At 40.6% G+C, this 144,179-nt stretch overlaps 4 protein-coding genes and 3 long non-coding RNA genes across 10 annotated transcripts in view; 3 read left to right on the top strand and 4 right to left on the bottom strand.

The window, feature by feature from the left end:
* The window catches only part of USH1C (USH1 protein network component harmonin), a 126,033-nt gene extending 87,618 nt beyond the window's left edge, over positions 1 to 38,415 (top strand). The window contains exons 7-23 of one of the 2 annotated variants that reach the window (XM_079966301.1): positions 6,121 to 6,229; positions 6,319 to 6,343; positions 7,722 to 7,779; positions 8,165 to 8,268; positions 8,888 to 8,972; positions 9,505 to 9,564; positions 9,901 to 9,957; positions 11,291 to 11,433; positions 12,673 to 12,738; positions 15,619 to 15,743; positions 17,068 to 17,141; positions 30,414 to 30,455; positions 31,260 to 31,313; positions 31,663 to 31,762; positions 32,994 to 33,103; positions 34,400 to 34,455; positions 37,733 to 38,415. In XM_079966301.1, coding sequence (XP_079822427.1) covers positions 6,121 to 6,229; positions 6,319 to 6,343; positions 7,722 to 7,779; positions 8,165 to 8,268; positions 8,888 to 8,972; positions 9,505 to 9,564; positions 9,901 to 9,957; positions 11,291 to 11,433; positions 12,673 to 12,738; positions 15,619 to 15,743; positions 17,068 to 17,141; positions 30,414 to 30,455; positions 31,260 to 31,313; positions 31,663 to 31,762; positions 32,994 to 33,103; positions 34,400 to 34,455; positions 37,733 to 37,745 — 1,281 coding nt within the window. In that variant the 3' untranslated portion in view covers positions 37,746 to 38,415. Of the gene's footprint in view, positions 1 to 6,120; positions 6,230 to 6,318; positions 6,344 to 7,721; positions 7,780 to 8,164; positions 8,269 to 8,887; positions 8,973 to 9,504; positions 9,565 to 9,900; positions 9,958 to 11,290; positions 11,434 to 12,672; positions 12,739 to 15,618; positions 15,744 to 17,064; positions 17,142 to 30,413; positions 30,456 to 31,259; positions 31,314 to 31,662; positions 31,763 to 32,993; positions 33,104 to 34,399; positions 34,456 to 37,732 lie in introns of both variants that reach the window. The other variant, XM_079966302.1, reaches the window with a different exon arrangement.
* On the bottom strand, positions 23,372 to 24,620 carry LOC307211054. The gene is made up of 3 exons (XR_013836267.1): positions 24,419 to 24,620; positions 23,958 to 24,166; positions 23,372 to 23,579 (listed from the first exon to the last, which is right to left on the bottom strand). It is a non-coding gene; the product is annotated as an uncharacterized lncRNA (long non-coding RNA).
* Positions 38,416 to 45,444: 7,029 nt separating the features above from the next.
* Positions 45,445 to 102,868, top strand: ABCC8 (ATP binding cassette subfamily C member 8). 3 transcript variants are annotated; one of them, XM_079965711.1, is made up of 39 exons: positions 45,445 to 45,739; positions 47,835 to 47,976; positions 50,585 to 50,706; positions 52,544 to 52,710; positions 53,373 to 53,615; positions 54,139 to 54,330; positions 58,430 to 58,594; positions 59,208 to 59,363; positions 61,167 to 61,301; positions 61,727 to 61,889; positions 66,311 to 66,351; positions 67,631 to 67,776; positions 68,521 to 68,626; positions 69,220 to 69,330; positions 71,055 to 71,130; positions 72,100 to 72,205; positions 74,578 to 74,610; positions 75,876 to 75,911; positions 77,710 to 77,808; positions 78,980 to 79,064; positions 80,391 to 80,471; positions 80,923 to 81,060; positions 82,038 to 82,163; positions 84,103 to 84,202; positions 85,400 to 85,647; positions 87,036 to 87,202; positions 89,427 to 89,496; positions 90,924 to 91,081; positions 91,434 to 91,526; positions 93,964 to 94,066; positions 94,749 to 94,862; positions 95,499 to 95,619; positions 95,782 to 95,912; positions 97,205 to 97,283; positions 98,502 to 98,610; positions 99,600 to 99,703; positions 101,049 to 101,182; positions 101,325 to 101,387; positions 102,638 to 102,868. In XM_079965711.1, exons 1-39 carry the CDS (start codon positions 45,541 to 45,543, stop codon positions 102,773 to 102,775), a joined length of 4,800 nt encoding a protein of 1,599 aa, XP_079821837.1. In that variant the 5' UTR covers positions 45,445 to 45,540; the 3' UTR covers positions 102,776 to 102,868. The 3 variants fall into 3 exon arrangements, with proteins under 3 accessions (XP_079821837.1, XP_079821839.1, XP_079821838.1); XM_079965713.1 differs by lacking the exon at positions 69,220 to 69,330; XM_079965712.1 differs by lacking the exon at positions 74,578 to 74,610.
* A 3,963-nt stretch (positions 102,869 to 106,831) lies between these two features.
* On the top strand, positions 106,832 to 111,140 carry KCNJ11 (potassium inwardly rectifying channel subfamily J member 11). Its single transcript, XM_079966807.1, has one exon. It carries the CDS (start codon positions 106,967 to 106,969, stop codon positions 108,173 to 108,175), a length of 1,209 nt encoding a protein of 402 aa, XP_079822933.1. The 5' UTR covers positions 106,832 to 106,966; the 3' UTR covers positions 108,176 to 111,140.
* A 5,772-nt stretch (positions 111,141 to 116,912) lies between these two features.
* Positions 116,913 to 118,258, bottom strand: LOC307210942. The gene is made up of 2 exons (XR_013836231.1): positions 117,898 to 118,258; positions 116,913 to 117,815 (listed from the first exon to the last, which is right to left on the bottom strand). It is a non-coding gene; the product is annotated as an uncharacterized lncRNA (long non-coding RNA).
* A 328-nt stretch (positions 118,259 to 118,586) lies between these two features.
* Positions 118,587 to 143,156, bottom strand: NCR3LG1 (natural killer cell cytotoxicity receptor 3 ligand 1). The gene is made up of 10 exons (XM_079966046.1): positions 141,127 to 143,156; positions 134,041 to 134,391; positions 131,451 to 131,777; positions 129,967 to 130,062; positions 126,562 to 127,002; positions 125,484 to 125,798; positions 124,044 to 124,355; positions 122,908 to 123,213; positions 121,243 to 121,290; positions 118,587 to 120,005 (listed from the first exon to the last, which is right to left on the bottom strand). Exons 1-10 carry the CDS (start codon positions 141,407 to 141,409, stop codon positions 119,689 to 119,691), a joined length of 2,796 nt encoding a protein of 931 aa, XP_079822172.1. The 5' UTR covers positions 141,410 to 143,156; the 3' UTR covers positions 118,587 to 119,688.
* LOC307211048 lies at positions 138,150 to 139,142 on the bottom strand. Its single transcript, XR_013836265.1, has 2 exons — positions 138,626 to 139,142; positions 138,150 to 138,205 (listed from the first exon to the last, which is right to left on the bottom strand). It is a non-coding gene; the product is annotated as an uncharacterized lncRNA (long non-coding RNA).
* Positions 143,157 to 144,179: the final 1,023 nt, after the last annotated feature.

Genomic DNA, 144,179 nt, shown 5'->3' with positions numbered 1-144,179 from the left:
TGAGAAGGACATTCTGTCTCATATAGATAGAAAATATCTTATGTATATATTCTATTATTCAAGTTGGTAGAGTTGCTGCTGCTTCCTGAGAAGGGGAGGGGAGAGGTGGCAGCAAGACTGGTGCAGTGCAACACACTACCATGACCACTTTGGTTCTACTGGTGTGTTTGCACTGTCCCAGCCTCATTGCTGCCTCTACCTCCCAGTAAGCAGCAATGACATCAGCGCCCCACCATACTGTCCACTAGTAATAAAATGTAAGAATACTGCTTATCACTATAAGCCCTTTTTGCCAGGATGTGAGATTTGACCCCTTCAGGGTTCTTATATCCATTAACCATTACTCTAGAAGCAATGATATTGTTGCTGTATACCAGGACCAGAATGCCTGAATCACTGCTTTGCACTTCATATTCCAAACTTACTTCACATTAAGTTCTGGATTGGAGTGGTCCATTTATGACAATAAAGACTGTAGGAGGAACCTATGCTATGAGCACTAATACACTGATGAACAAGAAAACATGCACAGGACCCATTACAAACCTACACACACGATAAAAATGTGACTTTAATATACAAAGGATTAGTCCTCCTCTTGCATATATTTTAAAAGCGAAAACTCGCATTTATACACCCATGCGCCCTCTGTAACTGACATGACGCATTTTGAAACCAGTGAACTAAGTTTGTTGCTTCATAATGGATATTCACATGCATTCCAGTTTCATGAATGGTTTGAAAAAAGCTTAGATCATGAGCCAACCCATACTCAGAAATCTTCCAACAGATGAATAAGAAGGGAACCTCATGAGAGGGGAAAATGTGAATCCATTCCTAGACAAAGGGCATATATGAACAAATAAATCCCACACTTTCCTATTTTGACTTCATTAAAGTAAATCTATTTATACCAAACCAGGAATCTCATTTGCAGCAAATGTGGCTCTGCCTTCCTTGGTTTGTTGATATGTGATGTTAAGAATCAGCTTAAGGTGCCTTCATAATAGTCTGTACAAGACACTTTCTAAAACTTTCTAAGACCAAGTGAACAAGGGGAGTTGACAGGCTGCTCATTGTTCTAAATTGCTGTCTCATGATAAAGCCAAATGCTTCTGAAATTTCACCCATCTGCATTATTTCACTAAATCTCCACACATTTTCCAAACTAGAAAAAAAATGTAGTCTGGGAAAAGGCATAATGAACTTCTATCATAATATCAGTTTCTGGCTCCTTTTTCTCCTATACCATTTTGATCCATCCTCCTGACTATGAGAAAATGAGGTAGTTTTTCCACCACTTAAAGTGTGTATGTGTGTCTGTATAATCAAGATACGTAACTGAAACGTTTGTGGCATTGACCTATTTTCTTCTGATTTCTCCTTCTTCTTTTTCCTAAATGGATACAGTTTAGCCTTTTCATGCATTTCATCTGTCTATTTTGTTGCTCTCACAGATACTGTACTCATATCTTTGGGGATTATGTTAACTAAAAAGGCCTGGAGATTATTATGAATAATAGAAGTAAAGGAAACACTAAAAAAGTAAATCTGAAACCATCATAATTCTGCTCCGTATACTTTAGTAAAAAAAAAAAGGCCCCCTTTTCAGACTGTAAAAACAAAGGAATGCATGAAACAATTTTTTATTTTAGTTCCCCGCCCCCTTGTTTTCAGTCCCTTAGTCAATTCTTCTGTAATAACATACTGGTGCTTAATACACTGACAAGAGGAAACAGAAAGGTTTTTGCCAAGTCTACATTATAGAAAAGCTAGCAAACATTTATTTCATGAAGAGTGTAGCTTGCCAATAATGTCTTTAATGGCTATTATTGGAGATTACACACATTACACACACACACACACACACAGAGAGAGAGAGAGAGAGAGAGAGAGAGAGAGAGAGAGCGCGCAATTCATCCAACTTCTTTTGGTGGGGTGGAAATTTGTCCAATTTTGTCTTCCTGTAGTGTGACCAAAAGCCATTAACTCATGTATGTTTTAGACAATATAAGAAGATAGGATTTGTTCTTACACACTGACTGATATTTATACTGGTAGTTGTATAAGTGCCAAATACTGTTGGTCCACACTCACAAGGAGTCAACCGCTTACTGTGGCAGCCTAATTTATGGAACTCCTTGCAGATACAAAACCTTGGCAATACTGTCTTCGATACCTGCTAAATACTTTTTGTTTTTGTTTAGGTTTTGTTAAGTCTATATAATTTCAAAGTGTTGATTTTATCTGGATTGGGTCAATTTTAGTACTTGTTGTAAAGTTTGGTTTTACCAGTATTTTCCAATGAATATTTTATATTCTTTTCTGTAAACTGCTTCAACTATTTTCCCGATTAAACAGTAGATAAGTCTTGTTAAAGAAAGGAGTAAAAATAAATATATGTGCAGAACCAGCCCCAAAGCCCAGCCACAAGAACATCAATCTCCCGCTGCGAGTCAATAGAGGGAGCAATAGGGGCCGCAGGAGACCATGGAGACTGCTGAGGGTGGAGCAAAAGAAAGCATTCTGCATGAATACAGTTTGCATTTGGAAAAGGAAAGAAAGAAGTCTGGCTACTTGCTGGATGGCAAGAAGCAGTCTTTGGGAAAAGTGAAAACAGGAATCTCTCTGATTTACCTTTGTTACATAATGGTGTAATCAATTGTGCATTCAAATCTGATACACTACATGACATTTGTACACAGACAGTGAACAATAAGCAGGAAAGATAAGCAAGAGAAGCATTATGGACATATTTGCCTCCTGAAGCTAACCTCTTCATGCAGAAAATTTTCATTTGTTCTGGGGGTGAAAGGTCCAAAGAGAGAACACCCCCTCCTCTCTATCAATAAGGGATTTTACAGTTTAAAAAATTCCCCAGTAGGTGGAGCAAACACATCATTCCTAATATCAGTGAAGACAATTATTTTATTCCACTCTGCATGCCGTGCAAGTAGTACTTTGAATCTAAACTAAAACCTTCTCCTCCCTGTAGAATTGTTGGTTAATCTTCTAGGAAGGGCTTTTGTGCATTTAGCAAGTGCATGGTATGAATGAAATAATAAGCAACAACAAGGGGAAAGATCCGCTAAATTTGTATCAGTTATGTAGCTATTAATGGCACAGGATCCTTATCTGGAAACAAAACAAACAGACATTGATGATCAGGATCAACTATGTTGCAATGCCCCTGTGATGTTTGCTCTTTCTCACTTTTGTCTTGTTGCACCTTTGTACATATTTTATCTACATCCAGGGTAGCTACCCTGCCCCACATCGTGGGGGGGCTGATACAGGCCTCCAGTGCAAATTTTTCTAGCCTGCCCTTCCCTCAACCCCACTGATTCAGCAGTGGGGAAAAGGAAAAATTAAAGTAGACTAAGTGTTGGGATGGAACCTTGGTAGCTCCCTCTTTATGCAATGTGTTAATTGAAAGGCTTTTAAAAAAATGAATTAGTCCTTTGCAATACAGATGACATTTTAAATAGATATTCAAGCACAAAGAGGCAGACATCAAAGTTGCAAAAGCAGCTTCAGGCAAGGCAACAGGCCAAATTAGATCTCTTATGCAGTGGCAGAAGGGAACTCCATTGATGGGATCTGTATCCAACTCATGAAAATTCAACTCAGTCCTAGCAAATGTGAATACAGTAAAGGGAAAAAGCAACCGCATCTGCTTTGCTACACCATTCCAATAGATGAGCGGCACATAATTTCAAACAGAAGTTAACACTGCTGTTAATAGCAAGGTTTGAGGAAGGGCTTGTGGGCCCCAGAGCAATCCTGGGTCAGGGCTTTCATACCAGATTGTTGGGGCAAGGTGGTGGTACCTGATTAAATAAGCCGTGGCAAATGAAATTTTAAAAAGACTTATACACACCACAGATCAGGTTCTCTGTGTTTGCTGCAGTGATTAAGTGTATCAACTAACATCTGTTTAGCATGTGATTTCCTTGGCTGGAAAATATGGCCTGAAATCAGTTATTTCAGGATTGAATTAAATTAAACTTGACTCATTATGTGAGTAAAACAAGTACCATGCAATGATAACTGATAAGCAAGTGCCGTAAACCAAAGCTGAGCAGCAGCCCACTGAAAGAATGCATTGTTCTTGCAGTTCACCTTAGCGTGCCCATACTAGCTTTCCTAGCCCATCAGATGGAAGCAATATCGTTTAAACGAGCTTTTAGTAGACTACAAAGGGAATTAATTGAATTTAGGATTTGATTGAATAAAATGGCATGTAGTCAGTGGTTGGCGCTTATGCAACAAAACTAAAAACAAACCCTTTGCATAATTTAGGCAGTAGCGGACAGTGAGGCAGGGCTGCCCTACTCACCTGAGCTACTTCCGGCTGGCTTGCTACTGCATATAGGGAGGGAGAGGGGCAAGGCAGAATCAAAGGCAGCATGGTGCAAACAAGCCAGCAAGAGCACTGAATTACCTCTGCTGCAGCATTTGCTCCTTGCTGCCACCTTGCTCCTCTCCTTCCCCATCCCAATACACAGCAGAGACTCAGATTTAGGGAGGTCTGATGAGTGGCTCAGGTCCACCACGCCATCCACTGTTGGATCTAGAGGGGCTGCTGTGTGGATTTGTTACAGCAAAAACAGCATGAAGTCTTAAAGACTTACTTAATACTTTGGTCTCAATAAATCCTGGAAACAGCTAGCTCACTACAGAAAATAATTCTCTCTGTGCCTGTTTATTTATTTTGGTCTTGCTATGCCTATTCATCACCAGCAGACACTTATCAAGAGTGGATCTTGAACTCACTGGATTGGAGTCTCTGTATTCATCAGCACTGAGCACAGCATTATGGCACACTTACTTTATTGCTATTGACATTTCGGCTTCACTTTGCACCAAAATTAAAAATATTCTCTACGTACTCGGGATATATATTTACCTACTTATTTAGGTGAACACTACATACATCTAATGAACTTACATAGTTTATGTATTTGAAGGTGTCATGCAACATTGTGGTCTTCACTAGAATTTTACTATGTGATTTAGTCTTTGCATCATTTGCTATGCTCAGTCTTTAGTTGTTGCTGTTAAGAGACTGCAAAATTTTACTGCCTCCATGTGGAGACGGTCTAAAAGCACTTACTCATGTTAGTGGCTAGGTTGTTGGTATGCAATATATATCTATTGTCCTAAACATTGAATTAAATGAAGTAATGTACTCTACACTTTAGCTGGATGTCTAAAGTATGGTAAGTAACTATTAATTTAGGTCCATCACCAGGTTATTTATGGCAGAATGCAATGCAATGAAATTGCATAGATTCTGATTATACTGAACTGTTCCCTAGGGCTTAACAGCAGGAAATGCAAGTCAATGACCAAATAATATACTCCATCAAATTATACAAAGGATACAGTCCATCCCAGAATCAGCTTTGATGTATGATCCCAAAACTATACCTTCAATGGCTTGGATCCTAAGTTGCTCTTCTATTCATAGGACTTTCCCTCTTAATGAAATTCACTCTGATCCTGCTGGCAGATAGTGGAAGGGAAACTATTTTCACCAATTCCTCCTTTCCCCTGCACCCTCAGGGTCACCTCTCATGGTGCTTCAGATGGTCCTCTAACCCTGTAGAGAAGATTTTTGGAGGTCACAGGTGGAAAGGGGAATTAGTGAGCATCCTATTCCATTCACTCAGAGTTCCATTCACTCAGAGTTAGGATCTGAGCTGATACACATAAAATAGCTGAAAGAAATAAAGGATTGTGGACAAAATAATAATGTACTTCTCAGCAAGGGAGCATATATAGGCTGCTCAGATGTGATCAAGCAACTGCATAAAACTTGAAAGTTGTCATTTGCCCATTCCCAAAGATGTGTTCCATTAATTTCATATGTCTCATTTCTACACAAAAAAAGCCTTCTTTCAAATGGATTGTCAATTTGAAATTGTTTGTTCCTTCTGAAACACACAATATAAAATACTATTTTCACAGAATCTTAGAACTGTAGAGTTGAGACTGATCATAAGGGTCATCTAGTTCAACTCTCTGCAGTGCAGCAATATTTTGTCCAGCACGGGGCTTGAACCCACGACCCCAACTCAGCTTCCATCTCTCTCTCTCTTTCTTTTTTAAATTAAGGTTGGAGATGAGATTGTTCGAATAAATGGATATTCCATTTCTTCATGTACTCATGAAGAAGTGATTAATCTTATTCGCACAAAGAAAATTGTGTCTATAAAAGTGAGACGTGAGTAGAACATTGTTTTGATTTTTTGCTAAAATTCCCATACTTTTGTGCTATTGTGGCAACTGACAGTAAACTTTATTTCATTGCAGACGTTGGCATGATACCTGTGAAAAGGTAATTGTCTTTTGGCTAAATGCATATTTTACATACAATATGGAATGTATCTAATAATTTACAGTGGTACCTCGAGTTACAAACGCCTCAGGTTACAAACTCCACTAACCTGGAAGAGTTACCTCAAGATGAGAACTTTGCCCCAGGATGAGAACGGAAATCGTGTGCTGGTGGTGCAGCGGCAGCAAGAGGCCCCATTAGCGAAAGTGCGCCTCTAGTTAAGAACAGTTTCAGGTTAAGAATGGACCTCCGGAACGAATTAAGTTCATAACTAGAGGTACCACTGTACACTGCTTCTGTCAGTTTCCTCTGCTTAGTAACATCACATTTTGAAAACGGAAAACTACACAGTTTTATGTTGTTGCCTTCCATCTTTCTCGGGATACAATGTAGTACACCTCCGGTGGGGGAGTCAAACAGCTGCATTAGCAGCACTCAAATGACCTCCCTAGGGCACAAGCTTGGGCAGTGTATATGGAGGTCTTGGGCTGCCAAGGTAACAAGGCCTCTGGGCCTCAGTGATGTGGTCCAGAGGAAAGCAGAGCAATACATTTGGCACTAGCTTGGCTGCAGGAATTTTTGGAAGGAGGTGTACAAGTTGCCATCCAACCATATTGGGGACTCCACTCTGAACTTGTATAGGGCTTACTGCTTAGCCCTTTCTTCTCCCTCTACAACACATACAAAAACTATCTTCTTGACTGTTGGACCCACTATTGGTCTCATCTGCTCAATCTGCCAAAGCCTGTCTTTGCATGCAGTGGAAGTCCCTAACTCATTGAGGGTTTGAGACCCATTGGCTGCCCTTACCTGAATTAGCTGTCAGTCAAAGCTATTTCCTGGGGTGTGGCCACTGTTGCATGCTGACAGCTTCTAGGAGTCGCAGGTGAGAGCTGAGTGCAGGGTGGGGACCAAAGGTGAGCAAACTACCCCAGAAGTAGCATGCTGTGTCCTGCACAGTTTTATTTCAATGGGATTTAGCCCATACAAGTCTATGTTGAATTGGAGCCATTCACTTTACCTGAGGTTTTTCCTTTTAAAAAGACATTATGCTCCTAAAGTGCTTTTATTAAAATTATTTGTGACCAAAGTTCAACTAACACAATCTTACTTGACCTGTAAATTAACAGCTAGCATTTAACTCTGTATATTGGGGGTCATATGGCTTACAGCCAAACAAGTATTAGCTCTCCAAAGCCTTTTAAAATCACCAACAGCCAGCTGAGAGAAAACTGTTTAAACATCCCGACTGGTCCACAGCAAGGGGAATTTAGGTTGCAACCCAACATCAAGAGGTGTGGTATGAAAGCATCCACAGTACATTACTTATTTCAGCATCTTTTCTTTGTTCATATCTAACCACTTATATATTTTCTAGTTCTACTGATGAGCCTCTCAAGTGGCAGTTTGTAGACCAATTTGTATCAGATCCTGGGGTAAGCATTAAGAAAATAACATTTGCTGCAAATTTTAAAGTCTGTGCTCATAATAAAATTTTGCATTGGACCTATTTTTATAATATAGTGCTTTGGGCACTGTACAAAATTGTTTGGTTTACACTGAGCACATTTGGAATGGGATGACTGTATGAATTATATATTTCCAAAACACTGTTGGATATAGGCACATGGAGAATTGAGTTCATTGTATGATAATGCTATGTGTAGACCTATCAACAATAACTTATGTATTTTTTTCAGTATCCCCTGATGCTTTGCTAAACTTTATCTAGACTTTGATGGTGGGCAAAAAATCAGCATGCCTTTTTAGCTAGTGGACTTCAATGTCAGAAACTCTGTTGCCCTAATTTTTGCGTTTTAGGAAGGTAAAAGCAGTGTTGCAGGTCTTGCATCATCTGGAGGAAAAAACCACAAAGAAAAGAAAGTTTTCATTAGCTTGATTGGTACAAAGGGCATGGGATGCAGGTGAGCTGCCATTTATTTCTCATGACTCATTTCATCTGGAAAATATAATGGACGTGATCTAGCCAAAATTAAGAAGGGTTTAACTGTGACTGGATCTTAAGTTAAATATATTTATGCAAATGATAGTGTGTTCAGAACCAGATATAAGCTGCTGCACACATCACGTGTCCATTATTGGTCAAAGCTGCAACTCTTTTCGTCTTTGGGTAATGTGTACTGACGGTAGGCCTCTCTTTATTGAAATCCTGTGCAAAGAATTGTTCATTACCAATAATTAATGAGGTCACAAAATCAATTGATTCTATCCTCTTCTCATATGGACTAAGGCATGACTCGATTTCTTTTATACAGTACTTCTTTGGCATGCTGAAAAAAGTTGTGCCATGTCTAATTGTGCAACAGTGTTGACTGTGATAGAATATTAGTGTTAGTGGGTTGTTACAGATCCTATGGCACCAATAGAGCTTAAATGAGGTACATTTGCTGTACATCTGATCCAATGTATTCTCATCAATCTGAAAGTAACCAAGTTATTTACAGTACTTGGTTATTTGACCATGATTGTTTACTTGCATTATTCCATTGTGTAATATCATTTTGTTTTCATTGTTTATTCCAGCATTTCCAGTGGTCCCACACAAAAACCAGGCATTTTCATAAGTAATGTTAAACCACATTCTCTGTCTGCAGAAGTAGGATTAGAGGTAAGTGTAATGATGATGAAGCCATCTGGTTCCATGATAGCCCCATGCTGTCCCCTCTGCCGACAGAAGGCATCTATTAGAGGAAAGGGGAGGGAAGAAATTTTGAGAGTTCTCTATTGTCCTCACATCTTCAATCTACTCCAGAGTGTGCTTCAGTCCTCCAGGGCAGAATTTGGGACATACAGAGGTCTGCAACAAAACGAGAACAACCAAGAATTGCCATCTTCCCTGTACTATGGATGGATGCCTCCCATCAACAGAGGGGACAGCACTGGTTATTGTCCATGACAGGTCTTATGTTGAAATGGCCATGTTAAAGGAGACAAAATCAGTGGTGTCTTCCAGACACCAATGCAAAGTGAATAAATTCAATAAGATTGAAAGGTTAAAAAATATCCCAATGTTTACCTTAATCTTCAAACTAGTTGTTCTGAAATGGTCTCACTTTTCTGAAACAACTGGTTTGAGAACTGAAGTCTGTGTGAGAACTCTGCTGAAGCTTCAAGTATTGTGTTTGTTTCCTTGCTTTCAGGTTGGTGATCAGATTGTTGAAGTAAATGGAATGGACTTTTCTAATGTGGATCACAAAGAGGTAATGAAAAAGGCCAAGTTGTCCTATTCTCATAAATTGAAAATGGACATCTTACACTAACTTTTAAATCAATCTGTTTCACAACTCTCAGATTTTTAGGATTCAGCCAACAAATATTGGAGTATAGTTTAAAATGTTTGAATCCAGACACTGCTCTCACTACAAAGTCATCTGCATTGTTTTAACTGTCCTGCTCTTAGAATGAGATTCTGTCAGCATCATTACCAGGTGGAGAGGGTGCCACTGTAGTTGTGCTGTGTACACCTTTGCAGCTGGACAAAGACATGCATGTAAATATATTATCCTTTCCTCTCCCCCACCCCACCATTTTTTCAGGCTGTGAAGGTGTTGAAAAGCAGTCAAACCCTGACTATCACGGTTGTAACTGGAGCTGTAAGTATGAATGTCATTGTAATCAGCAAAGACCCTGTGAAAATCTAGAAAGCCACTGTATTCACACTGGTTCTCAAAGTACATATGCTAGCCAGAAACTAGGGATGGGAGACATATACTCAATTTCAGTATAATATAGATTCAAATTGGTTGTAAATTACTTAAGTAGTTTAAGTAATTTATGAACATCTGAATGTCATATTTTAGAGACATCAGCAGTTCACTGATCAGTTCCTCTGAACCGGTTGTATTTTGTTGTGCATATTATTTTGTTCATTTTGTGGCATGTGAAAATATTTTAGAACCTCAAATAAGCCTTGAAGGTTCAAGGGAGAGTTAGAAATCCTTCCAGAGGGCAACATATTTACCCCATAGTTCTCATTTACTCCTGCACATGGAACCACAGGGAAAGCAGCCATGAAAAATTGTCTTCTGTAGCTGGCCAAATAAGACATTCCCTGTTTGTTACAACGATCATGTATGAATGCAGTGCATCTGCACCACAGCCCACAAGGGTACACGCTCTGCAAGTGACTTAAATCAATTTCACTAACATTAATCATGTTTCAAGGTAGTATAGATCTCCCATCAAACATGACACTGTGCTTAGACTGATTTTCAGCTACATTTTTTGACCCATACTTTCAAATGAATAAAGGAAAAAAATAAGATAGCAGTGTGACTAACCTAGTTCCTAAAATATATTTCCATTCCCCTCACAACACAGTCAGAATGCTTGTATAACCAGCTAGGCATAACACCTCTTGATGCTGTAGACACACCATTCAGTGTGAAAATATGCAGTTACAAGAAGATAGAGGTGAGGCTACCACTTCTGAAATACTGTATACACATTGAAGGTAATGGCAGTGTCAAGCACAAAGCTAAAGTGAAAAAGCATGGCATTTCATGTATCTAAAATAGACTTATAATCAGACATATATAAATCTGAGTTTCACACTAATAATCTGGATTTCATATTTCTCGTTATGAAACCCCCTCCCAAAAAAAAAAAAGAACTCAGAAAATTGAAAATTTTGCAACATTTTGTATTCATTCTACTGATGGCTAGATAGATAGATGATAGATGAGAGAGATAGATGAGAGAGAGAGATCTTATTTATAAGATTTACAAATCTAAGTCATAAAATTTATTACCAGTCAATAACTACAATAGCTCTTTTTTATACATCTGCTAGATAAAAGCAACAATTTTCATTGCCTAGGGGAAAAGGTATTGTCAATGTGTATTACATGGCAGATCTTAAAAGGGAGAATTCTATACAAATTTGCTAACAAAACTTAATTAACAGGGATTTGAAATAATATTTAGGGGAAGGAGCTGTTTATGACTGAAGAGGAGAAGCAGAGGGAAGAGACTAGCCGTGAGTTGGAGCGGCAAGAACTGATGCGCCAGAAGAGGCTTGCACTGGAGACCAATAAGATCCTGAAAGAACAGCAAGAAAAGGAGAAATTGTAAGATATTGGGGATGCATTGGGTTTGCTAAATTAACTGTGGCGTAAATGTGCTAGTGCTGAGGCTTATCATGTGTAGGAAGCTCCTTAACTAACTTTGCCTTCTTCTGGAGGCCTCGGGGCACTGCCGTGACTATCATTCTCAATTGAGATTGTTGTGGCTTCTGGGTAGTACATTAGATTTCTTGGCAGCTGGTAGATAGGAAATTTTATGTTGAACAGTGTGGTGTTAAAGGCAAAAAAAAAGCATAACATAGCCTTTGAGGGGAGGAACCCAACAACTTCAATTACCAGTATGTGTCCTGATTTACAAAGCAATACAGCCAACGCATGAGGCAAGGTGAGGCTGCCGTCTCAGGTGGCAGGATCCACAGGGACAGCAGATCCAGCTTCCAAGGAAGGCATTGCCCACTGCTGCCACCATGATGGCAACAACAGGTGCAGTGTACACCTTGGATGAAGGATCTGCCACCTCCGCAGCAGCCACTACCCCTCTTGGCAAATAGGAGGCGCTGCAGGTGTCCTCCCACCTTTGTTCCTTATTCCTCCCTCCCCACCTGGTTTCCGATGTATCTTCGACAACTTTCACATGATTTTTTCATGTGAAATTCAACATTTTGATGAATAAAACGCAGACTGCAGTCTTGGTCGGTCATACTACAGACAACCCTAACTACTTTTGCAAGACAGGGTATGAGCCTAACATTAGGGTGGCAACATTGTTGAGAGATGCGGGGGGGGTCAGGAAATCTCATAGTTCCCATGTACACATCTCATATTTGAGTACGTGCTTGGAGCTTCCCATGCTTATTAAATATTTGTAGTGGAAAGCAGTGTCAGAGGGTACCAAACAAGGCTGGTGAATTTGTGACTCATCAGACTGTACACAGTCTGCTCTATGCATGTTAGTTCCCCTGTTCTTGCAGTTTCAGGCAGGCAACCAAAGCAAGAAGCTTAGTAAAATGTTCATGGGCCACCAGTTATGTCTGATGGCTATATAGATTTAACTCAGGCATAGGCAAACTCGCCCTCCAGATGTTTTGGGACTACAACTCCCATCATCCCTAGTTAACAGGACCAGTGGTCAGGGATGATGGGAATTGTAGTCCCAAAACATCTGGAGGGCCGAGTTTGCCTGTGCCTGGTTTAGCTGGTCAAAAGCATTTTCTTCATCAAAGTTATTTTTCCATATAATGTAGTTCAGTTAAAAATTCCAAATTGTTCCCCCTTTTTTTGTAGGCGAAAAATGGAGATTGCACAAAAAGCTGCAGAGGAGGAGGAAAGATACCGTAAAGAAATCGAACAGTTAAGTTATCTCTCTGCATTTGGTTATTTTCCCTCTATGATTCCTTTTTCTAAAGGATTTTATGGTTTGGGGAAAGGGTGAAGCAGGATAGATGCATTGTCATTCCACCCTCCCTGTCAAAGTCCCCTACCCTGCACCACTTCAAATTGCAGAAGGATAAATCATGTGTCCTCCCCTGTATAAAAGCTCCCTGCACACAGAAAACCAGTATGTGAAGGAGAAGTCTTCCCAAGAATGCTTCCCCTTGACACTGGCAAGGGCTGTATTGCCATGCACTCCTTCTGCCTGTAATCCAAAGTGGTACAGCACAAGAAAGCCAGTACCAGGTGCTATTTCTGAATTTGTGGCTTGACTCTCAGTTTTAAATTTATTGCAGTCTCAAATTATTGAGGCATCCAGATGTCCATAACTGTTTGTTTGTTTGTTTGTTTGTTTGTTTGTTTGAATGCCTAGCCTTCCCATACCTAAAGCTCAAAGTAATTAGCAATGGCATTAGGAAAGAAATATGAAACTCCAATAAAGTAGCCTAAATCCAAACGCAGGGACGCAGGTGGCGCTGTGGGTTAAAGCCTCAGCGCCTAGGACTTGCCGATCGAAAGGTCGGCGGTTCGAATCCCTGCGGTGGGGTGTGCTCCCGCTGCTCGGTCCCAGCGCCTGCCAACCTAGCAGTTCGAAAGCACCTCCGGGTGCAAGTAGATAAATAGGGACCGCTTACCAGCGGGAAGGTAAACGGCGTTTCCGTGTGCGGCTCTGGCTCTGGCTCTGGCTCTGGCCAGAGCAGCGATGTCACGCTGGCCACGTGACCCGGAAGTGTCTCCGGACAGCGCTGGCCCCTGGCCTCTTAAGTGAGATGGGCGCACAACCCCAGAGTCTGTCAAGACTGGCCCGTATGGGCAGGGGTACCTTTACCTTTACCTTTTAAATCCAAAATAAATCCCACTTGCCACTGGAACCTCAAAATCAGACTGAGGGAAACACATATACAGTGGTACCTCAGGTTACATACGCTTCAGGTTACATACACTTCAGGTTACAGACTCCACTAACCCAGAAATAGTGCTTCAGGTTAAGAACTTTGCTTCAAGATAAGAACAGAAATTGTGCTCCGGCGGCACGGCGGCAGCAGGAGGCCCCATTAGCTAAAGTGGTGCTTCAGGTTAAGAACAGTTTCAGGTTAAGTAGGGACCTCCGGAACAAATTAAGTACTTAACCTGAGGTACCACTGTTGTAGTGATAAAACGTTTTGTGCTTGCTACATGTTCACTTTACACATTGCTTTCCATGAAACATGTACAGCAGTCATGATATTCTGCCGCTTGACTAGAGATCCTTCCAACTGATCTACACTGTTGCCCTTCTGTGTGGCAAATGCCTACATCAGCTCACCCGAAAATGGGATCCTGCATGAAAACTAATCTCAGGGAGCTGTGAAGAAAACTGGCTGAATAATGGGCTCTATTAGAATGCATTTCTGTATGGTGGCATTGCAAGTTAGGGTACCATGGGAATGATCATGTCCCAAATGTTGAGGTTCAGCAGTGGGGAGGTGGAGGTGGTGGGGAGGTTGGTATAATGCAAATAGCCCAGCAGGATTGCTGGGGTCTTCCTGTTGCCTCTCTTCTCCCCCTCTCAGTATGCAACATTGACTCCCTGTTGGGAAGATAGTGTAGAGGCTTAGTACCACCTGACTAGCCAATTCCATTCAGATCACTGGATCATGGATTTAATCCATGTTTAACTTACCTGCCAGCTTTATTGTTCACTTGTTTACATATATAGAGGGCAGGGCTCCATGGTAATTAACCTGCCACATGGTGTTTACAGTCTGAAATTTAGCACAGAGGAAAACAACAGAGGAGGTGGAAGATAGTAGAGATGGGGTAAACTGGGAAGGAATATGCAGCTGTTTCAGCTGCATGTGACTTGGGTCTTACAGACTAAGTTGCAGTAGGGCATGGGAACTAGGGGTGGTGCCAAAAGATTAACTGGAAGCTTTACTGGAATCAAATGTGCTGGTGCAGTTTACTCACATTGCTCATTCTAAGCTGAGATACTTAAGTATAAGTCAGACTATTGGAAATATTTGGATCCTGTTTTAACTCCAGTTCCTAAAGTAAACAAACAAACAAACAAAAACATAGAGCATGAGGATCTATGGCTCTTTCTTGTGCATTTTACCCATAAATTATGAGCAAGTTGCGATATTAACCATCTCAAAATCATGATGAAACTCATGGTCAGGTTTGCTAAAGTTATGTAATTATTGCCTTACCTACACCATTTTGTAGTGTTAAGAGTGTATTAGTTTGCACTGTGTCATTCTCCTCCTCCTGTTGCTTTTGCATTTTAAGAGATCTGAAAAACTGTTTTTTATGTGTGCATGTAACACTTGTGCAGCAGTTGGGGCTTGGTTTTTAAGTGGTTCCAGGGCTTGGACTCATGTCACTGGAGTTGGTCCAGGAGATCCTAAAATGTACAGTAGGAATGGGGGTACCCAGAGCAAAAATCATGGTTGCTTCACTCCTCCTGTGGTCCTACTGTGCACTGCTTGTAACCAAGCCATGGTTTGGGCTACTATTGCATGGAAACCTAGGCTCATGGTTTGTCTTGCTTCAAACAAACCATGAACTGAAAGTGTTTTTTTGCTTACCACTGGAGGTTTGTTTAGAGGAGATGAAACACTAAGCTGGGTTCACACATAATGATAAATAAAACTATGGTTTCGCTTCAGGTAGTGTAGTAGGACTAAGTGAAGAAGGGAAGTGGCCATGTTTTTTGCCATGTGTGCCACACTCTTGCTTAGTCGTACATGTGAACTGGGCCAGTCAGCCTCCATTTTAAAAAAGAAATCCAACTGAATACTTTATACTCCTTTTTAGGATAAAGGCAGAAGAGGAGAAATTTAAAAAGCAATGGGAAGAAGACTGGGGTCATAAAGAGCAATCAAAGTCTCCCAAAACTGTAGTTGCAGAAGTACATAGGCCTCCTCAACATAAACATCGAAGTAAGTAAAAAAGTATTCATCCAAGACAGTGTTAGAACATCATTAACTACAACTTACAACTCTGTATTTCTCACAAAACATCTGCTTGGTGAAAAGCTAATGCCTTTGGGCTGTGGAAATGAGTGCCTGGTGTAGTCATTGATTCTTTTCCTTTTTCTATTAACTTGATTAAGTGTTACAGATTCAGGGGAGCTTTTAATAAGAAGGAAGATAAAAATGAACTGAGGAAGAAAAAGTAGAACTTAGTTCAACACAACACAACACATCAAAACAAGGATTAGTTCCAAGAGATCAGTACAGTTGTACCTTGGTTTTCGAACAGCTTAGTTCTCGAACGTTTTGGCTCCCGAATGCCGCAAACCCAGAAGTGACTGTTCAAGTTTGCGAACTATTTTTGGAAGCCGAACGTCTAACAGGGCTTCCGCAGCTTCCAATTGGCTGCAGGAAGCTCCTGCAACCAATCAGAAGCCACGCTTTGGTTTCTGAAAGTTTTGGAAGTCGAACGGACTTCTGGAACGGATTCTGCTCAACTTCCAAGGTATGACTGTACTCGTTGCCTGACTGTTGGACAGTCAGAATCATTATAGAATCATTTTCACTGCTGTGTTGTGACTTCTGGCTGTAATGGATGGATGGATGGATGGCATTTCGATTCATTCTAGAATAGCATTGCAGAATCCTTTTTGCCCAATCCTTCAGAGTCCAGAAGTAGAGGGTTCATTTGCAGAATAGCACTATAATGCCCAGTCCCTTTTGAATAGTATATGTGTTTAAAAATAAGTGTTCTTGCTTGAACCATAGAGTTCATCTGATTGTCAAATAGATAGCCGGTGAATCAATCAGCTTGCTCCATTATACGAATTCCCCCACAGCTCTCCTTCCATATTACACCAGTGTAGCTGTCTCTATTCAGCTCTATTTAGGTATATGTGTTCCAAAATAGCACTTGTAAAGAGACCACTCTTCTCTCACAATTTCATTATACTGATTACAGTTTCCAATACTAGCGTAGTATCTCTAAGGCTAGGGATGGAGAGAACAAGGAAGTGAATTGCACTGAATTTAATCCTCCGCTGCCTTGATGAATTAAAACATGAAATGGCATGATACAGAGATGTCAGTTGTCAGTAAGTCCCTTCTCTTCTTTAGCTACTGAAAGCTTCTTCAGCTTCCTCAAAAATTAAATCAGAAGAAAACATGCTTAACTTCTTCAGGGACTCTCCCTTTGTGTCAATTCTTTCCAATCCATTGGCGGTGTGGAACACCCAAAGTATTATCATTTCTTTTCCCCCTCTGTTTCTTTCTTCCTCTGTTTCTCTAGTAGATATAGATGAAACTGCACTTGACCATTCTGCAGCAGGTGATATGGCTGGAATGAAGTCGAAAGAGAGTCAACAGGTTTGCTGTAACACCTTGGCTTCCTATCTTGACTTTGATGCTTCCTGCACTCCTCTTCCTCCTGACAGTCAGTCTTAATGATGGACTGGCCTACACTTGTCTTCCTTATCCCACAGTTATCTTCTTAGGGACACTACTTATATTAACTTGCTATGCTAGATATGTATATATAAATATGGAGCAAGTAAGGAATGTTGTGCATGATCTTTGAGCAAGACAGGAAATAATACTGGATTCACCCAGCAAGGGATTTTTATGGGTCCTGTTTTCTAACACTGGAAACTAGAACAGTGTTCTGGGGGTGGCTCAACTCATGCTCTGAGAAACCAGGAGTAAGCTAAGAAACTAGCCTGTTACATTTTTGCTAAATGTTCATTGACCACAGTACATCAGGATGTAAAGCCCATAGAATCAGCAAAACAGAATTCATAAAAATGAAATAGTTTGTTAAATTAATTCTGATTCAGTAAATTTGTCTAATAGCTTTTGAATGTTATAAGCTTTTCTGGGCAAAGAAGAAAAATAAAAGGGAAATTGCATTCTTAACTAACATCCTTGGCTGTTGGTTATCTGGATGTCTAAAGGAAAGGGGAACAGATGCCACTGTGATCGTGTGTGTGCGTACAATATTTAAACACAACAAAAATTAGTGTAGCTGGTGTTGAGCTGATCTAGAACCAGTGAAAGTAAAACTGGCTAGCTGCTAAAATTCATTACATAAATTGCAGTTAATTGCTAGAGAAATCTGCAATATATATAGTGACTATATGAACAGAATTGTGTTGTTTCAGTAGGCATATAACTATTTCAATTTGCACACTTTGCGTTAAATAAAGTAATTTGATTATTGCACACTATTTTTATTGAAAAAATGTAGCTTAATTATTCCTATTTACAGAAAGTTGCATGTCGTGAAACAACCATCAAATCATTGTGGGCTTTTATTTATACTTGGGTTCAGAGCTTTGGTTTATATTGAACTAAATTCTACTCAGAGTACAGCAATTGAAATTAATGGGCCCAAATTAGCTATAGCCATTAATTTTAATGTGTCTCCTCTGAGTGTGAATAATGTTTAATAGAACATTATTCTGAATGGGCACAAAGCTCCTGTGTGTTTGTGTTTCCTTGTTCACACAGCTCTAAACAACTGTGTTCTCTATTGATATGAGCAGTGAAATTTTGAAAGTGGAGTAGCATCATGTGCACTTCTGAACCCTTGCATTGTGTTCACTAGATTGAGGCACTTGAGCCAAAATGATTGTATAAATAAGTAGAACGGTGGAAAATAATGGAGCACTATTATTTGTTATCAATAGCTAGTTCAAAGTTAAAATAAAAGTGTGGCTAAGATACTGCATTCTCTACAATGTGTGATCCCATTGGAGTGCCTCTCCCCCCCCCTTTTAAACAGCTGCCTACTTCTACCTTTTCGTACTGTATATCTGTAATATATTGCTCTCTGTTATATATTTCTCCTTTACCTATTTATAGCTTTTGGGTGGTTTTATCGGTACGAAGGAAAATTTCCCACAATTCGCAAGGTACAAAGAATGTTGAGTGTGAATGTTGAGAAGGTTTGCTGTGGAAAGTGCATTCTAATCCATTCTGTATTTTCCCCAATAAATTGTACACTCATGTAAATTTATTGATGAGCATGAAATTAAGGGAAAGTTTGCTTACGTCACAGTGACTTAGATGCAAAGAAAGATGCCTTGCATGAGTTCAGGATTTGTGCCACTCCCAATACCTGCTATTTAAACATGGAGTATGCTGGAGTAATAGCTTTAAGAACACATGGTAAAAGATGTAATCTCACCCTACCCTATATTACGAGTCTGTAAGTTTTATTTTCTCCCATGGGACATGCATCAGTAACTATGCACAGAATTGCAATCTATATGCATATGCTTGGAAAGCTCAGCAGCATATTCCAGAATTGGACTGATGTATGTTGGACTCTGGAGGAAGTGATTTAAAGCCTTGATGGAGCAGTCATCAAGACAGTTGTGGATATATGGATGTTTTTAACTTAAGCAACTCCACTTTGCAAAATACGTTTCTGACAGCTGGTAAATTCTTTGTCAGCCCATTTCTAAATCACAAATTGTGTTTATCTTAAGAACATCATCCTTAACTATAAATGATCAATGTTAGTCAGTTAGTGCAGTCAGGTACTACCTACCTACCACTGTTGAAAAGGGATGAGGTTGACGGGTACCTCATGCCCCTACTCATGGGCATTGCAGCTGATGAAGGAAACTGGGTGACTGAGTTAGCCTTGTGCTGACTGCCCAGTAGTGCCCTCTGCCGGCCCTACTGATGCCATTGGTCCATGTCTGTTGCTGTCATAGCTTCTCCTTCTCTCTGCTGCCATCTGCCACTGCCCCGCCAACATGGGTATGGGCTTCATTTCCCCTTGGTTGCTACTCAGCAGTAGCAGCCAAACACAGTCCCATTCCAGTGTGATCTGCAATGTTTGTTTCAAAAGCCTGCTTGAATGAACTGGCTAGATTTGACAGTTTTACTTTAAGTTCATATCAGAAATAAAATTCATATTTAAAATAACCAGAGCACCAGTGCAAATTATTTTTAGATGTCTGTGTTGTTAGTACTGCAGTCCTATGCATGCCTACTCAGAAGTTAAGTCCTATTGAGTTCAATAGACCTGACTTCCAGATAAGTGTGTGACCTGCCTTGCACCTCCTAAACTAGCAGGCTGCCCTCAGCTACAGCAGAGACACTATCCCAATGTTGAAGTAAGATTCAGATCCACTGTCAACCAGCTTCAGGTGACTGAAGCTGAATCATTTGTTTACAATTGCTAAAGATACAATACCTGATTTTTGTGGCTTTTCTTTAGGAAACACAAAGCCCTGGATTATTAACATTAACCCAATAGCTGAAAGGCAGTTTTTGCTTGTACAATTCCAAAGAAACAGTTTGGTTCTCCACAGTTTTCTGCATTTCCCCCCTTTGCAGTTGTTTGCTGTGTTGTTTTGGCAATATGTTGTACAATGTTTTGAGTGTGAAGTACTGAAATATTTTCTTGCACAGTAGAATAATTACTGCTATTATGTAAAAGCCATAATCTAAGCATGTACTTGCTTCATTTGTTGAAAGACCACAGTTTATGTAATATTTTAAAAATATTTAATCTTCAGTTAATCTGTATCAAAGGCATCTGCACACATTGTGAAAGCGTTGACATTTTGCCTCCAGCTTTTCAATATCTCGCCCTTCCAACAAGGTTTAGTTAAAATTAAATTCATCATGTGGCTGCTGTTTCTTCATGCCCAGTCTCAGCAATCACTGTGAATAGTTGCATGTCTATATTCACAGAGCCTCTTTTTCTAGGACATCTGCTTTTGTATATATAATCTCAGATCATTGAAGTAGTACATTTTCAGCCCCTGCAATATATATATTTTCTAAATGTATGTAAATATAATGAAAACTACCTAGAAAGGCAAAGAAAGAAAGAAATCCAAAAACGATAGTCTCAGTGAGCAGAAAAAGAGCAAAATGCAACTGGAGTTTGAGCTAAAGCTTCTCAAGGAAAAGGAAGAGAAGCTAGAAAGAGAAAAGCAGCTGAAAATCAACCGGCTTGTACAAGAGGTATGTTCTTTTAACATGTTCTGATGCCTTTAGTTTTACCATTTATTCCTGGGGGGAAGAAATATGGGTGGTATTTGAGTATTTACATATGCAAATAACTTCAGATATATGAAAACTTTAAAAATCACATTAACAGTGTAGTTCAAGAACTCAAGCTAGACAGCAAAAAGTGGTTATCACAATTTAAAAGCTTAGCTTTGGTCCTCTTTGATTGGCTAATGGCTCTATGCCAGGCATATGCAAACTCTACCCTCCAGATGTAGTGAACAGGCACAATTGATCATGTGCTTATGCTTTCTAGGACTGCATGCCTGTAACTTTTAATACATGATGCCTTTTGCACAGAGACTATAGAGATTGGAAAAGGAGATGAATTACAATAATGTTTTTATCTGTGCACAACATTTTTAACAGTGAAATTCACTTTGTGCAATTGAATATGAATTCTATATCTGTAACAATAGCTTTACACTTTCTTCTGCAACTGTGATATGACTCAGGTATCTGAGACTGAACGAGAAGATTTAACGGAATCAGAAAAAACTCAGCACTGGGTGGAAAGGCTTTGTCAAACACGTTTAGAACAAATCTCCTCTGTGGAGAATGATTCTCCTGAGGTAAAATTATGCTCTGATCCCCACCAATTGAGATATCTAAAATGCCTGTCTTTGTTTTCTTTTTTTGATCCACAAACTATTTTACAGATGCAGTTAGCAGTATTGTCTCTAGTAGTCTCACTCGTTCAGTTTACATGGTGGGGAGAGTTTCAAATTCATTCAGAGAAATATTTTTTTTTAATGATATTTATTGTAGTTTCAAATAATACACAAAAACCAAAAACAACTTTCCAAAAAAGATAAAAAGGAAAAAAGAAAAGAGAAAAAGAGAAAAAACAAAATTAAAAAACATTCAACCTTTAAAATCCTAATTTTCAATAACTTTTTTCTGCGACTTCCCCTCGCCTCCCCTTCCTGTATTCCATGTCCAAATATTTATTCAACAAGTTCTTATCCCTAATTTTTAACCCTAATTTGTTATTATACTTAATTCAATTTATATATCAAACTTTAACTTATATACATTAATCATTATGATTAAAGAGTTTTTCTAAGATCGACCCAATCTCCCTTACAAGAATTCCCCACTTTTGTATTAATAACAAAGCAAAAAAAGAAACAATAGAAAGAATCAGAATATATTTGTACGCCCTTCAGATTCCCAAACCCCACCCTCCCTTTCCCGGTTTCAATCCCTAAACCATTGTCCATTAGTCCATCTGCTATCAGCCTGGGTTCCTCACGTCAGAGGCTCTTAATTCTCTCTCAGTTCCTGTCTGCCGGTTTTTTTGATAGTCCTTTGTATTAACCGCCAAATCTCGGAAGGGCTCTGTCCCGAAAATGTCCATGTTCCTTCCAGCCGGGCCTCCATATTTAAAGGTGAAGCTCAGAAATTGTTTCTTAATCCTTTTTGGTCCAAATGTCCCAAAATCTTCAGATCTCCACAAAGGAAGATCTTTCCATTCCTCCTTCAATTCAAACCAAATTTTCATCATCCAGTCCTTTTTTTCTTTTATATCCATCTTGACAGGCCTCCGGCTCTCCTTTGCCTTCTGCAGCATTTCAGCCCCTCCTTCCTGCTGCTCCTGTTCAACAAATATCTCTTTCTCCACTTCCTCCAATTTCTCAAGTTTCATTTCTTGTTCAGCTGCCTGGACTGTAGACAAAACATGACTTTGCTCTACCAATTTTCTCACGAGAAAAGCAACCTCGTCCAGGTCAGCTAGTATTTTCCGACCTATTTCCATTCTTGTAGTGTCCCTGAACCCCCTCTAGAGGGATTCTGGTTATTAAGTATTCCTTACACTTCCAGCCCAAAAGTCAAGTTAACTTGTTTCAATTCTTCTTTATTTTCAACAATTTATCACTATATTGTAGCTAATGTAACCAGCAAAAACATCAGAAACAAAGTTCTCTATTTTTCCCACTTTGACAGCCAATTTGACAGCTGTCAAAATCTTCTATGTCTCCTCAGCAGGCTCCTCTCGCGGATCGCTCCCGGGTCTCGGGGGGGGCACTTTAGCTCTCAAAGTTAGCTCTTATCCTCCAGCACAATTACTTATACTGTCAATCCGTGTAGTTAATAGTTTAATCCAATAAAAAGGAGATATTCTCTCGACCTTAATTATTTAGTACTTGCTTCAGGTTGTTTACAAGGCAGGGGAGACGGACTTCCTCTTTGCGTCTTCCCCGGTCGTACCAAATTCAGAAAAATTCTTTCTTTTATAAGTCCAATTTCCGTATTACTCACGGGTTGTTGCTTTTAATCCGAATGTTCACAGGAAAAAGTCAGCACTCTCCGTCCATGGCATGTGGCTTCACTCAGCAGGGGAAGCAGAGGACTCTCAGCACCACGCCTCTCCCCGTCCCCCGTTCCGAAGCCTTTAAAAAGGCTCCCTCTCGGGTCAGGGGGGCGCAAATGATGCCCGCCGAGTCACCAGGTCCACAGGCTTCCGCGCCTGTGGTTTTTTAGGGTCCCCGCGTTGCCGATTCCCTCCGGAGCGCGGAGGGAATCCGCCATTCGGCGATGGCGCTAACCCGGAAGTCCCCCAAATTCATTCAGAGAAATAGATGCCCTTTCTCTAAGGAAAGACATTTTAAGAAGGTAAATGCACTCAAGAGAAGCAGAATTAGAACAAAAGCCTAGCTTCCCAGCAGTAACTTCTACTGATACTTAGTCCTTTAAAACAGGGATAGGCAAACTCGGCCCTCCAGACGTTTTGGGACTACAATTCCCATCATCTCTGACCACTGGTCCTGTTAGCTAGGGATCATGGGAGTTGTAGGCCAAAAAAAATCTGGAGGGCTGAGTTTGCCTATACCTGCTTTAAAATCTAATACTTGCTATATGACACCTTATTTCATACACTAAAAAAACCCCCACTCAAAAACCTTAGTTTTGACTGCAAACCAATCCTATACACCTACTAACCAATAACTTGTGTCAAATGTCATAATAGAGAACCTAGAGACCAGTGCTTTTTTCTGGGGGGACGCAGGGGTACACATACCCCTAAACATTTTGTGAATCTAAGTTTGGCCTCATTGAGGGGCAGTATTTCAATATGAGTAGGAAAATGAGAGTACAGTACCCCTAAACATGTTTTTTTTAAAAAGAAAAAAAAAGCACTGCTGGAGATACTTTCCCACAATTTTATCACAAATAAATGAACAGTATAAATTTCTGCAATGTCTCCTATCCCTTCTAATTTATAAACATGTATGCAATCGTGTGAGTATGGAGTCTTAAATTATACCGCTTGCAATAGAAATATCTGTTGGGAAGCTAGGTTTTTTCTTTTAATTTTGCTTCCACGGATTGCTCTTACCTTCTTGAAATGTCTCTTTCAGCTGTAGGATTTTGTTAAGTTGTGGGTGAACATATCAGACGACACAGCGATTCTTCAAACAGCTCTTGTTTATTCACAGGCCAGGACAGAACTGAACTGAAGGGTTCAGTCAGCCTGCTTATATAGAGCTCCAGTACAATGTAACTGTAACAATTTTCTAAAACTATCCAATCACTGAACGTCACTTTCGATCCCTTATTTGCATAACTATCTACAGTATCCCCCTGCTGGCCCAGGGTGAGAACTTCAGTACATAACAGATTTGTTGTCGCAAATACTGGTTTCCTTTGACCTGAATTGCGACATATTGGTATGTGGGCCAATCGGACAATTGGCATTGCGTGGAAATGAAATGTTATTATAGCAGCAGGCGGCCTTGTGCTCTGTCGCTTGCTTTTAGTGAGGATGTATTCAGGTAGTTTTAAGCAAGTGCTATGTTAAAACAGATTTATTTGTTATTATATTAGACAACAGGTGTACGTCCCGCTGTTTCTCCTTCTGCTACATCTGTGCGGAGGTTTGCTGGTGGTTTGCAGCTCCACACCACTGACCTTGACGATATCAGCTTAGATGATGTTGGCAAGCCTCCAAAACGCCCAGCACCTCCACCTCCATTGCCCCATGCAATTCCTGTATTCCCAGGGACTTACCCGCCTCCTCCACCAAGTATCCCAGCTCCTAGGGGACCGCCTCCAATGCCCTCTACTGCAGCATCATGGATTACATCGCCTTCTCCTTCCTGGGTGCATGCTGCCCCTCCTCCCCTGTCATCCCCATCTTCTCCCCCATCCCCTCCTGCTCCGACTCTCCATCCTGTGCCCACTCACTTGGAAGAAAGGATGGGCAGCCACAGCTATCAGCCTAATGGGCCAGCAGACTCAGTGAATGACTGGGAAATGAAAAGCTACAAGGGAAGGAGCTTTAGTCCAATTAGTTCTCAGACCAGTGAGCAGACCTATTTATCCAATCCAAAGGTATGACATAGTATGGAATATGTTTTGCATCTGTGGCAAACCCAACCACCTCCTGCTTCTGTTTGAGTTTGTCAACAGAAAATATACATATTCCACTGTGAGTTTTGCTCTGCATGATATTGTACTGTAGCATCCCCACTCCCCCACAAAAGAAAAGATAAGCCCATTTTAGAACATGGTCTTATCATGCTTGTCCTCTCCCACCCCCGCCCCCCACCCCAGTGTGGTCTTTTGCACATTTATGGAAATCCTATTGTGCTTCATGGAGACATTTGTACAGCTTATATTAGTCACCTGAGTGTGTGTTTTTCTGCTACATATTTGTGTAAGAAAAAGGGGGGCTGCTTGAGCAAATGTGCATAACAGCTGAGAATCAAACATGAATGTGCTTCTGAGTAGCACATTAATGATCAAGTACTAAATTTGCTAGGTTGGCAGGAGCTGGGACCAAGCAACGGGAGCTCCCCCCCCCCCCCGTCGTGGAGATTCAAACCACCAACCTTCTGATTGGCAAGCCCTAGGCTCAGTGGTTTAGACCACAGTGCCACCCGTCAAAGTACCAGTAGATAAATAGGTACCGCTCCAGCAAGAAGGTCAACGGTGTTTCCGTGTGCTGCTAAGCCAGAAGTAGCTTAGTCATGCTGGCCACATGACCCGGAAGCTGTACGTCGGCTCCCTCAGCCAATAAAGCAAGATGAGTGCCGCAACCCCAGAGTCGTCCACGACTGGACTTAACAGTCAGGGGTCCCTTTACCTTTACATTTTTACTAAATTTGCTGTTGAGCTACTGATAGCTCACTATGCACTCCACTATCTGTTAACCACAATGGAGATCTCTAATGGTGCACCTTCTTTGCAGATTTCTACTAAAGACCATCCTTGGTCCTCCCAAATTGCATGTTCTTTCTGTCTGCTTGTGATGCTTTGTTGTTTCAAAAGGCTTTCTCTGGTTTCTGGTTTTCGTACATGAAGATTTTAATACCAGTTCTCCATCCAGGTGGAAATGCTAGTGTTCATGTTTTTAATAGTTTAGCTTGTTTCTCTTTCATAAGTTGATTTCAGTGTTTATAAATAAGATAAGAGTGCTTTAAATCATATTGTAGGGATTAGTCTGTGTTCACAAATATTTGCATGCTTGTTTCAATGAAGGAAGGAATGTATTAGTCATTGACCACTTTAATATATGGCACAATCCTATACACATATATGTAGTTGAACCACATTGAGTTCAGCAGGGTTTAATCTCAGGTAACTGTACAGTATTGCTGTTTTAATTAATACAAATGGGTTGAGGAAACCCATAAAGGGCCAAGAATATTTAAAATGAAAGTTATCTAACAATTCTCATTATAATTTTTTTATCCTGTTTTAAAGTAAGACAGCTCTTTGAAGGGTCAAACTATCTGAAGGTTGTCACGCTTGCTTCAAAAGAAGTACATATTTTGTCACCTGCATGTTGTTATTCTTTCTGTCATAAACCAGTTTGTTTTTCAAATGATTATTGGTTGTGTGGTATGTCAAAACCATAAGTCATCATACCCCATATGAAACCTGTTGTCATTTAGGTTGCACGAAATACAAGTCACCTCAGCAAAATGTCGTCTGCATCAGGCAGCCCATTGGTATGTCATATATATATATTTAGTAAATAAAGAAAATGTGATAGCCTTCCAACATAATACCATAAGACTTTCAGATCTCAGAAGAAACGAATTGTTTTATTTATGAAATGCCTAGTTTTATGGTCCTAGCTATCAGTGGAAAAGCAAGCATTCTAAATGAAATATCCAAATGGCCCTGAGTCTAGTATTGCTTGGTGCTTAAATTGTTGTTCAAACTATAAAGTTCCCCACCCACGCCCATCACCACCCCACCCCTATAGTGCATTGGTTGGTATTGTGGGTGGTGTGGGTTACCTTCGTATGAGTTTCATGGGACTTGATAGAAGTTGATGAAGTGTCTGAATTACATTTAGAATGCGTGAATCACACAGGTGTTTTCTGTAATATTCTTAAATTGCACCTCCATAGCAATTTTCTCCAAGCCCTCCTGCCCTGCGTCGCCCAGCTGTACCTATAGTCTCCAAACCTGTCATGCTGCATCCTGACCACAATATCATGGTCAGACCAGCAATCAAATCAGAAGCCCTGGTAAGATTAATCCTATATAATTTGCATGCTGCAAGTGTGTTGGGTATTGCATGTCAAGTGATCTGCTCACGACTGGTGTCCACCTTTCATTCTGAGTTCTAACTCAGAATGCAAACTGAACATGTCAGATATATTGTGACGTGTGACAGATCTTAAGCTCTTAACATGGATGGCATTCCTGGGGTTTCCTACAAGACCCTGGCTCCTGGAGGTCAAATAGATCAGCCACTCAGCTACTGCCCTGAATCTAGCCTTCCATCAATAGTCTTCACAATACCTACCTGCTGTCAGTCCCTAGTGAGTTAAGAGACCGTAGGACTCTTCTCCTGTACACTTAACTGAGTATATCCACACAGGATATGTGGGATGAGAGATACTGATCTTTATAATCCAGCCAGGACAGAACACAGTTAAAACAGTGAACATATTTATCTATAAAAAGCAATACCCAGAAGTAGTTGTATTTTTTTACATGATACTAAAATAAGTTCTAGTATTTTAACCTAACACAGCTGAGTCGTCTCCTTAAGTTATCCTAACTATTTAACTATCCCTTCATTGCCTCTCATTTCCTCATCTTATTCCCTCTCCTTCTGTGAGAGGGAGTCCAGATAGTCCAGCTAGGCAGTGTCTATTTGAAGTGCAACTGATCCATGATGCAACATATAGTTCAACTGTGCCTTCAATGCAGAAGAAGTTTGTACGTGTACAAAAGTAACCTTGCTCTTGCTGATGTATTTGTAGGATAACTAATTGCACACTTGGCAATTTGTTTCTATCTTTTTTTCAGCCTCAAGAGATGTTTAAAAGGATGGTGGTTTACAATTCATCGTTTAAAAATAACAAAAAACAAGTAAAATAACATTTTCTTTGTTTGTGTGGCATTTTGGTGTTTCAGTTGTGCTTTGATACTAGCATTCTCCCTCTCTTTATTCCCCCCTCCCTGTTGTCATTTGGAATAAGGACACAGTATAGCTTTCTAAAATAATAATGGATTAAGATTATTATCTTAGTCAAGCTTTATACTCTCTTGATGAATGCATGCAACTCCTGCTAGCATATTGAGAAACTAGGGGTCTTACATAATGTTTATCATGTAGTTTGTTCCCAAGTGAAAGCTGCTTCTATCACAAATCACCACTCTGGGGAGGACTATGCGTTAAGACCATGATGTGGCATCCAACCCTTTGTCCCCTTCTGTAGTTCTAATCAGAGCCCCTGCACCTGCAATTTGCGTTGGGAGAAAAAGCTCCAATTTAAACAAATGGGAGCTCCGTGCCCTGATGCAGATTGCGGGTGAAGAGAGGCCCAGTCCAGGTTGGGATTAGAGCTGCAGGATAAAGCTTAATGGCCCCCAAACCCCACACCAAAGTACCAGTCCGGACTGGGGATCCCTACAGTGGTAATTAGTGAAAGAAAAAAGTTTGCACTAAAGGCCAAAGTACATGAAAAACACCTTGTGTAGTTTGGTTCTAATTACAAGCACTAAAAATCCTGATATTTTAAGACATCAATGGGAGCTTTATTTGCCCTGATTAAAGCACCTCTTCCCCCACTCCACAGTCCTGACCTTGCTTTTCCCCACCCCACCCATGCTGATTATTTGTTTTGGTTTATTAAAACAAACAAACTCACAGGGCCAAATGATGTGGTTTTAAAATATGAGAATAAAGTTGTTGCCTTCCTACTTGGAACCAGTCTGCTAATATTCTCTCCTTTCACCATGAAGCAGAAGTACAGTACTAGATCTGCAATTTAAATTTTAATGTAGCAATGCCCAGTGGTTGTGCACCTGTTAGTAGTACACAGTGAAAACAGTTTGGTGACACTTTTCCCAGAAACACTAAATGCATTTCACAGTGTTTATTCTGGAGTGGCAATGATTTGTTTATTGGATCCAGCCTGTGTTTGTTTAAAGGTATTGTATTTACTCTTTCTTAAAACATATTTTCCCAGGAAAGTATTCTTCAGGGACAACATCTGTTTGTTATGAAACTGACATTGAGGTTAAGAAAGATGAAGTGATTTGCTTTAAATCACACCATGAATCAGTGGTTCCACTCAAATTACAACTCCCAGTTCTAAGACATTTGTTCAGAATATTTCTTTCTAATATATAAAGACTGCCCAGATCACTTTCATTTTTATCTTCTTTACAGAATTCATTATTATAAACCATATTATGTCAGAGTTGTACTATTTGCAAGTAAAGTGCTTTGTGAACACAGCTATTCCCCAAACAACAAATCTAGAATCTGTGAAACCTGAAACCAGAAATCTAAAAACTGGCCCAAATGAGTTAATAAAGGGAGCAGGGTCAACAATGAGAAAGTTCGATATGCCTAAAACTACACTGAAATTAATAAAACAGGACTATCCCAATGTGTTTACCATCCTATTTCTCATGCTTATCATTCCACTAGGATAAGTTAATCACTGGTATATGTGCTTGATTTTAATACATGTAAGCATGTCCATTGTGGATCAGTGTTAGATATGTGTGAAACGGGCACATGGATTCTAGTCAGGGTTAGACCAGAAGACAACCAAAGCCATACAGTCTCACCACCACCCCTGTTGTTTAAGAGGAGCAGTCTTGATGTGCAGTAAAATGAGCTGGATTTGCTTTAGACAGGCAGTTAAAAAGTTATGCATGCACTGAAGAGATGAATGTGAATGCATGTTCAATTAAATAAAAACTTTTAAGAAATGTTTTCTTCTTTATTTTGTTTTTCTGCTTTGTAGTAGCCAACTTGCCAGTTCCATCTCAGCTTTACTCCTTCCTTATATTGCTGAACCTCTACCGAGAGCCTGCAACTCTCCCTTAATTATGCTAGTGGAGTTCAGCAAAATACATCATCTGCATGTAGCCTTCACTATCCATAGACAAAAGTAACTTGTCAATAGCTAAGTCTAAGGAAACTTCTCTAGAACAATTTTATTTGACTATTACATCCTAAACAGTTGGAATCTCTCTGTATGTCTTCTGACTGTCAGGAGGAATGTGAACAAACTGTCTAATATGTCATCATCTCATTTCTTTTCTGGCTTTGCTCATCTAGGAGCACCCCCTCCCCATTTACTGTTTGCTATGCATGTATTTGATTACCAGTTTTATTTGCAGGGCTTCCAGAAGTACGTGGAAAACTTTGATCCCTACACAATGGTAAGAAGACATTTAAAAGTATAGGCCATTTGTTATCTCTTATGCTTTGCGCTGCCTTTTGACACAGGTGGCATTTTTAGCTTTCTGAACTAAGGCAGAAACTAATTCAGAGACCTGCAACGGGCATGTTCTGCATAGATTATATCTAGAAGTGCCTACATTCTGTTTTAAGATGCATGCTTCGCATTATGTAATATGTCTTTCGCATTTGAAAAAGTTGTTGTTGTTGTTTAGTCATTTAGTCGTGTCCAACTCTTCGTGACCCCATGGACCAGAGAACGCCAGGCACTCCTGTATTCCACTGCCTCCCGCAGTTTGGTCAAACCCATGCTGGTAGCTTCGAGAACACTGTCCAACCATCTCGTCCTCTGTCGTCCCCTTCTCCTTGTGCCCTCCATCTTTCCCAACATCAGGGTCTTTTCCAGGGAGTCTTCTCTTCTCACAAGGTGGCCAAAGTATTGGAGCCTCAGCTTCAGGATCTGTCCTTCCAGGGAGCACTCAGGGCTGATTTCCTTAAGAATGGATAGGTTTGATCTTCTTGCAGTCCATGGGACTCTAAAGAGTCTCCTCCAGCACCATAATTCAAAAGCATCAATTCTTCAGCGATCAGCCTTCTTTATGGTCCAGCTCTCACTTCCATACATCACTACTGGGAAAACCATAGCTTTAACTATACAGACCTTTGTCAGCAAGGTGATGTCTCTGCTTTTAAAGATGCTGTCTAGGTTTGTCATTGCTTTTCTCTCAAGAAGCAGGCGTCTTTTAATTTTGATGACTAACTCATGTTTATTGATTTTCTGCTAGTTTTCACCTGATCAGATTATGGGAAAAGATGTGCGACTTCTGCGCATAAAAAAGGTAATGTTTGTGATGGAAGAATTATAACTGGTTAAGCTTTAGGAGGCAGTTTCTTTGTTGGAATATGCAATGTGGCACCAGTGCTCATTTTAAAATGAAACTTGCTGGTGACGAAGTTCAACAGTCACTCTCTCACACTGAATGACCCAAAATCTCTTCTCCCAACACCAGATGTTATTGAAGGATTTGGCCCATGCCCAAAAACCACTTCCATCAGTGTTATTGATTTGTTTATTTATTTTAGTAGATACTGGCTTTACTTCTGAAAACTCTTAAAGGCTGAACAATATGTTCCTTTTCACAAAGGTGCTTTTCTTTCATCTTTTCTGAATTACGTTTTTCTTAACAGGAAGGATCATTAGACCTTGCAGTAGAAGGGGGCATCAATTCACCAATTGGAAAAATAGTGGTTTCTGCTATTTATGAAGGTGGTGCTGCAGACAAGCATGGTGGGTAGCTTTGATCGAGAACAATAGAAAAGATGAAATCATGTCACTCATTTGATAAAACAGTTACGTTGACGACATTTTTTTGCAATCTTTCAAACCTTACAAAGCTCATTTTTAAGCAATGGAATTCTTGAGGCAGATATCTCTTATTTACTTGTTGGAAATGTATAAATACTTTGTTAGTAATTGTGGTTTGTATTCAGTAGCATTCCTCTGCTGAAGGAACTGAGGCTTTCTCTTTTTACAGTGGGGAGGGAAGCTATTTTTACAAATTTCCCTCTCCTTCTGCAACCTTCTCCCCATGTTGTTCCAGAGGGTGTGCCAACTCTCTGAAGATGATTCGTAGGGCTTTAACAGGGAGGGGGGAATTGGCAAAAATTATATCCCTTCTCATCAGTGTAGCGTGGGGGCTGAGACCGGGGCGATTGCCCTGGGTGCATTTTGGGTGGGGGGCACACTGCTCTCGCCACCTTCCCCAAGTCAGCCCTGTGCGGATTTGGCCAAAGGAGCTTTGGTGGTCTCTGCCGGGAACGTGCAGGGCGAAGCATCTTTGCCCCGGATATCCCTTACACAAGGTAAGACAGCTGGCAGTGGGTAGGTGGAGAATGGTGGGCTGTGTTGGACTGAGTGGATGGGGGGGGGGCATTGTTCATGTGACATCATGCACACGCAACGCTCACACATACCCCCCCCCCAATGTTGGGCGCAACTTGGCACCACTGCTTTGGATTCAGCACACAGAACAAATCAAGCCTCTGTGGCTCTTTTAAAGTTTTCAGCTTAAAAGCTCCCTAGCCTATTGTTCACCTACTGCCAAGATGACTTGGCATCCAGCCAGGTAATGGGAGGGGATCCTTACTACTCCTGGAAGGGTATCACCAGCTATTTGCTTACATGGCAACATGGCCAACTCTTTAGCCATGCAGATAGAATGCTTACAGGCCAAGCTAGGGCCATTAACTTAGCAAACTGGTTTAAACAGTTTAGCAGTTCCTTCTAGTGTACACTAGAATCTTATAGATACTTAATCACAGACTTGGTTGGGATCCACAGGCATCAGCCCCCCAATCCTGTAACATTATTTTGGTATGGTGTGGCATAGTTTCCCCTACCCAGAATTGCTGCCTTTATTAAATATTCTAGTTTGATCTTCCACATTGCTGAGTAGTAAATGCTTCTGTAATTAAGCCAGAAATGTTCTTGTTCCTTTGCTTTGTATTTTCTTTTTCAGGAGGCATTGTGAAAGGGGATGAAATCATGGCTGTGAATGGCAAGATATTGTTGGATGTTAAACTGGATGAAGCTCAGGCGACTCTTGCAAAAGCCTGGAACATGGGTGGGGTAAGTTAGTCTGCATTTCCTAATCTACATTTTACATATCAGATATTCATGTTTCCTGCTCTCCTTATGAAAAGCAGTAGATAATTTTCAAAAGTATTGGTAAACATAAAGTTAAAAACAACATATGTGCCTTATCATGAAATAGAAGTAAAGAAGGTCTAGGAATCCCACACTAGAAAATGTATTATAAACTTAAACAATTGTGTTATACAATACATAGAAATACACAACTTCATTACTAAACATGGATTCTATTAGCACATTGAGAGTTAGGGAAGGAGCTGTGTCTTGTGGGTCTTCAACCATCCTGACACACACACCCCAAATGCCCAATTTCCACACATGCATGTTGCCAGCAGAATACCACCAATGGGTGGCTGTTGGGTACTTAGGAATACTTAGTGTGTTTTAATTTGTTGGAAGGCACCCAGAGTGGCTGGGGCAACCTAGTCACATGGAAGGCATATAAATAATAAACTAGCAGCGGCAGTAGTAGTAGTAGTAGGAGTATTGGTTATCTTTGGCCATGGAGCTTTCCACAGATGTACAGGGGGCCCTGGTGGCATAAGTGCTGCCCACCTCTCTGTTGGCATAGCAGCACTTATTCTGCATTCAGTGGTCTTTTGACCAGCTGTCTCTACACCATCCAGTGTGCAAAAACAAGCAGTAAGAAAATACTGGACAAAGAGTAATATCATTTCATTTCATTTTAAAATGTCTGAAGAGTTGCATGCCAAGTATTCAGATTCTTACATAATATACATAGACCAGATAGACATTGGTTAAAGTACACGTTGATCATGATGTGTATATATCATATACATATGCATATATAATATACCATATATGTGTGTGAATATATATATATATATATATATATATATATATATATGAGCAAAAATCTTCCTAATATGTTCTTAGAAGAAAATCCTACTGTTGGACCTGCATAAACATTTGGTACAGACCTAATACAATAAACACAGAATAATAACTACACACAAATACTGACATTAGGTCAATACTTGGATTAGATAGGTTTCTGAGAGCAATAAAAAAAATAGGCACATAAAGTTTATGTTCATCTGGCAAGATTTTCCATTGATATTGGGTGGGTTAGAGATCTGGCTTTTGGCTCAACTTTACTTGCATCCTTTATTTTAACAGGCATGAAGCTTAGGTGCGTTGCCTGCCATATCGAAAAATGCACATAATGAAAGAGTATTAACTGCATTTGACTTTACCCTGATTAGCTACTGGTGATTTAGATTTAATATTTATGAAACTTTTCTTTTGCAGGATTGGATTGATTTGGTCATTGCTGTGTCTCCTCCCAAGGAATATGATGATGAAATGTAAGGTTTCACTTCTATAGTCATATATTAGTTCACAGAAATAAACTAGGCGTCTCTCTTATTTGACTTCAGCTAGAGTCCTTAGATGTAGGCTCAAACGTTAGTGACCACATGAGAGCCAGTGTGGTGTAGTGGTTAAGAGCAGTGGACTCGTAATCTGGGGAACTGGGTTTGTGTCTCCGCTCCTCCACCTGCAGCTGCTGGGTGACCTTGGGCCAGTCACAATTCTTTGAAGTCTCTCAGCCCCACTCACCTCACAGAGTGTTTGTTGTGGGGGAGGAGGGGAAAGGAGAATGTTAGCTGCTTTGAGACTCCTTCGGGTAGTGATAAAGTGGGATATCAAATCCAAACTCTTCTCTTCTTCTTCACATTTTAAGAAGAATGTTAACAAAATGAAGGGATGTCAACAAAAACAGATTCCCCTAGAACCTAGGGAAATGTTTTTAAAATAGGCCTAGGGTGAAGAATTGTCAGGAGGATGTGGAAGCTGTTGCTGCCTTCATTGCTGCTTACCTTCTCTTTCGTGGCCTGACCAGATGAAGGAACAATTATGCTGGAAGTGATGCAACAGGACAGCAGCAACACTGAAAGACACACCTCCCGCTCCCAGCATCTGCATAAAAGACAGGATGCAGCAGCAGTGGGGAAAGTGGGAGGGGAGGGGGAGAGGAAAGGAAAATTGGGCTGGATTCTAGACACATCAAGAAGTGTTTCAGTTAAATGCGTTGCAAACTTTATATGAGAAATTGGGTTAGCAAAAATGAGAAATTGGGTTAGCAAAAATGGAGCTCCACAGCGCCATCTGGTGTCACAGTGTTAGAATGCATAAACAACACATATAAAGCATATTTTCTTTGCCAATGTAACCGAGTCCTGGGTTGATTGATTTTCACCAGGGGTGGCAGAAGAGATGTGCAAGGGTTGGGGATGGGGGTCATTATTACACCAAGTATCTTAGGTAGCAAGTGCTTCACTTCAGAAAATAAGCTATTTTATAGGTCGAGTAATGAGAAGGAGACCTAAGCCTAAGTGGTGAAGATCCCATTAGGCAGTTTCTGATAGGAAAACACAAGCTGGGGCTCTGAGGATCCTTGGGACCTTATAGAACACAATTGTGACCAAATATTTAGCAGGACCTAGCAGTGAGTTGCTGTATGCAGAGAGCTTGATTGCTTATCAGGGCTACTAAGGGAATGGCAAGAAGTTAAGGCTTTAAGTGGCCTAAAACCCATGAAATCATCCTAATTTTTTCGTCATTCAACAAATCATCTACCATGTATTATTAAACATTCTTAATGAAACCTGGATATTTTATATACTTAACTGCTCTGATGGCAGCCTGAAATTATCAGCCTAATTCCAATGCATATGGAAATTTGTTTCTGCCTCCAATGCATATCTCTAGCTTAATGAGAAACCATCTGCACAAATGGGGGAATCAATAAAACAGCAGAAGTAGAAGAATAACAGCAGCAGCAAAGACTATTCAAACAGCCAGAAGTTAAGCAATAAAAAGTCTTTCTAAATAATAAAAAAGTGTTAACCACCTGCCCAAACTTAGAAGGAAATGATTTGTTGGATTTCAGTAGAAAAGGCATTCCACAACTGTGGTACCACCACTGACCAAGCCCTGTCCATAGTATTCACAAACCAAAAAATACAGCCTACAAAGCTTGGGTAGTTTCAAAATATCTGATGTTAGTAGTTATTAATAGAGACATAGAGGAGTGCAAGCAAGCAGAGGAGTAACTTCCATACTTATTGTGTGTTTTCATATCCTATATATTTAGCCCTATTCCTTCGTCATCTGTCATCCCCAACATAAACAGAAAGGTTTTTGAAGGCAGTGCTGCAGTGTACAGACAAGGGTTTCTTCTGCAGCTGTAACCACTGCAGTGTTCCCTCATGGTGAATAGCAAAGCTGGGTGCACATATTATGTTTTTGTGCAAATGTGTACATTGCACTGCATGCGCCTGCCTATACTTTGCATGCCGCTTAAAAGCTTTGCAGAATGTTCTTTGGAATTGGTATTTCTCATTTTCTTCAATTAGTGCTAAAACTGTGGACCCTGTAGCAAGAATATTCATGTATCATGTAGTATTATTTTGTATTATATAATGCCCTTTTCTCTAACTGCTTCCAATGTGATGTGTTTGAGTAAAAATTGGTAGAGACTAAAAAAAAAATCATTTTTCTTCAGTTCTTTTTCACTCTGTATTAGCTAAGTAACTAATAGCTCCCTCAAAAAAAGGCAGTCATAACTTTACAAGACTGGATCCAACCAACTCTGTCAGACAAAAACATCAACTTGCTTGTACAATTAGCAAAATCTTAATAACACTTCTGTTTTCAGAATTTACAGGGATGTGTGCACTACACAGCTGCTTGTTCTTTAAATCCTATTAACATCAAATTGAATATTTAAACTTATAATCAGGCTTGCCAAAGGAACACATGTTTTTGTTCATTCTTGGTGTTGACTTTTTGGTTTTTTTTATTACAGAGTGACTTAAAATATTCTGATGTCATTAAAATCCAATGGAGCTTGTATCCGTGTGAATGTGCACATAGGCTTGCACTCATGGTTTCTAAAAAGGCATATAGGAAAGCTGTGGCTCTCCAGATATTGTTGAACTACAACTCCCATAATCTCCCACTATTGGCCATGGTGTTTGGGGCTGATGAGAGTCCAGCAATATCTGGAGGACCCAGTTTCCCCATACCTGGTCTAGGTAAAGTTTCTCAATTCCAATCCTAAAGTTGCTTATAAATGAAGGAGATTTTTACCCTTTACAAGTCATGGAGAGAAATTGCAAGTGAGTCATGCTTCCTCTTTTTGAGCTCCTGGGGCAATGTTCTGTGGGGACCTCACACTACAACACTCCACTAACAACTCCACTACAACCTGATGTATGAACTGCAGATGCAGAAACAGTACATGCATCTCTTCACAGGGAAGCACAAAAAGAAAAAGTGTGACTCGTTCCACATTCCTGTCCACCATCACACACACACACACACACACACACACACGTTTCCTAACCTTTCCTAAGCCTCCTGGAAAAATAGAGGCTATGCTCACCATCAGTAAGTGTTTTAGGCTTCTTCATTTGTCATGTTGATGTGCATGAGTCTTTTGTGATCATGCTCTGAAGGGTTAAGCACTGTAAACGCTAATTTTATCTCATTTTATCGTATGATTCGGTTTTGCTTACTCAAGTTGTATCCCACCTTGATAGAGATGGACATTAACCATTTTTTCCTCCCCTATTACAGGACATTTTTTTAAGATGGGAGAAACAAAACATAAGCATTCTGAAGAAACCTACCAATGTATAGGTATCAAGTTACTTTTATCAAATCAGACTTCTATCAGTCAAGAAGTGTGAATAAGATGAACATGAGATTCTGCAAATCATTCACGGCCTTGTGTTTGAACTCTCAGAGCAGCATGTCATTTTATTTCCTCTCATAAGCCATGGTTTGTGGTTGCTTATAACTGCCAACAGCTGAATAATTCATTGGAGATGATAAAAAGAGCCAGGGGCCAATTCTGAAACTGTCCTAACTACACTACAGGTGAAATTGTTTAGGAGAGTTCGATCCTTTCTCAAAGGAAGAAATAGCACAATCCTACACATGAGTAATTTTCTAACATACTAATACTTAAAGCACAGAAGATAGGGGGGAATTCAGCGAGGATACTGATAATATAAATAACTCGATGCTTAATGCGTTTCTGAATTGCTATTTTGACTCTTTACAGATACAGCATTTACATTTTCTTAATTACTCTATATTCAAAAATGATTTTTGTTTTTATCTTTCACATCTGCTGTTGTTCCAGTGTGCCAAGATATCCAAATATACAGCATAATTTCTAAACTGCCTTTTAATGCAATAGTGTATTTTGAAAATAAAATGGTAATTCCCAGACACTGAGTTACTGTGTCTTTTAACAGGATTCTGGTAACTTGTGGTTGTTGGTAAATCTGCCAAATTCTTGGTTTGTTTCAAAATAATAAAAACACACTTTGAGGAGGTACTGTACAAGCATTTACTTCCACTCCAGGTGTGTTGGGAGATAGGGATCCATAACTTGGTAATGTAGCATATGCCCTGAATGTAGAAGCCCCAGCTCCAGTTCCAAGCATAGAATCCAACTCCTAGGGGCCTTGGGAGCTTCGGCCCCCACAATAAAATATTTGAGGGGGCGGGCCCCCAAAAAGTTAATGGGCATTTCCATTCAAATGGGGTGTATGCACTGCGTCATGTGATTATGTGGGGTGGGGCTTACCTGGGTCCCCACAATATTTTATTCAGGTTGATATCCCTGGTTCCAAGCATCCCTACTAGGAAGGATCTCAGATAACATTTTTTACTTACCTATCTATCTATCTATCTATCTATCTATCTATCAGGTATATGGCAAGATGGCTTCTAAGTGGTTTACAAGTATAAAATCAATACATAATTAAAATTCACAATAAGTTCTGTTGGGGCATGGCTAGGAAAGATGACTGCCAGAGCCTCTACATGTGGACAGGCCTGTGTTAGAGATGATCTAGTTTAGAAGCACCAATTGTCTGACTCACTAAAATACTTGTTGTACTTTTAACTCCTAGATTGTGGGGTCCTTTTAGCATCAAAAGCAAGTTCCCTATGACAGCAAATACAAGATGAAAGGGCTATTTTTGTCTGGAGAAAACATCTCTCCCTTACTTGCCATTTGTCCTTTGTTAAGAGTATCCAGTTTTAAGGGGAGCCGAAAGTGAAAGAGAGTGTTTCCAGATCAATCTTAGTCCCATCATTGGTAAATATTTAATGTATCAAACCATTCATGTGCTGTGAAATTCAGTTATTCCCACAGTGCAGCATTACAGTATGAGAAGTAATGGCAAGCAAGGAAGATACAGGCTGCAATGTATAAATTCTAGTGGGAAATAATATCTTATGAAAGAATTTATCTAGCCTTGGGGGGTTATGCAGCAGTCTTCCATTAGCCTGTGAGTAGAAGAGGTTTTCCAGTAGCAAAAGGGGACTTCTGGCTTCCAAGTGCTGCTTTTATCCCCAAAATACAATGAGAAGCCATAGGGCATCTTCCTAAAATGCTCACAGTCATCTTCCCCACAAAGTGTGCAAACATGTCCTGAAAAGAAAGATGTTAACATTTGCTTGGCTTCAATCTTCTTTTCCCCACTTCTACTCTTTCCTCTTTTCCTCTACTGTTTCCCATTCTGGGGATCACTGACCTCTTCATCCTCCCCTAACTTTAATAGGTTCTTGTTTACTTACGGCTTAACAGGAAATTTAAATGGGAAAGAAGAGCTTTTTCCCATGTAAACATACTGTACAATGGACAATCTGGCAATTATACTGACATGACATTTAATAAGACAAGAAGAAAACAAAAGTTTAGTTTTTTAAAAAAGACATCCTGCCACCATTTTGAAGGTCCTTTTAAAAACTTTCTATTTGATTCCCTCACTTTTTTAAAAAAGCAAAAATAGTATGTTCTACTACCACAAGTTGAAAATTTTAAGTAGAGGAACTATACAAAACAACTTGTTAAAAAAACCAAACCCATCACAATACAAAGATTTTCATATTTAAAGTAAGTAGGAGTCTTCAACTGTCAATTAGTAGAGAGACATTTCCCCAGGAATAAAGCACATGATCAACTAAGGCCAAACAGAGAATCAATTGTTTAACTGGAATGTGAGATTAGCAGACACTCATTGCTTAAGAAAACTTCATTTCGGTGCAATGACTTTTAAGATAATTATGCCACCAATTTTACACAGATCTATGTGCTGGCTAACATGACTTTTGAAAGCGCAGAAAAGGCAAAGAGGATCTCTAGGACCCATCTTTCCAAAAGGTCCAACTATTTGCTATTTTCCCTTCCCTTAGAGGGTGATAAGGGAACAAATTATACCTTTCAGATTATCCTCTGAAGACCTGCAGCAGGCAAAAGTCACTTCAGGCTAACCACCAGCTCTTCAGAGACCAAAGCAAAGAGACACCAGCTTTAAAGTCCATGTTTTTTGTTTAGGGACCAAGTGAGAGTAAAACTTCCATATTTTTATAAAGTTAGTCACTACCAATGCACAACCTTATGGAACTGGATCACAGTCAGAGCTGCATTTGAGGAAATAAGTGGTATTCTGTCGCATATTTGTTTGGATCTGAAAGCAACAGGGATTAATATTGGCAGCCATACATATTTAGGGGACTGTACAAGACTTACATGAGTTCTGTACTTCTCCCTTCCATAACCTGGCTCAGAAGCAGAGATACAAATGTTCTAAGCAACAACAAAATGCTTAGTTCTACTAAGAATGCTTCTGGCTCACATGTCAGAGAGTAATCATTCCATGTGTTGCTTTCCATCTGGACACAGTGTGATTGAGTTTGTTCACACCTCCTAATAATGACAGCGTAGATGAGAAGCAGAACAGAGACAGTATGAAAGCATAACTTGTTCAGCAATAGATATGGCCTCTTTTCATATATATGCTTCTAAACATGGTTCTGCAGTAAATTTCCACTAACCCTTGTGTCATCACATTGTTATCAGAAATCCAACTCTTTAATAAGTGCAGTGCCTTGTTAATTTTATAAAGAAAACAGCTCCGTTCTATCCTTGGAGTTAAACCCAAGCTCTGGAACTGATTAAGAACGTTACGCAGATGGGCTTTTTTGTTTCAGGCACAGCTAAACAAGCAACCTTGGATGTCACCATCTGAATCCAGATCAAGGCAATTACTCTGTCCTGATGGAAGTTAGAAAGAAGACTACTTTTGGTACAAATGGGAAGCCTCTATTAGTTATCTATAACACATTTGAAGAATATGAATAATGAACAAATGAGAAGTGTTTCATATGTGCTCCCATTTCTTATTTACACCACTTAAATGTCATTTTTAAAAAGCACTTGATGCATCTTACAATAGAATTCAGTTTCAATTACATTAAAACATAGGAAAATGCATTTACCGGTAAATAGGAGTGGACTGAGTGAGGATGAAATTTATGAACATTTTCATCAGCCACAAAAGGCACTCCTATTACAGTGATTTTTTGGGAGCTGTTGTATGAAAGGGAATAGTAAGAAGCAATACTCTGGTCTTCACTTGATACAAATGTTCAAAATGACATCAAGTGAAGACCTGTTATTTTGGATTATCATTTATTTGTCATAGGCAATAATCTTTAATCACTACTATAGTGTTTGAAAGAAATACAAAAGCTACTCCAAAATAAGTGTATACTAGGCATATTCTTGTTAAAAGTGAACAAATGGCTACTTTCTGTGGATAAATAGTCAAGTGCTATATATATTTTTACATGTGGCACGTAAAATTAGTACATTCATCCTAGTCCTAGAGGTGTGAGCTGTCAATCACATAGCTGTTCATTGAAACTGCTTGGAAAGCACCATCTTGTTTGAAAGCTGCACATATTTATTCTCTTGTTAACACATATCCAAGTTCTCTGCATCATGGACCTACTTGATACCACAGTTTTATGAAGATGTACAGTATTCTTACAGCAGTTCTGTGCTTCATTTGCTTTCTGTGGAGTTTTCCTGGAAGCCAGATCCCCCTTAAAAACGACTGTGATGTGAATTTAAAGGCTATGATATGTTATTCTATGTTTGCACAACATCAGTTAAACTGGCGATGTTATACCTGACAAGGGAGAACACAGCCACCCAATTCTGTGGCCTGAGAAGAAAAATGTACTACCACCAGCTAGAGCTTACTAAGTTCAAAAGATTGGAGCACAATTGCCCTTACTTAAGGCAAGAAAATTCTATGCATTACTTGTTCCCATTCTTTGCCAAAACGAATGTCTCTTTCTGACCTGGATCCTGGGCTATCCATCCATTTACTGAAGGGACCCTGATCCAGGAGAAGTTTCTGTTGTTGGAAAGGGAGGGGCAATTTTTGCTAATGCTGGAAGATTCTTTCAATCTTCTGGAGACATTTTCGTGTGGCGTAGGAGCCTGCAGGGGGGCAGAAAGGATTACTAGAAATCACTTCCCCCTCCCCACTAGCAAGAGTATCCTCTGAGCAAATCCTACTCATGGGAATTTAGAATAGAGACATCAGTCTTTAGCTAATCAGTGATCCCTGTTCTTCTCTAAAGAAATAATAATAATAATATTTGTACCCTGCTCATCTGATTGGGTTTCCCCAGCTACTGCTTGGCAGCAAAATTATGACTCAAGTAGGGGAGTAAGGGAGGGTAAGTCAGAGCTTGGCAGACACCAAGCTTGTGGAATATACTCTGGTTTTTACCAGAATCCTGAGACTATAATATGGAATCCGGTGCAAAAGACATTTATGTACAGTGTTGTGTTAATATGATCATTTGGTCAATACAAGAATTTATGCTTGCCAGATGGAATGACCTCCCCTCCCCCCTGTGTGCTATTATAAAGGTTCTCCCAACCCCCAGAGCTGATCTGTGGGACATGGGGCATGCAGAAGAAACAGTGGGGGCAAGAAGCCCCATCCCCCCAGCAAGATTGTTGTGCTGGTTTTCACTAGTGCAGCTCTTTAGTTGAAATTAGACCACAGAATTAAATAATTATGACTCCAGGAACCTGTTTTTACAACAACCAGAACTGAATGGAGCTCACAATCCTTCCACATTTTTTTTAAAAAAAATCTTCTCCTTGTTATCCCCTACCCCTTCAAAAACCCTTTCTTCATTTCTACACTATAATATGGGGGTAGAGAGAGTTACTTTGTTGCAACCATTGCTAAACAATTGGGAGTCAGGAATCTTTGCCAATTTGCTTCAAACCACACTCGGAGATCTATGAGTTCTTCCTGTTCTGCCTTCTATCCACAACTGAATTAGGTTACTGACTGTACTATGTATGGTATGAGTGATGTGAAGGGAATGAAATTGCTTATAAGGAGCTGACCTTTGTGCTGAATTTTTACAAGATATGCAACCAGCTGAATTTGCAGCACCCACAGCATTTGATCTGAACCCTCTAAAGTTGTTGATAGTTTTATTTGACTTTAATAGAACAGAATCAGATCCTCATATTTCATGCTCTTCGAAAGGTTCTTAAAAGTACAAAACCAATGAAGTCTGTGAAGTTTCTTATGTCTTCGTATTATTGAAAGTATAACTTATTTGGCAGTTTGCTCCTACAAACTCCAGTCTTGATAGTTGTCACAGCAGCTTGTTAACACTGTAGAAACAGAGTTGCAGAAAGAAGAGAAGACTATTCTCATAAATACTCCAGTACTATAAATAGCATGACATACTTAAGGACTGTGGTTACTTCAAGCCAAAACCTTTAAATTCTGCACCTGGGTAATAAGATTCTGCAGCAAGAAAAAGTAAATCCTGCTCAGAATTCTGTGCCAAGGCAACAGCTACTCCACTGAGCACATGCAGCGGCTTTGGCAGCAGGGCAGGGTGAAACAGGACACACTGCCCCTGGCTGGTGCAGAACAGAGTAACTAGGTGGACCCAGCTCATCCACCCCAAATTTCAGTGATGCAAGCCAGATAAGATTCTTCCAAACAATGGATTGTTGTGATCTTATTATGGCCTGATCAGGCATTTAGCAGTAACAGCAACAGAGCAGAGGGCAGGCTAGCAGAGCAAGGGACAAGGGAGCCCTGTTCGTTTCCAGGGCTGGATTGACAGGATGTAGATCTTTATTTCCCTCTTGCTCCTGATGTAGATCTTCACTCACTCCTTCCCTAGCTGGGAGGGAAAGAGCGATCTTGTGATCGGCCTCAGGTACCCAAATGTCTTGGGTCGGCCCTGTGTATGTCATAATACTCCAGCTCCAATACTCTGGGCCAGAGCTTTCCACATTTTTCATGTTGGTGACACGCTTTTTAGACATGCATCATTTTGCAACACAATCATTCAGTTTTACTAGCAAACCGGATGTTAAACTAACAGCTTTCCAGCCCCAGGAGGAGCACAGGGAGCATTCGCACGACACACCTACACACTGCAGCAGACACAATAACATGTCACAACACACAGTTTGGAAAGCTGTGCTCTGGGCCCAATTCAAAGTGCTGGCTCAGGACTTCAATACCTCAAGGACTGCCTCTTTCCTACCCTACCCTGAGATCATCTTCTGAAGCCCTTCTTTGTGGGCCTTCTCCACAAGAAGTCTGGAGCGTGGCATCGTGAGAACAGGCCTTTTCTGCAGTGGCCCCCCATCCCCCCATTTGTGGACTGCTCTCCCCAGGGGGATTTGCCTGGTGCCTTCCTTAGACACCTTTAGGCACCAGGCTAAATAGGGGGAGGGGATTGTTGGGCTGTTGTTTTTATTTTATGTATTTCGTGATTTTATACTGTGATTTTTATCCTGTGAACAGCCCTGAGACCTGCGAGTATAGGGCGGTATACAACTTTAATAAATGGTAAAAATAAATAATTCGGCTGCTAGTTTTCATTCTAGTTTTCTAGCGCAAAGGTGGCTTTTAGGCGTCCTCTGGCCAAGGGAATGATGGAAATCCTTAGACAGTGGAGAGGGGGCAGAATTTGAAATGTTTACAAACAGAAAGACGGCGGGTTTTCCGTGTTCCCGCGCACCAGATGGCCTCAGGCTTGACACCCTCTCCGAAAAGAAGCGGAGAGAGCGACTATTTTCCTCACTGACAGATGAGCGGAGGCGGCTCCTTTAAGTACCGAACTGCGGCTTCCTTTTTCTCTCAGCTGCGGTCCCTGCCGAGGAGCCAGAAGAAGCGCCTTCTCCGTCGCCGGAGCGCGCTCGGCATTTGCTTTCCCGCCGCTCCCGTCACCTCCTCCCGCCTCAGCCTTTTGTCCCAGCGGCACCATCTCTCCTCAGCCGCTCGACCTCGGCTAAACCGATAGAGGGGAATTCCCGGGCGCCTCGCTCCACCCGGCGCGCGCGCGCGCTCTCCAGAGCTGAGGGGGCGCATCTGGCCTCCTTCTCACGGCTCCTCCCGCGCGCTTTGTTGCCGCCGCGCGAGGGGGCCGGGCCGGCCGCGGCATAGCTCAGGTAGAGAGGCGGGAAAAGGATCCGGGGCCCGGCTCGCGTCTTCGCGCCTGTTCTGTTGCTGTGCATGTCCGCCTCCCCCTCGACGCTGCTCCCCTCGGACACCACCACCACCACCATGTCCTTGGCTTTCTGTGGCAGCGAGAACAACTCGGCTGCCTACCAGGTGAACCATGGGGTGCTCAACAACGGCTGCTTCGTGGACGCGCTCAACGTGGTGCCTCACGTTTTCCTCCTGTTCATCACCTTCCCCATTCTCTTCATAGGTGAGTAAGGGGCGCCTGGGGAAGCGGGGCCGCCGGGCGGACATTTCCCTCCCGCGTTCCCGGTCTGCGGCGCCCGAGCCTCTTCATTCGCAGGCATCCATCCGAGCAGACAGGCGAAGGAAGCAACGACGTGTTTGACCTGCTTTCCCCAGCAGCAGCAGGGGCAGCATCCTTCCCTAGCTCGGACGCAAAGGCTTTAGAGAGCATCTTCCTAGGAAAAGCACGGGCGGCAGCAGGAAATGCAGGTCGGGTTCCTTCTGCCTTCGCCCCGCTCACTTATTTAAGGGCAGGTGTGAAGTGCAGCCCATCTTTTTGCAGACCTAGCTCAACTGCCTGGCGTCCTGAATAAGTCAGAACATGGATCGTATGTGCCTTGAAAAAGGGCTGAATGAAGTCAAGGAAGGTTATGGAGAGGAGAGGATGCAAACATATTAGGGTTTAAGTCAAACAGAGGAAAGAAGAAAGTACTGCTGCAGTGGACCTGCTTGTGTTTTTTTAAAAAATAGGTTCCCTAGTTTAAAACTAGATGTGCACTTTTTTTACTGGTCCAGCAGTAGTTTGTAGTGGCAATGTCTAACTTTAACTGGCATGCTACCAGTCATGCTTGTGAACCATTATTTGTTTATTCATTTATGTATTTGTATTTTATTTATTTATTCAATTTCTTCCGAAGATCAATAGAACTCTAGTCTGAATCAGAGTTCTAGGTCATGAACACATAATGGCACAAATGCTGTTTTAAAAAACCAAATTAATTTTCTAGACTTCTTTTTCAAGAGGAATAATGAAAGAGCTGTGTAAGAGAAATGCACAAATTCAGCACTGTTGTTGATGTCCTTTGGCAATGTCTATTCACCTTAAAGCTAAAGGACTGGCTTGTTGATAATTTCCAGCGTTTCCTTATAATCAGTCTTTTACTTCAAGAAGTATATTGTCTGATCATGCAAAGCACTTCAGACAATATGAATTTTTTTCCATTCAGTGATGGTGTGAGGACTCTGATTCTGCAAGTATCACATCCACCTGCTAGAAAGAGTGCTATAGCTCTTTCCTCTCACCACTGTTTTCTAAACCTTTGTTTTTAAAAGAAGTTTTAATATGCATAGATAGATTACTCATTTTGAGCATATGCACTTATTTGATGTATAACCCCAGGCTACCTCCCACTTTTTGTTGTGGGTGTTATATTTGTGAGTAGTGTACCAGTGAGGTTCCCCCACACTTCCTTCCCATTCTGACAATACCCTTCCTGCCTAGACAGAAGCACAAATTGATAACCTAGGCAGGTGAAACTAAGATCCTAGGCAGTATGACTGGCTTTCTATGTAAAAATACACAATGCACTCTATAAAATATTGAACACAAGATAGTCATTTATACTGCACAAATGCTGTAATCCCAAACCCACTGACTAGAAAGTAAGTCTCATTGAAGTTAATGAGACATTTTTGATGGGGGGGGGGAGAGAGGGATATTTAGTTATATCTCACCATTCTTCTTAGGAGTTTAAGGGGACATACATATTCCTCACACAATTTTATCATCACACCCCGCATGTGAGGTGGGTTAGGCTGAGAGATAGTAACTGCCTGAGGGTTAGGCAGTGAATTTCATAATATAATGGTTATTTGAACATGGGTCTCCCAGGTCCTAATCCACTGCATTAAACACCAACATGCAAATCATTGCTAAAATGAATCTGGGGTATGTTTACACTACTAGTGTGGAAAGCCCCTTCTTATTCACTTAAGTGGAACTAGCACCTAGTGTGCAGTTTCTCAATCATATATACATTGATGTTCCAACTATAGAGCAAATTCAGAGTTCTTGCTTTGATTTAGTTTTTAACTAGATTACAAGAATCTAAATATAAAGGATATTTGATCCCATTTGTATCTTATTTTAGACCCTTAATGCAATTATGATGTTTTAAACAAATGTTTTGTTTCTAACTTTGTTTCCATTTCATGTTTAAAAGCAAAAGATCTATACTTCTATTTCCAGTTCAGAATGGCCAGGGGCATGCATTTTTTAATTCACTTTTTCTGCACAAAACTCTCAGGATAATTGTGATTATTTGCTTTCTTACATTTAGGATGGGGAAGTCAAAGCTCCAAAGTTCATATCCACCACAGTACTTGGCTTCATTTTCCTGGTCACAATTTACGCTGGATTTTGACGTTCATTCTTTTGTTTGTGCTGGTATGTGAAATAGCTGAGGGTATAGTGTCTGATGGGTAAGTACATAATTGGATTTTTTTCCATTTTCACAATATTTTCCCATTTTTAACGCACTTGTACACAACTTGCTATACACAAGTTTGTTTACTGCCAACTCTGCTTGTTAGAAATGTAATCTGTGTTCGAGGTGATTAACCTACTGACTTGTGTCAGATATTCCAAAGACCTCGCCAAGAATGTGTGTGTACAAATACACATACACTCTAAATTATCTTTAGCTAGCCAGTTCATTCTGTCTGTTTGCCAATTCTCTTGTGAAAATTTGCTGCATCCTCTATAGATGAAAAAGGTCATAGGAATCCAGAGTCAGAGACAAGATGAGACCCTTCATTGCACTATTCTGTCAAGCAGAGCAGCTGAAAGGGAGCCCTAAACTTATAAAAATTACATCAAATCCCCTTAAAAAACAAAAACTCAACATGATACATTGTGCATTGGGAGATTCAGATAATTTTAGCCAATAGCACTATCATGACATACTTTAAATTATGTAAAATGTTGCTAAAATTACTAGAAATGTCAGTTGATTTTGTTTTGCTGCTTAAACAAACCTGGAGTAGCAGCTATTTCAAACATTTATTTGGATCCTAAGTTGCTCCTCCATTCACATTTGTGGGAATGCCATTTCGAAGGGTCTCCCTGGAGCAAGAGGCTGCAGACTGCTGTAGAAGTCTGCAAGGGGAAGGGGGAGAAGCTCCATTAGAGGACTGTTAAATTGGACCCATTCACAGAAAGAAAGTTCATATCAGAGCCAATGTCTGTTGTTATCCGATGTTCTTGTCCTGTACTTAAGAAATGCTAGCACATACTGAAGAGCATCTGAAGAGCAATCAGCAGTACAGAAAGTAACTCAGTGAATTTAAAAGGGGATTACAACAGCTTCTTGAAGCCCAAACAGTTTATCTTTTTAACAGTCTGCTTGGCAGCAGAAGGTTATGTTAGGCTTTGGCACCCAGCCAGTCCTTGAGATAACATCACATAATAAAAAATTCTGTTGCTCATATCTTCCTGACGAATTTCTGCATAGTATGCTCACAGCTTTAGCAGTCAAACTGTTAAATTTTCAATATTCCTCTGGGCTCTTTTGGGCCTCTGGTAGTGTTTACAATCAATATAAGGGAGTTTAAATGGTGGCAGGTTTAGAACAGAGGTTGAATAAATCCATGCAAATCCTTGGGGAAACCTTTCTCATCTACATTTATCTGCTTAAATGAAAGATAGTGTTTCTGCCTTTAAAACTTGTCTATTCTTTTATGCACTATGAACACACTGCATAGAATTTTATAGCCTTTCTATTCAATTCTAGTGAAAAGCTGGCTTCCTCACTGTACCTGGACTCATACCTTTGTCAGACACCCCCCCCCCTTCACTTTAAGAATACATTGTGCCAAGCCGACACTGCTGTGGGGAGTACTGTCATCAGAAAAGCTCGTGGTATTTCTGAGAATCCCCAAATGCATTTGGTCCACCATTTTAAAATTTTATTAATTAATACTGGACAACACAGACCCTTGATCTGATCTAGCAAGGCAGTTGCTACATAATCAAAGGTCTACACAATCTGATTTATGACAATTGTATCTTGCTTAATACAACTTTCTGCCCAGCTGGGTAATCAAACTGAAAATGGAGCTTTCTGCACAGAGTGCTTATGACACATTTGAATTATTTTATGATTGTGTTTGTTTATGTTTCCTTATGTGTGTCAAGGGGAGGGAGAGAAAGAGGTGGGAAGCCCCTTAAACCAGTGTTGTTGTATAACATATTTCATATAAAGCTATAAAACTATTTCTGTTCTAAGTGCAATCATATTCTCATTTAAACAAATTTACTATGAACGGGAATAAAATCTTCATGTGCACTGATTTACTTTTTGGTCAGTAATTAGTTCATTAAGACTGCAATGATATACCCATTCCCTCAGTGGGACTTACTTCTGAGGAGACATGCATAGGATTATGCTGCCATTCAGTTTGGGGCTCATCCAGCATGGGTCCAAGTGTTTTTTTGCTATCCCGTGCTTTCTAGACACATGTCTGAGGGGTTTTGCCCTTCCCGCTAATGTTTTCCGCAAAAGAACCCACTCTTTAGCAAAAAAAGAAAAAGGAGCGAACATCAATCCAGAGAAAACCGGATTGATGTTTGCTCTGATGAAGCAGTAAAGATCAGGTTTCCCAGGGGAAAGTGGCAGGACAAGGGCAAGTGTGGCTGAACCCTAACTGAAAATTAAAGTGATGCGTGGAAATTTTCCTTTCTTCTCTGTCCTCATATGAATCATGAACATAATAAATTCCATGTTGATTGAAAAAGAAAGATGGGAAAGCTAACATTGTTGCATCTATTTTTTTTTGGGGGGGGACCACTCACTGGGCTTCAGCCTTGTATCTTAGGAGTGGGAACTCTTTATGTGTGTATTTGCACATGTACACACACACACACACACACACACACACACACCACCTGGAGTGACTGAACCGTACATGCATTCCTTTGTGTGTTATCATAATCTCTGTTCAAATAACTTTGGGTCTTTATGTAGGCTTCAGAGCAAACATGGTACTCTCCATCAGGGTACTTCTGATTAATGTGTTTTGTTATACTTAGGGATTCAGAATCTCGTCATTTGCACCTGTACATGCCACCTGGAATGGCGTTCTTAGCAGCCATCACATCAATTGTTTACTATCACAACATTGAAACATCAAATTTTCCAAAGTTATTAATAGGTATGTACCCACAATACAGAAAAATATGAAATTGTGAATATGTTATGAGGAAAAGGTCTGTTAGGTCTTGCTGGAGGTTCACTTCAGTGCCCCCCCAACTGAAATTTTATTGTCTAACTAAAGCTTACTAGTACTGTTCTTCTCTGTTTCCCACTAACAAAGCTGATTTCAAGTATTAATATTTTTGATGAAATGAACTCCCCCCCCCCATTTATTATTTAATAAGAACATGGACATAGGCAGGATTTATGTTAGGGGGGCAGAACCTCAGTTAGTATTTTCATTGATTTACTTGATTTGGGAGGGGGCAACTGTCCCTCCCTGCCCCCTCCCCTTTGGCTGTGCCCATGATTAAGAATTATGTCCCACCTCATATTCCAGAATATCTATTTGTTGTAAACACCAATGCTTTAAGGCCACATGGCTGTTATTCACCATACACATACTGCTTTGATATTTTTCTTGACAATCATAAATTTAATTTTTAAAAAATAGCTCCACAGAATTGATGTTCCTGGAATTGTTGGCAAATAGTGTCTTTGTACTGTTGATGCAAGTAGCTTCCTTGGGAATAGTTATGGGAGTCATCTCATCCCTTGACAGGAAATTTGTGTCATATGTGAATAGTTCCACAGTTGTTTGGCCCATATGTTTCTCTGAGAAAATGGAAAATGACCATTTTTTCCTGTCTAATCTCATGAGACTGAATGTCAGAAAACCAGCACTTCCTATGTGTATTTATTTAACTATTTGAACAACTCAATGCTTAGTCTTATCTGCTGAACAAGAAGCTGTGCTTTGTTTGGAAAGTTGAAGTTAAAATACCTAAATAAAAGATGGATCACTTTGTTCTTCTATAGCATTGATATCTAAGAATATGGTGAAGAACTTCAGCTCTGCAGCAGAATAAAGCCCTCCGGGTCTTTCTCTCTGGCTCCTATAACTCTCCCCAGATCACAATTTCTCTCCACAGTCCACTGTTCCCCACTAGCACTGCTTCATGTAGGGTTTTTTGCCTGGCTGTGTCCTGGCCCACACTCAAATGAAGAACCTGAACTCACAATTCTAATTCTGCCAAAGCCTTGGGTTTTTATATCTGACTGGCACATACATCAAGCTACTAGCTGCCTGTAGTTCCTGTGAACAGCACAACAGCCTGTGCTTGGGCGTGTGTAGCAGTCACAAGGATGTTAAATAAGACTGCTGATTAATTATTTTACAATCAATATACTGAAGACTGATACATCAAACTCACTTGTCATTCCTCCCCAAGGTGATTGCCTCCATGTGGCAAGCCTTTCAATACACCCACTAAACCTTTTCTTTTCAGGTTCTGGTGCCATTGCAAAAATTCCCTGCTCTACAGGGCAAATTACAGTACAGCACATGAAGGCTTGGCTGTGTGAGGCAGAAGTCACCGGGAGCTATTTAAAAACATGTTCTTGTTAATGGGGCTTGGAAAGAGAATGAGAATATTTACAAGGGAATATTTACAGGGAAGCTTGTGTAGGAGTTAGTCAGAATTTCTTTCTCTCAAACACACACACACACACACACACACACACATATTTGAAAGTTTCACCAAGTACATTCGGCACACTCAACTGAAACTGTATAAAGCAGGTACAAATCAATGCCAGAGACAGTTACTGCCTGAGAATGCTTATATTGATTACTTATCTTTGTGGTTGTAAGCTTAGTCAAAACTTCAGAATTTCCAACATTATAGAAATCTAATTTGCTAAACACTTACATTTGCTAAACATCTTGTAATTTTATTTGCCTTCTTTAACTTTGAAGTGCTGTTCTGATCAGTGCTTTATTCTTCTTTCAACAGCCTTGCTAGTCTATTGGACTTTAGCTTTTATAACCAAAACCATCAAATTTGTAAAGTTTTGTGATAATAATATTGGACCTCGCCAGCTTCGATTCTGCCTCACAGGATTCTTAGTAGTTCTTTATGGAATGTTGCTTCTTGTAGAATTTAATGTCATCAGGGTAAGGGTAAGTTGCATTTCCTGATAATTTAGATGGTTAAAAGCAAAGTTGTTAATGTTGTCCATTAGTAACTGCATCTTGAACGTACTAGTATTTCTGAAGTCCCATGAATATAGGTTTCCATATACATTTTCTTAGGAGGAGGTGGAATATTAGAATGACATCCAGTCAGTTCCAATTCAGTCATGTTCTTTTCCATGCCTCCTGGTGAAAATAAATTTGGCCATATACAGCTTTGTAAGCCAACATGCTAGTTATAATTAAGCTCAAGTAATTTGACATTGTTCCTTTCCCCTTCCTCTGCCATCTCCTTGAGCATCAGGAGCACCAAGTTATAGTATGCAGCACTACTAAGATGTAATTGCAATTTGAATGTGTTTAATGTTGCTGGATCCTGTCCATGATGGCCTTTAATTCTGACTCCCTGGATAAAATATTGCTTAAGAAATATGTTCTCTCCAGAAACACAGCAGTGCCCTGCCAAATCTATACTGTACTGTTTGTCAAGCATTGAGATACTGGAAGGTGAGGAATCAATTGAAAATACATGCCTTAAAATCCATGGCAGCCTGGTCTTCCTGGACAGAGGACAATACATATTACAGTATCCTATTATTCCTGCCCCCCTCTCCATTGACTTGCCTAAGATTCTTTTTGCCTTTGTTTAGAGATACGTTTTTTTCAAAACGCCCAAGGAAGTTAAGCCTCCTGAGGACCTTCAGGATCTTGGAGTCAGATTCTTGCAACCTTTTGTGAATTTGTTGTCCAAAGGAACTTACTGGTGGATGAATGCATTCATTAAAACAGCTCACAAGAAACCAATAGACTTGAAAGCCATAGGAAAGCTGCCTATTGCCATGAGAGCTTTGACAAATTACATGCGTCTGAATGAGGCCTTTGAATCTCCAAAGGTATGAGTAGAAAAGGATTACCCACAACTGTGTTTCTGGCTTTAAACATGATGAATGCAGGCAGAAGAGCTCTATGCATGCCATGGAATGCTCATGCCTACAATCTGGTAGAAAACTGTCTCACTTCTCTTCAGCACCTATCAAAATGAATAAGGATTGGAAATTTGGCCCACGATGTTCTCAAACTGTTTGGTGTCTAAAATCCTTTTATGTAAGAAATTTTTTACTAGTATTTGTTTCTTTGGCTCAGCTTTAAATGCACTGTTTGTAACAGCACAATTATTCCATCGGTGCATATTTGCTTGTGTTTTTTATTCCCCCCACTTTTCCTTTTGTGCTATGTCTTTTAGATGGTAGAGCTGTGTGAGGTGCTAAGTAAATTTTAGGTACTTTAAAAATTAACGATAAATTGGTAAGTCAAGTGAGAGGCTTATGAAAATGATTTGTGAATGTCATTTATCACTTTGGAATATTACATTCTTCCCATTCAAAGCAATTTTTCTTTAAATTATATATATTGCAGAATAAAAACACTCCAAATCCACAAGGATCCAAGTCTATCTGGCGTGCCCTTTGTAATGCCTTCGGAAGACCACTGGTCCTAAGCAGCACTTTCCGTATTCTGGCAGATCTGCTTGGATTTGCTGGCCCACTGTGTATCTCTGGAATTGTTCACCATGTTGGAGAATGCAGCAACAACACCTTCCGCCCCAAGGTACTATTTTTGTATTGTTATTATTTAACTTCTATATTAGCCTTCTCTTAACATAGTATTGTCAAGCTCACTTTCTTACACAGTTGGCCAAAGGTGAATGTGGCACTTAAGCCAATAAAAGGGTAGCCATAAACAAAATAGTACCGTGTTAATCCCGTGCTTTTGTGGGCCCAAGTGTTAAAGTTAAACACATGACTAACTTGAGCAGGGATGTATTTAAGCAAGAAAGGTTTCTATAGATTAGCACCTCAAATTCTATACTGAAGAAGCTGAAGAGTGGAAAGGAAGATGCTCTAAACAGTATCTTTTTAAGTAGAAGTAACAAAAAAGCAGATTTCACTGTGACAAAGAATTTCCATCAGAATCTTTAGAAAGATAAAATACAAGCACACATGGGGATGCTATTATCTCAGGACATTATATTCAATAAAAAAATGAAGACTGATTTTCTGGGTTACTCTGCAGGGATTGGAGGAGGAAGCAGTTCTTCTGCAGAATACAGAGCCAAAGCAAGCATGTGGTTATGAATTAGTACTAACAACATGGTGTGATTTTATTGCTAGTTAATGCATCACAGTCTCTTTTAAAAGACTCATAAACAAGCCAGTTTGATTGAAAGACTTCTACTGTTGTTAATGGGTTTGCATCTGCTGCAATAATGGAATGGAAATGGATATCCTATGCTGAGGATGAAGAACTAATTTTATGTTTCTAAATCAATCAATATGCTGCTGTTTTCATCCTTCCTTCAGTATGTTAGTGTACTTACTGGAGACATTTCAAGGGGTTACCTTTTCTATGCTGTAGCTGGGAAGCATCAAGAACTGAAGTTCAGCATATTGACCCAGAAATTATTCATTGCTGAATAATGAAAAATAAACATATTACCTGAAGGATTGTGTGTTTCAGCAAAAACAACAGTGAGCCTTGTGGCACCTTAAAGACTAAGTTCTATCTGTTGCCACAAAAGCTTTCATCTCCATCAGATGCATGAAGTACTTTCCTAAGTTGCCGATATATACGGTATGCACATACAGTGGTACCTTGGGCTACATATGCTTCAGGTTACATACGCTTCAGGTTACAGACTCCACTAACTCAGAAATAGTACCTCGGGTTAAGAACTTTGCTTCAGGATGAGAACAGAAATTGTGCTCCGGTGGCGCGGCGGCAGCGGGAGGCCCCATTAGCTTAAGTGTTGCTTCAGGTTAAGAACAGTTTCAGGTTAAGTACGGACCTCCGGAACGAATTAAGTACTTAACCTGAGGTACCACTGTAGTTGCAGAGGCTGGGATTCTAAACACTGAGGTCAGAGGAAAATAAAATGAAAAAGGTGCAGACAATGAAAATTACATTATTAACAAAAGTTATTCACAAAGCTATTGTAGAGATAACACAAATATTATGGGATTGATAAGTTAGTTAATGCTTACAGTGTGTGTGGGACTAAAACCCTTGATCTCAATATCCAGCCACAGGTGATAGAACTGTCCCTTCTTCCATGCAATTGATCAGAAGATACAGTTGGGTAACCTACCTGGGAAGAGTTCTTTTTGGTGCATGTAAATACCATTGCAGGTGGAACTTGCACTCTACTTGCTTCAGGTTACAGACTCTGCTAACCCAGAAATAGTACCTCGGGTTAAGAACTTTGCTTCAGGATGAGAACAGAAATCGTGCAGTGGTGGCGCGACAGCAGCAGCAGGAGGCCCCATTACCTAAAGTGGTACCTCAGGTTAAGAACAGTTTAAGGTTAAGAATGGACCTCCAGAACAAATTAAGTTCTTAACCTGAGATACCACTGTATTAGAAAGAACTCCATGCTAGTATGTGCAGTTCAACAACAAAACAGGCTACTTTAGAAGGTGGCAGACTCATTAGAAGTTTTCAAGCAAAGTCTTGGATGACTTCCTGTCAGGAGTGTTCATAGGGAATTGGACTGAATGAAATTTTATTATAGCTGCTATGTTATGCACTTTTCATATTAATATAAATGTCCACCTAGAAAAATATTCTCTGATATCAGAATTCAGTGTAATTTGTCTAACCTTCTGCATATTGATGGTATGTCACATTCCTCTCATATGCCTTTTAAACACATCATTTGTGGTGGATCTTACCTCTCCCCTGGCGTAGGTAAATATTTAAGCAAAATACATTCTAAAATAAAAGCATATACCATTCATATATCTATAGATTACTTTTAATTTGTCAGTAGTTCAGGAATAGATTTTGAGACACAAAGAAGCTGATTGCTAGCCAAATCAAAACAACATATATTTGAAAGGATACAAACTTTCAAACTTTTACCTTAGGGAGGAAAAGTGATATAGTAAATAACATTACCATTTAAACCAGGGTTAACAGCTTCTCAGACGGTTAATCAAATTCTAACAGAATTGTCTATTTCACCATCTTGAATAATTTCCCACAAATCATAAAGGATTATGTTTCCTTTATTCCCCAACATGAAACACCTTGGTTTTGAACATATCTTTCCCCAATTTGATGACATTATGTGCAATTTGGATCATCAGTTTATCTGATCAGATTCTATAAGCAAGGTGCAGCCCCCTATGGGCACAAGAATTACACATTACAAGATTTCCATGGGGCTCAATAGAGCTGTGTACCCCTTTGTTCTCTTGGTGCAAGTACACGGCTTCATGAAGGATGTTGGGTCATTGTGGGGATTTTTGGTTCCCTTATTACTATCTAGCTCTTGCTTTCTTCCTCTCTGGAGTAAGATATTGAAGGTTCCCAAGATGGATGCTGAGGGAGGAGGAAGGGAAACAGAGCACTGCTGAGCACTGTGGAAACCTCTTTCTAATGCAGGCACAGGACTGAGTATATACATTCCAAAAAAAAATTCTCTCATTTTCCAATAGCCAGTGAAACAAAGTCATCTTGGAGAACTTGGTCTTCTTGAATATCTACTTCTCAAGGTTATTCTTGATAAGAGTACTGTAACAAAAACTAATACCACATCACATGCAGTCTCCTTAGCATCTCTCAAGGGCAGCTACTTAAGTCTTGACAAGTAAACCTCAAATGCTAAGCTTCTGTCACTGCCGTTCTCTCATTGTGTTTAACATTGCTTTTCTACTGCTGAGGAACCAGCAAGTGATCATGTTATATATAATCATCTATGAAGATCAAATGTTCAAAAGAGCTGCTACATTTTTAACTGCCATGACAGGCTTAATTTTGAGAATATCTAAATTTCTTGCCTCCAGATTTAAAGCTTATGTTTTATGCTTCTGAAAGATACCATGTATCTTGTTAAGAAAAGCAAGTAGATACATATCTTTGATAGGTTGTCTGGCTAAGTCTGTGTTCAGGTTGCAAAGTTGCATAGTTCTGGATAGGCCAAGGGAGATTTCAGAGCTCCTCTGAGTATTTACAGTACTGTGTTCTATAATGACTATTTATCACATGATGTCTTGCTGGATACATGTAGGGAGGGAGATATAATTTATTCTCTGTACTGCCCTGGAGACAGATGGTTCAAGGACTAGGAATGCCAAGATCTCATTGCTATGATCAGATAGTCACCTTCTCAACACTCACATTTGGACTTTATTGAGGTGGCAACCCAGTATGGACAGTCCTTGGCTGGGGACTCATGTCAGGAGCTTCCAGAGGTTCTGATCTGGTGTGGGTCCCATATATGGTGAGCTACCAGACTGGAGGTTGCAACTCCTATAGCTATAGCTCCTATCCACACCAGCAAGCATGGCCAGTGGTCAAGGATGGTGGGGGTTGTAGTCCAAGAGCATCTGGAGAACCACCTAGGTCCTGGACTCCACCCACCCGGGCTGACCATTGAATCCTCCTGGACAGGAAAGGATACAAGGGCTTCTGGACATCATTATCTTTCTGATAACACTGACCTGCCATTTGGTCTTCAGTCTTGACTTTCTCTTTGGTTCTTCCTAGCATTGTCTCTCATTTCAATAAAAGGATTGTCTGAATCGCTGAAATATTTTATTCAAGTCATTGTTGCAGTTTCAAATGTTTGAGAACTCTATTTATATAAAGAATTATACAGAAGCAAAATTAATTCTGAATTGCCTTCTTCTCTCCCCCCCCCCAACAGATTGAAATACTTGGTGTTTACTTCATTTCATCCCAAGAATTCCTGGCCAATGCTTATGTATTGGCAGTCCTCCTTTTCTTTGCCCTTCTGTTGCAGAGAACTTTTCTCCAAGCATCGTACTATGTTGCCATTGAAACAGGAATTAACCTAAGAGGAGCAATACAGGTATTTCAGATAATCCAGAAACTTTTACCTAATGGGCTATACAATCACTTCTTAACTTTTTGAGTAAAGGAGCATGTTTCTAACAAACTCCACCAATCAAAAGAAAAAGAAAGAAAGAAAAGCTTAAACAAACTTGGGTCAAAAAAATAATTTTTTTTGAAAAATAATAAACCATATGGACAGTATCTGATTTGTGCATAAAATAGAATCATGCTTCAATTTAAAGTCATATAGTCTATATCCCATAAAATCACCTTATCTCCAGGTATGCCAGGATTCTCCTGACATGCCAGGATGTTATTTTGCTTTGTTCTATAGTCTCCTGGTTATGTGACAATATTTCATATCCTTGTTTTCTCCTACAGAAGCCTGCAGCTGTCTTATGGGTCCTCTGTGATTGATAGATGACATCTGACTTATTAAACATAGCTTGTGTTCCTGTACTCTAAAAATAAAACACCATTAACACCCTATATTTCAAATAAGCAATCATTCTTTATTTGTAAGCTTAAAAGCCACTTATTCTATCACATGAAACATGTGTACACCAGCTCAAAAACATTTAAGTGGGAAATGGTTTATAAATTCTTAAATAAAAAATTTCTCATTCTAGACTAAAATTTACAATAAGATTATGCGGCTGTCAACTTCCAACATGTCCATGGGAGAAATGACTTCAGGTCAGATCTGTAACCTGGTTGCTATAGATACAAACCAGCTGATGTGGTTTTTCTTCCTGTGCCCTAACCTTTGGGCTATGCCAGTGCAGGTAAGGAAATTAAAGTCCATATAACTTTAGTCCATGTAAATGGAGATAAATTTGGTGTGTGAGAGTTATTACAGGGAATCAGTATGTGGCACAACAGAGTACTTGTGTAGGATAGAGAGACTGGGATATAGAGACACATGATATTCAAAATATTGTTGCTGGGGAAATGCACGTCTATTTAAAAAAATGGTTGTTATTTAAAATAAGCTGAGGAAAGAACAAAGCTGTGGCTCCTTGTCATTAAGTTGCAAGAGTAATAATAATAGTAATAGTAACAGTAACAGTAATAAGCCCTTGTACTGAGCTGAAGCAGAATTGCCTCTGCCTGGCTAAGGTGGCCTTCCACCAAAAGGGTGGGTGAAAGTGTCGCCAGCAGGATCACCTCCAGCAGCCGCCAGCAGAAGCCACCAAATGGGGCCTTCTAAAGGAAGAATGGGGAAGGGGTTTAGCTCGACTTGGAGCCATTGGCTCCTGAGCCAGTTTGGCTGCCATCACATGAGCGCATTGGGTCCAGTCATGGCTCACGGATTGTTCTACCTCTGCTCTTCTTGCCCAACCACCATTGATGGCAGGACTGCAGATATGGCAGTGGCCACAGTGTTCTGAAAAGCATCACCACTCAGTAGTTGGGGTTTGGATTGTGCTTTTAGTCTGAAAGAGGTAAAAATATGGTGGCTGCCTTAACCCTTGGATGTCAATAAGTGGCAGCTGCCTATTTTTATTCATTGCCTCTGCTACCTCACCAACTTCTGCTACATTTCAACTGTTAATGTCGTTCCGGCTCCTAAACAATCGAAAACCTGAAGTGAGTGTTAGTTTTTGAACGTTCTTTTGGAAACTGAACGTCCAACGGGGCTTCCACAGCTTCTGATCGGCTGCAGGAGCTTTGGTTTCCGAACGTTTCAGACATTGAACGGACTTCCAGAACGGATTCCGTTCAAGTTCCGAGGTACAACTGTTCATGTATATGAACATACAATAGGACAGGTGTCAACTGGGACAGTTAAAATCTGAACTTCTTGTGGTTTTTGAGAACATGCAATCTAAAAATGCTTTTGTCTTTGTTGAATACAGTCAGGCCATTTGTCCAGCTAGCTCAGTATGGTCTACCCTGACTGGCAGATGCTCTCCAGAGTTTGAGACAGATGCTTCTCCCAGTCCCACCTGGAAATGCTGGGGACTGAATCTGAAATTTCGGCATACAAGGCAGATGCTCCACCGCTGAGCCAGACTACATGCTCTTAAGCATGCTTTCAAACAAATGTTTGCCACTTTTGTTTTGAAGGGAAGGTGGCTGTGCAGGAAGGAATAGTTTAGCTTCCCACTCACTCTTCAGAAGCAAGCTGGATCTCTCAGCCTCAGGGTTCCATTTGAATGATAGATTGTTTTTGTTACCCCTATCCTAATGGGTGGCTAAATGAATGAAATCAGGAGATGCTGCCTGCTGCTACTAGAGCAAATTTTAGATTTTAAAATCAATATCATTTGCTTCAGGGAATTTCAAACTCTTTCCCTAAACATTTCCGCAACCTATAAAATCTTGTACATTGAGTGAATCATTTTGATTTTTAACAGTAGTTCACCCCCAAAAGTGCTGTTTGTAGTAATGTCTCAATGAAGATTTGGAGTTTATGAGACTTTTGAGTCAGATTTGGGACTAATGGATTGCTAAAATTCTGTCCCTTAATACAGATTACCTAATAGCATCCAACTCCTGGTCATTCTTTACTTTGTATTGGTTGGGAAATACGGTGTCCCTTCTTCTTCTTTTCTTTTTTCTTTTTTTGTTTTTTGTTATCCCAGATTATTGTAGGAGTCATTCTACTCTACTACCTGCTTGGAATCAGTGCCCTAATTGGAGCTGCAGTGATCATAGTGCTTGCACCTGTTCAGTACTTTGTAGCCACAAAACTTTCACAAGCTCAAAGAAGCACATTGGTAAGTCTTTTCAGGCGTGTCCTTTTAGGTTATGGGTATATGTCCATGGAGATACACTACTGTAGGAACAATATGCTTTGCGTAATATCAACACAGAAAATTCTGCTTCAAGGTAAGTTCTGTCAACATTATTCCAGTCATCCTGTAAGCTTATGCTGAAAGGCAGCATAAAAATCTTTGAAATTAAATACACATAAATACTTCCATGTGCAAGGATAACCTCCCATCCAGAGATATCAAAGTGAAACTGAAGAGCAAGTAATGGGTTTTACTGGAAAGCAGAACACGCAAGTTCTATATTGTGTATAGCATGCAAGAACATCTGTGGTCAATTTGTATTAGCATAGCGTGTATCCTTAGATAACACAGTATGCTGCAGTGTTGCAATAATCCTCCTTAAATTAATGTTTGTGTCAATGGTTCAGGAATATTCCAATGAGAGGCTTAAGAAAACAAATGAAATGCTTCGAGGCATAAAACTCCTTAAGCTCTACGCCTGGGAACACATATTTCACAGCAGTGTGGAGGAAACCCGGCAAAAAGAAATGACTAGCCTCAGAGCTTTTGCTCTCTATACCTCCATATCAAGTAAGTATATTGCTTGACTTTGTCCCAGGATCAGTTTTTGTCTCAGCATAACTATGAGTGCACTTGCCATTTAAAGGTGCTGCAGGGTTTAGAGTCTATTTCCAGTTCTAATATACCAGCAGAACTGCCAGTAGCACAAATACATTTTATTGTGTTTGGGAAAGGTTTATGCAATCCATTTAAGTATAGAACCTCCTGGCAACTGAATGCAGGAACTAGAGTCTGAACTAGAGTTTGGGTTTATCTATACTTACCCTTCCTCCACTCTCTCCAGGCACAGTCCCTGAATTAAAGGTCCGTGTCCAAGCACCATATATATACCCTAGCCTCTGACTTTCCTATGCCCTTTGCAGTATAATTAATACTTCCTGAGCAGTTGAGGTCAAAGAAGGGGAAAAAATCCATGTAGCTGACTCCCATGAGAAAAGGATAGTTGGTAAAGGTTCCTGGAATGTACTGCCCTTACATGTATCTGCTTTTTGAAAAGCAATGCTTTAAAGTTTCAAGATATTGAATTAGTACAAGTGTCATAAATTTATGACACTAAATCTTGATTCAAAATACTAATGGGGTTATTATTTTATGGGATTGTTTTTAATGAAGGCAGTATAGCAATGTTTGTAAGATATAACATGGGACCATCATGAAAAATTAAAGAGTTCACATATTATATTATTTCTACCTCATTCTTTAAATGTTACAATTATGTGTCTGGACTCAGCTACATTAGTTTTTTTTAAAAAAAAGCATTTTAAATGTGTTATAACACTGTGACACCAGATGGTGCTGTAGACTTCCATCTTTCGCCAACGTGATTTCCCATTATGAGGTTTTCAACGCATTTTCCTGAAACCTTTTTTTGGATGTGTCTAGATCCAGCCTCTGTGCCTTATAACATGGGTGTATCTGAGACAGAAATGATTGCCACAAATAGTATAGAGCTGCTCACTATGGCCTTGACAATTAAAGTCCTTTTCAGTTGATCTACTCAGTGCTAGGGCTCATCCAGACTTCCTTTTCTGCTGCGTTTCTAGGCACATGCCCAGGGTTTGGTTTGGTTTTCTTGTCCTAGTCCTTTCCCCAGGAAAACCCATGTTTTAATGCTGAATCAGAGCAAAGGGCAATCCGGTTTTCTATGGATTGCCATTGGCTCCAATTCAGTGGTAAAATGCCAGTTGTCCGGGGAAACTGCCAGGACAAAACAAAAAACTGCTTGGACACAGAATTTTAAAGCTCAGACACGTGCCTAGAAAGTCTGGCACAAAAGGAGGTCTGGATGAGCCCCCAGTGAATATGTTTGGCTGTGAACAGAAGCACAGCAGTAGGCCATGCCCTTTGACATATGCATCTTCCTTTTAAGGTAGGAACAGAGGCCACCCTCATGCAAACTGTATGCGCATATGGTTCTCTCCGTGTTTGGAGCCTGATCACAGCCTTAAGTTATGAACAAAATTTATACAGTGGTACCTTGGTTTCCAAACAGCTTAGTCGTCGAACAAATTGGCTTCCGAACACTGCAAACCCAGAAGTAAATGTTCTGGTTCGCAAGCGTTTACTAGAAATTGAACATCTGATGTGGTTTCCACAGTTTCTGCTTGAGTGCAGGAAGCTCCTGCAGCCAATCAGAAGACGCATCTTGGTATTCAAATGGTTTCGGGAGTCGAACGAATTAAGTTCGAGAACCAAGGTACTGCTGTACTCATATGGCAGGTTTGAGCATGAAGTCACTGGCCTCATTATTTTTGAGCTATAAGCACATTTCCTTCAGCCTTAGTCCAGCAGCATCTCACTTAGGTGGAATCTACACACATATAAAAACCATTATGAGAGTGCTTTTTAAAAACACATTGAATTTTCCATAAGGCTCGCCATTGCCATCTAGTGTCACATTGTATGTTGCACTTAAAGCACACTTAAAATGTTTCAGTTGCAGCTTTAGTTTAGTCGGTATCTGAAGAAGTGTGCATGCACACGAAAGCTCAGACCAAGAACAAACTTAGTTGGTCTCTAAGGTGCTACTGGACAACTTTTTAATTTTTTTATATATTTTTAGTTGCAGCTGTATAGCTGAGTCACTAGTCAGTGTCACTTGCTTATTTAAATCAAGACTGTCACTGAAGAAAAAACTGGTTTTATACCAGTTCAGAATTTGATACTGTAAGGGAGACAGAAATAGTTGTTTTTCCCCCACTTAAAAAGGTATAAATAGAATGATAGACATAAATTGTGTTTCATTTACAATCCATAATTTATAGTGGTTTTGCATTTGTGTTTTGCATTTGCCAATGAAACCAGGTCTGAAAGAATCTCAAGTTCTTAAAGAAATAATGTGAAAATGAGGAGACAAACATTTAATAGTACAGTAATTGATTTGCATTTCCTGGCAAGCCTCTGAGGGCCAATTTAAATGCCTGTGGCTGGTGGCTGAAACTCTCTTCCCTGATGCAATATTTAAATGTCTGCCCACATATGCCTGTCCTGAAAAGTATGTGCATGCCAGGAAGAGCTTCCTTTGGAACCATGCTACCATGTAAATACACACACACCCAACAAGAATTTGGACCAGTTCACACGAGGGCACATAAAGTTTACTCTTACCATATAGATTGCCCCAAACCATACACAATAAATAATGTTTAAATGACAGTGCAAATTAAGCAACTATTTAGAACCCCAACCCTTACCATCCACATGGGCATGTGGTGCCAGCTTTCAATATGAGTGCTTGGCAGCTCTGAACTGATGGCAAGCTGATCTGAGAGGCTGACACCATGCTCTGATTTATGTGCAGTTAGTCCAATATGCATGTCTATTCAGATGTTCAATGGGCTTATTTCCAAGTAAGTGTGAACAGTGATGTGGAAACTCCAATTTTATGGATGGTGATCATGTAAAATAATACATAATCAAATCAAAGGACATTGAGATTCATGTTTATATTATTATTGAAGACTGAAGGATTGTATTGCTGGTGATGATCTCTCATTCTGCACAATCTGCAGCTAATTTCACTGAATTTTGAAACATTTCCTGTTTATATTTAGCTGCTGCAATAAGATTACAGAATGAACCAAGAAGTCAAACAAAACACCAGAAATTCATTCTGTTGTTGAGATACATTGAGTAATTAGACATGGTTACTGCTTGCTCAAATTAGTAAGAAGTTTGGGCAATGCTTATGAAGGAATAATTAGTCACACTACAGGAGATAATTTTTGTTAATGACAAATTTAAAAGTGAACCCAAGGCAAAAAAGCATTTGTTCCATTCCCCAGCCATCTGGGGATAATAACCTCTAAAAGCCTAGTGATTTGACTAGGCACAGTGGGAAAGCCGTTGTGTTCTGGGTACACAGAAGGTCAGGTTAATGTTTCCAGGAAATGACTACTTTTTATTTTATTGCCATTATTCATTTGTATTATTACATGCCACCCCCAATCTCTGCTGAGTGGCAGCAAAATTCCAGGAGGTACCAGGCACTCACCCTGTGTTGAGTTTCCATTGTGGAATCAAGGCACTGTGGAGCTAATATCTGGTTTAGTTTACACATATTTACAGTCACTTCAGTGCTGTTAACAGGGTGGTTTGACTTCACCCCCAGAGGTGCACTCCATTGTCTCTTGAGGCATATGGATGCCAGCAAAAACACCTGGAGCCTTCAGTGGAGCACTACATCCCAGGAGTGTCCCACATTGCTTCTCTCTTAGCTTCAGTGAGCTTGGATCCAAAGTTATGGCCCCCAGCCTCCTCCCTATTTCCTCCTTCTTGTTCCTATAACACCTTGCCAAAAAAATCCCATCTGTGTAAAGAGGGCCAGATTTGATGATTAAGTGAACATACGTGAGGGCCAACCAAAGTTGTTCAGCTTTTTTTAGTTTTTTTAGGATCGAAGTTGCCAAGCTTTTTTTAGGATTTTACCCCCGGATTAAATTGACCGGCAGACCGGATTAGGCCCCCAAAACGGACTTTGGAGATGCCTGGTGTAAAGGGACAACTTTTTCTGTGTGGCATCACACCCACATTGCCCTGGCAACCTCCCCCTTGTTTACCTGCAGGGTCTTTTGTCTTATAGATGGATTAAAGACAGGGCCATCATCTCCGTTTGTCCCTCTGTCTGACAGAAAAACAAGCTCAGCTTTTCAGCTCTGATTAAACCCCAGCATCCAAGAATCTAGGAGGGGGGAACCTGGCACCCAGGGATCTGGGGGATCCCCCACTAACTCAAAACACTATAATGACAGTTCCAGTATATCCTAACTAAAAGGGCAGCATCCAAGCAAGACAGGATGAAACCTAGGCAGATAAAAAGAAAAATAAAACCAGAAAGAACTGTTATAGATACAAAAGTGAAATGCATGTAGAGATGTATGAAGCCTAAGTATATTGAAAGAATCGGTAAAATATATTTGTTTTACTTGCAGTTTTCATGAATGCAGCAATACCTATTGCAGCTGTTCTTATAGTAAGTATTTTACTGTTAAAAATGTAGATATATTTTAACATTTAGAGAAGAGTGTAGCTACAAAACCCTCTGTTGGTTACAAATGCATTATTCCTTCTCTAGTTCATTTTAAATTACACTCTACTAATAAAATATTAACTTTATGTACTGCTATCTTGTCCTTCAACAGATGCATTTGAAAACTGAAATAGATGTGACACAAAATGATGTTCAATTATGTGTATGCAGAATTACAGAAAGCATGGAGAGTTAAATCACAATGGAGAGCAATTTGTTATTTGGGAACTGTGTGTGTGTGTACTTTATCTTATTTTACGTATGAATAGATTTTTCTTGAATGTCTGTAATATCACTTTACTGATATTTAGATCTTACTGCTGTTTAGATCTTCAGTGGCCTGTTTGGATCTTAAATATGGACTTCAATGATACATTTTGCAGCATGTATCACTGTTCTCTCAGCATTCTCCTGTGCTTGTGTATTTAAGTTCTGTCCTCTTATCACGTAAGCTGACAGAGTGATGATGGCTAAGTACACACAGACCAGTTACCACGTTATTTCAAAAGCTCTAGAACAGGTATCCCCAACCTTCGCCCTCCAGATGTTTTGGACTACAATTCCCATCATCCCTGACCACTGGTCCTGTTAGCTGGGGATCATGGGAGCTGTAGGCCAAAACATCTGGAGGGCTGCAGGTTGGGGGTGCCTGCTCTAGAAAGTAATCTCCATACAAGATGTGTTGTCTCCCCTGTAATTGATTCTATTCTACAACACACAGGCCATACAGAACCTAAGAAATGGATTCAGGCCACTCCCACTGACACTTTCCTTTAGATGGCACCATTTTGGTGCATGCAGGAGCCAATCCAGTAAGGGAATCCAATTGGAGACTTTTGTTACCATGCATAGATTGTACTAGGGCAACCACAAACATCCTTCAATATTACTCTTGCCTTAGTTCTGCTCCAAGATGCATCTTTGAGAGTAACTTTATGCTGCTCTGGACTTTCAGAGGGACATAATTCTATTTCTTCAATATGCATTCTTTTCTTCTTTATTTGCTTTTATAATGGGGAAAGCTCTTATATAATTGTTGTATTTATAGCTGATAGTTAAATGTATATTAAGTCTGCCTCACAGATTTTGCAGTGCTTAGTTGCATAATGTCTCCTCCTGATCATTAGGGGTTTTGAAGTGCAGCTAAATATTTTCACTGCATTTGTACCTTTAATATAAGAGGTGGCTGAAATAATTTATTTTGCTGTCTTTTCTTTTAAAGACATTTGTGGTCCATGCCCACCTGTTTGAAAATGCTGACTTTTCTCCTTCGGTGGCCTTTGCTTCACTCTCCCTCTTTCACATCCTTGTCACACCACTGTTCCTGCTCTCCAGTGTGGTTAGATCCACAGTCAAAGCTCTTGTAAGGTAGGGTTTCTGGAGTGTCTCTGTCTTACAAATGAAGCTTCTTACTGCAGTGTTTAAGAGCTTGTGGTATCTGTCCAATGCTTTTGCACTCTAATTAGACTCACTGATTTTCAAGGCCATCCCATAGTAAGTGTCCCCACCCCATATACAGCCACTATAGCCACTATGTTCTTGAATTACCAGCTCATGCAATAAGTTATATGGAATTATATGCTTTCAGGTGCAGGTGGGGGGGGGAATCAATGTGAGGACATCTTTGACAAAAGTAGTATCACCACAAGATAATGATGATGATGATGATGTAAAGTTTAAGGCATTAGAACTTGAGCCCACCAATTGTACTGGAGCTACTGGAGTAAAACATTACAGTTTTATTACAGCTTTGTGCACAGTTATAGGATTTCTTCTGAGAATAATATCTAAACAGTAGAACCTTGGTTCTTGAACTTAATCCATCCCAGAAGTCCGTTCGACTCCCGAAACGTTCAAAAACCAAGGTGAGGCTTCCGATTGGCGCAGGTACCCCAGAAACAATAGCCGACAGCCGCTTGAACATTTGGCTTTCGAAAAATGTTCGAAAACCGAAACACTTACTCCCGTTCGGGAGCCGATCTATTCGTCAACTAAGCCATTCGAGAACCAAGGTTCCACTGTACCATGGGAATTCTGAAATGCGCACTGTTACTGTAACTGGCACAATGTATAAGTATTCCTCAATTTACTACCTTTTCCCTCTTTTTGTAGCGTTCAAAAGTTAAGTGAATTTCTCTCAAGTGAAGAAATAGGGGAGGAACATGACAAATGTGCAGAGCCAAGATGCAAGGACAACCACAGCAAATACCAGGCAGTTGTAAGTGCTAATACTGGATTGTGTGCCAAATGTTTACCCTCCCGTTCTTTAATCCTTGTGAACCACCCCAATAACTTTGTCAGTTCGCTTGTAATTAATTAATAGCTACATTGGCAAAATCTTAAAGCTAGCCAAGGACTATACCATGACTATTTTTGTTTAAGGCCAGCAGTGGATAGAGTGGGGGGGGGCACTGACTATCATAATCAAGTGGGGAGGAGAAAGCCCATCCATACCAGAAATGGTTAAGAGGTAGCAGTAGAGGCTGAAGGCGACCCAACCAGTCCCATGCAAATGTACAATTTGTTACTGGCTTCCAGGGCCTAGTGTATGCAGTGGTTGCTGTCTGTAGGGTCGGCTAGCCAGGCAGTCACTGCACAGTTGCACAATGCTGATTGACACACAAACCTGTCTCCTCTGCTTCTTACCAACCATTTCTAGGAGGGGTTCGGTGTATCTTTTCCCCTCAGTCCCTCCCCAGTCATGATTAATGATTGCACCAGAAAACCAAGTCATTGTCCACTCTTGCTTAAGGTTCTTTCACAGTCCTGTCACCACTCACCATGTATTTCTGTCTTCCTGATCTTGCACAGCCCCTCAAAGTTGTTAACCGTAAGAGACCTGCCAGAGAGGACTGGAACAATTACAGCTCTCCTTTAAGAAGACCTGTTAGCACCACAGAAGCAGATGATTATTGTGTAAAGGTGGTAATAAGGTCACTCTTTCTAATAATGTTGTTACTAATAAGCTCAGAGTTCTAGGGCCTGGAAAACCCACATTTGCATTTAGAAAGCAAAACAAAACATGACTGCTGAGGAGTTGAAAGATTGTGGTATTTATCTGCCTCTTAAAGATAGAAATAAAAATAATTTGGTAGCATGGTTATCAGTTTGTGAAATGGATCTTTTTGAAACGTTCTAATTTAGCCCAGCTTTCAAGATGTTTTTGAGCATAATTTGTGTCAGGTCTCAAACTAGAATCTGCTTTTGATGCTAGAGCTTGACACTGGAAAATATTGTGTGAGAGTGGATAATAGTGTCTCTGAGCTAGTACGCGGTCTGCATTTCTATTGACATTGTCTTCACACATCAAAAGCTAGTGAAAGGCTTCTAGTCCAGAGGGTAGTGTTTTCAGGCAGACACTTTTTTTAGAAGCATCTCCTCCTCCAGCTGTATGATTCCTCACTTACTAACCTTCACTCCTATGTCCTATTGTGCTCCCTTAACAATGCCTTCTTTGCACTATATATGAATGACAAGGGCACAAGTGGTTTTTCTGTAGCTCAGGAATTCTTTCTCCTAGCAACTTGTGAGAGCAGTTCTCCTCAGAAAGCTTTACCCAAATTGAAACTGAGTTATTGTGTATAAGTTTATGACTATTTTAGTTGTGTGGTTTATATTTAATTAAGCTATATGTTCTGATTAAGTTGAGCATTTTTTTAAACCTGTGCATGTTTACTCAGAAGAATGGGAAATATCTTCATGTGCACATTAGAGCTTTTATCCTCAACACATTTATTAGGGAGCGAGTGCCACTGAAACTTACTGTACTTCTGAGTAAACAGGCTCTGTGACCAGCTCTGAAGGACATTATAAAACTCAAAAGGAAGAATTGTGGAGTTTTGTGTTTGCTTTGTATAAGCCACAAGAGGTAAATTAAGATTTTTCATTTTTTTTTAAAAAAAAAAAAAAGGTAAGGCAGTTTGCATTTGATGCCCAAACAATACTGTGCTGATGCAACATACAAGTATATCTATCTCCATGTAGTTGCCAGTATCTGGTTATGGTGAGACCAGAGAGACTCCTGGCTGGGAACTGTTGCAGTTACTATGCCCAACTGAAGTAATCTCAGTTTTCTGTCTCCTATGAAAGTTTGGAGTTTAATTAGGGTCTGATGAACAAGGACACCATGTTTCTCTGGCACAGGGGAAGGAGTTGTACCAGACCAGTTGGTTTGTGGTTTGCACAGTAAAGAACAAAAAGATATCATTAGCTTGGAGATGATCTGGTTGAATGTATATGGGGTGTTACCAAGTTGTAGTTTTAAGGTTTAAAATTTCCAATTATTGTTTCTTTACATCTATTTTGGATTGCAAGCCATCTTTGATGCACATTTGCCCAGAAAAGTGGTCAAAAATATATATTTTGAATATAATAAAAATACATAACTTAACAATTCTCAAACTAGCCAAACAAGAATGCCCATTTTAATATATCCCACATACCACAGAATCTCTTAAAATAATACTCAGATGAAAGCATAGAAATTCAAATTGGTCAAAAAAGGGTAAGCAAGAAATTAGATAGATCAAAGTGGGGTGGGGCTAAACTGTCTTATTGGAAAACCAGAAATAATTTTTAAAGAAAATGTCTGAGTAAGATTTTGCAACGGTATGGATTATTTATCTTTTTTGCTATTGTTGCCATAGGTCACAAATGGATTTTTCACTTGGACACCTGAAGGCTCTCCAACATTGTCCAACATTGATATTCGAATCCCTCAAGGTACCACTTATTATATTTTCCCCCCAACAATTTTTATTGGTTTTTACATATATTTTCTTTGCATAACATTATAACAACCTTTTCCCAAAAATAAAACATTTGGCTCCATGAGCCTGTGACTTCCTTCCTCCCTGATTAATGGTTTTCAAACTTAATCTCTATACATTGCATTTTCCTGTATTTCTTATTCCTGTTAAATCTTATCCTTATATATTTCCTTACTTAACTACAATAAGTAATAAATTTATCCTTACAAAGCTTCCTATAATCCTACTAGCGATGTTAATTGTTTACAGTTGTCTTTCAAATACAGTGGTACCTCGGGTTAAGTACTTAATTCATTCCGGAGGTCCGTACTTAACCTGAAACTGTTCTTAACCTGAAGCACCACTTTAGCTAATGGGGCCTCCTGCTGCTGCCGTGCCGCCGGAGCACAATTTCTGTTCTCATCCTGAAGCAAAGTTCTTAACCTGAAGCAATATTTCTGGGTTAACAGAGTCTGTAACCTGAAGCGTATGTAACCTAAAGCGTATGTAACCTGAGGTACCAATGTGTACCATAAATTTACTCCAGTCTTTCTGGAAAACCTGGTCCTGCTGGTTCCGGGTTTTTCCCGTCAGTTTCGCCAATTCTGCATAGTCCATTAATTTCATCTGCCACTCTTCTTTTTATTATACCAAACTTTTTTCTTTTTTTCAATAACTCTGATCCAGCAAGGGAGATCTGCAGGCAGAAATATGCTCATGTGCAGGAATCGCATACCAATGTGCATTCATATTTGTATCAGCACTCAACAGTGTGTGGGGGGGGGGTTATGCCTTTCCACACCCACCTCTGCAATATCACCTAGTGCACCTTGTGTGAATGTACTACTGAATGTTTACTTGTTGAGTGCAACTGTTTCTGGATCAGGGCTCACTATCTGTAGTAAATTTAAACTTCAAATAAAATTCTTTTTTGTTACTGCAGGTCAATTAACAATGATTGTGGGACAGGTGGGCTGTGGTAAGTCATCCCTCTTGCTAGGGATACTTGGGGAGATGCAGAAAGTATCTGGGAATGTAATCTGGAACAGGTAATTTTATTCATACTTTAAGTTACTGTGTAGTTTATGCAAGGGATACAGACTTAACTTCAAAGCTATGTTATTGGTGCATGTGAATTAAATCACTGTTTTGGTGTAGACCAAACTATGTTTATACTGTATATTTTATATTGTGGTTAAGAACAGGCATAGGCAAACGCAGCCCTCCGAAAGTTTTGGGACCAGAACTCCCATCATCCCTGACCATTGGTCCTGTTAGCTAGGGATGATGGGAGTTGTAGTCCCAAAACATCTGGAGGGCCAAGTTTGCCTATGCCTGGTTAAGAACATCGGTTTTCCTTACTTACCTCTTCCATGTATATGCAACTGCAAACAGCCCCTAATTCTAAACCCTACTGATTTCAGCCAAAGTACAAGAATACCGCTTTAAGTGCCTGGGGAATTGCAGTATACAGAAACTACATATAAAGAAAGCAGAACTGTTGGCTTGAAATTATATTTACTATGCTTGTGCTGGTATGTTCTATGCAGAATCAACACTATCTTAAATCAAGAAATCAGTGTGGGTCTATTAATATTCTCTTTGTCAGTACTTTTGTTAAAACATTCAGTTAATTTGAAAGAAAACACACTATGGAATCCAGCAGTTCATGTTGCAGTTTGTTTTCTCAGCTACATCTCCATTCCAGTGACCAAATCATATATCCTTATGATGTTCCTTTTGATGACAGTTTGCAATAAATATAAATTTTATTATATAGATTTTGACAGTGTCTCTAAAATCATGTATGCATGAAACATACTGCTGTTATAATTTGTTCCTATCCACTGTGTAGCTATGACTATTATTAAGTTATACAATGGTAGCATCTTTCTAATACCTGTGTATGTCCTTCCCAAATCAGCAAGCGTAATTTATATAATTTATACATCCAAATGGCATTTTGTTAGCTTTTACCCCATTTTCAGTGAAAATCAGCAGTGGGTTGGTTGTTCCACCTAGTGGTCAAAAGGCAAGCTGCAGCCTTTAGAGAGGCAGGCATCCAGTTCTGCTCCTGCCTTTGGTTGAAGTGCAGCCAGTCACCATTGCTCTCGCTAATGGAGTAAAACTAAATTATTGATCATATTTATATGCAAATGCTATTTATTAAATGCTATTAAGCAATTACTCTCTGAGGAGGAGTTACAAAATGGAAAAGCACGCTTCTCAACATTGGTTGAAATAAATTTACAAAAGAGAAGTCCTGTAACAGCGGGCATTAGGGGGGTGACTTACCAGTATGGGTTCTTTGTGGTTAGGGTCCTATTAAAAAAAAAATGGTACCTACATTATTCTTCACTATGGAACCATAATTTCAATATACAGTATGTTGCTCTAGCATATTTAAATGTAGGTACAGTTATACCTCAGGTTGAATGTGCTTCAGGAGCACGTTACTTCCAGGTTTCGCCGCTCGCACATGCGCAGATGCTCAAAAAGACGTCACATGCATGCACAGTAGCGGCAAAACACGAACCGTGCATGCGTAGAAGCGCTGTCGCGTCTTACTTTCCATTCAGGATGCGAACGGGGCTCCGGAACAGATCCCGTTCACATCCTGAGGTACCACTGTATTAGCAACCTAATTTCTCCATATGATGTCCATTGGCTGGAATCCACACTAATAACTTTTAGGCAAGTCCTACTTTCAGCATAGAATTTGCATTGTCTGTTTGCTGTATCACACTATATATCAAGCCCACCAAGAATTGGCATATCTCAGCAATGTAAACTTTTAGGATTCATGAGGGTTCCTTCATGTTCAACTTTAAGTCTTTAATGCAAGTATTATTCCACTGCAGCTCACATCAACATTTTTAAAGTACTAAATATAAGCTTCTCATAACCACCAAACATTCAAGAAAGATGGTGGCAAATCAAGCCATGTGACTGGAGTCTTGCACTGGTTGATCATATTGCTTCAGGTTGACTGCTAAAATATTGTAAAGTTCCTAAGTAAGATGCTGTTGACCTCAGTTTGAAGCAACTCTATGAAAAATGTTTTGCAGCGTACATGCAAAGTAGAATGTAGTCGTTAATCCTCCTGTGAGCAAACAGTTCATAAGTACAGTGGTACCTCGGGTTAAGAACTGAATTCGTTCTGGAGGTCCATTCTTAACCTGAAATTGCTCTTAACCTGAGGTACCACTTTAACTAATGGGGCCTCCTGCTGCTGCTGCTGCCGCGCTGCCGTGGCACAATTTCTGTTCTCATCCTGTTCTTAACCTGAGGTACTATTTCTGGGTTAGCGGAGTCTGTAACCTGAAGCATCTGTAACCTGAAGTGTCTGTAACCCGAGGTACCACTATACCTGTATGAACAATATTCTTTTTTTCTTTTTTCTTTTTTACTGATGATGCAGCATTCCTGACAGCGAGACAGGGGAAGATGTCAGGTATAGTAATACACATGATTCTTGCTCATAATGCTATCCTAAATCTATTGTGTTGCAAAGAAACAAAGTACTGTACAGTTGGACTTTACAGTATTAACTGTTTGAAATGATTCTTTATTAAACATTTCAGCTTTTACTTAATTTTTCTTTCTCTCTTGACATTTCTTTTTTTTCTTATTTACACATCCCATTTTATAGAACCAAATGGAATGAAAGAATCTGCTAGGCAGATGAACATGTGTTGGCATAGTTTTTTCTTATTTATTTATTTTAATTATAACACTCCTTAGTCTTCTAGCCTGAAAGGCAAGATACCAAAAGGTACACACTTTGCTTTGACGAAGCTTGTCTGCTTCATTCTGCTTTTCTGAAGAGTGTTCGTGTACCACCTCCTGCAGAGATGGAAATAGATAATTACTTATTTCCCAGTTCCTGGGATTTTCGTCATGTCTATTAGTTTTCTTCCCTAGCTTATCCTAGTTATGAGACACTGATGTAGATCAGATTTCCCCCCACCTATAAACTAAAATACAAAAAAGTCACATGTGAAACATGCTTAACATGGAGATTAATTTCAAAGCAGGGTGCATAACATTGAAGCTTCAGAATGTAACTTACCGGTATATATTAAAATTTATTGCGAGTTTTCAACAAAAGATACAATAAAAAAAAAAGACAGGAAGAAAGAAGAGGAGAAGAGAAAAAGAAAGAAAGAAAACCATCTATGTATATATAGTACCAAGCCCTCCATCACAATTACATCTTGATTCTACAAGTTGCATTCTGAAGAGAGGTATTAAAAGTGTGAATTACGGTAGATTCAGATCCTTCCCCCTCCCCTTATCAACCAACATAAAAGTACCTGTACAACTATTATCCAAATGATTGTTGGAAGACTGTGTTATGTTTGATACAGTAGAGTGGGGGGAGTCAAATCACAGTCATAACAGAATAGGAAATGAAAATGTATAGATATATGCATGACACGGTGTAATAAGTTGTGTGGTGTTGTTCACCTGAAGTTGTATTTACCTAAATTTAAGACCTCTAAGGAACAGATTATTGTTATTATGTCTTGATATGTAAAACTACAGAATTCAAAGAGGGTGTACTTTCTTTTTCCTATGACTGCATCTATATATAATTTGTCAATGTATATGTCAATTTATTTACTTCTCTTGATTTTAGAACTCAGGCATATCTAAAGTATTTGCAAAAATGCATTAATACTGCCATTTTACAATTTACTGTACCTTTTCCTGCAGCCCAGAAAGAGAAACAGCTGTTGACACTGAAACCAGGTACTGATTAATTATTCCTTCAGGGTCAATCCTGGGTTATGCATCACCCTATGATCCACATCCAGTTGTGGTGATCCTTCCAGGGTGCCATTTGGGGAGTTCTACAGCCTGTTAGCCACCCCCCACCCCCCGTCTGGGCATTTAGATAGAATGCTTCCTCCTGGATCCTTTTACAGGGGTATGCTTTTTCTTTGAGCTAGGAAGGGGGTAGGGCTCTATCCCACCCCCTTTATCTAGACTAACGATCCAGTCCAATGCCTTTTGCACCACCTGAGTCAGCCCCACCTTGCTTGTTCATCACCACACCTCTCACATCTGCAACCAATCACATAGGCCCCCAAAAGATGTCCAGCAGCCAACCCTCATTGCCCATCAGTGATAAGTGCATGCCATCAGGCCTGTAGAGATCCACATTACTGAACGTAATGCTAGGGGGCTGAATTACCTGGCCCCCCAGGTGAGACACTATGTGGAACATTGCCTTGTTCACTTTCTTCTGGGTATGGTAGACACCTATGAGCTCCAAGCCCACCTTGCCAGTGCGTTTTAGGATGTCCCCCATGCAGGGCCTCAAGTTCAGTGGTTGCTGTGAAAATGAGATCTATGCCCTTGCTGCTAACCAGGTCGTCCTTGTCTAGCTGAATCACCAGGGCATCTGGCAGCCCATGTAGTACACCATGTGGTATAAGCCATGAGATCAGGCTATCTAAATGTATGTCCCCCTGGGCTTATCAAGTAATATGGGCTCTGGCCTCTAGGCAAAGCTACTGGCCCCAGAAAGTTGTTGTAGCATGCGCAGGATCCCTTAAAAGTGCTGTTCAGATTTCAGCTTTTTTTCCCATGCACCAGGGGTTCAAATCCTGAATACATTATTTGGGGTGGAGCAGGAAAGCCCAACCCCTTATAATCTGTCACAAGACACAGTGTGCACACACTATTTAAATGGCAATGCCCATCAACTTTGGGGCCCCCTCAAATATTTTATTGGGGGGGAGGGATCTCAGCCCCTAGGGGTTGGCTCCTATGCCAGGCACTAGTAAGAGCCATTTTCCCACCACACTGAGGCTCCCCAGGGGGAGTAAAACCCCAACCCCTAACCCAGCTCAAAAAACATTGGCCTCTTTTCCAGGCCCAGCTGCCACCACAGGAGTCTTCTGCTGCTTTGGTCTGGCCACTTGTTAGACCTCTTCAGGAGCATCCTCACTCCCCGACATCTGTTGCCCACTGCACTGCCGAATGCATGTGCACCCGGCTTACATAGTATGGTGATGGATACAAGTTTCCTCCCTGAAAACAACTCAGAGCTCTTTCTGTAACAAAAAAATGCTGAAAAACCATGATCCAATAAGTCCTTTCAGTTGGGTCAGCCTTTCTCTGACCACTGGTCCTGCTAGTTAGGGATGATGGGAGTTGTAGTCCAACAACAGCTGGGGACTCAAGGATGAGTTAGGTAAAACCTTTTTGACTAGGGTATCCTTCATAATTATAGGGCAATGTAATATTAATCTAGAGCCACTTACAACAGCTTTTGCTACCCCCAAAAAAAGATGCCTTTTGTAATACAAAAATCAGAAATTAAAGCTATTACAGACTAATCTGACTGTAACCTTAAGCACAATAACATTTTACCAGGGACACATCTCTTGTGAAAATATACTTTTTTTTAGGATAGAGATGGAATATTAATTGATATTTAAAATAAGACATTGAAGGCTACATTAATGAATAATAATTTCCATGGCTGTTTCAGTAAAATAAAATAAAGTCCTTCTGTGGTTTTTTGTTTGTTTGTTTCCAGGAAAAGAGAATCGGTGGCATATGCTTCCCAGAAACCATGGTTGCTAAATGCTACTGTAGAAGAAAATATCACTTTTGAAAGCCCTTTTAATACACAAAGGTTAGTGTACTTAAATGCCTTGTAAATGCAAATAATAGTAAGTCTATCTTACCACCCTTATAGTGAACGTTTTTTATTGCTGTTGACAGTACTCCTCTCCTGGTTACATAGTACAAATGTGGAATTGTTATGACAGAGGTGACAGTCTTTGAACTGTAATGATTTAAAACATTCAATCATATTGAGCAGTGATCCTTCCTTAAAAGTTCAGTATTGACTGCAGGTATAACACACCTTCTTGTCTGAGCACCAATCTAAGCATTACATCATCCACAAGGAAGCAACTGAAAAACATTTCCACATGGCAGATGTGTCACAAAAGTGATTCAATATGTGAAGCTGCTTTCCAAATGGCGTGGTCCAATTGTGTGGGGAGACTTTTGGCCAGCATTATGTGAGGTGCAATCCATCTCTTGCCAGAAGTCCTTCCTCAAGAAAGCAGAGACCATTGTCCAAGAAACCAAACTTTTCCTGACTACATCACTTGTTCAGCCAGTGGTTTATTTTCAGTATTTTCCTTCTGGGCCACAGTGCTCAACAGGAGAAACACCTGTGCTCCAAGGCCCTTCAGCTTCCTACCCAAAGTCTCATAGTCCCTTGCTATATGTTGAAGGTTGTTTCTGGCAGCATGATTTGTACCCACATGAATCAGAAGGAAAGGGTTGCATTCTAGATGTATGTTAGGGTTCATCCACACTTCCAATTGCCTAGAAAGCACAAGTCCACATAGTTTTCCCCTTACCCCACTTCTTTTCCAGGAAAAGCCCACTCTTTAGCTCTTCATCAGAAGAAACAATAATCCACAGAAAACCCAATTGCCATTTGCTCCTATTGAGTGCTAAAGAGCCGTTTTCCCTGGGGAAAAGCAGTGGGACAAGAGGATGTGTGGATAAGCCCTCCATCTCCTCAGAGGATTGATCCCGGCAACAGAACCAGGGAATGCTTCATTTATTTCTAACCTTTGGACTACCTGTAGTATAGTGCATTATTAGCTAAAATGGCATTTATTTGCCTGGAACAGAGTTCCCATTAGAACAATTAGTGCTTAGCAAACATGCATTTTCCAGCGTGTGACTTCTCCAGCTGATTAATTTTGCTCTTAAAAGCAGGTAAAATGTGCTTGTGAGGCAGTCTCTAGGTGAATTGACAATTACCAGTTCTGTTTCCACAGGTACAAAGCAGTAATTGATGCTTGCTCTCTTCAGCCTGATATTGACATACTTCCTCATGGAGACCAAACACAAGTTGGAGAAAGGGTTAGTGACCATATGCAATATGTTTGTTTGTTTTTTAATTAAGCACCCAAACTTGTCATGTGTTCTTGAAATTCTAACTGTTACTTGACAAAACCAATTTGTAAAGCAAATTGATATTATTGATTTGAAAGCTTTACATGTCTGAAACAATGTTGAAGTTTCATGTAACAAAGTGGGGGGTTTTCCAATCTGCAGTCACCACTCCTGATCTCACTGAAATATTGTATTTGAGGTGTATATTTACTGAATAAAATAAGAATTTTAGTAATCTAGCATGTATTAGTGAATGATATTTTTCAACATTCCAGTTTAAGTAGGAACTAGCAAGATGTTCCTTAATATTACCGGCAATGTATAGAAATAAATGGTAGCTGCTGCTTTTATATGAGAAAGTAACAGGATTTCAGTTGGGGACAAAGTTGAATTGGGGTAAAACGTATTGGGTGTTCTGATAATCAAAGACAAAGCAGACGTTATTGGTTTGCTGGATCTCCTACATGAGATCCAGGCATCTAGTTGAAGGATAAGATAGAAGCAGTCAGTAAGGGAAGCTGACACAGAACACAAGAAAACTAAGAATAGCCAAGGTGCAACATACAACAGTTGGAAAAAAAAGTCTTAGAAACACCAAGGATAAGACAGGAAGAATATAAAGCATTGCAAATGAGCTGCACAAACAAGGTTTCATCTTGTAGCAGTGTATGTTTTAAGAGATAACATTGTCAAAATCCAATGGGATAAAGTGCTGGATTTTCACACATGAGACAGATCCATATCTCATGGGATGGGAAACCTGTGACCCTCCATCTAGCATGACCAATTGTCAGGGATAATGGGAGCTGTGCCCCTGCAATATATGGAGTGCAATAGAATTCCCACCCCTTCTACTCAAGTCTTTATATAACAGACTAGGGATGGGGCACTTGTGACCGATATGTTGTTTGACTCCAGCTCCCATCAACCCCAGCCAGCATGGTCAATGGTCAAGAATTATGGGAGTTCAGCAACATCTGGAGAGCCACAAGTTCCCTAAACTGTTGCAGACATAGTTCCTCATATTGACTTCAGGAGCCTTAGTGAAAGTCATTGATGAAACACTTGTATTTTAAAAGTGATTTGTAAATTGTTAACAATAGGGTAAGTATTTTGAAGAATGAGAATGAAGATATAGTACTGGCTGCCTTGTTTAACAGCATTTGGTATTTCTGTCTATCTTTTTTCAAAGTCACCCCCATATGAAGATTTATTAAAGCAACATTTGAACAATGATGCTTCAGAACTGATTATATAGCTTTTCAAACTGAATTGTTTTGTCTTTTATTCCAGGGCATTAATCTTTCTGGAGGTCAACGCCAGCGGATCAGTGTGGCAAGAGCTCTCTACCAACAGACGAATGTTGTATTCCTGGTAAGTTGGCCATAACTAAATCCACTCTCTAAACTGAGGCTTGCAAAATTCTGTTGTACTGCCCACATATAGGCATCCACCTGCACAATGCTAATATTATATTAATTAATATTCAAGATACAGTGATGTGACACCATGGAAATGAGATCATTATAAGTATTCCAGAATGGATGGTACAGTGATATAAGAGAGGGGATAGGTTTTAGCATCTTTTTGCTCATAAGCTATGAACAATTTTGAAAAAAAAGGAATTCATGTGAATTTATTTTACATTATTTTATTGCACATCTAGAAAGTTTTGTTTTCATTCATATAGTAGGATTCATATGGAAGGTTCCACCTTTCCTGGAAGAACATAAAAAATATGACAAAACAAAAGCTACTTCTCCTGCAAAAGTAACAGTGCACCATTACTGAGGAAATATCTGAGTATATATTTTGTCTTGATTAGGATGATCCTTTTTCTGCACTGGATATTCACTTGAGTGACCACCTCATGCAAGAAGGAATCCTGAATATGCTAAGAAATGACAAGAGGACTGTTGTTCTGGTTACCCACAAACTACAATATCTGCCCCATGCTGATTGGGTGATGACGCTTTCTTTGAATATAGAAGAAAAACATGATTTGTGAATATTCACAACCTGCTTGAATATGTTTGCATGCCTGGTTCAACAAAATATAAGCACTCTTAAACAAAACTGACTTCAATGAAATGGGTATTTAATTATCCATCTGCTTGTGTGCTGTCCTAACATCTTTACAGCCCTGGTTAAATATTTATATTTATTGACTTTGCACTGCCATAGCCATAGCCCTTGGCAACCCCAGCAAGTCCTAGAACCAATTCACACTTTACTTCAGGAGTGGGGAACCTGTGGCCCTCCAGAGGTTGCTGAATCATTCATTGAATCATTACAATCATTCCTCTCCATTAGTCATGCTTGCTGGAACTGGTGGGGAGTTGAAGTCCAATGACCATTAAATATGGGAGCAGGACTTGGGAAGGGACTTTATCTCCCTATATTGCTTGTGATTAAGACATTTCATTTACTTTCAGGGTGTTTAAGCAAGCAGCTTCTTGATAATTTTTAGGTAATATTATATATACCTTATGACAAAGATAAAATGGACCGTTGTCAGTGGCATTTAGGTTCAGTCCATAAACATGCCAAAAGATTAAGTATGTAAGTAGACCCAAAAGAAAGGAACTAAGCACAATTTGAAAGACAGCTCCTTTTAAAGCATCATGATAGACTTTCTAAAAAGAGTGGCATTGCACACTCAAAACAAGTTCACCTATTGGAATAATAAATTTTAACACATAGCTTAATTCTGCTTGTCATTCACAAGTTATGTGAAGCTTAAAACTATCTTTGGATGAGAGAGAACAAGCCCACCTTTAAGCAAGTAAAATAAATATATAATCAAAAAAGAAAGAAACTTAGCAGGAATTAAATATGAGTTAAAAACATGTATACCAATTAAAGCAGCTTTTAATGCATGGTTTTGTTTTTTTTAAAGAACAGACTTTATTGACAAGCTACATCTTAAAACTGTTTCAGATTATTGCAATGAAAGATGGTACCATTCAAAGAGAAGGCACTCTCAAAGATATTCAGAAATCAGAATCCGAGCTCTTTGAACACTGGAAAACACTCATGAATCGACAGGACCAAGATCTGGAGAAGGCCAGTTTTGTTTTTCTTTAGGTTTACATTAACTGAAGCATTTGTAGTTCAAAAATACGGAATGATAAATGAAATTCAAATGAATAGCAGGACAGTCCAGAATCCAGCAGGGAAGAACAAAGTGGGAGATCCATTACCAAACCCATCCCATTTGTGCCAACCAGGATGGCAGTTAAAGATGGAGCAGTTGTTTTGTCTTCCTTCCTGTGCCAGCTCCAGGCTGGGGGTGCAGAAGGGTCCAGATTGGAACCTTCTCCGACAAATGGACTAGCTTTGAATCAAATAGATCCATCACTAGCCTTGCCTGTTTTGAAGCCATACACCAGCTACCATCAACAGGAACACTGCCAGACAGAGGCTATGTTCACATTAGTAATTTTCTCCTGCTGCGTTTCAAGCCACAGTTGCACAGTGTTGTTCACATCAAAGAAAGGTTGGGAATGCAGTCCCCTGGTGTGTATGATCTTTTTGGTGTGTGTCCCCAGAACACTCCCCCCAAAAAACCCCTCCTATTCATTAAGCTGTCATCTGCACATAATGTGCTGACCTGCATATGTGAGATGACTTACTCTACATCTAGTTTTCTAGTCAGATTGAAGCTAGTTTGAGAAAAAACACAGGATCGATATGGATTGTGGCAGCATCATGTACACGCAACCTCAGAAACTAATAATGGTAAGACACTTGATTTCAAGTAAGCGGTAACCCGAACATACCCAGAGATAGCTTCTCGTTCACTTGTGGGTGCAACAGGGGCCTCTGCAGAGATGAAGTCCCCCTGCTCACCCGTCTGCAGCAGCAGAGGTCACCAGAATGTGGAAGAGGGGTGCCTTTCCTGTTCCTAACCCCCTCTAGTGGCACATATCAGGAGTTATTCAATGATCCTTCATCACTCAATTTGGCAAGGGGGTTGTTATTTTTCTGTATGGTCTGTACCTGAAACCATGTTTGAATCAACCTTCCCAAAGAGATGTTCTTGCATAAGAAAACTGGAATTTGATCATAGTAAATAAAAGTAAGGTCATAACATACGAAGAAGAAATTGGTTGACTTAGGATGCAATTCAAACCATGGCCTTGGACTAGAGCTTAACAGAGTGGTAGGACCTCAGCCCTGCAGCTGACACCAGGCAAGGTGGAAGGCAGCAGGAGGGAAATTGCTGCAACAACCTGGGAGTGGCACAAGAATCGAGCCCAAAATGAGCCTGATGCCATCATGTGATGCAGTGGAACCAGCTTGGGAATCAGTGGGTCCTGGGCAGCCCCCACCCCCACCCCTGCAACACCGCATTTCAAAGCATTATATGGACTGCTGGCAGGACACCACCCTTTTGAGATAACACTTTTTCAGGACACCTCTGCCCCATCCATAAAGGCACACTAGCACAAGGGGGGTTTGCTCTGCAGTGTCCCATATTATGTTTACATATTGGGAGAGATGTTTAAAATGTGAATACTGAATAGAAGCAGGACAATCAGAGGTGTGGTGCCAACAGACTTTTGTAATTGATTATTTTTTTAATTAATCAGTTGCCTGAAGTAACTATCCCTATTAGCTAGAACTCACTCTCTCTCTTACTCAGTACATTATCTCTCATTTGTGAATTATGCTCACCCTCTTGGCCATAGCTAGGTATAATCTGATTGTTGTTGAACTTAGCAGTGATGCTCCAAACCCTGGTGTTGAAACGCATATCCTGATCTCTTAATCTTAGTTAATGGCTGAGCTGCCATTATGTCTGCTTCACCCTCAAGTGATAGATGGCATTGGCTATCTTGAGAGCCTGGTGTGTATGTGTATGCCTAGGGGATTATTAATTCATGACAGTTAAATGCATTGCACTCGCTTCATTTCTAACACCAGATTGATTTGAAAATATAATTGTTTGGAAAAATGAAAAACCTGTACACTCAGTGTCACTTGTTTCTCCTGCTTTTAGGAGACCTTAATCGAACGCAAAGCTGTGTTAGACAGGACAAACCTCCAAAGGACAAAGAATTCTCGAGAAACTCTTCTCCAAGATGAAGAAGAAGATGAAGGTGAAGTTGTATTCCAAACAGGACTTTTCTGAATAATTTTTTGTCATTCTGTCCTTGACAATAGTTCACAATGCCAATACTTTAAATGATTTTTTAACTGCTTATGTACAAGTCAAAGGTATTATTTGTTTGCTAGCACAAGTTTAATAGGAGATTCTTGTTTCAGCAGAACTAATTTTAACTGCACGTTAGAGCCATAATTGAACATTCATGCACATGTCGGTATTTATTTCATTGTGAAAGACTTCAGAAGTAATACAAGGGTCACTTTTCTTGTGGACTGCTAAGATTGGATTACTCCATGCATCTATAAATCATGGGGTCCCGAGAAAATTCTGAAGATCTGTTAAATAATTTAAACACTCTTTAAATGTGAGAGTAATGTGAGAATAATGAATGGCTAGTCAACAGACCTTCTACTATTTTATTTATTTTTTTGGAGAGCTTTTATTTTCTATCATAGAATTCTTAAGCCACCACATTATGTAAAAGTGGTTTATTCTTGAAAGAAGGAGCCACTGGGATCAGTGTAGATGTGTTAAAATATCCTCTCTTTAGATTTGTATCAGTGCTTTAGTCTGTCCACATTTACATACTCCTTTGTATACATTTGAATATACGCACAAAACACCTGAAAATATCTACATAATATTTTGAGGTTTTCAGTTCATGTGTCTACTCACCCCACCTACCATGCATAGAGCAAAATGGACAAACTGGAAGAAAACTGCAATCAGTTACATACTTGCTTGCTAGTAAGTCACCCTTGAACTTGGGCCTTGTTGTGAGTAAAAATGGAAAGATTAAACTTGCTAGATCACCTCTGGAAGTAGTTAAGCCCTCTGTATGTTGTTTGACTACATTATCCTTGAGCATCAGGGCTAGGTCAGCCATTAGCCAGTACTGCTGCTCTGGCAGCAGCAGGGCAGACGATGATGGCAAGGCAGCACTTCCCATTTTGCCTCAAGCGGAGAAATGGGACATGCTGCCCCTATGGAGCATTTTGGTTGTGGCTGATGGGAAATGTTCCAGCAACTTCCTGAAGGCTGCAAGTTAGCTATTTGTGGACTATGGGCAATAAATGCTAGGCCTTTTTTTTCCAGGACTTAACGTATTATTAGCACGACATAAAGATGAGGGGGAGAAAGGTAAGATTTTCCTAGAAGGATTATTTTACAGTACAATATTCCTTTACAGATGAAATTCCAGAAAGTGATGATGACGACAATCTATCTTCTGTCCTTCACCAAAGAGCAAAGATGCCTTGGCGAGCATGTGGGAAATACCTTAGCTCAGCAGGATTCCTCCTCTTGCCTTTGCTGGTTCTTTCACAGCTCCTAAAGCATTCTGTTATGGTGTCCATTGACTTCTGGCTGGCGCAGTGGACATATGATGCTATTGCTTTCAAGGTGGGGCCCACAGAGAAGAACTGCTCTCTTTGTGAGGTATGTTGCCTTCTAAGATCCCAACACTGATCTCTTGATGCAAAGTAATATCTTTCTAGTTTTCTGCTCAGGTATATACTATACAAAAGTCATATGCTCTCTGAAGTTGTTTACATTTCAAGTGGTCCTTGAAAATAGCATGAATAGAGCGTATTACTATGTTTTGTTTTGCTTTCTGGGATGTAGCATTCTAGCTACTGCAAATGATTTAAAAAGAAGTATTTTATGCATTTGCATTACTGTTGCAATGCAGTCTTCAACCATTTTACTAGGGAGTAAATCCCATTGAACTCAATGGGATTTCCTTCTGAGTGACATTTTAGGATTGCATTATGAATCTATAAAAGCACATATTTCGTCATGTGAACAAGATAGCACAAGTATTTTGAACACGGAATGTGGATATATAGGGCTGCCACCAAACATGGTATCTCAGTGTTTGTATTCACAATTTTCTGTAAACATCTATTGAAATTCTTTCATGGCATGACCTCATGATGTGAGTTCCCCTTCTGCAACCCTACATCACTATTAATCATAATTAACTCATAAGAAGAGTTAAAAATTGAAGCAACCATTACAATTACATTTTCTAAAAATCTTTCATTTTCCTGTACAACCATTATTCTCAACTAAAGAATTATATCTTATGTAAATTGCAATGGCATGGAAACTCTGTCTGTGTTAATAAAAAAGACAGAATCGATTCAAAGAAGATCAACATAATTAAGTTACTTGTTTCAAGGAGGGATTAATTGTTCATGTGAGTCAGATGTGATGCTGGCATTATTTAATACAAAAATGAGATTGAATCATTTCTGGCAATTTGTGTTTTCTAAATAATCAATCTATTTTATTTAAACTCTTAGGGTGATAGCCAAACTCTACACAAGCAAACTTCTACTTGTGCAATTGAACCTCTTCATCCTCCTTCTCCCCACTGTGCCCCCAATCTGCTCTAAAAGATCCCCAGTGCTCCAGAGGAGACTTGGGGGGGTCATAGCAGACAGCAGTGGGGAGGAGAAGAAAAGGTTGTCTCCTTGCAGAAGCAGAAGTCCATTCCATTGATGGACTGACATAGTCTGCTCTTTTGCGCAGTAGTTGAGGATAAGTAACAACTAGATGTGCATACTAGCCCATTTCTGCTATAGTCATTGTATTTTAAATGTTTAATTTCAAGCATTGCCAAATTATATATCTGTATCTTGGCAAACCTAAAGTCTAAGTGCTGAATGCTTAATTTTCATAAATATCAAGAGAGACTGAAGTAAGTACCATAGCTATGTAAACAGGTAAATGGGAAAATACCCTACAGTTATTAATCCTGCAATTCTGGCAAGTTTTGTGTTTTTTGTTTCACCATTTTTCTTCTCTGTTCCCTCTTTTAGGAATCCAAGTTTAATCATTCTCCTTATACAAGAATATTCAGCATTCTCTGTTGCCTTGGAATTATATTATGTCTTGTAACATCAATAGCAGTAGAATGGACTGGTTTAAAAGTTGCCAAGAAACTACATTGTTTTCTGCTGAATAAAATTATTTTGGCCCCAATGAGGTATTCTACTACCATGAAATTCAAAGATAATGTTGTGATAACAGTGTTGCATGAAATTTTAAGATAGCATTTCATATGCAGTTCTACCTAAATGATTAATAATTGTTGTTTGTTTTGTTTTTTGTGCACCCAAAGGTCCCAAGGGCGAACTGCAGTAGCATAAGAGTTTCTTGTCCCAAAAGGCTTTTACTAAGCAAACAAAAACATTGATAGACCATATGAATGTCCTTCTCAGCATCCCAGAGTTCCCATCCATTATTTCCAATTTAATCCAATATACCATAATCCTATCGTAATCCATAGTTCATAACCCTAAAGATCAGCATGCCTTTGCTCATCTTCATCCAGTCCCACAACAATCACTTAGTAATAATAATAATAATATATCCCCATCTCAATCCAACTACATATTACACTGCACAAATGTATTACTGTCCTATCATAGAATCATAAAATTATGGCACTGGAAGGAAGCAAAAGGCTAACATGCAATTCATATAATTGTTAGTAGGAGAGGGCTCTAGGTGTATTATAAGAGATGTTCCTCTAACAACTATAATTTGCCATAGTTGTCTTGTCCAATCTATGTCCAGTCAGTGGTGCATGCTCTCAGGGTTGGGCTTTGACATACAAGTGCACTCAACAGAGTGAGCTCCAAAACTCAGTAGGGCTGGGCTGATGCATTTTGAAATAAATGAAGTGATAGATATTTCCACAGGGATAGCCAATGTGATGCACTCCAGATGTTGTTGGACTACTAGCCAACATGGCCAATTGTCAGGGATGTTGAGAATTGTAGTCCAGCAACAACTAGAGGCCACCACACTATCTACCCCATCTTACCATCTATTGGGGGGGCGCCATAACAACATTTGAAGTAGTACACATTAGCATCTAAAGGGGGAGTAAAATCATTAACTCTGGAATCTAAAATTAGATCCAAGGGTTAATGGTCTTACTGTCTCTTTAGATACTAATGTGTACAGTATTAGTACCTAAAGTCCCACTGAGCCCATTATTTATTCCTGCTGCAACAATCTTCCCTTGACCCTCTCAACAGTCTCCCAATGGACACTGTGGTATTCCGTTCCTTTAAATCTATTCTACTTTGAAGAGTAATCTAATGTTTTACTCTTCAGTTCAGAAAAATAGAGCTTACCATGGCTGTTTGATTACTGTGAGTTTATTTGGAATTGGTTTTAAACTCCTGAGACCTTTTATATCTCAAACAACATATTAAAAGGGATTTTTACTCAACAGATACGCAGATATACTGTTAATATCATAATATATTATTGTTTAGATAATGAGTAAATAACATTTCCTTTCTTTCCAAACCCAATAAATGTTTGGCCATCATTTATGTTATGTTAACCAGTCAATGACCAATTTCCCGTCAAATTCATATTTACCATCCTCATGGAACACGGTGCCTTTTTACAGGCCTCAAAGAGGGAATTGCATCACAGAGTTGCACAGAAATCACTAGAGGCCTGATTAGGGCTTTGATTTCTAATTGTAAGGGAACATAGCATGAATAATGAGGAAGAGGCAATTTTTTCTTTGTTTAGTATATTTAATATTGAGTTCCTGTTTACAGTATACTTAATGAAGAGATCACTGACTTGATGGGCTGTAGCATAAAATGTGGAAAGTAAATGAAATGCTCCCATTCTAGACTATTATGCCTTCTCCACAACATGCTGTATTTTTAGATGAAGGGAGAATTCAGATGTGCAATTTCCCACCTGCAATCTGAAGTCATATAATCCTTCCATGTGCTTTCCTCTGAATTTGTGGATGGAGTCTTAGAACCATCATACCTTATCATTTAATAAAACACTAATATCATGCTAAGCTTACACTTTTTCACTTTTTGTTATTCATTTGACCTCCAAATAATTTGTTCCTTGTATGCAATTCTTTGTATCTTTGAATAGAAAACACTTTCTCAGTTTAATTGTAACATTCAATTTGTGCAATGAACTGAATCTGATGAGTGATTCATACTTCTATAATATGTGTATATATTTGATAGTAGTTTAATTATCAGGAATTATATAAACTTTATTTGATAACACAAAAGTCTCTCATTCCCCAGTGTTAAACAGAGTTATGTGGAGTTTGGTATTGTTCGTAATCCAGAAATAACTGAAATAGACATTAAATCAGTTTTTAAATTTCTTTCAATGTCAAACTTGGTGGTCTCAATTGCCTATTACAGGTTTTTTGAAACAACACCCCTGGGAAGTATCTTGAACAGATTTTCAGCTGATTGTAACACTATTGACCAGGTAGGCACACTAAAAAAAATAGTCACTAAAAGTAAATTCTGATTCCTTCCAGTCACATTCAGTGCAAAATATAATCTAAATGCAAACTATATTTGTACTATAGTTGAACAATATGAATAATGTTGCTATGGAATGATATTGAAGTATTTTATACATTGTAGCAATGCTGTCAGAACATTTTATATAACTAATATAAATTTCCATGAGGCAATAAAAAAGGAGAACATCTCATTACAAGATAATGTAATTTGATACTAAAAATAAATAAAGAGCCTATCATACCTCCAGGGTCTGAAGAGATACATCAAAGTACCTTGGCTAAAACTGTGGCTGTCTTTTTTTTCTTTTTTCTTTTTTGCATCAGCCCATTTCCGTTAGCTTGACAATGACTGGCTTCAGAGGGAACACAAAACCATGGTTTGTGCTAAACTAAGAACCCACACTGTAGCATGAGCTTCCAGGTGTCCAACAGACAAGCCCTGCTTTTGTTTCCCATCTGCTCCGCTTCAAACATCACTCCTGCATTCATGGTGAAGCAGCCACAATGGCCCTAACTGTGGCCTGTCAGTTGTCTGTTATTTCAGATATAATAATATGCGAATTCCAGTTTCTTCTAATTTCAAACTGCATTTACAGACCCTGGTTTGTTCCCCCCGCAAAACAAACAAACCATGGTTATCTGGCAGGTTTGAGCTGGAGAAATCATGGTTTCACATTATTCACATTACATCTGAATCCAGGCAATATGTTGCTTACTTGCTTTATACTGAACTGTGCCTCGATCTTCTGCAGGACTTGCTTTCCCATGTGCATAACTCTATTCACCACTAAGTACCATTGCCCTCATGCAAATTTAACTCAGAAACTGCAACATGTTTATGATCATATTTCACTGTAGGAATAACTTCCCAATATTTCTCTTAAGCAGTTTATCACAAATTTAGAAGTAACAGGCTTCAGTGGCAGCCCTAACTTTGTTCAACCCAGGAATACTGAATGTAGGCACAGCAATAATTAATGGCTTATTCATATTAAAATAAGAATGACATTCAATTTTTGAATTTCCTAATGGGCTTTCAGGAGATTCCCAATTGGCAGTCCAGTGCTGTGCTATTAATTGTGCTATTAGTTGTTTAAAAATTCATGCAGACTAGTTTCTGCCTGAGCAATGAAGCTATACAAAGTCTCACCAAAATCCTACAGTCTTTTTACTGAATATTATAATTATTATAATTATTAAATATTTATTGAATTTTTAAAAACCAAATATGAAACACAAATCTAAAATTAATTATTCAGCACCATACATGGCCTTGTTTTGAAAGAGGGAAGAAAGAGCAAAAGGAACTGTTGATTTCATGGTAGCATTGATTTATTTTCATTGCATTTAATATTTATTGATTTATTCTGTGTGTTTATTTGCTTAGCACATTCCCGCCACCCTGGAGTGCTTGAGCCGTTCTACCCTGCTCTGTTTATCTGCTCTTGCTGTGATTTCGTATGTTACACCTGTGTTTCTCATAGCTCTAGTTCCTCTTGCTGTCATATGCTATTTCATCCAGAAATACTTTAGAGTAGCATCAAGGTAAGCAATTCACAAGTATGTCACAGTGTATGAAAAATGGCTTGTTTATATGTAGATATATGACTTTGTATTTATGTATATATGAGTCTATGTAGAAGTACAAATGGAAAAGATGGCACATCTAGCCCATGTCTGAATTAATGATTATCATCTTGCTTTTCCTGGTAGCTCCTGCCTTATTTTTACTCTTTAAAACAGGTACCATTTTAGGCTTAGACTGCCAGTTTGTTTCCTGGTTAGACTTCTGCATTTTAACAGTTGCATTAACAATTAAATACCCAGTAAATAAAGCTTAATTTCTTATGGGGGGGGGGGAACTGACTGCTTTTTAAAAATAAAACATTGTTTTCAGGGATCTGCAGCAATTGGATGACAGTACCCAGCTCCCATTACTTTCTCATTTTTCAGAGACTGTGGAAGGTCTAACAACTATACGAGCATTCAGGTATTTGTTTTGTTTTTAAGTTGTAAGGGTTTTCCAAAACTGCAAGGAATTTTGTAGTTATGTACTGAATAAACCGCCTCAATCTATTTATGTATGAAGAATTTGGTAACTATAGATAACCACAACAAGCCCCATAAGACTCTAAATAATAGTGTTACTATTTATATTATCATAGTGCTTAAAAGGTACATTATAGAAATGGGTAATATATTTACATGCCCGAGTGTAGTCTTCCTCTAGTACCTTTAAGGGCACCTTCAACATGGGTGGGCATATATTCATCCATCACACATCTAAACCTGAACTTCACATATGCCCATGACGTCATTCCACACTATTCCCCTGGTGCAGCGACTATGGTGCAATGGTGGAGCACCTGCTTTGTACGTAATAGGTCACAGCTGCAGCACTGGTATCAGTGCTTTGCCCTGTCGTACGTTCAGCAGTCTTGTTCCCATATTGTGGCACAAAAAGAATTGATGGAGAATATGAGCAGGGGGAGCTGTGTGCCACATGGCTCTAGTTTGGAATAAGGGTTGGGAAAGTTGTGTGTACTCTTCCCTAAGCAACTCCTGCTACCTCTGTCCTTTTCAGTGCCAAAACTAAACGGCACAAACTGTGTCAGTGAATTGCACAAACACCGTTCATCGCAGCATTTTTTTGGAAATTATAAAGTTTAGGTCTGGGGTAGAAACCCTCAGACAAGCCTCTCTGTTTAGCCCTTGGGACACTTCCCAGGCAACACTCCTCACCACCCTGCTCTATTTTTGCTTGAATGTGTCCTTGAAGTATAACAGTGCCTCTTGCATGCCTGGATAGAGACTGGAGAGAGGTTTCTGTGGGCAGGCTGAAACCACTGACTCGCATGGCTCCAATGCAGCCTACTATCCTATGGGTCACATCCAATGCTCTGCGTACAGATGGTTCCACTGTAGATTGCTCTGCCCATTGTCTGCCCATGGCTGGCATGTGACATCCATAGGTTGACCATGATAGCATGTCACCTTCAGGCTGAAAAAGGTTCCCCATCCTGACCTAGGAAAAGCAGTCCCAATTAGCACGTCAAGATCACTGGTTGTGGGATGTGTTTCCTCTTCTCCCATCTGCAAGCCTTGGTGCCCCAATGCTATAGCAACAAGTAGGCATAAAATGGGAAGCAGCCAAATTAGACATGCAGCAATACGTTTCCATTTGTTTCAATTTGCACAAGGACACCATCTTACAGTATTTGTGTTGACTTGCACCGTGCCATCAAAGCCTGCTAGCTATTTTAAGTTGTATAGAGAGGCTGGGTAGACCATAAGCAGCAAAATTAGTTCTATTTACATTTTAATTACTATGGTTATCATATATTAGTTAGGCTTCTAGAATCAGCTCCTGCTAATTGGCATTCTATACCACTGGGAAAATTAAGTCAACCATATTCCATTATGTATTTAACTCATGACTATATATATATATATATATATATATATATATATATTCCAACCTTCTCCAGTTGAGAAGATAAAAATGTCCTTGTAACCATTAGCACAGGACTCCACAGAGCTTTGCATGAACAAAAACTTCCTTTAATATTGTCTATAGAAGGCAAGCTGACACCTTGAAATTGCTGCCTGGCAGCACAAGCTCAGAATTTAGGCAGGCAAATTGAATTCAAAATAATTGATATACCTCTGACCCAGACAGAAGCGAGCATTTACCAGCTCCTGTGTTTTATTTATTGTCAAGTTATTTCATGTGCTATATTTAGGCACTTCGTTTCAGCTGCCTTACATGCAGCAGAAGTGACATTTGGATTCTAATCTCTCAGCAAAGTATTCAGATCTTGAGTTTCTAAAATTAGCTCTGAAACAGAACTAAATTAAAGAGCTAGATAGCAAATCCTTGTTCTTCTTGACCCTCATGGCAGGTATTTTCAATTTGATCAAAATAGGCAAGGGGAAAAATGATTATATAATGGCAAATAAATCTTCATAAACTATATTTTTATAATCCACTATGTCTATGTACTATTGCTGCTCAGTGCATGACCCTTCTACTTTATCTAAATTATTCACCATAAGTAAATATAGCACCTATTTGCTTATATCTGTGTAATAGTTCAGTAGCAGAGAATTAGAATTTAAATTAAAGAACTCACTGTCACAAGTGTAATTTTTTGAACTACTGACAATATTTTGAAAACTTTCAACACACAGTCTTAAAACTTTGTTGTCCTTTGAATTCCCTGTTCTAATCCTCCTAATTGCTGGCATGACTATAAATGAAAAGGCTGTTGTTACTTATATTTATTCATATAAGATCTACTATTAGTTCCACAATTCCTTTGAAAAGAATCCCTTATTTTGCATAAGCAAGCCATAAAATATACCTTGCTATTATGAATGGACATTCACACTAACATCTGGGTGTCTCTCATTTCTCTTTTATAAAGGTATGAATCCCGATTTAAACAGAAGCTTCTTGAATATACGGATTCCAACAACATCGCTTCCCTTTTCCTTACAGCTGCCAATCGTTGGCTGGAAGTTCGGATGGCAAGTACATTGTCTGTCATTAAGTTTTTATCAATGGCAGTAGATGGTTTGCTTTATTATGGGAATTGCTTAGGATTGCCAGTTTTTCTCTGGTAAAGGCTCCTGTGTCTTTAACAGTTGCATAACAACCAAATTCTCAGTTGATAAAGCTCAGTTATAAGAAGAAAAACTGACAATGCAAATTTGGCTTTAGTTAATACCATTGCAAACGGTCTCTGTAATGCAGAGCTGGGAGTCTTTTTCAACCCAATGGCCACCATCTCTCATGGGTATCTTTCCAGGTATTGCATGCCAGTAGTGGGAAGCACCAAATCCAAAAGGGGATGGGGCCACAGTCAAAAGTGGGTGGTATCAAAGTGTAAACCTCCCCACACACTCATCCGCATACCATTCACACAAATCCATCCTCACCCCATCAGTATGGACACTCCATTCATGCAAATTTATCCAATTACTCTACAGGGTCAAAGTATTATACAGTACTCACCTCAAGATTACCTTCTATAATTGCCTCAATACTTGGCCTGGTCAAAAGATCCTTTGCTGACTTCCAAATGTTAGAACCTGACCAGCCTCAGTAAATCCAAAATCCTAGTATTTGATTCTGAAGTTTCAGAAATAGTTAAAATATTGCTATCTCCTTGTGTGCTATGATGATTTCTATTACTTTTTTTTTTTTAAGGAGTATATTGGGGCATGTGTAGTGCTCATTGCAGCTGTTGCTTCAATTACGAAATCTCTCTACGATAACCTTTCTTCGGGTCTTGTAGGCTTGGGATTAACCTATGCTCTGATGGTAAGTAAGTTTAAGAGGGGAGGCTCTAGTCAGGTGTTAAAAGTTGACATTTAGTCTGCATTGGTTTCTGAAAATATGCAGCATAATATAGGCCTAAGCATTTAGGTGCCTCAAGCTTAACAAACTGGCAGCTGGTGACCAAACACTGTAACCATAAAAATTAGCTGGGGTAAATTTAAAGTGTATAATATCCCAATAGCTTTATTCCCACTAATAGTTTTCTTCATAATAACTGACAGACGTTTGAGTGGCCTAGAAGGGGGGTTTTCAAATGGTCGTCCACTAATAGCCTGTGAGCTTCATTCAGGTAGTGTGTGGCATGGCTGTAAAAATTAAATTAAAAACCATACAGAATCTTGCACAGCACATTACAATTGCTACAACAGGCAGAAAAAAATATAAAGTGGTCTGTCAAGACCTTCTGCAATTTTGAAGTGGATCGTGGAAGGGTGGAATTTGGGAACTACTGATCTAGAAAACTGGCATAGTAGTCAAATATTTAGACTTCTGGACAAATGGAAGCTGTCATTTTCTTTCATGGGAGCAGACAGTGACAACTTTGAATAATTTGAAATGTTGGTTATGAGATCCTTCCTACATTCTATTCCAGACACATATCGTAACTATTTATTCTAGGTCTCTAACTATCTAAACTGGATGGTTCGCAACCTGGCTGATATGGAACTCCAGCTTGGAGCTGTGAAAAGATTCAACGGCCTCATAAAAACTGAGGCTGAAAGTGATGAAGGGCTGTTGTGTGAGTATGGTGCTGTATAAGTTGTAGAAAGGGCTTGGTAATTGTTTAATTATTCCCACTTAAGTCTCATTAATAGCCATGAACTTTTAGAGAACTATTTTTAAAGAAGCATGAACTTTTAGCAAACCAGTTTTCCACATATTATTTTTGTTTTGATTGCAGCCCCAGCACAAATTCCTCAGAACTGGCCTGACCATGGTGAGATTCAGATACAGAATCTATGTGTACGCTATGACAGTACTCTGAAGCCTGTGCTAAAGCATGTCAGTGCCCACATCTCTCCTGGGCAAAAGGTAATACAAATGATCACTCAGAGTAATGACTTTAGCTGTCAAAAACCCATGAAAACTATATTGTTGAGAGCAGAACCATTTCTTATTTATTCCAGAATATTGTCCCTATTTTAAACAAGTTGAAACAATGTACAGTGGTACCTCGGGTTACATATGCTTCAGGTTACATATGCTTTGGGTTACAGACTCCGCTAACCCAGAAATAGTACCTCGGGTTAAGAACTTTGCTTCAGGGTGAGAACAGAAATCATGCTCCTGCAGCGTGGCGGCAGCAGGAGGCCCCATTAGCTAAAGTGGTGCTTCAGGTAAAGAACAGTTTCAGGTTAAAAATGGACCACTGAGACGAATTAAGTGCTTAACCCGAGGTACCACTGTAATCTCTTCCCTCCCCCCCCAACCCCCCCCCATTGTTTTGATGTTCATGTAAATGTTTCCTATATTTACACTTTGGCAGCTGGATCCTAAGCATGTTTACACTGAAGTAAATCTCACTAAGATCAGTAAAGCATGCTCTCAGGTAACCTTGCGTGGGATTGCAGTTGTAAAGTCATGCGTACATCTTCCAAGCCAACGGTATTATACATGGAGATCTGATACCCAACAGAAATACACACAGTTTTATAAAAAGGGTTTATAAAGTCAAATCTCTGAGTCAAATTTGTAACCTTCCCACCCCTGCACCCTGCCGTCATCGTGGGCATAAGAAATTGAAACTTTAAAAATGGGAGTTTTGAAATGATAAGAGAAATATATTCAGTATCCCTGTTTTCAAAGTTTTTAGATCTATCCTTTTTCTAAAGTCATTAAGTGGATGCATACTGCAAAGCAAGATCCCTCTCACACACAGACACACTGAATTGGATGCAAACTGGAGGTGTAGGGTGATGATTTTGGTCAATTCCTCTTGCAGACTCTACTGCTGCCTCCCACTGTTCTGGAGTCTACCCCAACAGTTTTCAGGGGGCTGCAGGGAAAAGGAAGAATCAGTGAAAATTGCTACTCTGCCCATTTATGTCAAGCATGAGCAGAATTCCACTGAACACAACTCTGGATCCAACTCAGCTTATGGAGCAATAAGCACTGCTAGTAATGTAACTGTACCCCAAGCTGGTCATAAATTATCTGTCTTCTCATAAAAACACAAAAAAAAAACCCTTCTAGTCTGCCATTCGCACGTTAGCATTACTTACTAGTGCTTGGGGCAATCACTCTGTAGCTGTGTTTCCCATTCTACTGAATTAATATTTTCTTTGCTATTCCCATTATAAAACTGGTTTATTTATGATTTGCAGATTGGCATATGTGGCCGAACAGGCAGTGGAAAATCATCCTTTTCTCTTGCCTTTTTCAGGATGGTTGACACCTTTGAAGGTAAAGCTACATTTGTACACATCAGGATGAGTTACTATTAGTTTCATTTGTATCTGTGATCCTCCTGGCTCCATTTCAAAAGAGGAGAGCACATCTCCTTTTCCAGTTCCTGCCACACCCATTTCCCAAGCTGACATAAAATACTATTTGACTTGGCTGTTTGCTATCTCCAACATAATACAGCAGAGCAAGGTGGTGATTCCCACCCCCCTTTTTTTACACAGACTTACTGGTAAAAAGTTTGCTTTCTGCATGGTAACTTACATTTTAGCATGCTTGTACTGTTAAATATAGCTGTTTTTACTGATGTCAGTGGTAAAAAAATTCAGTTTACTGCAGGTGATTGTAATATTTGAAAAGATTGCAGATTAATTATTATCTGTGTATGTAAAGATGACCTCATAGTGTGAGTTGAGCTCCATCTAGTGGTTGAAAGCAAAAGCCCTGCTCCAGCTAGAACTTTCAAAGTCTCTTTCTCCTTTAGAACTTGAGGGTTCCAAAGGAGGGAGCAATGATTTTGCCTTCAGCCACTAGGTAGAGCTCAACTCCCATACTCTGAGGTCAAATTTTTACATGTACAGAAAGCCCTTTTGCAGGTAACAAACCAAATGGCCTTATTCATGATGAGAATCCAAGGTTTTTCTGGCTAAGTGACGTACTTAAGAATATAAGAACATGAGAATAGCCTGCTGGATTAGGCCAATGGCCCATCAAGTCCAGCATTCTGTTCTCATAGTGGCCAACTGGATGACAGTGGAAAACACAATAGCACTTTCCTAGCCTGTGGTTTCCATACTGCCTCCGACCATAGAGACAGAGCACTGACATCATGACTGGTAGCCACTGGTAGACCTCTCCTCTATGTTTTTTTTGTCCATCAACTTATATGGCTTTAGAAGAGGAGTAAAGCCATCTGATTTGGTGGCCTCCCATAAGAGCAATTCCATAGGTTAACTGCAGCTTGCATCCAGATACATAACAGCCACTTATTTCATTTAGATGTAGGCATTATAACCTGGGTGCCTAAATTTCAAATCCTATATATCCATTAACCTACAGTGAAGTAAAGAGGGTTTAAGCTGCTGTACCTATAGTGGCATCCTGAGTGAGGTGAATGAGGTATATTGCTTTCTGGCTGACTGCCTGAGATACAGCTAGAAAAATAAGCCATGTGATGAAGCATATGAACACCATTCATTTTTTACAAACAACCCACAGGAAGGATCATTATAGATGGCATAGACATTGCCAAGCTTCCCTTACAAACACTGAGATCCAGGTTGTCAATCATTCTCCAAGACCCCATTTTGTTCAGCGGAACAATACGGTAAGTGTTATAATCATCATGTATGTAATTAGGCACGTTCATGATTATGGCCTGCACTATCTGTCACTGTTTGCAATTTGCATGAATTGCTGTTGCAAAATCACTGCTGGCTGCTGCTGGGACTTGCTGTTCCATCTCTCAAAAGGCAAAGCGGAATGTCTTCTATAAGAAAAGGAGCCGGAATAATAATGGTTCAATGCATTATTGTTTTGGATCCTCCCTGGGTCCAGAAATCACAATTCAATGGAAAGGAATTACAGAAAAGACAATTGCAGTATTTCTAGATGGATCCCTCCATCCCATTCTTTCAGTATGTTATGGTATACTGCTGGATTTTAACATGAAAATATGTGGCTAATTACTTGCTGTGTTTACCTGAACACAGCACAAATGATTTATAACACATGATGGTCTATTTACCCTTTCCAAATGATTTTTGTTACTTGGGTTACTGCAAGGCATGTACAGTATGTATGTTGTTGTTGTTTAGTCGTGTCCGACACTTCGTGACCCCATAGACCAGAGCACACCAGGCACTCCTGTCTACCACTGCCTCCTGCAGCTTGGTCAAACTCATGCTGGTAGCTTCAAAGACACTATCCAACCATCTCGTCCTCTGTCATCCCCTTCTCCTTGTGCCCTCAATCTTTCCCAACATCGGGGTCTTTTCCAGGGAGTTTTCTCTTCTCGTGAGGTGGCCAAAGTACTGGAGCCTCAGCTTCAGGATCTGTCCTTCCAGTGAGCATGCAGGACTGATTTCCTTAAGAATGGATAGGTTTGATTTTCTTGCAGTCCATGGGACATAATCATAGTAAAAAACAAAAGAAAAAACCCCCACCCATAGTTCTCTTGCCAGACTGGCAATATTTTGTGCCCTGTTCTTTAAAGTGCATAAGATACCAAGGCAATCATTACATGTGGCTGCTTACCTCAGGTGTCAAAAAAGCTAAATGGCTTGATGCTATTTAGTTGCTTTTCTTTTTTCACAGATTTAACCTGGATCCAGAAAAGAAATGCACAGACAGCATGCTGTGGGAAGCTTTGGAAATAGCACAACTGAAGCATGTGGTGAAAGCTTTACCTGGTGGGCTAGGTAATAACTCCTTTACCTCTGAGGAAATCCAGCATTAAAAATATTGTTCATTGAAGTTAAGCTGCATAAAGGTAAAGGTAAAGGTAAAGGGGACCCCTGACCATTAGGCCCAGTCGTGACTGACTCTGGGGTTGCGGCGCTCATCTTGCTTTATTGGCTGAGGGAGCCGGCGTACAGCTTCCGGGTCATGTGGCCAGCATGACTAAGCCGCTTCTGGCGAACCAGAGCAGCGCACAAAAATGCTATTTACCTTCCCGCCGGAGTGGTACTTATTTATCTACTTGCACTTTGACGTGCTTTCGAACTGCTAGGTTGGCAGGAGCAGGGACCGAGCAACGGGAGCTCACCCCGTCACGGGGATTCAAACCGCCAACCTTCTGATCGGCAAGTCCTAGGCTTTGTGGTTTAACCCACAGTGCCACCCGAGTCCCAGGCGTCCCAGCTGCATAGTATACCTTTCTTGGAAGTGAAATTGTAGAAAATACATTATACGTGATGCATTTATTTTTTCTGTCCTGCTTTGATCTTGGTCAAACTGGTTTTCAACATTTCTTCAGCACTTCAAAAAGATACCAGGAAAGACTTAAAATGAACTGGTTCACATGTAACATTAAATCCATGGTCTAGTGCAGGGTTGGGAACTGGAACCACCCAGTGGACCATATTGTTATCTCTCTCACTCCCCATGGGCCACATTTAGCATGTGGATGGGGCTGCCCTGACAGTCACTTGACATCACAATGATGTCAGGCGACCCTGTTTTGCATTAAACTGTGTGAACAAATGCCCAGGCCACAAAGCACTCTGCAAGACCCAAGTGCTGGCAATCAGCCGGGTGAGGGCAGGTGGGCATGGCTTGACCATAGTGGCCTCACAGACTAAATGGGGAGACCTGGTCAGAAGTAACACACAAGCCTGAATGAAGGAGGCACTCAGAGATGGCTTGTCTCTACCCACCGCCACGACAGGTAGGCTCACATGATGCGGCTGTATAGACTTAGATAGGCAGAGGAGACTCCACCCTAGTTCCTTCTCTCTCAGCATTTGGCTTATTTCCCACTCTTCACTGTTTTTGAAGCACTACTTTGTTTTTCCTCTTACCATTTCTTCCCCTCAAGTTCTTTCCTGCCATTTCCTCTGCCTGAGCATGGGGCTCATAGAGAAAGGCCATCTGTCTAAAGAGAAAACAGTACACAAAGAGAAGTCATAAGACTGGTGGGGTGCAGGTCCAAAGGTGCTGCTCCCCCACTACCTCAACAATTACTGTTGGGTCTTAAGGCATGTTGTCACTGGAACCCGTATATTTTCACAGGTTTCCTCTAAATATTAATTTTATTCCAATCAGATGCCATTGTCACAGAAGGTGGAGAAAACTTCAGCCTGGGGCAAAGGCAACTGTTCTGCTTGGCTAGGGCCTTTGTACGGAAGACAAGTATCTTCATTATGGATGAAGCCACAGCATCAATTGACATGGCAACTGTAAGTTTACAAATGACATGTCCCTGAAAAGGAAGCAAAATTGTTAATTTCTTTGTTTGCAAACTACCTAATTAAAAAAACAATGTTTCTCTTTATGCATGTGTCTAAATTAACAAAAATATTTGTTAATCTGCTTATGTAGGAAAATATTCTTCAGAAGGTTGTAATGACTGCATTTGCTGATCGAACTGTGGTGACAATTGCAGTAAGTATTGTATTTTGCTGCTGAGATGCTTTTTTTGAAAGTGTTATACAATTTTTAATACACCTGTAACATTATCATCAGCCTGGTCTGTTCGCCCTTGCTTCTAAAATGAGAAATTTCCTTTAATTTTCAATCAATTATATTATATTTCACACATCTGAATCAAGACAATTCTTCCTCCCATAACAAAATAAAATGTTGCCAATAAAATATTATTATTTTTAACATTTCATATGGCTCAGTTACAATGTGTTTATAGCCATAAGATGTTTTTGTTTTAATTCAGGGAAACTCTTTGCAACAAACCAAAATGAAAATAGTCAGCTGTGATCCTGGGGACTGCCCAGAAGAGATTCTTGCCTTGGGATTTCTACAAAGCTCTTTCCCAGCAGCAGTTCCCAGATGTCTTGCTTGTGGTTTTTCTGTTTCTCAGCTAGCATGAACTGGGAGCACCATCTGGGAAAACTGCATAGAACCCACATGTAGCCTTTTTATACTGATCATGACCTGCTATTACCTATTAACTATTTTAGCAGGTAGCATTCTGAAATTGTAGGCTTGAAGACCAGTATTTCTGTGGATAAGAGTTAAAAAAAATTTTTTTTTAACAAAATCACTTTCTGCCACGGCTCGGGGGAGGGGGGTCACCATGCCAAGGTGTTTACAGTATGCTCAACAACTTTTACCATACAGAAAGGGGACAGAGGATGTTGAGCATAAAGAGGGCTAAAAACGAAGGATTCTTTTAATTTATTCCCTCACGTTGTGACTATGAAACAGTTAAAATACAATAAAGAGCAAAATAAATAAATCAAATTAGCAAAATCAACAAGGGAGAGATGCTTTGAACCGAGTTGAGAAGTAGATTTTAAAAGAGAGAGATCAAGTCACATTTCACCTAAAGCTTAAAAGAGAGGGAGCCAACTGAATCTAGCAAGAGAGTTCCACAACAGAACTTTGTTGCTTCTAGAGTAACTATGCCTTTGTGGGTGGCAAGATTGGTTCATATGACAGGAAGCACAAATTATGCCTGAAAACAAATGAGGAGCCAGTCCAAAAAGAAGCTTTGTGGCTGCCTTGATCAATGAAGTGCTAATTACATTCCAATGAGCAAAGAAGTTTTTGGCAGAACTGAATAATTTTTTTCCTCATACTTGTATTTTCTAATAATCTAAAAGTATATCTATCACAGATGGTTACATATATAATTATAATTCTCATCCTATCTATTTCATTATTATTTTTTGTAGCACCGGGTGCACACCATTCTTAATGCAGATATGGTTATTGTAATGAAGAGAGGAGTTATTCTGGAATATGACAAACCAGAGGTTCTTCTGGAACAAGAAGACAGTGTGTTTGCTTCTTTTGTCCAAGCGGACAAGTAAATATAAATAAATTAAATATTTACAAGTGCAATTTTATTATCCATTTTATAATTCAGTAAATTACCTGTAAATAAAAAACAATTTAATAATATAGGGCTGTCTCTTAATGGGGGGGTGGGATGGGACCAAAAATGGTTTACCTCTTAAGTATGAATACATTGTCCTGCTCTATGAATTTCTTCAAGCAGTCGATTTTTAATAATTATTGCTTGTTTTTGTTTATGTAACCTGATTTATACCAAAGCTGTGTCACAGTGGATCAAACTATTACAAGAACCACTAAGGTATAAAATTAAGTTTAAACAATGAGGCTTTTAAAGAAAGGAACACACCCACCCCTTATCTGAACGTTATCATTTCAGATAATACCATATCCAACTATCATTTTCTTATCCCTAATCAGGAGCAGGTAATTCAAAAGGGAGATTTCATAACTGTATCAAGAACATGTCCTTATGTGACCCTGTCATACAGATATGCAACACAGGTTAAGTGGACAATGGAAAACAGTATAAAAATGAAAACAGCCTCACAATCATAGGAGACAACTCCTAGGAACCTTGTCTTGTACACTCGTATGATTTATGCACCTGTTTCATTGACCACATGCAGACCAGGAGTCGGGATGGCATGGGTGAGCATGTTTTCCAACTACATGTTCAATGTCACACTGAAAAGTGTTCCAATCAATCAATCAATCAATCAATCAATCAATGGGTGTAGTACTGTTCAGGGGTGGAGGGGAAGTATTAACAATTTCCCAGGTACAAAATATATTATAACCAGTGTTGGGGATCTGAACTATCTCTGTAACATAAATACAACCTTGAGGAAAATCATGTGGGACACTACACAACAAATTAGTATTTCATACACAGGCACTGAAAATCAACTGTGCAGAGAGGCTGAAAGAAGCAATAAAAGTAACATAAATGGCACCCTCTCCAAGCAAGAACCACAGGACACTGAGAAGATAGCTTCCCCTGCAGTGTGTGCCCATCTGCTCCAATATCTGAATCAACCATGCTGATCCTCCACAAAGCTAAGATTTATGCTCTTGTGCTGATCAAAGAAGAAAGAAAAAAAAAACCCTGTTTGAAACTGACACAATGAAGCATTACAAAGCAAATTCTAAGTTACCTTCATCCTAACCTCACCCTCCAATTAATTCATACTGAACAACCTATGTAATATTTTGAAAATACTGTCCCAGAAGATTATGACCACAATTAATTTCATCAAGATCTAAGCACTTATATAATCTAATACAGTATAAGTTAATGATGTGTTCATGACTGAAAAAGCAACTGAGTAGCATTCAACATTTATGGCTCAGAGTAAACCAAATGAAATTACTGGACCGGAGGAAAACTTAAATGAAGGCAAAACCCAATATGTATACCCTGCTAGATTATATATATTGCAGACTATTAATATTGTGCAAGAACCAACAAACTTCTAAAAGGCCAAACAACCTCCAATAATATAAATTCTTCTAGGAGATACAGCAATGTAAGTGTTGCTTCAGTGCTAAATCACACTTTACTATATTATAACATTTAAAAGAAATGGTATAATATACCTTTGCAATGTAAGCTGTTGAAAGTAGGTCTGATGCACTCTCAAAAATATCTATTCTATAGTAAAATAAGGCTGAGTTACTTATGTACCTGCACAGGTGGTGATGTTAATTCTAATAAATTCTAAATTACCACAGGTAACAGAGCAAATTTATAACAGAAGATTTATGCATAAAGGCAGCCCCATATGCAATTAAATACTATTTTCTATCTCCCTTTGGGGGATGCTTTTTAATGCCCTCCAAAGTACTTCAATGGATATGTCTAATGTTAACTGTTTTTACCTTACTTGGAGTATATCTGTGTGCTTGGTATATAATCTTAAAATATCCCTTCAGTGAAAGATGAAAAGAAGTGTCTGAACACTTAAACATCTCAGCAGTCCCAAGGACACTAAAAATAATCAAGTAGCCAGAGAAAGCTCTTGAACTTTACCCAGATCTTCTGTTCAGGAAAGGGTTGTGGAGAGCTTGGGCAAACCAATTACCAGTGATATTGGGAACTGTAACATTTGTTAAACAAGGAAACTAGCATTTGCACATCAAGAGACTGGTGCATCAAGGCAGGCACACACACACACACACACACACACACACACTCCTCTCATGTTCATTTTAATGAAGCTCATTCCCACTGCTTCTGAGACCAAATGGAATAAGAGAGCACCAACAAATGAGCAAATATGCCACCACCTCCCTTTCCACGTTAATCTGTGTGCATTCTTCCTCTGGGTGAAATACTAGAAAGAGGTAGGCACTCCTCCACTCTGTATAGGTCATGGGTGAGGAGCCTCCAGCCCACAGCCCAAATTTGCCCCAACACACCTGCCCCACACACCTGAAGTTATACGTGACATCAGTTGTGGGACAGATGACACAGCTGGATTTGCTACATGACTGAGTTCCCTATGAAGAACTCAGCTGCGTGGTTGATCCCTGAAGAAAGCAGGGCTGAGGTCAGCTCTGAAGTGATCAGCTGCACAGCTGAGTTGATGGCCTCACTCTTGCTGACCTTGCCTAATCCTCTTTTAAGACATCCAAGTTGGTGGCCGTCACTACACCTAGTGGAAGTGAAGCCTGTAATTTAACTATGTGCTGTGTGAAGAAAAACTTTTTATCTTGTCTCCTGGCTCTTCCAACATTCAGCTTCATTGGACTGCCCTGAGTACAGTGATACCTCAGGTTACAAACACTTCAGGTTACAGACTCCACTAACCCGAAAATAGTACCTCGGGTTGAGAACCTTGTCCCAGGATGAGAACAGCAGCAGCGTGACAGGAGGCCCCATTAGCAAAAGTGCACCTCAGGTTAAGAACAGTTTCAGGTTAAGAACAGACCTCCAGAACACATTAAGTTTGTAACCAGAGGTACCACTGTATTAGGGAACAACTCTATCCACGCCATGTCTAATCTCATATACCACTTACTCACCATTTCTCAAAATAAAAAGCCCTAAATATTGTTACATTAGAGAGAAATTGCTCCAGACTTCCTCTCTATTCTGCACTGCAGTGAGTGGCTGGTATTGATGAATAAAAGAGGCAGCTTATCTGAGCAGGTGCACTGAGCAAGAGTTCTAGGGCTCTTTGCATATCAACACTTGATCCCTCCTCCCCGTCCATCCATCATGGCAGCTAGGAGGATGGGGATGTTTCACCTGGGAAAGACAAGGTTAAGGGGAGGAAGACAGTGGTCTTCAAATATTCACTGCTTCTGCACCAAGCAAGGGCCTGGTTTAGGGAAGCTTAGGGAAGCTTTTAATGTTTAATAGATTATCGTATTTTAATATTCTGTTGGAAGCCACCCAGAGTGGCTGGAGAAACCCAGCCAGATGGGTGGGGCATAAATAACTTATTATTTTTATATTTATTTTATTTATTATTATTATTATTATTATTATGGAACATAAGAAGCTGCCTTGTACCACGTCAAAGCAACGGCCTAACTGTCTCAGTAATGTCTACACTGGTTGGCAGCAGCTCTTAAGGGTTACAGCCAGGAGACTCCCCAGCCACACCTGGAGACGCCAGGGACCGGACGTGGGACCTTTCTCTTGCAAAGCAGTTAGCTGCTGTGCCAGGGCCTTGCCCAGGTTCCGTGCAACCCCGTGATCCTATGATCCCTTTTGTGCGCCCTGCTCCTTCGGGTCTTCTTGTGACTGCGCAGCCCTCCCACCACAATGGGTCTCCCTTGCGCGACAGCGCCCCCTGGCGAGCGTTCCGGAGAGTCAGGTGCCCAAGCGCCGCCGCCAGCGGATTTGCCTCTGAACGCGCCTCCTCCGCTGCCGCCGGCTTCTCCAACGCCGGCAGCTCAAGGCAGGCAGGCGATCCCGGCTTGCGGCGGGCTGGTTGGTTGCGAGAGCGAGCGGCGGAAAGCCGCCGCATTTGCAAAAGCCGGCGAGGGCTGTGATTGGCGTGCGCAGCTGGGGGAGCGCGTCGGGCTTGCAGAGGCGGGCGGGGAAGGGGAGTCGGCCAGGGCAGGCGGAGGGGCGGCGAAGGAGGCACAGCGGCAGCAGCAGCAGCAGCAGCGATGGCTCCCTCCGACAGCGTCCCTGTCGCCGCCGCCGCCACAGCCACGGGCCGGGGGCTGTAGGAGGAGAGCGCAGGCCAGCCATGCTGTCCCGGAAGGGCATCATCCCGGAGGAGTATGTGCTGACCCGGCTGGCCGAAGATGTCCCGGATCCGTCCCGCTACCGCGCCCGGGAGAGGAGGGCCCGCTTCGTGGGCAAGAACGGCGCGTGCAATGTGGCCCACAAGAACATCCGCGAGCAGGGCCGCTTCCTGCAGGACGTCTTCACCACGCTGGTGGACCTCAAGTGGCCCCACACGCTCCTCATCTTCACCATGTCCTTCCTGTGCAGCTGGCTGCTCTTCGCCATGGTCTGGTGGCTCATCGCCTTCGCGCACGGGGACCTCGACCAGAGCACCCGCCAGCTCCACCTGCAGCCGGGCGACGCCGCCGCCGCCGGGGGGGCGGAGGACTTCGTGCCCTGCGTGACCGACATCCGCTCCTTCACGTCGGCCTTCCTCTTCTCCATCGAGGTGCAGGTGACCATCGGCTTCGGCGGGCGCATGATGACCGAGGAGTGCCCCGCCGCCATCCTCATCCTCATCGTGCAGAACATCGTGGGCCTGGTGATCAACGCCATCATGCTGGGCTGCATCTTCATGAAGACGGCCCAGGCGCACCGGCGCGCCGAGACGCTCATCTTCAGCAAGCACGCCGTGATCGCGCTCCGCCAGGGCAAGCTCTGCTTCATGCTGCGCGTGGGCGATCTGCGCAAGAGCATGATCATCAGCGCCACCATCCGCATGCAGGTGGTGCGGAAGACGGCCAGCCCCGAGGGGGAGGTGGTGCCCCTCCACCAGATCGACATCCAGATGGAGAACCCGGTAGCGGGCAACAGCATCTTCCTGGTCTCCCCGCTCATCATCTGCCACGTGATCGACAGGAACAGCCCTCTGTACGACGTGGCCCCGGACAACCTCCACCACCACGAGGACCTGGAAGTCATCGTCATCCTAGAAGGGGTGGTGGAAACCACGGGCATCACCACTCAAGCCAGGACGTCCTACTTGGCCGACGAGATCCTCTGGGGACAAAGGTTTGTGCCCATCGTGACCGAAGAGGATGGACAGTACTCGGTAGACTACTCCAAGTTTGGCAACACTGTGAAGGTGCCCACCCCAAGCTGCACTGCCAGGCAACTGGAGGAAAACCAGAGCATCCTGGACAGCATCTCCTTGTCACCTAGGGGCACTATTAGGAAAAGGTCTGTCAGGTTAAAGCCCATGTTTTGCATATCCGATGAACCTTCCTGACACATAGATTCAGCTCCTGTATCAGACACAGCAAGCAAACAGGGGACCCCAATGTGTTATTCAGATTGTGGTTCCACAAGGTAGGTAAGATATCGTTTGGTGCAAGACAAATGTGTGATTCAGGACATCTAAGGAAAACTGAGCTTGAATCATCTCCCTTTGACTTTCTTATTTATTTGCACAAACACTTGGAGAGGATAAACAATCTGAACAGAAAGTCGCCTTTTTTGAGAAATCATTTTCTATGTATTAAGTTGTATTATTTATCCATAGATTTGATATGTTTTTAATTCTTATTATATACAAGCATCTCAGTTCCAGTACAGTAGTAAGTTAAGTAGGCTTAATAATAAAGAAATAACTTATTAGTATTTATGATAAAGAGAGAGGCTGCATACACAAGGGTGCCTGTTTACACTGCAGTGCTTTATGTCTTAAATAATTATTTAATTTAATCCATAAATAATATTGCATGGTTTATTTTAATTGCACTCAACTAGGTGATGTATAATCTTCATTGGCACTCGTTAACTTTGTAATTAAATTCAACTGGAATTAAGTTAATGCCAAAAATATTAGACAATAATAAGATATAGTAGTTGCAGGTGGGGGTTGCAAACAGGAAAATGAAATGTCTTAAGTGTGTTTATTACTCTGTCACATCCAGCCTCCAAATCCTACATAACATTATAAGCTTTTTATTAGTGCTGCCTGCTACTGAAATTGTAGGCGCATTCAGTTTTGACTCAGTTTAATTTGGACTAAGGAATTAGATCCTTCATCTTAATTCAAACTCAGCACCCAATATTGATCCTTCTGACATGAATAAGTAGAATGTCATTTTAAAATAGTGGACATTTTGTACAAAAATACTTTCTAAGATGATTTCTAATGTAACAGACAAATAAATAACAATATGCAAGCAGTATATTTACGCACTCTGTACCCTTTAAATTCAAACCATATTTGTCAATAAATGGCAACAGCAAGATAAAGCCATTTGCTGGCAACACAATTTGCTTGCCTGCCTGTGATAACAAATCCAAACCTTCATGTGACAGCATCATCTATAAACTTGCAGTAATGTTCTTTGTTTTAATAGAGTTAGACAATACAAAAGACAGCCTAGTAGAGAGAGTGTCATTCTAGGGCTTTGGATACCCAGGAACAAATCTCCACTTACCCATAGGGTTCGCTGGATGACCTTGGGCCAGTCAATACTTTCAGCCTCACCTACCTCACAATGTTGCTGCAAGGAGAAAAGAAAAGAGAGAACCATTTGTACAGCGTTGAATTCATTGGAGGAGAGGCAGGATATAAAGAAAGTACATAAATTCTTATTGCCACTTATTTGGTACTGATTAATGGGGACAGCTCAGTGACTGCTAATAGAAAAAATCACACTGAACCTAATTGTGGCATTTACCATACCAAAAATGATAATGGATCTCAACTGACCATCAGAGACTAAATCAGTAAATGCACTTAGATTTTAACTAATTTAATCCAAATAGATGCAATCAAATTAAATCAAAATTCTTCAAACTGATCTTATTTAAGTTACTCAACTGAGTGACTATATTGAGTTATGGATCATATATGTATTAATCAAAAAGGGGATATTACCTTATTTTACCAAATAAAACAGTGTGGGAAAAGGAACTGTAATTCCAAATGTAAAGTCTTAAATGCATGTTACATGAGCATGTATGTACCTTTTAATACATTTGCATGCTTTTAAGATATTTGCTACACAAGCAAGTGTGGCATAGCTGTGCAGCCTCTGCACAATATCTAAACAGAAACAGTATGTGGCATGGAATCAAGCAGCAAAACAAAGTTAATGGTTTTATATTCTGGTAACAGAAAAATTAAAAGCTACACATAATTTTTTTAAAAACCAGTAGTTCTCAAATGCCTGTTATTATGATCACATTGTTTAATACAGTTGAGGATTGTTTTCATATCTCACCTTTATGGTTTGCTACATCTGTGTAATTTCTTCCAGCAATGTAAGTGCTCTTAATCTCCCATATGATCTTTACAGCCTGCCTCTACTTATCCTTGTTTAATTGTAAAAATGCCACACAGATTTTGTTGATTTCAAATGAAATAAAATTGCTATCACTCCCTAAAGTGCCCTTATTCAGCATCAAAATGATGTTTGTAAGGTATACTGAAATGTAGCTTTAACATCTAGGCTGCAATTCATTAACCCAGAACACTTGGGTTTAAATTTTATTTTAAAACTGCTGATTGGGACAAAACAGGTTGTAATCTAACTGCACCTGTTTTGCCAATTTGTGGAATTGGTTTGCATGCTGAGACACTAGGGAGGTTGCCTTTAGTGGTACTCTAAAATGTAAGAGGTTGCTGTATTGTTGCTGAGTTAAACAGTGAGATTCTAAAACAGTTGTTAAATCAAGCATGTGATATAATTCTCTCATAGGTCTGGATGAGGATGTGCATGAGCCTATTCATGCAACTTTTTGTGTCTCCACTTGCTTGAGGAAATCTATATATTCATAGATTCCCTTTGTTCTGTGTATCATTAGCTGGGGAACACGGAAGGAGAAATTTAGAATAATTGCTCTCGGGGCCCAGTGCTACTGAGGCTGTCATTGCAAGAGACCTAGCTTTGTATATTTGCAGAATGACAGATGGCCAAAGAAATGGATAGTCAAAAATATTATGACAGACAGGAATGACATTTGGGTCATTGCTGAATTTAAAATTTCCATTCTCTTCCTGTCATATTTTAAAGAAAAATGCAAAACTATAATGACAAAATATGTTAATACACATCTTGCTTCCCTTTGTTAACAAATAAGGATAACTTTAGGCTGCTATCAGATATACACTTACCTGGGAGTAAGTCCCACTGAAATCAATGGGGCCTACCTCTGAGGAGATATGTGTAGGACTGCCCTGTTAATTAAACAGCAATAAATTTATTCCTTATGAATTCTGGTTATGTGTATTCCTTGGGTTCTTTATTTGAAGTCTTAATAACAATATATTAATCCTATTCCTCCCTATGCACACTTATTCAAGGTTGTTTCCTTTTTTTCCATAATATCAGAGGTATCATTGAGGAAAGCAAGTAGATAGTCAAACCATCTCTCCCCACATGTTTCAGGTCATATGTTGTGATTTCTCAGGGGTGCCTTCTCTGCCTTGCCAACTCCCTAGTTCTGTACCAGGTGTGAGGAGCATTCGGCCTTCCAGATGTTGATGAACTACAACTCCTGCAATCCCTGCCCATTGGCCATGCTTGCTGGAGCTGATGGGAGTTGTAGTTCAGCAGTTCTGAAGGGCCCAAGGTTCCCCAGACCTGTTTTACATGTTCACAATATAGGTTGGGGCTATCATTCCTTCACCTCTACCACCTATACAAATCACTGAACAATCTTTCAGGGTTAGGAAGCAATTCCTAACTGATCTACAAGTGGATATTGCTACATGCCAAAATGTAAGCCCCACTCACTATGCCTAAGTAAGTAGCACAAGTGTATTCAATATGCAAATGCAAATTAAAGCCAAGGGAGAAGGCTGTGGTATTGGTATGCTGACTTTGGTCAGTGGAAAAGAAAACTTGGATAACAGGGTTGTTTCAGCTAGGTCATTCCATTAGGTGGATAGGATTAGTTGCCTTAGATTTGGGATGTCATAAATGGGAAGCAAACAAAGTTATTTATTACTGTTGCCTTGGATACTGTGCACCTTGATGGGAGGAGAGTGCCATTCGCTGCTCTCCTTCAGGCAGCAAAATGATTCTAGACAGACCTAGAATGAGAGCAGTTGTTTTGGCGTGCGAGATGATTGTGGACACTGAGCACCTGTGAAGGATACTTATAGAGAGAGGCATTAGTGCTGGTGAATAGATTTTGTCACACTATATAAGGACTGGTGATGAAGGATATTTTCAAAAGCTGTCCACAGGGACTTCTCCCTTCAAAACTAATGATTTTGAGAGAAGAATAAATACAGCCCATGGGTATCTTCTGGGTGAAGGGTTTGGCCTTCATAGCCATTTACACAGAAAAATATTAAAAGGAAGGAGCCAAGTTTTTTCCCATATCCCTTGTCCCAACATTTCCCAAGCCTGGCATGCAAAGCCCCTGTAGAAAGTTTGGATAAATGCAATTATAAATAGGTTTTATTGACTCAAATGCCCAAGTATCACGTCTCTGATAAATATATCCTCTAAATGTAATGGGAACATGTCAAAGAAGGAAAGAAATATCAAAAAAAAATGTGCTTTAAATAAGATTGATTTAAACATCATTTCTGTCCTAAGGACATAAATGGCATGCAATTTGAATAAGAAAAATGGTTTGGAATATACCATCTCATGCTAAAATGAGAATTGGATCACATAACTTTTCATTCATTTCAAATTAATGGTCTTTTAAATGCAAGCCACAAATATGCTTTGAGGGATGTTCAGTGATTCATATTAACCTAATCTGAAAAAGCAATACAAATGCCATTGCAAGAAAGCACTAGACAGTGGTTTTATGAAATGTGGTTCTGATGCCAAAAAAGCGCACACAAATATAAATGTAAAATTAATTTCACACAGAAATAGGGTTGCCACTTCCTTTTTTCCTGTGCGAAACGTTGCAACTGAGCATGAGACGCTAAATCTCAGGGTCATGGTTTTGAGCCCCCCATTGGGGAAAAGATTCCAGCATTGCAGGGGGTTGGACTAAATGAGTTTTGTAATCCCAACTCTACAATTCTATGCTCTTTGAAGCTTCTCTCATCACAGCATTTGCATGCCTGTTGATTTTGGATTTCTGTCCATGATGTACCTGCTAAATGCAAGACTCCTGGCAGCAGGAGGGATAGGAGCAATCCCACCAAAACCTCCCCACCCACCCAACGGGTTAGTAATTAAGGGACTAAAAAGAATTCCAATAAGGAGAGGCAAACACAATACAGGCAAAGTTATATCAGTTTTTCATCAGCTTCTCTCAGTAAAGAAAAATATGAGTTTTAAAATCCCAATATAATGAAAGAAAAACCCAAGCTTTGCTACACTATAACTCTGTATCCAGGAAGGGTGATATATCCATGGAAGGAGGCTTGTGGAAACAGATCTCATTTCTAGATTGTGTATTCGAAAGCAAAAAGTGCTATGTGAAATGTGGGGTGATCAACAATACCCACATCCAGCACCTAAGGCTGAAGACGTGGGCAGTGCCAAGGAGAAGATCAGCTATGCCAACTCTGACAGCACTAATCTATTTGGAGTGTAGGGAACTGAATCCAGGCCTATCTGTTCTCCCTGTTGACAGCAGCAACTGTCCATTTAGTTCTGCTGCTGCAAAGATCCTCATGTACATTAGATACATACTTCAAACTAGAAGTGTAACTTGCCTTGATCCGTTAGATCAAGAGTGGGGCAAAAGATGGACAGTTAAACTATGCTTGACAAAACAAGGCAGAATCTGTTGCTCTATCCTGAATACCCTATAACAACACCATGCAGAGGACCAGAGAACATCCCTCCTCTGAAAGATCTACAGTGGTACCTCGGATTACATACGCTTCAGGTTACAAACTCCGCTAACCCAGAAATAGTACCTCGGGTTAAGAACTTTGCTTCAGGATGAGAACAGAAATCGTGCTCCAGCAGCGCAGCAGCAGCGGGAAGCCCCATTAGCTAAAGTGGTACCTCAGGTTAAGAACAGTATCAGGTTAAGAACGGACCTCCAGAACGAATTAAGTACTTAACCCGAGGTACCACTGTATATGGTTGACTTTGCATAGCACAACTGTGTGAGGATAGGCAGGAGTCACCTGTGAACAATGAAGAGTTTCTCTTCCTCCAAGAAGAGGGGATAGAATGGAATCTAGGGCGCAAGAGCACAGGTACTCCCATTGCATCAGAGCTGGCAACCTTGCTATCAGTCTGTTGAGCTCCGGCCTCAACTCAGTGGCATAGAGCAATAGGTAAAGGTAAAGGGACCCCTGACCGTTAGATCCAGTCGTGACCGACTCTGGGGTTGTGGCGCTCATCTCGCTTTATTGGCTGAGGGAGCCGGTGTACAGCTTTCGGGTCATGTGGCCAGCATGACTAAGCCGCTTCTGGCGAACCAGAGCAGCACATGGAAATGCCGTTTACCTTCCTGCCGGAGCAGTACCTATTTATCTACTTGCACTTTGACGTGCTTTTGAACTGCTAGGTTGGCAGGAGCAGTGACCGAGCCCTAGGCTCTGTGGTTTAACCCACAGCACCACCCGCATCCCTTATAGAGCAATAGTTGGCATTTAATTGTTGGATCCTTAAAGCTGCAGAAGTTTGGAACCAGTGCCATAAAGGCAAATCTGGCACCTCAGGAGCCCTTGAATAAGTAGCCAAGGCAGATTAAATAATGAGAAGTCGGATTTTGTATGGCCTTCACAAGGCAGAACATTTAGGAGAAAACTGAACACATTAAAAGTCTGCGTCCTTCGCTGTGCAACTCCTTCACAGCAATATTTCAGCTCTGCTGGAACAAGCTGAAAGTCTGCCAATGGAGGATGAGCTGATTGAGGTGTCAGCACACACACACAAAATAAACAGGAGAATTTTGGCTTCACATAATTCAGCAAGACTTTAATTATTGCTTGCTTCACTAAAGACAGCACTTCTGTGAAGGGCAGGAGGGAAATTCACAACTACTTGCCTCCTCATGAGTTACCAATGCGAAGAATCCAGGTTCAGTGAAATAAGATCACGGTTGTTCAAGCCTTTGGTATGTCCTCAAGAAGATCTCCATGTCAGAGAAGTGCCTGCCTTCAGTGAGCTGTCTCTTGGTAGCCTACTGAGTAGTACTAATAATATATAATAAACACAAGGCTTGTTTATTACATAGCATCACTCAGTTTTTATAACCGTCTTTTATTGTATCTTTTATTGAACTGTTGCCTGCATAATGCTTGTTTTAGTACTGAAAATATCCCCACAAAGTTATTTGCTCATAGTAAAATCATGCATTTGGACATTTTATATAAATTTTATTCCTGGACTGGAAGGTTCCAATGCAGGTTCCTTCCACTTCCTGCATATGAAATATTTTCATAGTATTTTAGTGAAAGAAAATCATGAGGTTCAGAATAAAGGGACTCAAGAGTTTGAGACTGCTGTTTTTATCTTGATTATTTCATCATTTATAGTGCATTGGCTGCTAGTTGCAAGTCTTAAAAGCAATACAAGAAAACAAAACTATTTTCTTGATCTATATCTGCTTGAACAGATTTAATGCAACCATCAGCCTGTGGACCAGATACAGCCCTTGGGTAATAATAATAATAATAATAATAATAATAATAATAATAATAATTATTATTATTATTATTATTATTATTATTATTATTTGCCTTAGAGGCTCCACAGAAATCTTTTCAGGCTGTAAGAGATTTCCTACTAATGTTTAAAATTCTAAAAGAGAGTGCCATCTAGCGGATTTCCCCTCCATTACTAACATACTACCATAGAAGAAGTGGAATCAGTGAAAGTTCTACCTCCCTTGGAGTTCGAAATGGTGCAGAGACTATCCTAAATGGAAAACAACTACCCTGAAGCATGCCTTACTGAGGCAAGCATCATTCTGGGAGACTAAAAATTAGGCAGGGCAGACAATGGAGAGAATTTTCAAGCAATCCTTGCACTCTGAGCTATGGCAGCTTTGCTTCTGGGGAAAACTAGTTGGGAGAGCCAGTTGGCAAATTCAAAGCAGTAAACGTTTAATGGACTCCCTCTATGATTCTGTGTACTATTTTTGATTCAGTAGCAAGATGGGATACATGTTACTAAATGGCATGTCCTGTCCCAGGCTATTAAAAGACAAGAAGAGATCGAGCAGGAATTTATGGAGATTGCAAGCTTCGTGAATCTTCAGATGAGGGGAAACTGCAAACACCTCTTCAAAGAGTGAAGCATGGTCAACTTTTAAGGATGCTAAATCAGGTGTAGTGCCAGACTGAGGTATTTTAAATCAGCTACTTTCTACTTGCCTTTCAGAAAACAATGATGGGCATGTTAAGATGAGGGTATGTGTTTGGAACAGGGTTCTGACCTGATCCCTCCATGGGTGAATGGCTGCACTTTTACAGAGATGAATCATGCCATCCGCAAACCATTTAAAAGTAATAACAGAATATCCCATTCAAATATTTAAAATCAGTTGGAATTATGCTTGTTCTTAATTCTAACAGCACCAAGTCTCTTTTAAATAATGTTCCGAGCAGCCTATGCACAATAGTCTGGAAAAAACTTAACCAATTGACATGATATGGAGTTGTGCATTTACAGGTACTTACAATTTATCAAGCTACACAGACCCATTTATATGTGTAGATCAAATGCCTAACTTGCTTGAAACATCTGGAGCTAAGATAGAACATCCATTTCTACTGCAACAGTATCTTCTGATGTTATTTACTTTTACTGTAATCTGGTCCTTATTTGAAGATTAATGAAACTATTATCAGTAACCATTCTTAGCAATTCCAGAAGAACCATTGGCCTGATCCAATGGGCTCTTCTTATGTTTTTACTGTAATATCTGTCACAGCACTAATGGAAACTGCCCACAGCAGGAAAAGATGTTAGCTTTTCATCACCTTTGAAAACAAAGTATTGAAATGAATATTCTAAGAAACTGGAGAATGTTTTCAGTAGAGATTTAGATTCATTTTACCTGTTCTCACCATGAGTAACATTCAGAACTTACCAACTCCAGAATAGGTTTGCTGATAATTTTATTGATTTATAAAAACATTTGCAAACAGACATTGCATGAAAAATATAAAGGCAGTGTACAAAAATATTGCTGAGAGTTTTGGTGGGAGGGGGGTAGGCTGTATGCCCAAGTCCGTCCTACTTCCTGGATCCTGCAATGATTCAATTGTTGGAATAACCAGGCCTGGTGCCTGGCAACTTAAGTATCTGCTGCTATGGTAACAAAGGAAGTGACTCTGTGTCAGAGGCCAAATGGGTGGGGGCCCCTACCTCAATGGTCTGTTAGTTAGAAAGCTTCTCAGCAGTGCCTCTCTTTTTTTAAGGAAAAAGGGGGGCCAGTACTCACCATGAAGTTGTTACAGCATGTGCCACACTTTTAACATCTGAAGACGAAAAAGGGACTGGTACTGCATACCCTTGAGTACCCCCAGGGGGAAAAAGCACTGCTTCTCAGTCTCCTGATGTAGTAAACAACTTTTTGAGAACATCAGTCCGCCATGCTGTGAGCCTCTCCATCGTAGGCCCAGGTTGTATATATTTCTAAATAAACCATATATACTGAAGTCACTACAGTCTCTGCTGTCCCTCATTCCAAAGAAAACCTGCGCCCCAGGTAAGCACCTGGAATCTCACACTGCTAGGAGATTGGGATGGCGTGCAACAATAAGCCCTACTAAACACAATGGCACTTACTTCTGAGTAAACCTGAATAGCATGACACTGTTGTGGTCTTCAATACTTTCAGCAAATGCTCACTACCTGTCCTCAAGGAGAAAACACTCACCTTGGGAATCAAGAAGGAAGGAAGGGAATTACAGGTTCAGTCCATAGCATCTCCAGGTAGACACTAAGAAAGGGCTCTGTTTGAAACTCTACTGCCAGTCAGTATCAATAATACTAAGTGACCTGGGAAGACAGGAGTGCCTTGCGTGCTCTGGTCCATGGGGTCACGAAGAGTCGGACACGACTAAACGACTAAACAAGTGACCTGGGCCAATAGTCTGACTCAGTATAAGACAACTTCCTACAGTCCTACGGCAGGACAGCAGCTCTCCTGAACATGACACTCAAGGGTGTGATAGAAGGCACAGAGCTCAGGGCTCGAGGGAGCAGAATCGAGGGAGGAAGCTTCCAAGAGTGACTATGCTGCCTTTAAACTGCTTTTTTAATTTGAGCAGGGGGGCTCCTTGCTGCAAGTGCTCACATCCCTATTTGGCACCAGTTGTACATATCTGAAGAGACACTTCTACAAGATGCTCCCCCACCCCTTTCTGCCAGCTGTCTAACTTCTGATCAAGGCCCCTGAAGATGAGCTCATTACTTGGGCAGGTTTGTTTGGGAGTAAGCTTCTGAAACGCAAGGACGCAGGTGGCGCTGTGGGTTAAAGCCTCAGCGCCTAGGACTTGCCGATCGAAAGGTCGGCGGTTCGAATCCCTGCAGCGGGGTGCGCTCCCGCTGCTCGGTCCCAGCGCCTGCCAACCTAGCAGTTCGAAAGCACCTCCGGGTGCAAGTAGATAAATAGGGACCGCTTACCAGCGGGAAGGTAAACGGCGTTTCCGTGTGCGGCTCTGGCTCGCCAGAGCAGCGATGTCACGCTGGCCACGTGACCCGGAAGTGTCTCCGGACAGCGCTGGCCCCTGGCCTCTTAAGTGAGATGGGCGCACAACCCCAGAGTCTGTCAAGACTGGCCCGTACGGACAGGGGTACCTTTACCTTTACCTTTAAGCTTCTGAAAACTGAATTTCAAGCCATTATGCAGGGGGGGGGGACCCCCCCACGTTCTCTAAAATAATAACATTCAACTTCCACTCTAAAATTCTCCTAAATCTGTGCCATGGCCACCATCCCTTACTCCCTCTAGACACTTAACAATTAAGCAAATATACCAACATTTGTTTGTTTCATTATTATGGACAAGGTTACCTAGTTACTTCAACAAAAGGGTTGCCCCTTTTCTTTCCATCCCAGTTAAGCCTTAACCAATGAGGTCACTGCTAGAAGCCTTTTCTATCAGACATAGAAACACAAAAGCTGCCTTACGCTGAGATAGACAACTGGTCTATCCAGCTCAATATTGTCTACACTGACAGGCAGCAGCTCTTCAGGGTTTCAGGCAGGAGTGCCTCCCAACCCTACTTGAGAGATGCTGGGAACTGAATCTGGGGCCTTCTGAGCTATGGCCCTTCTTTTACCATTGAGCTAGGTCCTTTACTGATTTATTTAAGTGCAACTGTATTTTTACTCCTTCCTGTCCTGCTCAACGACAACTCCTGAACTTGCTTTGCTGGCCAGTGCTCAGCTAGATATATCCACCAATTAAAATATCCTTACTCTCAGTCCCTCTTTTGTGTACTGAAAATTCTACCACTGTCCTGTTACAGCTTATCACTGAACCAGAGTGGAGACTTTAAACATCATCATCACCCCCCATACATTATATTATGCTATACAGTATTTCATTATATTATTTCATTACATACATTACAACCTCATTGATATAATCAGGTTTTCTTCACATAGGGCTTCAAAGCAGGGGTGCCAACTTGAATAAAATCTGGTGAGAGCCCAGGTAAGCCCCGCCCTACATAATCAATCACATGACGCAGTGCACATACACCATTTGAATGGGAATGCCCATCAATTTTGTGGGGGCCCACAAAACAGGATCGACAGGACCCACACACCTCATGGAAGCAAGCAGGGGATGTATGAAAGCAGCCTTCAGTAGATTTTTCCTGTGGTTCTTTTTGTATATTCACTGTCTTTATACAATGATTTCTCAAAGTTCTAAATCAAAGGTTTCATCCAAGACTTCATCATTTGCATCTACATAAACTGTACATTTGATTTCATATTTTTTCTTATCTTTTTCGGTTGTAATGATCACATACGAAATAAAACCAGATCCATCGCCACAGTTTTCATTCTGTATTTTATCATCAACTGGATATACTCCGTTAAACCAGGAAACAATGGCATCCTCTGCTCTTATTCCAGGTACAAAACAGCGAAGAGTCACCTCGCCTGCTTTTGGGTTGCTGGTGACACATTCTATCTTCATAGGCTGAGCTGGTTCTTCAATGGGGGGCTTAGGATCTAGAGAGAGGGAATAGGAAATTGAATAGGAAACTGCTCTTGAAGTACATACCTGGAAGAGGCATATCGCTAACATTAAGCATCCCTGATTGTGATGTTCAGTTTCCAATCCTTTGCATATTTTCCTCAAGTCAGATAATTTGAACTTTCTGTTCACATTGCATTATGTCTGTTCCCTACCCAGCCGCTGCTTAGTGCTGTGAATGGAAGCTACAGTCAAGACATTGGCAATTAAGGATTAAAAAGGAATAGCAAGGCACTGGGGAACTAGAGTGGTTGTAAGAATGACTGACAGCAGTGGAGTGTAATGGATTGCTGGCTGGAGTCAAAGTAAGTGACAGCTGTTGAGAATCTGTTGAGGATGGAAGATGAAGAACTGAACCAGGACAGGAGAGCGAGGGCAAATGAGATGGAGAGAATAAACACCTAGGTAAAAGGATAGCTGGAAAGAGGGCAGTTATGCCAAGTCAGGATATTAAAACTCTTACTATTTGGGATGTCAGGTCCCTAAATAAATACAAGGTTACAGTTTTATCTTCAAGCCCCAATCTGTAGTTTTGTCTGGATGGACTTTTGTTCAGTTAAGCATATATGAATGTCTTTCATATGTCTTCAGTATCTTTTATCGGTTGCTAGAGACTCAGTTATTAAGATATTAATGTTGGCATATAAATTCATAAACTACTTGTTTTAAAACTAATGTTTCACATGGTTGTTTGGTCAAACCTGTTATTGTTTTATTCTTTTTATGATTTTTAAAAACTATCCAGTGGTATATAAATATATTGTCATACATTAAGCAGAATAGGAATGGCGTAAATAGAAGCATGACATGAGGAACTCCTCTGCACCCTTTCCTGTTTCCTTGTGCATTTCAGAGGGCTGAGAGGAGTGGTCACTGTGGCCACAAATAGTGGCAGGCTTTTATGCCAAAAGAAAGTTTGCAGATCCCTGCGTACAAGTTTTACAGAATGGACTAAGTTGATCTTTCAGAAAATAATGTGCACGTTTAGTGTAACTTAATGGTCTGGTTGAGATGTAATGATCTCACTTTAATAAATAATGGTTTATAAGGCAGAGTAAAGATTGTCCAAGTGCTCTCTTCTCCCACTGCCTCCTCCAAGAAACATCTAAACAGTTTTCTGATTTTAACTGGGACTACAAACCAGGATATGAAACCACTGAGTCAATGTGTCATGTACCTGCATTTTACCTACACGTGAGGTGCAATACTCACCGTGGTTTTCACTCACTGTAGACATGCTGTCAAGGCTATCAGGGTCTTCTTGTTTAAAAGAAGAAATAACATATTAGGCCTTGGGCAAGCATCATGTCACATAACAGAAATACTTACAGCAAAAATGCTACTCAGCTGAATCAACACGCTTTCAACTGCAATTAGCCAACTGTCTTCCAAGGGTAGTATTTGGGGGGGTTGCGGTGGGGGGAGATACAGTCAGAGCAATATTCATGGAAAATTTCAAAATCTAGTTCTCTGATGAATTCAAGACAAAATTTCTAAAACCAGGTGTGTTGTAAGAGCATTATGTTGATTTTTTGTATTCATAACAACCAGATACACTTGTCTTTTGAAGCATATTATTAAATATGAGAAAATCATAAGCCATCCCTGAAGAGCGCTGCTGAATTTCTAGATGACCTGCTACAATGAAAACAAACTGAAAGCATGTATCACTGTCTTCATTTTTTCCAGTTTATTATATTATTTAAAAGCATCTACCACAAATAACATTACAGCTGTCATTCATCACAACACTACTACTTACACTGGACGGAAACAGGCATGGTTCAGGATGTTTTCATGCTGATTCATTCTACAATCTTGCCCTCTAACAGCACAATTTACAACGGCTTTTCTCCATGCATATCAATGTAGACAGCTAGGCCCCAGCAAAAGCCAAACATATGTGGGAACCAGACGCCCATGGGCCTCAGAATCACCAAAACTACTGACCTGACTAGTTACAAAACATCCTGGCCAGCAACAAAGCAGAACCTACATTGTTGTACAGACCATGGGCTGGGTTGATTCAGCTCCCAAGTACATCTGAGGTTTGTTACAATCCAATGGTCCATATTGGCAAGCAAAGTTAGGTTTGCACTAACTCAGTAAGGCTCTTATGTAGATTACATATTTTATTACTGGCCACTATGTTAGCAGCACCTTTTTTTAAAAATAGAACTAACCCTGCTTACATCAAGCCCTCTTCCTGTGCATAAAGCAAGAGTGTCAGTGTTTATCACTGAGAGCTGGAGAAAAAAATCTCAAACTACTATCTCAGGTGGTGTGTAATTTGGGTGGGAAAAGAGCCAATGCATTGCAACACAATGCGCTAGAGTGAGGAGAAATTGGAGAACACTTTTAAAAAGCAGCTGTAAGTGTTCTTGCCCTTTGAGTCATAAGTGCTTCTGCTCTTTGAGTCACTCCAGTGTTCAAAGACTTAACATAAAATCTAAGTTAAATACCCCTCTTCCCAATGATTGGGGAATTCCATCACATGTCACCAGTAATATCATAGGTACCCAAAAGACTACAAAGTCACCTTTCAGCCATGACCAAGGGTATATCTACACACGGGGGGGGGGGGGACACTATAATTAAATTATAAATTAAATTGTTATAACAAAAGAAAAAACTCTACATAAAACACATAGAAAAGTTTTGTGCTCTACAGTGCCACCTGGTGTTGCATGTTTATAATGCATTTAAAACACTGTGTTTTTTCACTAATATAGCTGAGTCCTAAGTAACGGAAGTGCTTAATTGAGAAGAGGAATCACCTTTTCCCCCCATTAGCAGTGTTTTTTGGAGGGATATGTCTGAATCCCTTACATAAATTCTGTACATTCTGCGCTGAAAACATAAAAAAAAAGTTCTTACCTTTCCTTTCCCACACAAAGCTTGTTTCTTTAAAATCCTGTGTCGCTTGGTGAAAAACTTCACATCTGATTGTCTTTTTGGAGTCTTTTCCTTTTGGACTAAACTGTAACTTGCTTACAAAATAACCTAACTTGTTTTCTCCAATCTGAATGTTCCTGGGGTTGTCTTCAGATATTTTTTCCCATTCTTCATACCATGTCACTTTTATGTTGCAAGGTGCAAAATTTGATATGACAGTTTCCAAAGAGATGCTCTCGCTGTTTTGCATTGGTGTTGCCTTTATTTCAGACATCTTAGGGCGGTGAACTAAATGGGGAGGAAAGGAAAGGATGTACTTGAAGTGACAATACAAGACAACAGGAACATAAAAATATGCCTTATACCAAGTCAGTCCATTAATCCATCTAGTTCAGTGTTATTTACAGTGTCTGCCAGCAGCTCTGCACAGTTTCAAGCAGGGAATATTTCCAGCCCTGCCTGGAAATGCTAGGGGCTAAAACTAGGATATTTTACTGCCCGTCCCCAATGTGAATCTATTCTATAACATTCCTCTAAAAAATACAGGAATTTTATGAAGGATTTAAATGTGTCATTGTTTAAATCACACTTCAGATCAGCAGGGTTGCAAGGATATTCATCTTCAATGAATATAGATCCGAGAATATGGTTTTTGATTTTCAAAAAACTTGGGGTGAACTAGTAACATCAGTGCCTATGTGTGAACATATGTTGGGGTTTTTTTTAGTTTTTATTAGATTTACCTGATTTTTCTACCAGGGAATCTTCAGAACTACTAAATGCAAGTCTGCAAGGAAGTTTGGACTTTCAAAAAACAAACAAAACTGGCAGATATTAGGGACACATGACTGCTAGTAGAGACATAGCTATACGGGACACCTATCAGAGTACACAAACATGTCAAACCTCCCTTGTTGCAAAGGGAACTGTTTCATATCATAATACTACATTGATCCTCAATTTAATATATATTTTATTTTATGTAAATCACTTAGACATTTTTACAATCACTTAACGACATTTTTAAAATTAAGTGGTTTACAAATTTTGTTAAATAAACAAGCTCAAATTGCCATTTGCCAAAAGTTGAAAGATCCCAAAGGATTTTCAGTACATACCTGGGAGCTTTAGATACACATCTCTAATAATTGGCTTTTTCAGGTCGCCATATGTCACACTGAAAATAATGAACTTATTATGATCCAAAGCAGTTGGTATCATCTGGAGCTCAGAAGACAACTTCAAGCAGCCATTTGAGTCTTTGACTGGCCCCTCTGTGACCACACCTTTACTTATTTCAATACCCCCATCAAGCCATTGAATATTTATGTCACTAAGAAAGAAATCTGTGACTTTACAGGTTAGAGACAATGTAGTTCCATATTTAGGATAATTTGGTTCACACGTAATATCTGTAACTTTGGGGTAACCTAAAAAATGCATATGCAGAGAAAACAAACAATTGAAAATATTAGTTTAAATTCAAATAATGCTAGTACATCTGGTATTGCAAAACAGTAAATCAGAAGTGACAAATGGCAGATGGGGTGTCACATTAGTATGTTACAGCAAAAGCTAGCCTAGTGTCACTTTATAACACATATATCATGGCATAAACTTTCATGGACTACAGGCTACTTCATATGATGCATGAACTCCTATCCTCAGTGGATACACACATGGATATATACACACAGTCTCTCTCAAAAAGAGTTAGGTTTGGAAAAATTACAGTTGCTTATCCTTTCACTCTCACTACAAACCTGGTTGAAATTATAGGATAGAATGAGCAATTAACACCACAGTCTTGTCAAAACTACCAAGTTTGCCTAGTTTAGATGTTATGGCTTCTCCCAATGAACTCTGGGAGTCAGATCTTTTGTAAAATCAGAGCAATCTCACAAAACTACAAATTAAAAGCTTTGCAGATTTAATTAGATCAAATCCACACAATACGGTATATGGAGAAATGATAAGAGTATGCATATAATGGCAGGAGAGCCTTGGCAGTCTGTAACATATTCTAACGTATATGACACCCACATATATATTATTTGTTATTAAATGCATATGATTAAACATGGCTGTGTTTTATTCTGGTTGGAATACAAAGTGTGCCATCTTTGACCTTCTGGACTGAAACAGATGAGAGCTTCAATTTCTCATTGATTCGTGTTTTAAATTGGCTGCACTATAATGCTTGTCATGTTTGCAATTTGCCACTAGCAGACACTATAATTTTCCTACGAAGATGCACATATCAGCTATGAACTTGCTTTGCTGATTTCACCCAGAAAAACTTCTAAACTAATTTTATGAAGGACTTGACACTTCTGTGCAAGGACTCTCTGAGTCATGTTTTCCATGTGACAAACCCATGATAGCATCACCTAATGACAAAGAGATACAAGTGATCTCTTTCAATACAAGTTATCAAAGACCCACAACAAATACAGATACAGGAAACAATTCCATTATGTGTTTCCAGTTTTAGATAAACTATTTAGACAGGAAGCACAAGTAGTTGTTCATTGCACAAGAACTTGCCGAGTACTCACCTTTTAACATGAGTGGGTAACTATGTCTTATAACTTTTTTACAATGGTTGATTTGAACAATAAAGTCTACTGCATGGTCTTCTGGTTGAGGTATAAAGGATACTCTGCTTTTCTTGCAATACAGATTTGATCCTGGGTCCAGTTGTGGCTCCTCTGTGTTACTTCTAGCATCCAAAGGCTCATTATTGCCTCTTAGCCAACAAATGTCACACTCCCGTGGGCAGAAATCTTTTACTAAACAAGATAATGTGATGAGTTTCCCACACTCTGGTACAGGGGGCTCACATTCAATTTTGGAGACTTTGGGAGTACATTCTGTAAGTAAGTAAATAAATAAATGTATACATACCAAAAAAAGTGATATTGCTATTAAGTAGATTGCAATTGGAGAAGATAATAAGTATGGACTTTCTTTTGTCCACATATGAATTTCTGATCTGAAGAAGGCAGGGAGTACACAATCCCATGCAGGCCTTATACCATGAAATGCTTTAAAGGTCATCACTTCGCCCTTCGTACGGGCTCACAAATTATAAAAACTAGTCAAACTGAACGAGATTAAGAGAAATAATCTCCACACAAGCCACCTGTGCTGCTTTCCCATTTTATCTTTCACTTTTTGTAGACTGATCAAAGAGTTTAGCTACAATCCTGCATTGTTTCCCTTTTCTGTATCATCATTGGCAGCAGAAAGTATCCCACTGCATTCATGCAGCTCTCTCACCTTTCATCTGTTGACAGAATTCTTATACAGTGGTACCTCGGGTTACAGACGCTTCAGGTTACATATGCTTCAGGTTACATACGCTTCAGGTTACAGACTCCGCTAACCCAGAAATAATGCTTCAGGTTAAGAACTTTGCTTCAGGATGAGAACAGAAATTGTGCTCTGGCGGCGCAGCAGCAGCAGGAGGCCCCATTAGCTAAAGTGGTGCTTCAGGTTAAGAACAGGTTCAGGTTAAGAATGGACCTCCAGAACGAATTACGGTAAGTACTTAACTCGAGGTACCACTGTAATAGCCAGTAAAATACGTAGTATTATTCTAAGTGATCATTTCAGCCCATCTTTCCTACTTACCTATGACTTTAAATGATATTGTTTTAGTAGACAAACGATCTGAAAAGGCCTCATGTCTAACTTCAAGTATAAGTTCAAACTCCTCCAGATGCTTTACATCTGGAACTATGTTGACTTTGCAGGAAACGTCAAAAGTGCGCCTTTGTTTTACTTGCAAAGCTGGCTCAAAAGTAAACATGGTCTTCAATGTCTTGTCAAGATCAGAACTTTCTTCTTCTTCTTTTCCAGTGATAAGAGGCATATCTTCTCCGTGTTTAATATTGCTGCCTGTCATAGTATTCCAAGAGCATAGTTTCAGTTTTTCATTCCTGCTTTGGAGTTTTAAGAAAAAAACTATTTCTAAAGGCTTTGGACGAAAGCCTTGCAGCAGGAACACCACCAGTGCTTCTTCCAAATGTTTCAATTCCTTATTTGCAGTTGCTGAAAATATCCCTGGTTGAACTATAAAGAACAAAACAAAGAATTTCAGGTGTAGAAACTTGTAGCAGTGTTTCAACTGATACTATTAGAACAAGTCATCTGTAAGAGGAACATTCTTGCTGCAGTTTACAACTAAGCATTATTTTTCCTTTTTGTAATTATCACATTCAGTCTATTGCAAATGCTAGTGACTGATACATGGTGAATAGCGATGTATGCAAGATGCTGTATCATAGATGAAGTGGCACAGTCCCTATCCAGAGTGCTTGAAGTACAGATCAGGTAAAGCATAACTGGAAGAAAAAGACAGTCCTGGATGAAGCGTTGGCTCAGTGAGATTAGGAAGAGTTTATTTTTGAGGTTAGGTTCAGTTGAGTATAGCAACAGTCTTACTAAAGAAGCCAGTTCAACAAAGACTGTTTAAAGCTTTAAAGGGCTGGGGATGATATGATAGAAAGCCAGAAGGTAGGAGCAGAGATTTTAATAAGATGCTTGCAGCAAATGAATTTGCACAAAGAATCATTCTGGTTTAGAGGATAATTCCTTCCATAATTCCTCTGTGGCAATAAGACACTGAATAGTGACAGTTCAGTGAACAAAAAACCTAACAGCTTAATGTATTGTATTAAGTTCCATGTTCTCTTAAGCTCCAAAATGCTGGGTTTTGCAGCTGTTAAAGGTCACACCTTCAACAGAGGTGTTATTTAGACAATATGGATGGATACGCAGATGTCCTATATTGCGATTAGTTCCACCTTAAGCAGAAGCCACCATGATATGTTATGAGTACCCATTAACACAGAATGGATGGAAGTGTACTGACTATGTGCACCTTTCCCACAGAATAATAAGAGTTTAAAAGAACCTTACGGTGATGTGGGGTGCTATCTTCAATCTATAAATCTTGCTCTCTCTGTGTGTGCCCTGGAAGCTTCAGTAAAGTTGCTTAGCTCACCAACCCGAAACAGTTCTTGTTTTAAGTAGTTGTTTTACCTGACACACACAAAATACACGCTCTATATTTACACACTATATACAGGTTGCACAAAGGCTTTTCTCTCTTTGGTCCCAGAGGGTTTTGTGTAATTCAAAATCCTTGCTGAGCAAAATCCACATGCAAGCCTTCTTTTCAGATGAGCTCTCCTCAACAGTGGCGTAGCGTGGGGGGTGCGGGGGGGGGGCCGGCCGCACCGGGCGCAACATCTGGGGGTTAGGGTTAGGTTAGGGTTAGGGGGCGCAAATCCACGGTTTAGGGGCGCAAATCCACAGGTTAGGGGGCGCAAATTACTTGCCTTGCTCCGGGTGCTGACAACCCACGCTACGCCACTGCTCCTCAAAGTGTTTCACAATGACCCATCCCTTCCTGATAACAGCCACTGACCCACAAGCAATGCTCTAATCTGAGCCCTTTTATACATATAGTTGCATGCTTACTAAGGTAGCCATATTTTGAAGAGCAACAAAGAGAACGCTATGACAACTCTCGTTTTAAATATCTCTACTATATGTAGGATATAGAAGCTGTGATATATTGCTGAGGGGGACAGGTGAAGAGAAGAGGAAAGCAAGTCTATGTCTCATCCAGAAAGTATAGCCAGAGACATTTGGGAATATTTAAAAAATCCACCCAGACAGAAATTTAGTCCTGAAAAAGATGACGTGTTCTGGAATAAGAGGACACATGGCAACCAAATCTGCCCAATAAATTGATAAAGAAGTCAAATTGAGCCAGGTGCATTTTGGAAATGAATCAAAGTGAGACAGCTTTTCCCTCACTAATGAAATTAACACACTAGCTATATTCCTTAACAGGGACACAGGTGGCGCTGTGGGTTAAAGCCTCAGCGCCTAGGACTTGCCGATTGAAAGGTCGGCGGTTCGAATCCCTGCGGCGGGGTGCGCTCCCGCTGCTCGGTCCCAGCGCCTGCCAACCTAGCAGTTCGAAAGCACCTCCGGGTGCAAGTAGATAAATAGGGACCGCTTACCAGCGGGAAGGTAAACGGCGTTTCCGTGTGTGGCTCTGGCTCGCCAGATGCAGCTTTGTCACGCTGGCCACGTGACCCGGAAGTGTCTCCGGACAGCGCTGGCCCCTGGCCTCTTAAGTGAGATGGGCGCACAACCCCAGAGTCTGTCAAGACTGGCCCGTACGGGCAGGGGTACCTTTACCTTTACCTTATATTCCTTAACACCTTAAAGGTCATTCAGTCCAACTCCCTGTTCAGTGCAGGGTAGTCGCAGATTAAGCATTCCTTCTTACTCCTTTTGTACATATACCACCCGAGTATTTTGGTTAGCTTTGTAGCCCTGAATTAAGAAACTTGTAGAGTGTGCTATTTCTGTATCATGTAGAATGAAGCAAAAGAGCTGAGAAAGAGTTGTTTATCTGTGACAGGGGCTTGGACTAAAGGACCTTCAGGATTTATTCCAGGACTTACTTTATGTGGATGTTATTGGTTGCTAGTTGAGCACTTGCAATGTCAAATAGTAGCTTCAGTTGTATAGACTCCATGAGTCTTTTCTAGTGAGCAGATAAATCTGGGGCATAGGGCCACCACTCTGTCACTGACAGCCATCCATCTCCAAGATAGTGCTGAAGCTAGAACTAACTAGTTAGGGCCTCTTGCATGCAAAACAGATGTTCTATCACTGAGTTATGGCCTTTCCCCAATTGATTCAGCAAAGAAATCTTAGCCACTTAAAAGAAAACTTAGTCAAAATTCTTAACCACAGGCAAGGAGATTTTTTGGTGCCTGGTGTACTGGTGCCTAGGATTTTTTGAATACTGTCATTTCAGACCTAAGTTTACCAAAGATTAAGATTTCACAAAAGTACTAATTTTACTTTAATAATAATGAATACGTGCATGTATTATGTTTCATATTGATCTATTTTTGTAAACCTTTAACCACCTTTGATGAATAGTATAGAATTCTCTTAATTGAAAAAATCAAATAATCAATTAATTAAATGTTTCCCATTACTTACTTTTCTTAAAGTACATTATGTACAGAATTACAGGAATCACACCAAGTAATAATAAAACAAGTATCACAGCCAACCAGGTAAAATTTGGTGGTGGTTCTGTAAAGAGAGAAAAATTGTTCTTGTTACTTATCACACAAAATAGCAAAATGTTTCAGCCTTGTTGCAACCTTTTGATGAGAAGTAATATTTCATATTCAGCTACTCAATCGTGGCAAAGTTATTTTAGCCCCATTTATTCCAACTGCACATAAGAAAAGTCCTGCTGGAGCAGCCCAAAGACTAATCTGGTCTAGCATGACTATAAGGTTTCCAAACCGGACATAAAGACCTCTCATATTGTTGTTTGCCAGAAAGTTATATTCAGAGGCATGCTACCTCTGATTTTGGAGGTAGCCATTGGTGGGCTTACAGTCCACAATTGTGTCCAATCACACTGTAAACCCATCTAAGCTAATGGCCATCAACAGACCACCACATGGCAGTGAATTCTGTACGTTAAGCGTGAAAAAGTACTTCTTTTTGTCTGCCCTGAACCTCTCACCAGTCAACTTGACTGGATGATCCCAGATTGTGTTAATGGAGAACTAATTTCCATCTATATCACACATAAAGGTAAAGGGACCCCTGACCATTAGGTCCAGTCGTGGCCAACTCTGGGGTTGCGGCGCTCATCTTACTTTATTGGCCGAGGGAGCCGGCGTACAGCTTCTGGGTCATGTGACCAGCATGACTAAGCCGCTTCTGGCGAACCAGAGCAGAGCTCGGAAACGCCATTTACCTTCCCGCCGGAATGGTACCTATGTATCTACTTGCACGTTTGACGTGTTTTCGAACTGCTAGGTTGGCAGGAGCAGGGACCAAGAAACGGGAGCTCACCCCGTCACAGGAATTCAAACCACCAACCTTCTGATCAGCAAGTCTTAGGCTCTGTGGTTTAACCCACAGCACCACCCGCATCCCAGATAATTGTATCACACATAATTTTATACAATTCTAACATGTCCCTTCCTCATATTTGCCTTTTTTTAAAAAAAACTAAAAAGCCCCAAGTGCCATAACTTTTTCTCACTAAGGAGTTGTTCCATCCCTAATATCATTTTTGGTTGCCCTTTTTGTGCACCTTTCCCAGTTCCACAATAATCTTTTTGAGATGCAGCAACTAGAACTGTGCACAGTATTCCCATAGATTTGTATAAAGGCATTACAATATATTTTATCCCTTTCCTTGTGATGCCCTAGCATGGAAGTCCCAAAGACTAATGCATTTGTAAGTACAATATGAATCTTTGGAGAAAGAAGGCTACATTTCAGAACATAGGGCAGAATTAGTGGAAGGTGCTGAAGGCTCCAGGGTGTGTAGGCAAATATCCCCTCCCCTTCTGCATCAAAAGCCCCTACACTCATGGAAGTACACCAGTTGGATGTGACCCACTATTATACACAAACACACACACACAGGCAGAAAAGGTCAACAGAAGGAATACCTGTTACTATCAAAGTGGCATTGAAGGCCTGCCGTATGGAAAATGATTTGTGTCCCACAACACAACTATAGATATTTCCATTATCTTGTAAAGATGGTTGTAGCCCCAGTTTACTGGTTACATTGAAAGTGCCATCTCCATTTTTCACAGGTACCCCTGTGCAAATATCATCTGCAGGTATAACTTCGTTATTGCCGCGTTCAGATTTCTTCTTCCAATGAACCTCAATCAAAAGAGGATAGAATTTATTCACTGTGCATGACAGGGTCTTCTCCTTACCGTCTTCTAGTTCAACTGTCCTGGGAGACAGCTTTACTGAAGGTTGAGCTGCATGGAGATAATCAAAAGTGTCATTGTTTCTGTTTTTACTGCATTTTTATACAGTTTTTCAGACAAAAGCTGGTTGAAAGTGAAGTGAAAGTCATAGTTCATACTCCTGATTTCTCAGAAGGACATGGTCTAAATTAAAAACCTGGGTTGAGGGTTGTTTAATTAGAAGAAGATGGCTGGGGCAAGAGGCACAGAAGAGAAGTCCTGAAGAAGGTGTTTTGTGGGTCAAGAGGAGCTGTGTGCTATGAGTGGGAAGGGGGGAAGCCTACTAAGAAGGCTGGTCAAGAGTCTTGGAAGGAACTTGGGGGAAAATAATGGTGGAGGCAGAGAGTTAAAGAAAGGAGTCCAGGAGAATACCAAAATTGGGCAAAACTAGAGTTACAAAACTAGAGTTGCAGGGGACGCGGGTGGCGCTGTGGGTAAAAGCCTCAGTGCCTAGGGCTTGCCGATCGGAAGGTCGGCGGTTCGAATCCCCGCAGCGGGGTGCGCTCCCGCTGCTCGGTCCCAGCGCCTGCCAACCTAGCAGTTCGAAAGCACCCCCGGGTGCAAGTAGATAAATAGGGACCGCTTACCAGCGGGAAGGTAAACGGCGTTTCCGTGTGCTGCGCTGGCTCGCCAGATGCAGCTTTGTCACGCTGGCCACGTGACCCGGAAGTGTCTCCGGACAGCGCTGGCCCCTGGCCTCTTGAGTGAGATGGGCGCACCGACCCCAGAGTCTGTCAAGACTGGCCCGTACGGGCAGGGGTACCTTTACCTTTACTAGAGTTACAAGAGACTCTGCACAACTGGATGGAAAAAGCAGAAAGGTAAATGACGGACCTGAAGGGACCTGTTTTATTTTTCCCCACCATTGATATGAAGGTATTTTTTTATTCCTCTGCTTTGTTATTTTTGTTGCTATTTATTTATCATTGTATTGTTTAAGTAGTTAAGCTGCCTTCATAGCATTTTGACACTGAAGGATACAGAACAAATTTTACAGGTATACATACATACATACATACATATATATAGGATTATTACAGTTTAGAACCTAGACCCCGAGGAGATAATTATGTCAGTGGCAGCTTCTATTGTTAGTGTAGCTTTTGTGATCTGGCAATTCTAAAAGCGCAGTGAGGGCAAAGAAGCAATGGGAGTGGACTTAACTTTCAAAGATTCATTTGAACTGACTAGCCAATTCTTTGGCTTCAAGTGTTTCAAATATATATGATAATATCAGTCTGTCAAACAGAGCTCAGGTGTTGAGTGACAACACCAAAAGAAGGACACAAGGAGGAGATAGTAGCATGCAGAAGTAAAACAACAACTACAGGGGGAAATCTAAGGATGCACCCCCCCCCCCAAAAAAAGAGCATGCTTAGTAGCCACAAAATACTGACAACCTGTTGGGGACGGGGAGCATGAAAAATTGGGGTGATGGAGAGAGAATGCAATGGGGTATCTTGGATACCACCTGAGTGGCTGGAGGCCTTAATGGGAGCACTCCACAATACAACGTTTTATGGCAGGTCCCACTTGGTATATAAGAAATTGCTTAGCAAAACTTTTAATGAGTCAGCTATACCTCTCCATAACACAAAGTGACTTTTTTTTGAAGAGATACACTTCTTAAGAGCTGTCTGACTTTAGAACAGACTCCCTCAGAAGGTAGCAGACACTCCTTCATTGGAAGTTTTAAAGCAAAGATTGGATAGCCATCTGCCATGTATGATCTAGTAGAGATTCCCTTGGGATTCCTTCCAACTCTACAATTCTAGAGTTCTATGATTCCCAAGCAGGTGATTTATAGTTAAGAAATTTTGGTAGAAGTTTAACACTTTCCTTTCCTCTCACTGTACCAAACCATCCCTACAAGGTTCCAAACCTGCATCTCGGGGGGGGGGGGGGGGCTGAAGCAGCTTGGAATGTATTTTGATGCCTGGGGGAAAGGATTAGGCATGCTTCTCCCACCCCCATAGTTCACTGTTCTAAATTACTGTCTTGCAAAGTGACTTTTCTCTAAAGATGGGTGATATCACATACATTTCCTTATATAATGCTTACAGATAGGTAGCCGTGTTGGTCTGCCATAGTCAAAACAAAAAATTCCTTCCAGTAGCACCTTAAAGACCAACTAAGTTAGTTCTAGGTATGAGCTTTCGTGTGCATGCACACTTATATAATGCTTAGTTAGACCTTAAAGCTACTGGGAAATTCTGAAATGTACAAGTTCGTTCTCTGTAAGTTTTTTACAAACTTGTGCAACATAAATACTTACCAATTAGCTCCACAACAGTGGTTCCTTCATTTGAATCTGGGGTAACAGTCACAGAACATATGTATATTCCTTCTTCACTAATCTGTATTTGGGGGAGGAAAAGTGCAGCATTGCCTTTTATCAGTTCACTTTCATCCATTCTTGCACCGTTTCTATAAGATTTAGGCACTCCAGAAACAATGGTGTACACTATATTTTCCGCTTCCTTGGAAGAAGGCTTCCAATACCACTCAACTGCTATTTTTGCAATCTTTAGCTCTGGAGTACTGTATTCAGAGATCTCACATGGTATCATCACATCTGTATCCAAGACTGCCACCATCCGACTTTCCATTGTCACTTTCAGAGATTCTTCGTAAAGAAAAAAAATAGCATTATTGCAAATAGTCTTTTGACCTTTCTAACAGTAGAAGGCTATGATTCATCACTGCCCATATTAAATGTATGGGAAACAAAATAGCTTTTTGTTTCCTATTGAATGGTAGGTGATCCTTTTCTGTGGCACTTAATACCATTTTGACACCTTATTTTATACCTTATTTTGAAAGAGACCACAATTACCTTTATTTTGATACCAAAATAGGCCCAATCGGTTAAAAAATAAGTGAAACAGGAGGTTTTTATCTGACACAGAAATTGCATTAGCCTAAAAAGGTAAAGGACCCCTGACAGTTAAGTCCATTTGCGAACGACTCTGGGGTTGCGGCGCTCATCTCGCTTTACTGGCCAAGGGAGCTGGCGTTTGTCCACAGGCACTTTTCCCAGGTCATGTAGCCAGCATGACTAAGCCGCTTCTGGCGAAACCAGAGCAGCGCATGGAAACACTGTTTATTTTCCCGCTGGAGCGGTACCTATTTATCTTCTTGCACTTTAACGTGCTTTCGAACTGCTAGGTTGGCAGGAGCTGGGACCAAGCAACGGGAGCTCACCCTTTCACGGGGATTCGAACCACCAACCTTCTGATTGGCAAGCCCTGGCTCTGTGGTTTAGACCACAGCACCACCCGCCTAAATTGCGTGAAAATTTAAATAAAAAAAAATTTTTCCTGCCCCCAATTTTAAACCAAAAAGTATTTTAAAAATAATTTGAGGTTATCTCATAGGTATCTACACATAACAAAAAAAAAAAAACAAAAAAACCTGAAGAAAATATAAGTTGTGAGAGCACATGGCACCAGGTGATTTGGTGTGGAATGACCCTTTTAGAAATATAGGGTTGGATTCAACTAACCTGATCCTCCAGCAGAAGCCAGCACCAGGGTTCCTGGTAGTAAAATGGGACCAAAAAAACAACAACAAAAAAACAACCATAGTCTCCTATATTTCACCTGTGAACTTTGCTCTAATCTTTAACACTGGGGAATGGGCAGTCAATAATACTTTAGGATAGACAATGGCAAAATGTTGAGGATCCCTTTCTTTTTCTATATTTCATTTATGTTTGTGTAGCCTATATGGTTTTTAGCAATGAAAAGATCAAGCTGATGTCCTGTCACTAACTGTTATTAGGCTGTTGCTCTGGCTTGAGGGTTATTTTAATTTAGCAACTGGTTTTTTTCTTTCTCTTTCTCAACTTGAACTGTTTTTCTGGGATTCACAGTGCCATCTAGAGGCCAGAGGATTTCCTGTTGCTGAGTTAGGGCTTCTGGAAAGTCAACAGCATGCCAAAGGGCCAAATTTTAGCCAGGAATGAAGGCTTGTTCATTTTCAGACAAATTGCCAAAACTCCTGATGGGGTTACACTCCCTCTGAAGGGAGGTGCTTCTGGATTCACTGCTGTCACCTGAGGCTCAGGTGGCCCCAGTGGCACAGAGTAACCTCCATCAGCTCCTACAGCTGGCCCAGCTGCACACCTATCTGGATAAGGATAGCCTAACTTCTGTTGCCTATGCTCTAGTAACCTCTAGGTTAGATGACTGCAACATGTTATAAGTGGGAGTGCCTCTGAGGATGGTTCAGAAACTCCAGGTGCTGCTCACCAGAGCAAGACATTTTGAGCATATTATACTGATCCTGGCCCAACTGCACTGGCTGCCAATTAGTTTCTGGGCCCAATTCGAAGTGCTGGTTTTGACCTACAAAGCCTTAAATGGCTCAGGATTCAAATACCTCAAGGACTGCCTATCCCCATATGAACCAACCCAAACCCTATGATTGTCATTTGTGGCCCTTCTTCGTGTGCCCCTCTGTGAGAAGTCTGGAGGTTGGCAACGGGCCATTTCTGTGGTGGTTCCCCACTTGTGGAATGCTCTCCCCAGGAAGGCTTGCCTGGTGCCTTTGTGACATATCTTTAGGTGCCAGGCTATGGGCATAGCCAGGATTTGTGTTGGGGAGCAGGACTTTTGTTAGGGGGCAGAACCAACGCAATTGCTCAGTTAAGTATTTCTATTGTTTTACCCACTCCTTAGCTCCATCCATGTGCTAGGCAAAAACATTCCTCTTCTCCCATGCCTTTGGCTATTTAAACCATCTATATGACCTGTGAGGGAGTTATTGCTTTAGTTTGTTACTATGTTATGTATTTTTGCGTTTTTATGTTGTAAGCCGCTCTGTGATCCTCGGATGAAGGGCAGTACAATATTGAAATTTAGTTAATAATAATAAGGTGAAGTGAAAGGATATGAAAGAAGGATTTATATCTAGATGTTAGGATAGAGATGATAAAGAAAACAGGAAGACACAACGAGTGATAAAGGAGGTGCTGTGGGAATGGTGGAAGTCAATGACTTGTTGTTGTTTTAGTGTTTATAATATTAACTTGTAAGATATGGATTTGTTTTTGTTTGTTTGTTTTTATGATACGATACGATATCTTTATTGTCATTGTCCCTTGCGACACAATGAAATTGAAAAACTACATAAAACTACATAAAAACTACATAAAACTACAACAAAACTACATAAAACTGCATAAAAACTATATAAAACTACATAAAACATTCAAAAACCCCTAAAAAACTCTAAAACCCCATTTTAAAATACACTATACTACAGAGACCCCTTATGCTGCGTTTAGAACCAGAATTGCATTAGTGTAGAAACTGTTTTTCAGGCGGCGAGTCCTGGCCTTTATAACCCTATACCTTCTTCCAGAAGGCAGAAGCTGAAAGAGATCATTTCCGGGGTGCGTACTATCATGTGCTATCTCTGACGCTTTCTTATGGCACCTGGCAGCATAGATTTGATCTAAGGTGGGAAGAGTGCACCCAATAATTCTCTCTGCAGTCTTTACAACCCTGGATAGCATTGTTTTTTCCCTAGCCGTGCAGCTCCCAAACCACACGCACAGACCATAAGTTAGTACGCTCTCCACAGTGCAATGGTAGAATGCCATCAACAGGTCCTTTGAGAGATTGTTTTTCCGGAGGATTCTCAGAAAATATAACCTCTGCTGTGCTCTCTTCACCAGGTCTTTGCTGTTCTCTCCCCAGGTTAGGTCGTCTCTCAACTCCATTCCCAGAAATCGAAACACCGAGACCTGTTCCACGCACTTCCCCTCAATAATAAGTGGCTGAATATTCAATTTACATTTCCTAAAGTCCACAATGGTCTCTTTTGTTTTCTTTAAGTTAAGCAGTAAGTAATTTTTCCTGCACCACTCCCCCAACTGCTCAACTTCCTTCCTATAGGCCGTCTCCCCCTCTCCAGCCGTAATTAAACCAACCACCGTTGTATCATCTGCGAACTTAATGATCTTATTACTGGGGTATTTGGGGGCACAGTCAGCTGTATAGAGCGTGTATAAAAGCGGGCGCAACACGCACCCCTGCGGCGTCCCCGTATTCGTAATGAGATCCACAGAGACGTGGGAACCCAACCTGACCCTTTGGGAATGGTTTGATAGAAAGTCTAATAACCACCTGCACAAACATGGTGGAAGTCCCAGGTCTAATAATTTGGGCACCAATCTATGCGGAAGAACAGTATTAAATGCAGAACTAAAGTCTACAAATAACAATCTCGCGTAGTTCCCTTGCTTCTCCAAATGAGTCAGGACAGCATGTAAAGCCATTGCCACAGCATCCTCTGTGGATCTCTTTGCCTTGTACGCAAACTGGTAAGGGTCAAGTCCCACTGGCAGACAAGATAAGATGCGCTTCCTCACCAGTTTTTCAAAACATTTCATTATAATGGGTGTCAGTGCCACAGGGCGAAAATCATTCAGACTAAATAAAAAAATTCCTTCCAGTAGCACCTTAAAGACCAACTAAGTTAGTTCTTGGTATGAGCTTTCGTGTGCATGCACACTTCTTCAGATACACTGAAACAGAAGTCACCAGACCCTTCTATATAGTGAGAAGGTGGGGAGGGGTATTACTCAGAAGGGTGGTGGGAATGGGTGATTGGCAGATAGCTGTGATTACAATATAAGTTATAAGAGTAATACCCCTCCCCACCTTCTCACTATATAGAAGGGTCTGGTGACTTCTGTTTCAGTGTATCTGAAGAAGTGTGCATGCACACGAAAGCTCATACCAAGAACTAACTTAGTTGGTCTTTAAGGTGCTACTGGAAGGAATTTTTTTATTTTGTTTTGACTATGGCAGACCAACACGGCTACCTATCTGTAACTGAATCATTCAGACTATCTTTGATATTTTTGGCAGGGGTATAATGGTAGCAGATTTCAGACAGGGTGGAACAGTGGCTTGGGCCAGAGACTGGTTAAAAATCTTCGTAAAGATTCCTGCCAGTTGGTCCGAACAATCTCTTAGCACCCTGCCAGCCACCCCATCCGGGCCCATAGCCTTCTCGTGTTTACCTCCTTTAATATTCACCTCACTTCTCCCTCTTCCACCCTGGCAGCATTTCCTGTAGGTAGTGACGCCAATAGCTCTGGCATCCCTGTTGGTGTCACCTCAAATCGGGCAAAGAAGGTATTCAACTCTCCCACCAAGGAAGCAGTACTCTCTACCACTGATGAATTCCTTGATTTATAACCAGTCAGATGTTGGACTTCCTGCCACATTTGTCTAGTATAATGATTTCTCAGATGGTCCTCAATTTTTCCTCTGTACTCCGCTTTTGCTTTCCTGATACCCCTCTTCAAGTTCGCTCTTTCTATGCCATACAATACCCAGTCCCCAGTTCTAAAAGCAGAATTTCTGGGCCTTCAATAATCTCCTAACCTCTCCTGTCATCCAGGGCTTCCTATTCGGATACAACTTAACATACTTTTCCCTGGTGACATTTGCTGTGCAGAATCTAATATAATCCAGGACCGTTGATGTATAAGTTTCTAGATCTTCATGGTTGAAGATATTCTAGTCAGTCTCCTGGAAACAGCCCTGCAGTTGCTGAGAGGCTCCCTCAGGCCACACCGTAACCATCCGTGTTTGTATCTGGCCTTGTTTCCTGAGGGGTGTGTATACTGGTGTCAGAAGCAGGGACACATGATCTGAACCACCGAGGTGCGCCAAGGTCTTGACCTCATATGCCCGTCTAATGTTTGTGTACACCTTGTCAAGAGTATTTTCTCCCCTTGTTGCACACTCAATGTGCTGATGGAATTTTGGGAGTACTGCCCTCACATCTGTGTGATTGAAGTCCCCCGCAATAATGTGCACAGCCTCCGGGTATCTGCTCAATTTAGCATTGATGTTTTCATGCATACTGCTCATGGCCCTGCATGCATTTGCAGTTGGTGCTATGTACACCACTGTTAACACCACTGTTGTAAATTCCCGGGGAAGATAGAAAGGTCTGCATTTAATTGTCAGAAATTCCACATCCGGAGAACAGTAGGTATCCAACTTGACAGAGTGCGTACACCAGTTTTGATTTACAAAAATACACACACACACACCTTGTTTCTGGCCAGAATCCTGTGTCCTGTCCCACCGGTACGTTGTAAAACCTTGTAATTCAACAGCTGTGTCTGGAATAGCTGAATTTAACCATGTCTCTGTGAGTATCAGCACACAACAATCCCGGATGTCTTCCTCCACTCCTACCTGAAGCCTCCATTCGTCAAGTACATTTGCCAATGATCTCACATTAGCGTAAAAGATACTTGGAAGAGGTAGTTTGCATCCTTGTTTCCTTATCTTCCTTATCTTTGTTCTCTCTTTCATTTGACCTTGTCCTCTGCAGCCTCTCTTCTGCTTCCGCTCTCTCCTCCTCCTCCTCCTCCAACACCAGTTATTTACAATTTCTGGAATCTCGCAGTCCATAGCTGCTCCCACACAGCACAGTTTCTACATCTGTATCTGCTGCTACTTCTGTCTCTGTACAACAGCATTTCTTATCGACTATTAAATAATTCGTCCTAACGAATTGTTGTTGCTTTCTTTAGTTTTCGAATGTTGATTTTTGTGTGTTGTGTACTTTTATTTTTTGTTATCTTTCGTGTTGTTGTGTGGAAAATACTAATACAATTTATTTTTTAAAAAAATTAGTTAACAACAACAACAACAACAACAACAACAACAATAATAATAATAACGTGCCCCCTGCGGATCCAGACGGTAACGCAGCTGGTTGGCGGATTTAACACTCCGCTCTCAGGGATTTCTCCTCAAGCGCTAGAAATTAGCACCCCGAGGGGGAAACTCCGGTTGAAACCAAGCTGGTGGTTTCTCCCGCTTCCCCAGTGCAAGCTGAAGAGGCCGGGTGTCCAGTCTGGATTCCGTTAAGGGTTTCTCTCTCCTTCCACACGCCTTATGGCTCCAACCGTGCCCCAGAAATACGTAGAGAAAACTCCCTAGTCTCAAAAGCACAATTGCATGTCGAGCCTAGCTGGCACCATTTCCGCGAGGAAGAGGCGCAAGGAGGAGCTGGGCTTTCCACGGAGGAGCAATTACAAAGCGCCCCCTTCCTCCTCCTCCTCCTCCTCTGATCCAAACAAGTGTCCCCCTTAGTCCGTCTTAGTTAGCGTCCGCCTCGCCCCTTGTCACAAAACTCCAAGAGAGGGGAGGTGGGTGGCCTGTGCTGCCCCACGCAGCTCCCCTCCTAGCTCTCCCCTACATCCAGGAGTTCCCGCTTGTTTCCACCCGGGCGAGAGCGACCTCCGCGCTCCCTCCCGCAAGCAGGAGCCGAACTCACGGCGCAAGTCGCCCTGCGGCTGCGTCTCGCCCGCTCGCTGTACCTGCTGGCTGGAGGACGACGCCGACGCCACAGAGGAACACCGAGAAGCCGAGCAGGAGGCACCTGCGGGCCGCCAACCCACCTCCCCGGGCCATGGGTCTCGCTGGTGAGCGTGGCTTTCCTTCCACGCGGAGGACTCGCCACGTTCCCACAATCGTCTTTCGCCTGTGAAAGGTTTCGCTTTCGCTTATGATATTGCGATCTTTGGTTGTATTTGGACCTGACACAGATAGTGGAAGGCAGGGAGCAGCCGCGAAACTTAAAATCGCACGGAAGCTTCGCATGGTCAAAAAGTCAACTTCCACAGCTTGAGTAGTTAAACTGAGATAAATAAATAAAAAACTCCGACCAAGAAACAGCTCCTGTATGCAGCTGAGTACTAGGCAATAAACTTTCGAAGCTCGTATCCGGGGCGTCAAAAGAAATCCTCATTTCTCAGGCAGCTGAGGAGTGCTCGCGAGTAAGCCGGGTTAAAATAGAGGAGGTAAACAGAAAACCAAACAGGCACAGCACCTCGGCAAATCTCACAATTTTTAGACAGCTCAACTTAAGCCTAATCTTGAGTTTAAGTCAAATCTCAACCCATAGCCCCCTACAGTCCTGAGCATTCAATTCATGCTCCAAGTCTCTCCCCCCCCCCCCCCATATAGGCTTCTGGTTTATTGTCTCACATTGACAACAAATAAACTCTGTGTTTTCTCCAATTGTTGGTTGCTTCAATACATTTTCTGTAGTAACCAACCAATAAATGTAATAAATATAATAAAAAATGTTAAACATCCATGTTTATGATCTACAGGGTTGTTGTCTTTAATTCTGCCAAACATAACAATTCTGCCACAACAATCACTGGAAGAAGATGGTCATAGAGGACCCAAAGCAACTGACTATGAATTCAGTTTAATTTATACCTCATGTATACAAAGTAAGGATGAAACAACATTCTGCATACAAATATTGCACTGGAAATAACACAGATATGTACAACTTTGTTATACTATGCATCTGTTGGGATGCCTAGGGCATCTTCTTTGCAGGTGGAAGGTCCCAGCTTAACCCTCAGCATCTCCAGGTAGGACTGGGGGAGACACTGCCTGCCAGTGTAGACAGTACAGAGCTACATGGACAGTGGCTTTCTATGTGCCAGAGAACTCTTGCTGAAAAGTTTCAATGTGAGGCAGGGTGAAGGACAAGGAAACATAGTCTCCATGTCATAAACCAAAAAGGAATTTAAAAACAACCTTCATGAGACTTGGGCCACCATCCTAAATATTCCTTTTTAGAGAAATAAGTGGCACTAAAAACAAATGAACAATACTTTGAAGAAAATGCATTTAGGAATGAAGCACCAAACCATGGAAATTATGTCTTATACCAAGTTTAGGACTAATTTCTTTTAGCCGGGGGGACAAGAATGATTAAACCTGGGAATTTCACGATGCAAACCATGCCCGGCATCACTGAGTTCTGATCTAAAAACTTTGCAGGATACGAATTTTGCCTCTTACCAAGGGAAGTGAACAATCTTTGCCAAGCTCTCTGTCCCCATACAAAAACAGCAACCATGTCTACTCAGAAGTCAGTACTCAATTTAATGGGGCTTACCCCCAGGCAAGTGGTTAGCATTGCAACTTGGTAATACTTTTTGTGTCATAGTTTTTTTTATACTTGGGGGTGGGGGAAAGTCCCAAGCATAAGATTTGTTTATAAAACAAACAATTGATCAGAAGCTGCAGATTCATTTTTAATGTTAGATTAGTAATACTATAGGAATCTTATTTTAATTCTTCCAGATACATTGGTTGTGTCTGATATCATCTGCATTCAGCATGGTCATAGCCTCTTATAAGCATTTTAAATTATGGAGTAGTTTGAATAGCCTGGCCCATACACAGCCATGACTGTGCCATATTTCCTTGTAGAACGTGGTTTGGCTCACAGTAGTGATAAACGAAACACCATAAATTCTGTATCCTGAACATTTTTAAGCTTCTTGATTATAAAATGCAATAAGCTTTTGGAATCATACTGCAACCCTGTTGATTTGTAGCAGTGTCCGTGCACAGCGGAATGATGAGGAATACGTGCACATACTCTATATTGCTTTATTTACATTTCAAAGCTGGTAGGTTACAGAAAAACATCTTGCCTCTGTCGGAGCAGAGGACTCTCCTGTATGTGAGTGTCTGAGGGCCCTGCTCCTTCCTGCCACTCACCATCTGGCCTGGGGCGGGGCCTGAAGCCTCATAAGGACTGCTGGACTCTGCTGCCCAGGAGGACTCTCCTGTATGTGAGTGTCTGAGGGCCCTGCTCCTTCCTGCCACTCACCATCTGGCCTGGGGCGGGGCCTGAAGCCTCACAGGGACTGCTGCGCTCTGCTGCCCAGGAGGACTCTCCTGTATGTGAGTGTCTGAGGGCCCTGCTCCTTCTTGCCACTCACCATCTGGCCTGGGGTGGGGCCTGAAGCCTCATAAGGACTGCTGCGCTCTGCTGCCCAGAAGGACTCTCCTGTATGTGAGTGTCTGAGGGCCCTGCTCCTTCCTGCCACTCACCATCTGGCCTGGGGCGGGGCCTGAAGCCTCATAAGGACTGCTGGACTCTGCTGCCCAGGAGGACTCTCCTATATGTGAGTGTCTGAGGGCCCTGCTCCTTCTTGCCACTCACCATCTGGCCTGGGGTGGGGCCTGAAGCCTCACAGGGACTGCTGCGCTCTGCTGCCCAGGAGGACTCTCCTGTATGTGAGTGTCTGAGGGCCCTGCTCCTTCTTGCCACTCACCATCTGGCCTGGGGTGGGGCCTGGGGCCTCGCGGGGACTGCTGCGCTCTGCTGCCCAGGAGGACTCTCCTGTATGTGAGTGTCTGAGGGCCCTGCTCCTTCTTGCCACTCACCATCTGGCCTGGGGTGGGGCCTGGGGCCTCGCAGGGACTGCTGCGCTCTGCTGCCCAGGAGGACTCTCCTGTATGTGAGTGTCTGAGGGCCCTGCTCCTTCTTGCCACTCACCATCTGGCCTGGGGTGGGGCCTGAAGCCTCACAGGGACTGCTGCGCTCTGCTGC

The sequence above is a fragment of the Podarcis cretensis genome (genome assembly GCF_951804945.1).
Source record: "Podarcis cretensis genome assembly, chromosome: 1".
Classification (NCBI taxonomy): domain Eukaryota; kingdom Metazoa; phylum Chordata; class Lepidosauria; order Squamata; family Lacertidae; genus Podarcis; species Podarcis cretensis.
Note: the sequence above shows the minus strand (reverse complement) of the source record. Positions and strands in the feature narration are given on the sequence as shown.

Bases quoted from the DNA above. Each gene is read 5' to 3' on its own strand.
- ABCC8 (XM_079965711.1), top strand. From the start codon at position 45,541: ATGTCCGCCTCCCCCTCGACGCTGCTCCCCTCGGACACCACCACCACC. The intron at 61,302-61,726 runs GTAAGTCTTTTC...TCAATGGTTCAG, and splicing joins AAGCTCAAAGAAGCACATTG to GAATATTCCAATGAGAGGCT. The intron at 85,648-87,035 runs GTATGTTGCCTT...TCCCTCTTTTAG, and splicing joins AGAACTGCTCTCTTTGTGAG to GAATCCAAGTTTAATCATTC.
- KCNJ11 (XM_079966807.1), top strand. From the start codon at position 106,967: ATGCTGTCCCGGAAGGGCATCATCCCGGAGGAGTATGTGCTGACCCGG.
- NCR3LG1 (XM_079966046.1), bottom strand. From the start codon at position 141,409: ATGCGAAGCTTCCGTGCGATTTTAAGTTTCGCGGCTGCTCCCTGCCTT. The intron at 124,356-125,483 runs GTGAGTACTCGG...TGCATTTTTTAG, and splicing joins TTACCCACTCATGTTAAAAG to GTTACCCCAAAGTTACAGAT. The intron at 120,006-121,242 runs GTGAGTATTGCA...CCCTCTCTCTAG, and splicing joins TACAGTGAGTGAAAACCACG to ATCCTAAGCCCCCCATTGAA.